This window comes from Argentina silus, assembly GCF_951799395.1.
Source record: "Argentina silus genome assembly, chromosome: 7".
Lineage (NCBI taxonomy): Eukaryota > Metazoa > Chordata > Actinopteri > Argentiniformes > Argentinidae > Argentina > Argentina silus.
In genome coordinates, this window is record NC_139661.1 from 128,836 (window position 1) to 273,014 (window position 144,179).

The 144,179-nt window shown below is 41.0% G+C and overlaps 5 protein-coding genes across 9 annotated transcripts in view; 1 reads left to right on the forward strand and 4 right to left on the reverse strand.

Annotated features, from left to right (window-relative positions):
• The window catches only part of LOC310807398 (E3 ubiquitin-protein ligase KCMF1-like), a 20,903-nt gene extending 6,018 nt beyond the window's left edge, over window positions 1-14,885 (reverse strand). The window contains exons 1-5 of one of the 2 annotated variants that reach the window (XM_083673876.1): window positions 14,731-14,877; window positions 10,924-11,115; window positions 6,189-6,356; window positions 4,410-4,549; window positions 354-455 (exon numbers count right to left, since the gene is read on the reverse strand). In XM_083673876.1, the coding sequence (XP_083530002.1) occupies window positions 354-455; window positions 4,410-4,549; window positions 6,189-6,356; window positions 10,924-11,059 (546 nt within the window). In that variant the 5' untranslated portion in view covers window positions 11,060-11,115; window positions 14,731-14,877. Of the gene's footprint in view, window positions 1-353; window positions 456-4,409; window positions 4,550-6,188; window positions 6,357-10,923; window positions 11,116-14,730 lie in introns of both variants that reach the window. The other variant, XM_083673877.1, reaches the window with a different exon arrangement.
• Window positions 14,886-29,332: 14,447 nt separating this feature from the next.
• golph3a (golgi phosphoprotein 3a) lies at window positions 29,333-42,275 on the reverse strand. Its single transcript, XM_083673039.1, has 4 exons — window positions 41,848-42,275; window positions 35,434-35,565; window positions 33,484-33,598; window positions 29,333-31,945 (listed from the first exon to the last, which is right to left on the reverse strand). Exons 1-4 carry the CDS (start codon window positions 42,058-42,060, stop codon window positions 31,521-31,523), a joined length of 885 nt encoding a protein of 294 aa, XP_083529165.1. The 5' UTR covers window positions 42,061-42,275; the 3' UTR covers window positions 29,333-31,520.
• Window positions 42,276-43,093: 818 nt separating this feature from the next.
• mtmr12 (myotubularin related protein 12) lies at window positions 43,094-58,820 on the reverse strand. The gene is made up of 16 exons (XM_083673046.1): window positions 58,728-58,820; window positions 56,358-56,415; window positions 55,926-56,065; window positions 55,056-55,128; window positions 53,566-53,699; window positions 53,385-53,475; window positions 51,375-51,498; window positions 50,717-50,792; window positions 50,348-50,445; window positions 50,061-50,185; window positions 49,449-49,527; window positions 49,254-49,324; window positions 48,599-48,768; window positions 47,448-47,624; window positions 46,324-46,482; window positions 43,094-45,887 (listed from the first exon to the last, which is right to left on the reverse strand). The coding sequence occupies exons 1-16, from the start codon at window positions 58,794-58,796 to the stop codon at window positions 45,294-45,296; spliced, it is 2,238 nt and encodes a 745-aa protein (XP_083529172.1). The 5' UTR covers window positions 58,797-58,820; the 3' UTR covers window positions 43,094-45,293.
• Window positions 58,821-60,487: 1,667 nt separating this feature from the next.
• On the reverse strand, window positions 60,488-94,592 carry zfr (zinc finger RNA binding protein). 3 transcript variants are annotated; one of them, XM_083674145.1, is made up of 20 exons: window positions 94,521-94,592; window positions 94,219-94,300; window positions 87,714-87,990; window positions 85,313-85,499; window positions 84,774-84,977; window positions 84,205-84,440; window positions 83,423-83,632; window positions 81,489-81,813; window positions 76,473-76,660; window positions 76,245-76,364; window positions 74,309-74,454; window positions 72,405-72,567; window positions 71,641-71,843; window positions 70,180-70,330; window positions 69,848-69,989; window positions 65,917-66,014; window positions 64,987-65,082; window positions 63,182-63,293; window positions 62,593-62,690; window positions 60,488-61,820 (listed from the first exon to the last, which is right to left on the reverse strand). In XM_083674145.1, exons 1-20 carry the CDS (start codon window positions 94,588-94,590, stop codon window positions 61,638-61,640), a joined length of 3,291 nt encoding a protein of 1,096 aa, XP_083530271.1. In that variant the 5' UTR covers window positions 94,591-94,592; the 3' UTR covers window positions 60,488-61,637. The 3 variants fall into 3 exon arrangements, 2 of the variants coding, with proteins under 2 accessions (XP_083530271.1, XP_083530270.1); XM_083674144.1 differs by having other exon boundaries at window positions 84,774-84,989; XR_014554327.1 differs by lacking the exons at window positions 60,488-61,820; window positions 62,593-62,690; window positions 65,917-66,014 and having other exon boundaries at window positions 63,251-63,293; window positions 84,774-84,989.
• Window positions 94,593-95,270: 678 nt separating this feature from the next.
• Window positions 95,271-104,722, forward strand: sub1b (SUB1 regulator of transcription b). Of its 2 annotated transcripts, none has more exons than XM_083672889.1 (5): window positions 95,271-95,372; window positions 99,123-99,192; window positions 102,489-102,605; window positions 103,197-103,305; window positions 104,440-104,722. In XM_083672889.1, the coding sequence occupies exons 2-5, from the start codon at window positions 99,124-99,126 to the stop codon at window positions 104,517-104,519; spliced, it is 375 nt and encodes a 124-aa protein (XP_083529015.1). In that variant the 5' UTR covers window positions 95,271-95,372; window position 99,123; the 3' UTR covers window positions 104,520-104,722. The 2 variants fall into 2 exon arrangements, with proteins under 2 accessions (XP_083529015.1, XP_083529016.1); XM_083672890.1 differs by having other exon boundaries at window positions 95,276-95,372; window positions 99,120-99,192.
• The last annotated feature ends 39,457 nt before the right edge of the window (window positions 104,723-144,179 follow it).

The window sequence follows — 144,179 nt, forward strand, 5'->3', positions numbered from 1 at the left end:
ACATCCTAAAATACCCAACCTTAGATTACCACCATTGGTGTTGTATCTTAGGCCCTAGTTACACCTAGTATTAACAAGTGTTCTGATTCGGACACAATATGGGCACCGGACACATAAGAGATGCATGTTAGCATTTATTTGACCATGCTGACTGCATAGTAATTGAATAGTGACCTGATCATTATCACCACGATCATCATTCAGATGAAAGTCACAGGTTATTAGGTGTAACCACAGCCTTTGAGGGTCTACATGGCTACATTTTTGCTGGTCAGCAGCACATTCCTGATCATGTAAAAGCAGTCATACATATGGTGTAGTACTGACAGAAAGGAGGGCTGTGCGAAGGATATTAAGTCTCTGGGTGCTCTGTGTTCAAGTGTGAGATGAGCAGCAAAGTCGTCTGTCACATGATTGGGGTCACCGCCGGGTAGTGCAGCACATATGGGACAGATCTGTAAAAGAAAGGGAGAGCAGACTGAGTATGCTCCGCTGCACTGAATTGAAAACCCGTCTGAGGGGTCCAGTTCTGAACATTGTCCATGATACATGCAGTGACCAATAAGTGTTTTAGGTGCTGTTAACAAAGTTAATTTAAATCAAGTTAATTTAAATAAATGTAGCTGTGCTCCACAGACCACTGTTCGTAATCACTTAATGTGGCTGTGAACGTGACGGACGGGTTGGAAAAAAGAGGAAAGTGCCCAATCTTCACTTTTTATGACACTTTCTCAAGCGTTAAATCTAGCGTTTTTTGTTTTACCTTGTACTGCCTTTACTACCTCTGCAGGCTTTTTAGGTACTTTTTAGCAAACTGTAATTTAATGAGCATCCTTTTTGAGGATAACTAGTGGTTTGCACCTTGCAGTGAAGACTCTGTAGTTCGGCTTTGTGACATATTCTGCGGATGGTAGTCGCCTACCTCCTGGAGAGTGTTCCTGATCTGTGGGACAATTGTTTTGAGTTTTTTCTTAATTATGGTGAGCATTCTTCAGCCATCCACTGTCGAAGTCTTCTTTGGCCTACCAGCCTGTTTGCGAGCTTCTTTTTAATGATGTTACAAACTGTTGATTTTGGTAAGTACGGTTTTGGCTATGTTTCTGATACTTCAGAATGGCTTCCTTGACTTGTCTTGACATGTCTCTTTGGTCCTCATGTTGACAGACACCAATTGACATATGCCTGCACAAATGATGTGACGGAACACACCCGACTAACCAGAAACACCTGTCAAGCTAATTTTCCAATACTTTTGGTGTCCTGATAAAAAAGGGTTGTCATTTCTAAATCTGAAAAAAGAAAACATTGAATTAAAGCGAGAATCTCTACTTTAACCTCTTAGTAATTGTTTGATTTAAAATCCAAGACAAAATGCTTCCTCTTTTCCAACACATATGGAGGGCACTATGTGTGTGTGTTATATATATATATATATATATATATATATATATATATATATATATATATACAGTCCAGTCAAAAGTTTGGACACACCTTGCCAAGAGTGTGCAAAGCTGTCATCAAAGCAAAAGGTGGCTACTTTGAAGAATCTAAAATATAAACATTTAACACTTTTTTGTTTACTACATAATTCCATATGTGTTCCTTCATAGTTTTGATGTCTTAAATATGTAATGAATATGAGCCGACAGATATTTCTGACCAATATCACCATTCCGAAATTACAACACTTTTTATGCATAGTCCCCCTATTTTAGGGTACCCAAAAGTAATGGGACAATTGGCTTGACAGGTGTTTCTGGTAAGTCAGGTGTGTTCCGTCACATCATTTGTGCATCATAAGAGAGCTATCAATGTCTAATTCTAGGCTTTGCATCTGCCTACCGCACCTTTGGGTCGACTGTCATGGTTTTAGGCTAAAAAGAACCAGGCTGCCTGTGAGCAGCAGTTAGGATACTTTATAATTTCCTCCGTTGCAGTTTTGTTTATTTTCGGTAGTCGGTAATGCAGGGCACATTACCCATAATTCTTTGTATAAAACATTCTCTTTTGTCATAATGAAATGAAGTGTTATGCAACATACCATGGTGTCTCCAATCTCCATAGAGTGTGTGTCGAGTCCATGGCATACAACTGTGCATCCACAATGTTCTGTTCACCTCAACTAACCCTGAAATACTCAATGGGATTCCTCTCAAGTAGGACTAATGTTAAAATAAAGGTTGATACTGAATTAAACAAGCTATGCGCTACTACAACTTGGGTTAAGAATATAGTAACCTGCCTCGCACAAACTGCACTCTCATCATGACACATCACCCAAATATGTGGGTTGATTTCAAATAATGCATTAAATAAAGCAAGGTTAATTCACTACATAGACATAAGAATCACTTATGTAAATCATCAAAGCTTTATAGCGTGCATAATGTAGGTTAAGTGGGTCAGGATGGGCACCAGACTCTGTGGGACAGAGGGCCAATAGCTCCTTCGGTTTACAAAAATAAACATTGATTGATGCTTGCCAGCAGAACAGAAACAAAACTTTTCTGTAGGCTCAATCGCACTGAGCACTAGGCGGGATTTGAACAGTACAGGCTACCTCACACAAACTACTATGGTCCTCTGTGGCTCAGTTGGTAGAGCATGGCGCTAACAACGCTTAGGTTGTGGGTTTGATTCCCGCAGGGACCATATATACTGAAATGTATGCATTCACTGCAATGTAAGTCGCCTTAGATAAAAGCGTCAGATAAATGGCATATGTTATTACTACGCTCCTCTCATTCTCCCATTTATCATGACTTCAAACCGGCTCCCAACTAACCCAAATCTGTGGGCTGCTTTTAAATAATGTAAAAATCAAATAAAGCTAAATAAATTCATGAATCAACACGAAAGAAGCACTACGCTACAATGTAGGCTTATAGTCTACAAACATGGGGGTAATTGACTTTCGATGCAAGACGGTGGGATGGAGGGGATAGACATGTTCATGTTCTAATTTTAATGCTCCTAATTTCACAGCTCACAGGCTACTTTGGATTACAAAAGTAGACACTGGTTGCTTTATAGGCTATGTACTGTAAAAGAAGCACTAGGCCTATGATGGATATTTTTTAAGCCCACATGCGAGAACCTATTGCTTCTTGGAGAGATTGGATGGACGAGACAGGAGGAAAAATGCAGGCTATTCTTAGAATGACATGACATCTTTGAAAGGTTGTTCATTATCATTGCCACCGTCTGCCTTCCCACTTTGGTTGTACTGTAAAAAATCTGAGGTAGACTGACAACATTGAGTTAAAGCAATCAAATCCAATGATTTTTTGTATGCTCCTTAGGACGGGTTGCCGCTAGTTATATCCATTTAATTTGTATGACTGGTCGCCATAGCCTAGTGCCTAGTACGTCCGATTGGCCCGCTCTCACTGTCCCGTTACTCCCAAACTAACCCTCAAATACTTGGAATGCTTTCAAATAATACTGCCAAATAAACCTTTTACTTAAGAATTAAAGGCTAAATTATCAAATATGCACTACTATTTTTGCACTACTAACTATGACAACGGTCGCAATTAGTAATTTCAATATATTTAATATAGTCCTACTCTAGCTCTTCGCTCCATAAATGAAATAACGGCAACTACAAAAGCTTCACCGTATTGGGTAACACATTAGACAACATTTTTAGGAAGGTACCCAGACATACATGTGGAGTTAATTTTGTTTTTCAGTCCACAGATGGCAATGTTTGGCAACACTGAAAGGGGTCTGTAACACGTGTTATACAACGGGTGGTTTGGAATTCTAATTGTTAGAGCCTATCATGCCCACGTCCATTTATACAATGCCATCGTTTATGTCGTTACCTAGCCGTTTTCACAATGGACAGCGTCCCTAGAAGCCAGTTCTGAAACTATCAACCAGCGCTTGGGTAGTTTTGATTTAACATGGCAGTCAATACGAGGAGAACTAATGACCAAAGAACGCCTTAAATTGTACTTGTACAACCAGTGTTAGTGAATGTAGCATCACTTTTAGTTGAAAAATTGATGGTTTGGGAATGAATATGGCTTTTTAATGCTGGTAACCCGTTGTACAAAAGCAACAATACACTCCATACGTTATGACATTTTTATCATGGCTGTGGTGATCTACGCCCACGTCACAGCCAAGATAAAAATGCCATAACACATGGCCTCTCATGTATTATTGCTTAAGTAAGCCTATCTATTAGAATTGATAAACGCCCCATGGTGGTGTTTTGCCAAGGTGAAATACCTAAAATAAAAATGTGGAAAAAGTCAAGTTGACTCGCTACTGCCGCGGTGGTACTGCCATGGTACCGTTGCTCAACCATGATCCTTTTAAACTCTGACCTATTGTATGCAGTATACAGTAGACATCTAGCTCTCCCTGCTGCTCCGTCACTGTGGTCCACTCACCACCTCTGTAGAGGTTTCTGTGTGCTCGGCGGACACATGCTCCTGCAGGGAGGTCTCTGTGTAGCCCATCCTGCCGCAGTAGGGACACGTGAAGGCTTGGGGCTGTTCCACCGAGAAGGCCTCCCCACCGTAGTATAGGTCTATAGGACACAGCGATCAGTTAGTGACTAGTTACTAGCATAGTGTTACCCTTACCATTGTTAAAGTATGTATGTTTTTTGTCAAAATGTAAGTACCCTCTTCACCATCCTTAACAAGTAATGATGGGCACCAATATCGATCTTTCTAAATATCGATTTCAGTCAAGCTGCAGCTTTCTAGCAAGCCTAAATTTGTGTCTCAACTCTGCGTGAGGTCCTGCTTGAAATCAGCTGTTTTCAGTATAGGACAACAGCGCTGCACTTGCTACTGAAGTGTGGCTCGTGCTATAGGCAACTAGTGATGGGAAGTTCAGCTCTTTTGAACTGAATCTGTTCTTTCAAACGTGTTCAGTTAAAATAATCAAATTTTAAATGTTCTATTAATTTGATTCAGAAACGCTAAAAAGCCCTCTTTCTGACTAACGGTGAACAGAAAATGACTCTGTCAGTCATAAGAGGGGGCTTTTCAACATGGACGTGACCCTCAATTTATCTAAAAGTTGCGTCTGCCAGCAACTGTCACAAGCAGCATTATTATTCATGATACACTTGAAAATATTGAAGCAAATTGAAATTAAATTTTTACACAAAAAGTAATAATTCAATAAGCAACAGGCTTGGTTTGGTGGAAAACCCATTACATTAGGCTGTACCAGAGGACATTTAAGATTTTTAAAAATGTTTGTCCACATGTATTAAGTTAGGATGATTGGCAGCTCAGTTCAGTCACTACTAAGCTGCAAATCATCATAACATCATGGATACACTAAAAGCAGGCCTTGATGCGGGCAGCAATCAAGCAATCGGTGACGACTCATTCATTTTGACCAAACTGCACTGGCTCGTGGGTGGCCTATACTTTCATGCGTGCATCGATTTTAAAAAGCAAACTCTAGTCTTCTATGGGCTCAGGAGCATGTCCAAATGGCACATTTATCATTGTTTTGAAAGTAAATCAAATAAAATACAGATTCTGAATGAATCAATTGTGAAGACGAATCGACTCACTTGAATCACAAAAAAAAGCTGAAAAAGAACTGCATCACTTTAAGCAACTACTAGACATGTTTTCTTTGATTCACGCTTCCTGTTTTATTCCGATACTTGCGGACATGGCACTGTTTATAGCTCGCCTTGATTAAAGCTTTTCCAACTAATGTATATCGATATTGTACTGAATAAATGGAACTGATATCCATATAAACTTTCCATCAGTTCCTGTCACTAAAAAGTACCATCTTTATATCATGTTATGGATAATGAGAAGTTTATACAATTGATTACTTTTTAAGGCCAGACACAGCAAGGTTTAAATAATTTTAAACAAATCTTAGGTGTGAAAGAAGGGCCCCTAAGACAATAACCAACCAGGGGTGCCGACACCCACATTTGTGAAGCAACAATGTGAACCACACAAGTGAAGCTAAATAATTTCAGGTAGGTTTCACAGTAGAGAATCACTAGTTATATGACGTTCTTATTCACATGCCTCGTCACTAGTATCATTTCATTAAATGAAAAGAAAACAAGTGATTCTGAATCCAGCCCTTACATGAAAACAAAGGATATATTACACATCAGTATTTAACAGGACCATGCCTCTATTCTAAACATAGCCTAATCTGGGAGGGCTACTTACCAAAGTCGACCCGCGTTAATATACACTGCATGGGATGCTCTGTGGTGTGTCTGGTTGTGGTGGCTCCACTCTCGTAGCACGACGCGCACAGGTCGTAGTCGTAGCAAATTAAACACTTGTATCTACGTCCTCTGAAGTTGCCTTTCAAACATGCATCGCAGCTTACACCTGGGGAAGGACACACATAAGAGAGGGCAAGACATTAGTTAAGGATAAGCACTTGATACGGATCGATCCCGACACACCACCTTGAACTAGGGCCAACAGCGTATTCAGCAGTAGGAGACTCAGGTTAGAGAAGCAGGCTAATATCCAGAGGGTATTAAGGTTGAACCCCAGTCCTGACAGGTAAGATCTAGCAGGAGGTGAGCCGCCCTGCCTAAAGAGGATGTGGCCCGCCAACAGAAAATCCGAAATTGCATATTAATTAATTAAATTGTGTTATAATGTTTCTAAGTTGATTCAGAGCATTTCAGTAGTATGCTGTCTGGACACAGCTCACTCACAACGCATAGAAGGCTGTTTCTTTTCTTTTTTGAGTTTGGGCACCGCAAGTTCACATTGAACGTATTGCACATGACTGAAATGAGAGCTTTTATGAATCTATCAAAAAATGTTTTTACAAGTCATGTGCAATGACAGGAATAAATCTGAGACGGGTGTCATGGGATAATAGAGAGCGAGCAGGTGGGGCTAGAGTGAGGGATGAGGACCAAAGAGACGTCAATGACAGTTATATGACAGAGACATCAATGACAGCCATTATAAGGCTGAAATATCACAACAAATAAATCAGAAACATAGCCAAAACCTTAAACCTATGAAAATCAACAGTTTGGAACATCATTAAAATGAAAGAAAGCACTTATGAGCTCAGAAAACACAAACGGCATAGTAGGCCAAGGAAGACTTTTATAGTGGATGCTCACCATGATTAAGAAAACCCCCAAAACAACTGCCCCACAGATCAGGAACACTCTCCAGCAGGTCGGCATGAATGTACCATGAGACTACCATCCGAACCAGAAGACTTCACCAACAGAACTACAGAGGCTACACTGCAAGGTGCAAACCACTAGTTACAAGATGGCCAGGTAACGGTTTACTAAAAAGTACCTCAAGGGTCCTGTACAGTTCTGGAAAAAGGTCTTGTGGACAGAAGAAACCAACATTAACTGTACCAGAGTGATGTCAAGAGTAAAGTGTGGAGAGAAAAAAAAGGAATTGCCCAATAGCCACAGCATACCACCTCATCTGTAAAACATGGTGGAGGGGAAGCTATGGCTTTGGCATGTATGGGTTCCACTGGAACTGTCTCAGCTGCTTAATTGATGATGTAACTGCTGATGGCAGAAGCAGGCTGAATTCTAAAGTGTACAGAAACATATTTTTCAGCCCAAGTACAAGCAAATGCCTCCAAACTCATTGGACGGCACTTCATCATACAGCAGTGCAATGACCCAAAACATATTGCCTTAGCAAATAGGGAATTTTTCAGGGCCAACATTTGGAAGGTTGTTGACTGTCCAAGTCAATCTCCAGATTTTAATCATATTGAACATGGATTTCATTGCTGAAGAGAAGAAGGCAAAACATCCTCAAAACAAACAACTGAAGATGGCTGCAGTACAGGCCTGGCAGAGCTTCACCAGAGCAGATACACTGCGACTGGTGGGGTCAATGGCTGGCAGACTTCATTCAGGCAGTTATTGCATCCAAAGGATTGTCGACCAAATACTAAACATGAATGCTTGATAAATCTGTCTCTATGCATAGGGGGACATGGCATAAAAAGCTGCACCTGAACACACCACTGGACAGTAGTCTAGATGAGAGTCTGTATAAGTTGCACAGTCGAGCGTAGTTAAACTCTTTAACACAGACCGACCTCCATATTCACAACAATTGTATCAATATAGTTTGACCATGAGAGTTGACTATCTAATGTTACTCCAAGGAGTTTTGTTTCATCAACCTGCTCAATGGTCACACATTTTATGGAGGCTTAGCAGAGGAACCTCTTCTTAAATACTTCTTAAACCAAGAGCCTTTCATTTGGTTCAACTCATTGTGTTAGTGCTAAGCCTCCATAAAGGGTGTGACCATTGACCAGGTTGACAAATCATGAAATGGTTTTTGTAGTTAGAAACAGATACAATAAGTATTAGTATCGTTGTAGAAGTATAGTTTCATTCTGAGAAAAAAGCTAATTGATTGTTACCCAAATTGGCCATTTTCATTTTGTGGGATTCATATAGGGTAAGTGTACCTATGCCTGCATACCCATTAAGCCCACTTCCCATCGTCTTATGACAGGTGGCATCATTACTATGTGACACTCGGCAGCCTCGATCGGCCTGTCTTGTAGAACGTGGAATCAAAGTTTTGAAAGCATCCGCGAAAAAATAGATCAAAATTTGTGAGATTCATGCGCCCTCCCATTGCTTTCTATGGGACTGCTACCTATGTTACAAAATCATGCAAACTTGATATAAATCGTTAGTTACTGTTGTTTGAAGTCAGTTTAGAATAATGTACAGTTGGCAGAAGTTTAGAGTTGGGCCGCCGGTGTGACGATGTCACAACGGCACTGCTGAGTTTTTTTTCAGATCGTCAAAACAAGCACAATTGTTGAGCTTGATGGATATGTTTACAGTGTTTTATAGTGTGTTTACAAATATTGCCACCTGATTAATTATGTGAAGAGTAGCTTATGAGTTATTATTTCAATTTGGATATAATGTTTCTCAGTTGATTACGCACATTTCAGCAGGAGGCTATATGGACACAGCACTCACAAAGCAAAGAGCACAGTTCATGTCATTCATTTTCTGCGCTGGCACTGAACGTATTTCACATAATTGGAATGAGAACTTTCATGAATCAATCACAAATGTTTACATGCCATGTGCAATGAGGAGAATAAAACTAATTATATTTTCACTGTTTTACTGCCCGTATCCAACAAAACTGGTGCCTTTTGACGGGAGAAAAACATAGTGGTTAGTGTTAGTGAAAAGCATGAAATGATCGGGTCTCAGGTAAATGATCACAAGATCAGATACAGTAGGCCAATCTGATACAGTATGATAATCTGATCTGATCAACCTCGCATTTTGGCTATTTGTCCCGATTCCGACAATGACAGAAGATGTTGAGATTTAGCCTACTACTGGTGATAGTTAAGGACACAATTTGTGTGATGTTTAATGTCTCTACCAATTCATCTGCTTGTTACATCCATGTCACTTTTTATTTTGAGCAAATCAGATTTGTCGTCATTAAGTTATGATGTTACATGATGTTCATGTGCTACAACTTCCTGGTGGTGATTTTAGATGTTGCAGTAAAAACTTGGGTCTGTAGAAGTCCCCCCAAAAGACACTTTTCTGTGCTTTTTTGGGTAAATACTCGTAACTCTTAAATACTCTTAACTAATTAATTTGTAATGAAAAGAGTACTTGAATGTTTAATATAATTAAACAAATGAATGAAAAGATGGGTTTTCTGAGCTCGACACCACATACAGAAGCTACAGAACTGTGTGTACTGCAACAACATAATCCATGTCAAGCAAACATAACCCTGCAAACATAACAAACTGTTGTCACTTTAATTATTCACTCTATGTATAAATCTGTATCATTTGAAAGTAAAGTTGTGAATTAACACTCAGAACAATAAAACAATTTCATACTTTATTCACCTAGCATTCATAGCATGGACAGCGCTATCTACTCTGGTTCTCTGGCACTGTATAATAGGACATTATACACACAACACGACTAATACTTTTGGACTGGGCAACCTGCATAGTATGAAGAAACAAAACTCCAAGCCACATATTACTTTTCAGCCATAGAGAACTGATATTCAATACTGCGGAGAAAATATTCTAAAGGAGAAGTTTGTTGGGTTGATGGGTGACTTTTGACAATTGTTTTGGATTCCTCATTAATCATTATCAAGTAGGACTTTGCTCTAAATCAGATTTGGGGTTTGAATTCTATTGAGTATAATATGAAGAGCACAAAATGAAAAAATGTGGGTAGAATCAATTAACTTATTTCTCAGAGATTTTTATTTATCCATGATTTAGTCAGGAAAGTCCTTTTGAGACCACAGTCTCTTTTTCAAGGGTGCCCTGATTACAAAATATATACACGTCACTGTTATTTACATCATGGTTTTAAAAGGACACAATTTACACAGACAATACAAGTTGTCAATACATTTCTTTTTACAGACAACAATCAATTATAACAACAGCACTTCTCCACTGAGGAATCCTTAATCAGGTTCCTAAAATGGCCAAATGATACTAAAGCTGCAAGTTTTAGAGTATCCTGCAAGATCATTCCATGCCTGAGGAAGATTAAACTATATTTCTACAAAATAATGATGCAGGATTTATAAAAAAATAAAAAATAAAAATAATAATAATAATAATAATAATCTGAACATTCTGAGATGGCAAATCCTCTTTTCTCAGTTGATTTGACATGGAATGACCCACAGGTTTAAGTGTTAACCCTAGGTTTTTTTTCAGCAGTGGGAGGTCAAGGTTTTGAATTGCGCAAGAGCACAGCTGGTGTAGCACCCCACTGGGTTCGGAGGACCTGCGCACACACTGACATAGCCCCCCAACTGGGTTGGGGTGAGTGTACATTTAGGTGACTCAAAACTTGAATTCAAATTACACTAATTTTAGAACCTATATTTATTATAGACTCACCATGATCAGTGTGGTAGAGCCATGGCTTAAGCCTGGGAAGATCTACCCATTTGGGGTCCCATCCTGACATTCTGTGCTTCCCAGACAAAGGCAATCTCTCTCCTCTCCTTCCTTCTTCTGCCCTCTCCTCTTTCATCTCTCTCTTGCTGCACTCCTTGTCCTGCTGCTCCACTCGCCTCTACCCCTACCTGTCTAGTAAGGTAAATACACTTGATAGAGTTCATACAGACATTGGAAAGTCAACTTCAAGGACTTTTAAGGACTTTTTCAAGCACTTAATTGTAATTTCAAGGACCCCAAATTTATATTTAACTGTTGTAATCAAGCAGAAACTTTAACTCTCTCCATTACGCATTACCATTTGTGTCCCAAACATATGCATTACTACTTTAATAATAATGCATTGGGTCAAAATGTTCTCTCTGGCATTTAAATATCTATATTTTTGCATTCCAAAATATATATAAATAAAGGTTAAATAAATGTTACAAGAATGTGAACATTGCCCGACCTTTTTTTTTTTACTGATCAAAACTCCTATGTTCTTGCTGGATTTAACACCAAAGCAGTGCCTACACATTAGATTGGATGCCGATTTATGCATCAGTATTATAATTCTTGTTGAAGCAATTATGTCCATGTAGCAGACAGTATAGGCCTACCATTACTTTCACACTTGTGATTTGAAATGTTGAAATATATATGTAAAATACAGCATTCCTTTTGTAATGGAACACTTTGAAAGCCATCAATATTAGAAGTCAACATATAGTGTCGTCTCCCACATATTGGATAATATCTAACCATAGCCTCTTTTACAAAGCCATACAAACTCCCGTCATTCTGTGCACTATTGCCCCTTATTGGTTTTGGGAGGGAGGTTTGGTCTGTAGGGTGGTCTTTTTTCAGCTAACAGACACATCAGGCGAATGTGGAAACAGACACGGTGCATAGAACAGACAACATTGACTGGCACTGTTTAATGTACGAGTCTCTATTTGTACAAGAGTTCATCAGTGACCTGGTACTAATATGCTTGACAGAAACATGACAGAAATTGTGATTTCTACCTACTCAATTAAACATCTCCTGATTCCACATTCTAATATCTGTGAAAGGCCCGTGCCCATGGCAGGGGTGGTGATCTTGCTGTTTTGAAAATGTTGCCTGTCCCCGCTGCCTTATCATTTGAGTGTATGACTTTTAAAATGAAGTCTCCCAGTCCTCTCACTGTGATACTCATCTATCGCCCCCCTAAAACAATCAGTCTCTTTTACGATCCCAATGTCACTGAGGAGCTGCGCAGCATGAAGACCCATGGCCACAGTTTAGAGCATCTGTGGAGAAGTACTGGCCTATAAAGACAACCAGGCTTGCTGTTTCAAAGCACTAACAGCAGCCCGCTCCACCTTCTTCTCTGCCATGATAGGCAATGACAAGGAAATCCACCATCAGTCACCTCCCCCCCCACAGCAACACATTTGCTGAGTTCTAAAAAAAAAAAGGCAACATTTTCAAAACAGCAATACTTTTTTCAATACTTTTTCCCTGTGTCATTTCACATTATTACACACAACTTAATTTCTGAACATATTTTTTTGGGGTTTCTTTGTATGTATGTATTACTTGGGTTGTTACCAACATCTGGTGAAAATGTCATGTTAATAGTACCTTTGGAAATATATTTACTGAGAAAGATGCTGACATGTTCAATACTTATGTCACCCGCTGTATATCCTAACCTTCTCAGTTTTTCCACACTGTCTCCATTTCTGGGATGGGGAATGCGAAATAATTAAGAATATTCAGTTATATTATATTATCCTGCTCTGTCACCACACATCAAACCATTGCAACAGCCATAAGTCTGCCTATTCTCATATATATTCTCATATTTCCTTGTGCGCTTCAGTGAGCATGTGTGCCTTTGAATGGCCCTTCGCGGCACTCACTGAAGGAGAGAGGTACAATCTTTGACCGACAGTCTGCTACTATGTCTGGGAGTTTTATGAACAATAACAATTTCCCATATTTTGCCAGTGTTCCACTTTATGGCTACTAGGCCTCATTTAAGTCTATGGCCCGGTTCAGCCTAGTCAAACAGACGCACCGGCATACACAGTAATTATCCAGGTGAACGAGGTAAATCCAGAATACAGTCAAATACATTTTGGGCATGCTATGTTATGATTATCTTGAGCACCGCCAGCACAAACATCAGACACAACCGTTGTAACTGCTGTGACAATATGCATAGGGCAATTCTGCATAGCTTAGACATCCATCAGTTTCCACTGTTCCGTAAAAGTCAAAGCCACATTTGGCCAATCTTTACTTTGTACTGTACATTCTTTGGTACCAAGGCTTCACACTCAGGTTGCTCAAAAGGACAAAGAGAGAAACGCACCACCACACTCTTATCGCTGAATAAAAACCAGCTTCAAGATATCCTACTTATTTGTTGTGTTGTTCGGAAAGTTGAAATTAAGTCAACATTTTTCCCTACATCGGTGGCGTACTTCCGGATCTTAACAAGCGCACCCTTTCCACTCATGAAAGTCTGAGTCTTCGGAGTCACATGTTAGAAGCCTGACAGTCTTGCGCAAGACTTTGAATTTGATATGCGACGTGTGCGCTTGCTATTACCCGGAATACACTACCGCCACCGGGAAAAGCGGATGAGTGAGTGAGTAACGGATGGTGAGTATTTTTTGACGTAATTTCAATTTTGGGTTGCAGCTGCAACCATCCATGAATTTACCCACACAATGGAATGAGTTTCAGGAATGCATGAAGTCATGGGGAGAAACTGTTCTCACATCAACAACCAATTTGATACCATTCCTCATTCTATGAATTACACTGAACCCGTCCTCCGATTTCATGATTCCTGATCTTAGCACAAGTAACTACGGCCCGGGATCCCCTGACCGCAGCCCTAACTAGTAACTAAGAAGCCCCGGAAACAAAATTACAACTTTGAGGGAGACAACTGATTGACTAGCTAGAACACTCACGCTCAACGCTATCTGGACATGGCAACGCGAAATTCCCTTCTTAGTTTGTCATAGTAAGTTATAGCAAACGTCAGATACAAAAGCCTGTAGAGGTTGACTTCGGCGAAGTAAGCTTGCTGGGGACGCTGACAGCCCGATCCCTGATAGTCTACCAGGGTTAGCTAGCCTGATGTGTTCAGTGGCTAAATTATACCAATGTACTGTCTAACTGGCTATTAAACAGCCTGGCATATAGGATAGTCTAGCCACTGTTGAAGGCCATTGCTACCGGGGCCTCCTCCCCTTATATAGCTTAGCTAAGTTGATGACAGTGCATTCACCGCCAAGTTAGATAGCTAAGTTAGCAAGGGCTAGGCTAGAAAAGATCCAAGACTCGGGGCTATGATTAGTTGGCAAATAAGGTGACCTAGCTAGCTACTCAAGAAAATGAAAACAAAATATGTAAATTAGCTGGTAGGTAGCTAGTATTTGGATCATTGCGCTAACGTTAGCTCAACTGCTAACATTACAGCTCAGTCACTGGCTACCTATCTAATCTAGATAACACTTTCTCGGCAGTCGGCACTGTCCTTCCGCCCATTTCTAGCCTTTCTCTGCCTTTGTCAGCAAAGCTAACTTTAGCGCACACGGGGTGGATAAAGTGGGAAAATGCATTGTGGCCGCCATCATGCACCCCAGTTCAAAACACGGAACCTTGCCTTGTCGTTGCGTAGCTAGCAAGCGCCAACTTTTAGCCTGGTCTCACATTCAGTAGCACTAGTGTAGCCTACGACATAGGTTTCCATCTTACCTTCATGACGGGACATCCTATGGACACCAACACAGCCCCCTACACGGGCTCTCTGGTTTAAACCACGCAATTAATATCGCTTGTAAAGAAGTAGCCGGGGCTGGCTGTCGCTGGCCTCTTCCCTCATGAAGGATCCGGTCTGGCACACTGCCTGCCTACCGAGTGCCCCCTGCCGTGTTACCGTCGAATACGAGCTGATCCACCGCTTGAGGGTGTAGTTGGGTCATTCCACGAATAGGGGTCATTTCAGACTTTTGAATTTGAGAAAACAATATATTTCTCCGAATTTGTTTATCTTGTCTTGAAGAGAACATGTTGAACCTCATGAAAAAGTTAAAATATGCAAATTATGCGCAATTTCATGACACAATAACCACATTGTATATCAAACCTGTTAAGTACATACATATAAACCACCAGAGATTGATCTCTTTGCACGTTTCAGATAATTCCTACATTTAGATACAATGAATGTTCCTAAATCATTAAAATGAAAATATAAATGTATTTTTAGAAATCCCCAATTCTCCTAAAAAATAAATTAAAATCCCAAATATTCCCAAAACATAAATTCAAAGAAATACACCAGAACCTTTATATTGGCAAATTGAGATCATCGTTCTTTACAAACATTCATTTGTAATAGCTAAAAACAAGAAATATTAAGCAACATTTTTGCAGAGAACAGGGATGACACTTGGGTAAGACATTGACCTCAGGTCTTTAAAAGTTAGTGTTGCATGAATTTTTCTATATTTTTTATTAAACAGACATATGAAAGCTAATGAGCTAAAGGTTTAAGAAAATTGTGGACCTAAAGTCTCATGATGTAAATATATTTTCAAGCCGATGAAACATCTGAGCGTTGGATTTTTGTTACAACGTATTGTAGCGAACGGCGGGGCAGAGCAGCTTGCCTTAAGCGGGTATCGAACTCGCAACCTTCCGCTTACAAACCGGCCGCGCTAGCCACAACACCAAGAGAGTTAACTCACTTGGCGGAGCTGCTAACGGGCCTTACACAGGGTCGTTACAGTATGTTATTTGATGCATTTTTCATCTCAATCCCATATACGTATTCAAATGATTTATGTTAACTGACTAATGTTCTTGTACTGAATAAAGCTTTGTTAAGTCAAACATTTGTCAACTCGTCATCATTTCAAATGACAAGCCACTTTGCTCGCAGACCTAGCAATGAGAACTGTTACAATTTTGAAAGACAAACAAGTATCTTTGTTAAAATGCCAGCTAGATTAAATCCCTTTTTGATCAACTATTTTTAGTGGATAAACATTGATATTTATGTTGGAATAGAGCAGGTAAAATCAGCCTCATCAGCTAAATCCATGCCTGGGATATTGCGCAATACACCGTGTTGCACGGTTAGGGTTAAGGGTCGTCCTAGCCCGACCGGCCATTGTTGATACTGACTTTTGTACATGCATTCTCACCTTGAGTTAGCGCGCCCCTTAAACATGCTCCATTCAGGCTGTAAAGTCGTATATTTATTTTATTTTGGTCAAACTGATTGGCTGAATGCTGTGTAACACTTATGAAGTGCAGAAGTAGTATGACTCATTTCGGGAATTGTGTTTTATGAAGACAGGGTGTCATATTGTCACACTTTTCTTTCAATTTAAGACTTTGGAACCTGACTACTTTAGAGCCTGATCGGAGTCTGTTTAAGACAAGCTGAACGCTGTGTATTAAGAGTGACTTCTAACGGCCGGTCGGGCTTGGGTCGTCCCAAGCCAAGGATTCCACTTGTTGCATAGCTGCCATTCTGTGTTTATACTTTTCGACGACCAAAATGTATGTCGGGCAACAATGGGCTGTTCATTATGTCTTTGAGACTTGTGTCAAACGACAGTCGCCCAAAGGAGTATACACCAAGCTTTATTCTGTCAACGCGAAATGATGTTTTGCAGAAGCCCTTTCCAGCCTACTAGAAAAACAAATTTTTACGCCAAGATGTTCTAGTTACATGGAGATAGTCAACTGAGATAAAGTCATGCATTTGTTGATCTTTTCTCGATGGAATTAACACATGGAATGTTAGTGCCAAAATTCTGTTAACAAATGAAAACAAATCTACAGACGTAATTTGATCCGCAAATGCAGATTCCCCAGTTCTAAATAATTTAAATTATTGGATACCTACACAATGCAATGCTTTTATGTATAACTTTGGAAAGATGTTTTGTTTTTATTCACACATCGTGACATTTGGTTGCAAATGTAAGAGCATTTACTCTCAAATCTTTAGCCATATACAAATCATTTTGCATTAATTGTTTTTTGTTTAAGGATCATGGTGAGTTGTACTCTATCTATTTAGAATAATATCTGTCTCCAAAAATGTCCCTGTTGTTCCAAACTATTACCGTAGTTCTTGAAATACTAATCGTCTTTATCAAGTATAGATGTAGAAAACGTAGAGGTATTTGATTGTAGAAATGTATTTGAGGAACCACAGTACGGTAATAGTTTAAAAGAACAGGAAAATTAGACTGTGGTCTTATTTGCTGTGAGTTTATTGAACATGAATATGAGTTCCAACACTCAACGAAATATAATTAATACCTTCTATGGAGCCAATATGAGGTCAAAAGTATTCGCCCAAAAGTAAAAAATAAATAAAATAAAATAAATAAAAAAAATGGTAAAGATTATTATTATTTTTTTTTAATTCAAACATATTGAAAATGATTTTGAAAGCATTCAAGTATTGTTTGCATCCAATCATAAAGTTTCTTCGATCCAACAACTTATTTTCATTCTCGGTTCTTCTCCTTGCGATTACAATGTTGTTACATTTTACATTACATTTACACTTTAAGGCATTTAGCAGACGCCTTTACAACAAATACATTTGTTTAAGTAAGTGAACCATCTATCCATCAGTCATCATAAGATAAAGTAATCAATGCTCAGACCAGGGGCCATAGACAGTCACAATGCTAGAAGAAGGAAAATTATTTATTTATTTATTTATTTATTAACAGGAGAGAAACTTGTACAGGGGGGTAGTGGGGGTGAAGAGGTCTTTAGGAGGGACCGTTAAGATGTAGCCTGAAGAGATGGGTCTTCAATCTACAGTGAAAGATTGGTAGTGACTCTGCACTCATGACAGCAGTGGGAATCTCGTTCTACCAGTGGGGCGCCAGGACAGTGAAAAGCCATGACCGAGTAGTGCGGCTGCTGCATCCACGTAGAGGCGGCGGTGCCAGGCGGCCAGCCGAGGTGGAAGAGTGGAGTGATTTGGGGGCTGACCATTGCTTGCAAGTAGGGAGGGGCTGTTCCCTTTGCCGCCCGGTAGGCGAGCACCAGGGTCTTGAATCTGATGCAAGCTGCTACCGGGAGCCAGTGAAGGGTGCGGAGGAGGGGAGTGACATGGGAGAATTTGGGGAGATTGAACACCAGACGGGCGGGCGGGATTCTGGATGAGCTGCAGAGGCCTGATGGTGGAGGCGGGGAGACCAGCCAAGAGTGCGTTGCAGTAGTCAAGGTGAGAGATCACAAGTGTTTGGACCAAAAGTTGTGCTGCTTCTCTGGTGAGGAATGGACATATCCTTCTGATGTTGTAGAGGAAGAATCTACAGGAGCATGCTGTCGCTGTGATATTCGCCACAGGATAAGTGGTTTGTTAAGGGTCACCCCAAAGTCAGAAGGGGGGAAAGAGTTGAGTGTCATCTGCGTAGCTGTGGTAGGAGAAACCATGTGAGGAAATTACTGAGCCAAGAGATTTAGTATAGAGGGACAACAGTAAGGGCCCAAGGACAGAGCCCTGGGGGACACCAGTGGTGAGGGCTCGTGGAGAGGACAGCGATCCTTTCCACTTCACCTGGTAAGAGTGATCGGCCAGGTAGGATGCAAACAAGGAGAGTGCAGAGCCAGAGATGCCCAATTCTGAGAGGGTGGAGAGAAGGATCGGGTGGTTTACTGTGTCGAATGCAGCAGACAGGTCCAGACGAATGAGAATAGAGGAGAGGGAGGAAGCTCGAGCAGAGTGGAGGGCCTCCGTGACAGCAAGGAGAGCAGTCTCAGTAGAGTGCCCAGCCTTAAAGCCGGATTGGTGAGGGTCAGGGAGGTTGTTCTGAAGGAGGTAGTGAGATAGTTGGTTTGAGAGCACGTTCAAGGGTTTTAGATAAGAAGGAGAGAAGGGATACCGGTCTGTAGTTATGGACAGCAGACGGGTCAAGAGTTGGTTTCTTGAGAAGAGGCTTGACTCTGGCTGTCTTGAAGGCCGCTGGGACAGATCCTGTGGATAGAGAGGAATTGATTAAGGTGGTAAGGAACGGGAGGAGGTCTTTGGAGATGGATTGGAGAAAGTGGGAGGAGAGGGGAGAATATTTTGATAAACCAGAGACCGGGTGTAGCGCAGTGGGTTTGGGAGAAGAAGTAGCAGTGTTGGTGAGAGGTAGAGGGAAAGAGCTGCTAATGTCATCAACCTTCTTTTCAAAGTAGGTGACAAAGTCATCCGCAGACAGGGATGAGGGAGGAGGGGGAGGAAGTGGATTGAGGAGTGAGGAAAATGTGGAGAACAGTTTCCTTGGGTCAGAGGCAGAGGTTTGAATTTTGGAATGGTAGTAATAAGCTTTACCAGCTGATGCAGATGAGGTGTTGTTGAGAAGGAGAGAGAGATAAGGTTTTAGGTCATCAGGGAGGCCAGTTTTTCTCCATTTCCTCTCAGCTGCCTGGAGACCTAATCTACAAGCTATAAGGGTTTCAGACAGCCAGGGAGTGCATGAAGAGGATCGTGCTGGCATTGAGGTCTGTGGACAGAGAGAGTCGAAGGATGAGGAAAGAGAGGACAGGAGGGTGGAGGAGGCTGAATCAGTGGATAGAAGGGAGAAGGATTCAACAGAGGGTAGGGCGGATAAGACAGAGGAAGAGAGAGCGGTGAGTGAGAGGATATGCAGGTTGCGACGAGAGGATGCAGTGTGGGGAGAGATTGACTGGGAGGGGGAGGATTTGAGAGGAAGGGAGAAGGATACAAAATGATGATCAGAAACCAGAAGAGGGGTAAGGTTGGAGGTATGCAAGAATCTGGTGAAGACAAGGTCGAGCTGATTGCCCGCCTTAGTCGGAGGAGAGTGGGACAGGGTAAGGCCGAAGGAGGAGAGAAGGTCAAGTGCTCCAGACGAGTGAGGCTTATCCGACTGGATGTTGAAGTCACCCAGTAGTGTGAGCGGTGTGCCGTCCTCAGGGAAGAAGCTGAGAAGGACATCCATCTCGTCTAAGAAGTGGCCAAGCTGACCTGGTGGATGATAGATTACAACAAGTTTGACAAGTACCTATGGCAGTATGTTTGGGGTCATTGTCTTGGGGTCACTGTATGATGAAGTGCCATCCAATGAATTTGGAAGCATTTGCTTGTACTCAAGCAGACAAGAATACATTCTGCTGCTGCTGTCAGCAATATCATCAATGAAGACAAGTTAGCCAGTTCTTGTGGCAGCTATACATGCCCAAACCATAGCACCGCCTCCACCATGTTTCACAGATGAGGTGGTATGCTGTAAATCTAAGATCCTTTTTTCTACACACTTTCCTCTTACAATCACTCTGGTACATGATAATATTCATCTTATCTTTCCACAAGACCATTTTCAAGACCTCTGCAGACTTTTTAGGTATTTTTAGCAAACTGTAACCTGAGGATAACTAGTGGTTTGCACCTTGCAGTGAAGCCTCTGTAGTTCAGCTGGTGACATATTCTGCGCATGGTACAGGAGTCTCTGACACATTCACGCCCACCTCCTAGTGAGTGTTCCTGATCTGTGGGACAATTGTTTTGGATTTGTTTTAATTATGGTGAGCATTCTTCGGTCATCCACTCTAGAAGTCTTCCTTGGCCTACCAGCCCGTTTGCAAATGCTAAGCTCACCAGTGCCCCCCCCCAACCCTAATAAATTCTTGATGTCATGCAAGTACAGGCTACTTCAAATAATTGAAATTGCAGATTAGTTGTTGAGGCTTCAAGAATATAGCCTCCTGTTATGAAATGTAACTGAAATTATTTTCAGATAACTTCCATTTATGAAATATGGCCTATTTTGTCATCAGATGAACGTTTGTGGCAGCACATCTTGTCTCGCTCTTGGTGCAGCACCCTGAAAACTGTGTGAATGGAGCTACTGTATGACTGTACACTCTTGTTTCGGCGTATGGTTTTGCCTATGTTTCAGATTTTTCAGCCTAATAATGGCTTTCTTGACTTTGACACCTCTTTGGTCCTCATGTTGACAGACACCAATAGTAGACTCCAAAGGCAAATTTAAGGCCTAGAATCAATTCTAGGGATTGACAGCTCTCTTATGCCTGCACAAATGAGGTGACGGAACACACCTGACAAAACAGGAACACTTGTCAAGCCAATTGTCCCATTACTTTTGGTACCCTGAAATAGGGGGGCTATGTATAAAAAGTGTTGCCATTTCTAAATAGTGAAACCAATATGTACACAAATACCCTCAAATAAAAGCTGAGAATCTCTACCTTCATAATAATTCTTTGATTTAACATCCAAACTTTTGGAGTACAGAACCAAAAGAAGATAAAATGCTTCACTGTGCCATTACTTATGCAGGGTACTGTATTATTCATATGAGCCTTCAATTACCATCCCCACAGACTTACCATTGTTCTTGGCTTGAGTACAACTCACAAATGTGTACCATGATCTGTGAACAAAAACAAAAAGCACAAATATAATTTACTATCCACACACAAACTCCTGTACACCATACATGCAAAAATGATTTGTAAATATGGCTAAAGATGTGTGAATAAATGCTGTTACATTTGTAAACAAATGCCACGATGTGTGAATAAAAAGAAAGCAGTGACAAACATCTTTCCAAAGTTAGAAATAAAAGCAAGCTTTGTGGTAGCTAAGTGGCTCTACCTTAGCCAGTCATGACAGTATCAAATCGAGCATATAGCTAGCTAGCTAACTTGTGTAGCTAGTTAGTAGCATCACCTTTGTGTCTGTATCTAATTATTTCAATACAACCCTTTTGTGGATCTGTGGATTTGTTTTCATTGGTGTTCATGGAGAAAAGAATAGAAAAATTAATCTCTGTTGGCTATCTTCATTCAACTATAGAATATTTGCACAACCCTGTCATTGTGTCCTTTGTCATGCCAGTTAGAGAAGGTGAAGTTAGTTCTAAACATCTCTGGTGGAATTCCCTGCTTTTATTTTGTCACATTCAAAATGTAAGTTTCGACATTTTCCTGAAAGCTGTGTTTTGCTAGCTAGCTTGTTATGCATCAGCTATAGCTAGGCCTACATTCATTGAACTGATAAATTGTGACCTTAATGTAAAGTGTAACACCAATTAACCATTTATTAATGAGTTACCAACTTTAATTAATGAGTTGTCAACATTTCTAACTGATGAAATGTGAACTTAATGTAAAGTGTAACACCCTTTACCATTTATTAATGAGTTACAAACATTTGTAACTAAGCATAATTACTGTGCACCTACAGTATAACATCTACAACATGCACTCCAAGTGACCTTTCATAAGCAATTATGAACAGTAATGCATGTTTATATGGGACATCAAGTAAAGTGATCCAACACTGCAATGATTCATAATAGGTTGTCATAAACAAATAATTCACATTGATTTGTTTATTCATGCTTATCTATACTATGGTAATGACAGAGATGGCATTCACTTTTAACAAAACATAACCCAAGTAAGAAACTGCAGCAAGGCTACTGGCCTGCTGCGAATGAAAATAGATAAGTTAATAAAAAGTTTGAAAGGTGCATTTCACATTGGCATCAACTTACAGGCTTGCTACAGGTGATACTGGCTAACTAGCTACTACCTAGCCTCATTTGGCATTGATTTTAGCTAGCTAGTGAGCAACACCAGTGGCCCAACACAGCATATAGCAAACTGTGTATTATGTTGAAACTACAAGTTGTTTCAAGCTTACGACAAAGCCACACTGGTGTGGAGCTAGCTAGGTAGTTCTATGTTAGACAGTATCAAAACGAGTATATAGCTAGCTATATTCTATTTTTCTAAAAATAATCAAAACCCATGACCTTGACCATCATTGCTTCAGACTATGATTCTTAGCACAGCGTTGCCTGTGCATTATATCTCTTTCATTCTACCATTGTACCATTTAGACAACCCTAACCCTCATTGGACTATAGAGACATTTTATAGAGACATTATTACAGTATTAGACAATTAGTATTGTTGTTAATTAATCAATTTTCAAAATGTTTTCAATGATCATGAAAGTGTACCCAGAGAGGTATGGAGAACTGGTCTGCTATTGCTGTTGTCCAATGAGGTCTGGCCATACCAAAAATTAAAAGTGGAGGATCTCAGTTTCAACCATATCTGATGAGGGTAGTCATGGTGGTAATTGTAGGATAGAGGCATAGATAGATAGAGTACTCCAGACTAATTACACCCAGTGGTATAGCAGAGTGAACCAGATCTTGCAACCTGTGGGGGAAAGCAAGCCTTTCCTCAACAGGCCTCCAAGAAACCGATGCATTAGGGTTGAACCAAGTTGACAGTGGACGTAACACAAATGACCAAAATAGTTTTTAAAATTTGGGACTGAGAGACCACCTTTAGATTTGTGATGTTGCAAGGTAGACATTTTAACCCACGGTCGCTTACCCCCCCCCCCACTACTGAGTGTATCTTATCCCAGTAATTGGTCGGAGGAGGTATGGGTAACATTGAGGAGAAGAAATTCACTCGCGGCAGAATGTCCATCTTAATGATAGAGACACGAGTCTGGGTCTGCTTCTATGCGACTATAAATGCCTTTAAAGTTGTTTGGAGTTGTGATGCCTAATGAGGTAAAAACATCCACCCCTAAGTACTTAAAATGTTTGACTATGGGTATATGAGAGGGCAACGCTGATGGTACCAGTGTTGAATTTAAAGGCAATAGTGCAGATTTGGTCCAATTAATTTTGTATCCAGACATGGTACTAAATTCACTAAAGGTCTCTAAAATGTGTGGAATAAAAGAGGCTGCTTCATCCAAAATGTCAGCGTACAACAAAATATGGTGCTTGGTGCCGTTGAATGCAATAGGAGAAATTACAGGATGTTGTCTAATTTTCTGTGCAAGGGGTTCCAATAAGAGGGCAAATAAAAGTGGTGAAAAGGGGCACCCTTGACAGGAACGTGAAATAGCAAATTGAGAACAATTACAGCAGAGGGGTTAAAGTAGAGTACCCGCATCATTTCTTTTTTTTTAATAAATTCAGAGCCAAAGCCAAACCACTCAAGAACTATCCATAAGTAGTCCCATTCTAACCAAGCAAAATAATTTTAGACATCGGGATAAAACAGCACAGGGTGAATCAATGTCTCTGGCAGCATGTATAACGTGTAGCAGGCGACGCATGTTGTCTGACGCCAAGTGTGTTTTGATGAATCCTGTCTGATCATGATGAACTAATTTTATCATCTGTGTTTCAACACGGGTTGCTAAGACTCTTGCATATACTTTAATTTCTGCGTTTTAAATTGACAATAGTTTATAATTACTACATAAAGTGGGGTCCTTGTTGGGTTTAGGTAACACCGCTATTATAGCTGAATTGGCATCCCTGACAAAAGAGCCCCTTGCAAATGAAGTATGAATCATTTCCAAAAAGAGCTGCCCAAGTTCATTCCAAAAGGTGAAATAGAACTCAGGAGGAACTCCATCCCAACCAGGGGATTTACCTTTTTTCATTCCTGCAATAGCCTTTCAGTCAGGGTGGTGATGGATACACTAAGATGGTCGGCATCCTCCCAAGTAAGAGAAGGAAGCTCCAGATCCTGCAAGAAGTTCTTACACCTATTTTTGTCCAATGCAATTTCAGAAGAATAAAGTGAAGCATAAAATGAGCGGAATTCTGCATTAATCTCTTTAGGATCAGATAGAAGGCTATGTGGTGTTTTGATAGCTGTAATGTTAGAGTATTTCTCACTTTTCTGCAGTCTCAAAGCTAGAAGGTGACTAGGCCTAGCCCCATTGAAATAGTAATTCCTTCTTGTTCTATGTATCTGGAACTCCGCCCTCGACCTCAAGAGGGAGTTAAGATTCACCCTGACTGAATCAAATTTCCTTCCTATCCTCTGAGATGCCCAAATTTGTGTTGTTCTTGTTCCAAAGAATGTAATGTTGACTCAAATTCAGGTATTTTGCCTATTTTAGTCTTGTTGAGATTGGGAGAAAAGGAAATGGAAGAGTTTCTAATACATCCCTTAATCGCATACCAAAGTATACGCGGGTCTTCTACGGAAACAACATTCTCAGCCAAGAAGTTACTTAGTTCAGTTTTAAAGTGTTCACAGAAGTCCTTGTTTTTGAGCAAAGTGATATTAAAGCGCCATCGTGTGGCCCTGACAGGTGTGCAAAAGGCAGCTAAACTGTCTGGATGAAGGATTAATAGTCCGGAATAAATCCATTAAGCTAAAATCTGACATGAGACCTTGGAATGCAGAAGAAGCTAAATTATGAGAATGTTGGTCCCGTTGACAAGAACGGTCAAGTGCAGGGTTCAAAGTAGCATTCATATATGCGCCTATAATAACAGCAAAGTCTTGCATATCTGACAACATTTCTGTGACATTGTTATACAATTCTGTTTCAAATTGGTTTGTGGCATAAATAGAAATAAAGGCATAGAATTTTAGTTTCTAAAATGGATAATGACAGGTTGCGCTTCAGTACAACATGCGAGCCGCGGGATTTGGAATCAATTGAGGCGGAGGCAGTAGTATAATAGTGCCTATTTGCAAAACGTTGAACGTCGGAATTTCTCAAGTGACTCCTGTATAAATGCCACATCAATTGTATGTCTCCGCGCTGCGTGCTTGATTTGACCATTCAGCCCATTCGCGTTCCAACTAGCCACTTGAATCGCTGTCGAATCAAAAAAAAAAATAGACTGGCTAAAATGTGTCAAGTACCATGAAACGAGTGTTTTCAACAATTCAGTAGGAGATCTATTCCACCCCAAACCCTGGTCACCACGACCCCCCATAAGAAATAAAGAAAACCCAGAAAAACATGAAACACCCAAGAAAATACCCATTACATTCACTCGCAAAAGGAATATCCCCACCCATATCACTCAGACTACCTGACACTGAGAAAGCGAGCTACATACAGTCACACACCGCTCATTCCCCCGCAGGCTATCACAAAAGCCCTTATTCAAACGAGGTTTATATAACATAAATGATAATTAGTTAGTAAAGTGCTACATAGAACTATCCCAAACACAAAATGAGAGTAATGCTGACCTTACAGTTATGTCATAGGGATGTGTGAACTTTCTAGGAGTCAGGTAGTTGGAAAAACTGATTGGTAAGTCCCGTTTACATTTTCCAAACGTTTCAGTCAAAAGGTCTTAATTGTTATCAAAATGATATAACGTCACACTCATTTTGACAGTATTGTGCACACAAAATATTGTCTTTGTGTGAATTTCCAGAAGTCATTAATGGTGAGCAACATGTATTTCTCTTGTAAGATTGGGTGTAATCTGGAATTCATGTATTACCCCAACTTTGAGAAATTGCTGATTCATTCATTAGGTTAGGGTAATATGCATGAATTTGAAAACAAAACACGCACTAGTGTTATCCAACCTTCTCTATCCTACCAATTCAGTCAAACGCAAACAAAGGTTCAACATGTCTTATTTTGAGACTACTAAATCAGGACGAGTGGTATATTTTACGAGTGGTGTATTTCACTTACAACAATTTATGTACAAATTATGAGAACTGGAATCATCAACCAGTGAGGGGAGTCTAATGGCAGTGGTAAAAGGTTTCTACAGTACCCCAGACAACTCCTTGATTTAATTTGGAAATGTGAAAAATAGGTTGTGTGTAAATATTGCAATGTGAGCTCCACCAAATTCAGCCCTTTGATTAATACAGTTACAGTAACTAGAGAGAAAATGCCCAAACTTCACAGGCACAAGTACAGTTTGATGTGATGTCACAATGACAGTGATGGCAGGTATTTGGAGAAAGACTGAGCAACTGGTAAGTACTCTGTACCAAATTTTCCAAATGTTTAATTGAAAAGGCAATGATTGTTATCAAAATGATATAATGATATAATGTCACAATGTAATTACTAATTTGTATAGTATTGTGCACAGAAAATATTCATGTTTTCTCTCTGTGTGAATTAACATTTTAAGAACCAATTAATTTGTAAGCAGCATGCATTTCTCTTGTGAGATTTGATGCAATCTGGAATTTGTATTTTTTTTTCTGAAAAACTTGCCAAATTGTACATTTCATTAAAACAAGTTACATTAACGACTTAAGTGTCCTGACTGAATTGAAATATCACATAGGTTCAATCAGGGACGGACAGTTGTTCTGCCTTTTGCTGATCATGTCACATGTTCATAAGAGCCAGTCATGTTAGTTCCACCACAGCAAGAGACATACCTATCAACATAAATCCGAGGCTGAAGCCACACTTATTTTGAATGGCCATACCTGAATAAAGTATTTGTCCAGTAAGACCAGTTATGGTTTATAATGTTGGTAGGAGTGTAGAGAACACACATATATGTCAAAAGTGTGCCAGGTATGTGTGTCCTTTAAATGGTCGGCAGAAATGTAGTGTGAAATGTAGTGAAATGTCCAGTTTTTGTAGTTACAGTAGTTCATCCCTACTCAGACAGCACACATGGATTGGATTGACGTCGTCACTACATCTAAACTACGAAAAATGTCTAATGCGCTTACTTTGCATAGATGTGGCATGGAGATCTTTTCCTCATCGAGCCTCCGTCGGTCACACATCAGAAAAAAGTATCTCCAGCTGCTCCTTTGCCGACCATCAGTTACAGTAGGTCAGAGTTGTGGTGTGACGACGTCACAGGCGAACGGCGGCACTAGTGAGTTTTATTCAGGTCATTCACCTCGGCAAACCACCAGGAGGCACCGTTGAGCAATTCTAATGGATATGCTTACAATGTGTGTGTGTGTTTACAAACATTGCAGCCTGATTCACAAATAATTTCAATCATCCTAAAACTAAGTAGGAAATTTGCAAAAAAATCACTCTGAACACACATTAAAAGGTTCAGTATCACATTTTAGGGTTGTATTAAAAAAAAAGATAAACAGTGTTGAAGCAATTCTTGATGTCATGCAGGTATAGGCTATTTCAAATAATTGAAATTGCAGATAAATTGTTGAGGTTTTGTTGTGGAAAATCCCAGAATGATGTGACAGAAAGTTCAGTGATAGCCTTTCTAAGAAATGTCTTTCTAATTATGGCTAATAGGATCCAGATGTTGTTAATGGGACAGGAGTGAGAAAAAACAAGTCATAATGATGATGTTTTTGCTAAAGTCACAAGGATGTCGAAACGATGATGTTCTGATCCAATTCTTATAAGCCAATGGGTTTTGGGCCAAAGGGTGGATATTGTACACATGCCAAAATAAATGTTTTCAGGTATATAAGGGGCAGACGTGATAATTATTCCTTGGGAATACCTCTGCAGAGACCCCAGTTTGTTTGTGAAAATATTATTATCTGCATTAATAAAACTGTATAACTCTTTGAATAACTCTCCTCATTTGTCCGCTTCCACTCTACCACAGTTTCAATATATATATATATATATATATATATATATATATATATATATATATATATATATATATATATATATATATATATTATCCCTTTATGGAATATAGCCTATATTGTCGGCAGATGAACATTTGTGGCAGTGCATCTCTTGGTGCAGCATCCCGAAAACTGTGTTATTGGAGCTATGACGGTACGCTCTTGTTTCGGCGTTGGTAGTTTCGGCATAATCGCGCCCACATTATTTTTCTCTTTGGAAGAAGGTGATCGCACCAAGAGAAAAGCCCTCGGGGGCCCTCGTGCGCAACGGGGACACATCACTGTAAAACAGAGACAACCACAGTGCCATAGTAAAACATTTATGAATAAACGTCTTGCTTCATTGACGGGTTTCTCCATCACTCTCCTTTTATAGAGGGGCACTACATCATTCGTAGGGGACCACATGTTTACTGTACACTTGTTTATATTTGGATAGCGCGTACTTAACGTATAAGTTCTCTTAGTCGGCTGTGGCAACGTAAAACGTAGCCCTCATCTCCTGATAGGCAAAAACATAAACGATCATAGCCACTCCGTACTGGGTATGTCCCCTGACAAGGTTGCCCATCGGTCGTCTCCAGGTAGGCTAAAAGCTGCACACTTACGTTGTGGCGACCCTTAAAAGTATTTCATTGATATGTAATAGCTACCTTCTGACAAGGTTGATACCAAAATAAGTAGGTTGACACTATGTTACAACAACGTGGCTGTGTTTGCTGGGTTGTTCACATAGACCTAGAGGTAATGTGTGCATACATTGTTTTGGGTATAATATGCAGAAGTCTAGCAGTAGTTATTACTGCGGTAGCCTATCGTGTGTTCGCTAACGTTACGTTTATGATGAATATTCAGTGCAGACATGAATGATGTGACCACGCCCAAGCCAGTAGGCTTGCTCCGTTTCCCCGATAAATGTAGGCATACGATAAAGCTGTTTCTTTTATGCATTGTGATGATTTTGACAATAAATAATATAACAGCAGTTTGTTGTACTGAAATCATAGCAATTGGTGTTGGCTGGACAGGTTTCTCATTGCAGTTTTTGGAACCCATGTATGCAATGATGGGTATCACTGTCATGTACACTCAAACAGGTCCTCCAAATGAAACTGCAGCTTTGCACATTGAATTAACATTATAGTCATGGGACAGTACATACATAAACAGCATATCAACAGAATAGTATCAATGTGGGAAACACAACATTAAACAAAAAAAAAAAATACATGCAACTGCACAAATTAAATAACAAATGAGAAATGGAATGTTTTTAGGCACTTCCAAGATCTTAGTTTATTTGTATGGTCAAAGTATACAGATTAGAGGTCCCTTTATTTTTGAAGTCTACAGGTACAGGCATGGCCTAGCATATTCTTCAACTCAGAATGCTGCAAAGACTACTTCTGCCACCTGTAAACCTCTAGATCATGACATTTCCCAGAATAACCATTGATTGATCAACCCCATGTCTTTGCTACATACATTATGTGAAGGTAGCTAGCTACAACAAAGCAATGCCATTACCAACATACGGATATATGGATTTGAAACAACAAAAGCGAAAGAAAAACTATTTAGTAACAAAAGTTATTGCATAAAAAATTAGTACAAATCAGCATCTGAGAAACAAAATTCAAAATCATGCAACATAAAATAAGAGCAAGATATGGTGATTGGTCCAAGGCTTTCTTGACACAGTCATTTGAATGCCACCTCACAACTTCCTGAAAAGACATTGGGTTAAATCATGGAGAAGATAGATCACCCGGCAATGACCATGACTAAATTTCCAGAATATCTTTGCCCAACAAGCTAACCAGACAGACTCTAAAGCAAATATTTTAATGCAGGTTGCATTCAGTCCAAGTTAATCAAGCTAACCAGACAGGGGGTGAATACATAAGTATCTATTTACAGGGAAAAAACTGGAATGTGACCCTATCCATTGATTGTTTTATTCAGACCCTGGTGTGCACATAACTAACACATTCGCTGGAATTATGTCTTCATTTTTTCAAAGTTACAAAAATAAACAGATTATTCACTTTGAGAGCATAACAGGTGAACATAGACAGTCCTTGCAGAGGAAAATCACATTTTAGATGATGATTGGAGGTGTATCTTTATTGTTACTGAATGAAGTTCAGGGGACATACAGAAGTGTAGAAATTGAGGAAGGGAAGAGAAGATTATTCTAATATAGATTTCTTTGCTTCAAAAGGTACATCCCATACAGACATGACCTCACCAGACAGAACTCCCGTGTTCACTCAGAATAATTTAATATATTAGTTAGGTTCTCATGCATACTGCTGGCAATGTGCAGAGACACCAACTTTATAGAGGGTCTACTTCATCTGGAAATTAACAGAGACAGTAACAGAGGTCAGACTCAAGGTCATCCAAAAACCATAGAAAGAGCAGCTTTCATAAACATGTTTTTTAAAACAAAAAAGAAAACCTCAGATTATGTCATGTTTGACAGAGTAAATCAAATTCAAGACTTGTCAGTTGAATTCTCAACATTCCATCCACATACTGTAGCTATGGATGTACATGAAATGTGCATGTACACCACTGAAGGACAGAGCTGTTGATTAATATATCATAAAGTGAGTTAGCTAGTTACCTGGAGTTTACAATACATACTTTGAGGAAAACATTGTTGAAAGAAATAGAAATATTTGTCCTGGGCTCCCCCAGGTTAAGAATTGAAACTTCAATGTCATTCAGTCCAGTATTCAAAACACCGCCCGCCACTCGTTTCAAAGATCAATGGGGGTTTCCTGTTTCTTTTTTTTTTTTTTAATTCTTTTTTTTAAAAGTGTGTGCGACTACATGACATCTGGCAGAAATAAGAGCATGGAGGGGGGAAAGAAGGAGAGTTATCTACAAGGAAAGGAGAAAAAAAGAAAAGAAACATGGGGGACAGGTCTGGAGAAGCCCATTCCGAAAGCCTAGGCAGGGGTAAACTCAAGTCAGTAAAGTCACTACCTTGGGGCCAGCACTCTCCCAGTCCCTCCCCAAACTGTGCTCACTCTCTCACCCACCCACCAACGCACCCAGTTGTCAACTCGCACCGATACAAACACCAATGTCGCCCTCTGGTGGCCTCATTTGGTAAAGGCGGCTACCACTGCCCACAGCAGCTCGTTGGCGTTGGTCTTCATGCTCTCGCCCTCCGGTTCCAGGTCCAGGAGCTGCCGTACTCTCTTCATGGCCAGGTCGTATTGGTCGTCCAGCAGCGGCGCAAAAGCATTCTCCAGCACGTCCGAAGAGTGGGCCAGGAAGATGAGGGCCAACAGACGCTTGTCCATGCGGTGTGGGTCGTTCACCCACTTCTCCAGGACCGACTCCTGCACCTTCTTTATGAGACGCTGCTTGATGTTGTTGTTGGTGAGCGGGTGCGTGGTCATATCGAAAAGCAGGAAGTTCTGTTTCTCTGTGGTCAGCACACCTTTCTCCACCAGGTTCTTGGCCAGGCGCTCACGCACGTTCCTCAGTTGGTAGTGAAGCTTTAGGGGGTTCCAAGTCTCGCCTGCAGGGGGAGAGAGGGAGAGCTGGGTGTGAGGATGGAGGAGATATGAAATGTACAGTGCCATGCGTAAGTATTGGGACAGTGAAAGAATTTTTTTTGCTGTGCACTCTACAATTGCTATGAGGTTAAAACAGAGATTCTCAGCTTTTAGTTGATAGTATTTGTGTACATATTGGTTTCACCATTTAGACACTTTTTAGACATAGTCCCCCTATTTTAGGCCACCAAAAGTGATAGGACAGATTTATCAAATGGCCAAATAAAGTACTCATGTTTAGTATTTGGTCCACAATCCTTTCGCATGTTTGTTTTGAGGTCCTTTTGCCTCAAGTCTCCTCTTCAGCAAATGACAAATCTGTCCCATTACTTTTGAGTACCCTGAAATAGGGCGACTATGCATGAAAAGATATGTAATTTCTGAATGGTGAAACCAATATGTACACAAATACCATCAAATAAAATGAGAATCTCTACTTTAACTTCATAGTACTTGTGTGATTTCAAATCCAAACTTTTGGAGTGTAGAGCCAAAAGAAGAAAACATTTCTCACAATCTCTGCTTGTAATGCCTTTGTGCACTCTAGCCTACTTCTGCGCTAATTTCCTGGACTCTTAAACAATCCAGATACCTGCCACCCTCCCAGATGCTTTGATTTCACCTTTCTGACCTAAGAGCTCCCAAATGGGGTGTCACTTCCTCCTGAGCTCACAGGAAACAAAGCCTGCCTATTGTACTTCTTGACATACAAAAAACATTTTATATTAGATATTTTGAGTTGCCAATAGCTGAAAAAAGACAGGAAATTCAGCACACAGTTTTGACTGCTGCTACAGTGGCTTTGGGCTACTGTTCTTCAAACAACATAGGAAGGTTACACTAAGAACTGGGTATGTTGTTAAGGATTCACACCTTCTATAATCATGGTGCTATGCTAACGGGGACAACCTGTGGTAAGAAAGAGAGATGTCTTGTGTAAAGGCTGATTTACACCTTTCGCATTGACATCCGCGTGGCTTTTCATAGCGGATGCGGATTTGAATCCATACATCTCCCGCGCAGACCAATGCGGACAGGGAAGTGTCTAAACACCAGTCTTTAGACTGTACCTTGATGGTGTGACACCAGAGACAAGTTGAACCAGCCTTTAGACCTTGATGGTGTGACACCAGAGTGACCCAAGGTGGTCTCCTTTTCATTCACACTGATCTGAGAAGAGGAGATGAAAGCATGGCCAAGAGTAGCCTTCTACTTATTGTGTATTGTTCTCCTGTTTTTATTGTTGGTGAAGATGGAGAAGAGACAAACAGGCAGCCATTCTTGACCCTTGAGATGCACCCCTCGTGCCAAGTGGAGTGAGCAGTCTAAGTTACACTAATACGAATAATTTTATTTGTAAAGTGCTTTTCATTTGAACAATCTCAAAGCACATACAACTGAGCGAATACAAAACAAATAAACAATGTACTAAAAAAAACAAATAAGACGAGAGGAAGGCCTGTACTAAAGGCGTAACCTGAGGCGTGGTTAACCTACTCACCACTGAGCAGCTCGATCCAGCTCTGGACTGTCTCTGGTGGCTGCGTCTCTTTAATGTGTTTCAGAGCCTCGTCCAGCAGCACGTCCCCCGTCGGAGCATCCGATTTACAGATTACCTGGAGACATAATCACAATAATTTACAGATTACCTTGAGGCATAATCACAATAATTTACAGATTACCCAGAGGCATAATCACAATAATTTACAGATTACCCAGAAACATAATCACAATAATTTACAGATTACCTGGAGGCATAATCACAATAATTTACAGATTACCCAGAGGCATAATCACAAGAATTTACAGATTGCCCAGAGGCATAATCACAATAATTTACAGATTACCTGGAGGCATAATCACAATAATTTTATTGATATGTGAATTTGAAATATCATTCCAGAGAGCAGTGTTGAGACCCAGGGCCCTGGGTTAGGGACCAGTTTAGAGGGAAACATAGTGTTGAATGCACAGCTATAGTCAATGAACAGCATTCTGACAGATGATCCGCTTTGCTGATGGATACTCAAGGTCATATTTGATAGACACCTTCCAGTCCACTGTGGGGATCTGCAGGTATTGGACGTATGAATTCAAATTGGACAGAGTCTCAGTTTACTTTTACCATTTACTTTTAGGCTTTATTGACTTGATATGAGAAACAGGTTGTAGATATGAGGCTAGTGTTTCTTACACCCCACAATCTGCTCTGCCTGGTTGTTCACCTCCACATCCACTCACCTCAGGTAACCTGCCTGTGCAAGGTGGCTTTGAAATCACCAGAACACCTTTATATTGCTCATAAGAAAATGATATCATGATATTATCATAACAAAGTTAAATATTGTTATCTAACATGATGCAGCAGGTTACAGTACCAGAGGGGGGTGAAATCGTAAATCCACTCACTTTGATCGTACTGTGAATTTAGTTTCCCTACTAGAAGCTCTAAAATGAATTCCTTGTAATATGTGTCTTCATTAATTATACAGTCAATGAACTCACATTTGGCCAATGATAAGAGGATATAGGTTACTCCACCCATTTGGAGAAATTGGCCCTGTCTACTTGGTGCTGATTTGCGATTTTACCCCAAAATGTGTGGCTGAACCAAAGTGTCTGCTAGAAACCCCTTCCCCATCATACAACCGGAGTGCAACAGTGTCCCCTTGTGGCAAGAAATGGTTCTAAACCACAATAACATGACTGGGATTTGAACACATGCTATAGACTGTACCCTTGAGCCATCACCCGAGTCATTTAAACCCATGTCATTAAATACAACTGACTATGAGACCCTCTCCAAACCCATACTGAACGGAATAAAAGTATACACTATGATTCTGGGTGAATAAATCAGTTCTGGCTTCCAATCTGTTCCTCAATAGACAACATTTTTCATGAATTAACTGCTTATGGAGCAAATTGAGATTGTGGCTGTACCTTGTTATTTTGCTTGTAAGACTTCTTTATAAGACATTGAGACATTTAGTCAAGTTCAAGGTTTAGCAGTGATGCACATCCAAGGGGAACAGTCATGCAACATGAATTGGGGTATTTGAGTACATAAGAGGTTTTAAGAATGATTAAGAAGATTGTGAAGGTTCCACAGAGAGATTGGCGACTTTGATGGGGGTAGAAGGTGTCTGGGGAAGGTGGGCCTTTCAACTGGAAGTCATCATGAATCTCTATGTAATGAGACTTTCCCTGGAAGCTTCATTATGACATATGTGGCTCTTCCAGCCTAACAGCACTTAACCCTAACCCAATTTGCTCATAGGAGAGTGTTGTAATGACTGTGCTCCTATGGGAGTGTTTTAATGCACGCACGTCAGTCAACATCAAATCTCAGTCAATGAACTGAAAAAGTTACCAATATGGCTTCAAACTGGTAAACACAGATCATGTCCCCTAGACAGACAGACACACACACACAGTCAGGTTACTTCACCTTCCTAGCAAGCAGGCTTTTCCTCCTCATGCCGCAGGCCTCTAGCTGCAGGCGTCCTCGGATGGCCAGTTCAATGAGCATGCAGCCACGCAGCCCTGAGGAGATGCAGTCATTCCAGAAGGACGTGTATCCCTGTCACAGAAAGGACAAACGCAGGGTCACCACACAGATCCCTCAACTGGACCAGGCTAACAACTGTGGGATTGGTACATAGTTGTTGTTTTTTTACTATTATTAATATATAGCCATTGATTCTTGAGAGGAGAAAAAAAAAAAAAAAAAAAAAAAAAGCCTTATGAGCTTTGTACAAATGTCTTACCCCATCAGAACCCAAAATATAAGCTTGTTTTAAACATGGTTAAAACTATCATTTTGATGTCATGGATGGTTATCTATAGTTCTTGCATCCATAGTTCTGCCTATGAAATTGAGGGGTTACATTTCTCCAGCCCCATCCCGCAACTGGTTATCAAACAAAGTGGCGGTGTGAACGTTTTGTTGTTGTTGAATGCCAGTGTGGCCCTTTAAAAGAAACTTGCACCTAAACTCAGAGTTACAGTAGGATCAGCTTACCTTTTCCCCAGGAGAGGCAGACTTTATACCATTTCCCATGCATTACAATGAGCCCATCCTCTGATTTCTACCTCAACCAGCTTCCACGGATCTTTCCTGATCCTGATTGTAACATTTCAGAAGTAACAAAGTACAACAGAGCAGAGGTCTGTGATTAGAGACACTGTCATACTAGACATGAACAGATGCCAGCCATCTTATCTCCCTGTCTGGACTGTGACTGGTTAAACATGCCCCATATCCACCTTCCTCTCTGCTCTTTACTTCAGTCACAAGACAACCACATGGTTCTAATTCAGACTTCGCAGGAAGCATCAAACCAGGAAACTATTGGCTTTGGGCGGAACTCGAAAAACGACACACAGCATCATCATCTATTCTCTGTCATTATGAAAACAACCCCACCAAGGTGAAGCAAAGCAGGACAGCTGGCTGCCATTACCTCCCTCTTCGTGGAGATGTTGAAGATGATGGAGTGTAGTGTAGTCAGGTTTAAGGGGGATCTAGAGAAATGAGTCCTGAAATCAGTCTTAGCCCCATCCATAGAGCAGAACAGACTGTGTGAAGTGATGATACTGCTTCTCAGGAGGCAGAAGGCTTGCAGAACCTTCTTCATACAGCAGGCTGCCGTGTCATCCAGCTGTATGTTTGATCATAGATCTGAATCAATAGAAAGGACATGGATGTTCTAATTCTATGTATTCCATGTCGACTGGGACTTGGACTACTGTTGCTCTTTATTTGTCACAATGACCTACGCTACTCTGCCTTCACTAGAATTTCCCACAGACAGAAAGGCACACCAATCTGAAATTAACATGAATTGATCTTAATGGGTGAACACCACAGCGTAAGAAACTCTACTACAGGCAGAGATACTTTGCCATTGTGCAAATTCTGCTTAGGAACATCTTAACAGGGAACATGACGAGGACAACCACAGTGTGACGCGGGGAGCAGCAATGTTTAAAAACAAAAACAAACAACAGGACTTGCAGGCATCACATATTGTGCAACACAAAGGAAAAGGATCAATTCACTGTAGCTATTGCAACAATAGCCCCAAAAAAAGTCCGATGCTGTCTCCACCAACCAACAAGGTTTCAAGTTAGTTCCAAAACTGTCCTCCTAGTTCATGTGGGTTTGATGCAGGGTCATGGTGCTGGTGCGTTGGGCTCAACACACCTTTCTATCCCCAACAAAACCTGGTGTGTGAGGAAGGGCAGGCTTCCTCCCAGAAGCCCCTACACCAAGGGCAGGCTTCCTCCCAGAAGCCCCTACAGCTCCTACTCCAAGGGCAGGCTTCCTCACAGATGCCCCTACTCCAAGGGCAGGCTTCGTCACAGAAGCCCGTATAGCTCTCCTGATCGATTGCCACCTTCCCTGCAGCTCTATCACTTATCACACACCTATTCCAGGGGAGTATTGAAAGATTAGGCTGGCACCGGAGAACCTGGTTAGTTGACAGTGTTTCCATGTCCCAACCTGGCAGTGGATCATAACGAGGCAAGCAGCCAGAAAGTACCCATCACCACCATGCCTGCTATGGTACAGGAGGAGCTCTCTCTTTCCTCTCTCACCCTCGCGGTGCAACGACTGGAGGCTGAATGGAAGCACTGTGACCAGATGTGTGCTGGAGGAGTGGAAGGCATTAATTTCCTTCTCTCTGTGGGGCAGGCTGGCAGTCAGAACACGCTGTCCTACCACACGAAACGGCACAACTTCAACACTACACAGAGGGGCAGGACGGTGCACGTCTGATGTTGACTATGCAGTTGCCTCATTTGTTCATCTTCAAAATGTGCAACCTGCACTGATCAGACTCCGCTTCCAGCAGAGCTACTACTGAAGAGAAGGATGTTAGTCCGGTAAACAAGCACAATGGGTTTGTCTAAAGCAAACAGTAGAGGAGTGGCAGGGAGAGACTGTCTAGTGGGAGAGCTCACTGCTAAACCCTCTGGTTCTTCAACACACTCCTACAGTAGGGTTCTTAACCCTGGGGTGATCCAGTGTGGCCTATAGTGGTCTAGTGGCCTAGCACTGCGGCCTACAGTGCACACATATGCTGGCATGGGTTTGAATTAGTATTATAGTATCATTGACATGTATGTCTCTGGTTGGCAGCTAACTGAGGCTCCCTAGTTTGTGACTGTTTAGTTTTATTTATTTATTTTGCTTAGTTGTGAGACATGGCAAAGGTCTCCTATCCATATCTCATATGCTTTCAGTTGTGATAACCAAGTGTAATAACAGACTGGGTGGCTTCTGTTGTCTAGCAGCCAAACAGTCACTACAGTACGTCCACTGGTGGGATGAGTGTGTTCTGAAGTGTAAGCTCCTCTCTCAGCTGGGCCCTAGAACAAGAGGCAAGAGCTGAACATGTGTGTGCCTGCTGCCTACACTGCAGAGCAGCTATGAGAGACTCACTACAGAGGAGCTATGAGAGAAAGTCACTAGAGAGGAGCTATGAGAGAGTCACTACAGAGCAGCTATAAGAGTGACTACAGAGCAGCTATGAGAGTCACTACAAAGCAGCTATGAGAGTCACTGCAGAGCAGCTATGAGAGTCACTACAGAGCAGCTATGAGAGTGACTACAGAGCAGCTATGAGAGAGTCACTACAAAGCAGCTATGAGAGTCACTGCAGAGCAGCTATGAGAGTCACTACAGAGCAGCTATGAGAGAGTCACTACAAAGCAACTATGAGAGAGTCACTACAGAGCAGCTATGAGTCACTACAGAGCAGCTATGAGAGAGTCATTACAGAGCAGCTATGAGAGTCACTACAGAGCAGCTATGAGAGAGTCACTACAAAGCAGCTATGAGAGAGTCATTACAGAGCAGCTATGAGAGTCACTGCAGAGGAACTATGAGAGTCACTGCAGAGCAGCTACGAGAGAGTCACTACAGAGGCATATTCATGTGTAGAACTTTCAAATATTCATGACACGTCTCTTCTCAGCCTCAGGATGTGTCATTAGTTCAATTGTTAAGCTATTTCCAGCCAGGTACTGACTTATCATCACATCCCTCATTTCAGGTCCTCGCACAACACAAGCCTCTCATTTAGATGCTGATGCTCAATAGGACCAATCTGCACAATCAAGATGATTTGTCCATTAAAAAGATGAGCCATTCAGAATTCACAGAGATTATTGGCATTCAAAAATGATGGTAAATAAATACATAATAATCACAAAAAACATGTGCATAGGGGTGTGATCACCAGGGCAGGAAGTAGCAATCTGTCATTGATCATCACAACAGAGAAGAGCTCAGTATAACTGAATCATGTCTGTTCAGTGGCTCTGTGAGACTGGAGTGGCCGCTGGCTCCATCACTTTAAACAGCTGTCGGGTAGAAACCTAAGGTTTTCTCAGGAACTGGCTGGTTTGGTGCTTGTTCATGTGAACCCCGCTCAGCTTGGCCAATGAAAGAGTGAATCTTCTATTTTCCAAACAGCTGCCCATTAATCCTGCATTTTAAAGCCAGAATCCGTAGTTCAAAAAAGAACAAACAGTTAGCCTTGCCACATAACGCACAGGAATAGGGTCGGAGAAATGTTACCACTCAAATCCATATTCTGGAACAGAACTCTGACATTGACAGTCTTGACAGTCTGTGACATCAACATGGGAGTTTTAAACATATTTTGAAGTTATACAGTGTTTACATACATGTTGATTGTAAATAAGTAATATTTTTCAAGAATCAATGGGTATACAGGGATCTCCCCAGGATGTTTGAACAATGTGGTGCTTGAATGCATTATCAAAACCTGACATTTATTCATGTCAAAATGCAGAAAAAATACATCTTAACGCTGAATTCACTGAGGAATGCTTACACTTTTGAATGCTTACACAATGTCGTTGGTGATCAAAGATAGTTACTCTATCATTACTAAATACATAGTTTAATTTGCCTTGATGTTTACACAGTGGCGCCGCCAAGTTCAAAGCATGGTGCAGCAACACACTTAAACATTCGTTTTTAATATATTTTTAGGGCATTTCTGCTTTATTGGGATAGAGATAGTAGAGATTAACAGGAAGGATGGGTGAGAGAGGAGGGATGACATGCAGGATATGTCGATGGCTGGAATCGAACCAGGGACCCTGCGATTACATGGTCTGCGCCTTAGTGTGCTACGCCACTGACGCCCCCACTTATACATTCTTTGCGGAGAAGCCTGACATATATCATAAATGTATAAATTACAGATTGTGACTTTAAAGACTACAGTGTCAACAAGGCCATTCAACTGTCGATGTGTTTAGCAGAGAAGTCAGCTTCCTGTCATTTCAAATGTATCCACCTTATGAAAGAGGTTGATTTTAATCTTTACTACGTTTGAGTACACATTTTATCACTTTGTGAACTGAATGTCAATAACTTGCACATCTAAATGTAAGTCATCAACATGTGTGTTGCTCTCTTTTCTCTTTGATAAACACATGGTTAAATTGGCAGTGCTGTCACTGCCCTAACCTACTCCAGTGCTGCACAGCAGTGAACACACACAAGAAGCTAGGCAGCCACCTGACTTCAGCCTGCAGACCAAATATTTGGTCCTCTGAGACAATATTCTGAGTGCCTTGCAAGGCAAGGATAGGTCAGCCCTTTGGCATGGACAAAACATCCCTTTTGTATACGATCTGGAACACGCTTTGAATGACTGAACTGACATCTTCAGGGTCACGTCACTGGACATTCAACATTCATTTATATGGACGACAGTTTGAGATGTTTTTTTTTCTCACAGAATGTCAACGGATTACGTTTGTCACAATTGCAAGGAATTATTGCGATTTAAGATCCTATTCAATCATGCAGCCTAAAACAACAACAGCAAAGTTCAGTCCAATATAGCCAACCTTTGGTGCACATCAATACTGCTGTTGCTTCCTCTTCAGAAACAATTGGCAGATTCTTTCAAGAGTACTACACCAAGTTTTACAACAGAGACTTCTCTCACCTACATCTTCAGTGGATTAGGCTGAATATATGGTTTCAGCCCTTGTTAGGATTTGGAAAAGACAGCTAAATAACAGTGGAGGGTAGAAATGTATACTGAGTTTAAAAGCCCATCGCCAGTTAAGAGAATGCAGGGAGGGCTCAGGTTGTCACCATTGTGACATGACATATGTCCTTATCATCTACAAGACAACATGACCACCTTCAAACAGAACATTCTTTCTGCTCACTATCACTTGAGCATAAATCATGAGTGGAAGACAAACAGAAGTATTTCCCTGACTAAAGAGATACTGTTACATGCTCAAGTGCATTCTTTAGAAAAGCTTTGCGATGGACAATTTCAGACAAGCTCATGTTCACGCAAGTAGGCCTAACTTAGTAACCAGCTAAACACAGTTCTAGGATCAACATGAATACTGGTAGATTGCTAGCTAACGTTATGGAATCCTTGCCCAGACATAAGCAAGCTAGCAGGTAGCTAGCTAGCTCCTAACCAGAGAATTAGCTAGAATGATCCGAACTAGGTAGTAAAAGAAGACATTTTGAGATGACAGCCACCGACTAAACCGTAAAACTTGCTTGATTGCCTAATGTTAGAAACAACAAGAAGCAATAACTACGGCTAACTAATTGACTAGCTAGCTAGCAACTACTTTATGGATAGCTAACGAGCGCCGAAATGGTCAGATGTGTTGACAAAATGTAGCCAACATAGCAAGCTAGCTGGCTCTCTGTTAGCGCTCCAGGTATTTGACATTTGAGTAAGCTAACGTCGTTAGCCAGTTACCTAGCTAAATTATAAACTGGACTGGAATTACAAATCCATATACATTAAATGATTAAATGAAAATGGTATTAAACCTCGCGGTCCTTCAATCCCAAGAGTAACACTTCTTCCATTAAAGTGAGTCGAGTTTCTTTGGAGTCTCCCTTGTCGTCGTCATCCTGCTCATCTCCACGTCGGGGCTCGAAGTCCTCATCCCCAGACCCGCTGTCCTTGTCGGTAGCGGCGCTACGGGAGGCCTCGGTCCGCCTCTGCACCAGGCCGGAGCTCCGCTGTGTCAGGGAAGTCATGTCTACAAGTCCTAACAACGACGAAAGAACAACCCCTCGGACTCTCTATGCCCGAGATTATAGACTTATTTTAATTGTTTCGATACATATATAACTACGGATTCTACTGATTAAGGCCTAGTATTGACAACTGCACTACAACCAATGTAGTTACATAGGCACCACAACGAAAGATTTCTTTCTTCAGCCTCCACTCCTCTCTCCGTCCACTGGTAGCTAGACTATCCAATATGGCGGCGAACGATGACGAGAGCAGTGGATGTGGCACTTGAGTACCCAGGTAATATTATGGGGAAGAACAAGTGGTGTGAAGAGTCAGGACAGGTAGGTAGGTTTTATCCCGCGACACAGTATCCTGGCAACACTATTTATGCAAAGTAATAACAGATCATTTAAAATAAAATGTTTTTTGGTGGAACCAGCTGTTGACCTGATGAGATATTGGACTAGTACAGTCTAATTTTAAAGAGTAAACAAGCATAGTATGTCCCTTCTTTATAAATTACCATTTTCATTGCATTTCATGAGCTCACTCACTTTCTTTTGGTAAGAGTTTATCTTTTGTGACAGATTGTGGGTCTTCTGGGATTGCAGTTCTGTTTATTTTGAAACTCCATGGGCTAGGTCTAATCCTGAACAGATTACCTCGTTTTACATTCCATTCTCAAGAAGATGTCTGATTTCCATGTTATGTCGTTTCAATCCAAGAAAACACTTTTCCTTCTTGCAGACATTTCCATTCACTTGTAAGACATCAGTTGTCAAAGTGAATTGAGAAAGTGCATAGATTTCAAAGAATAAACTGAGTTGCTATTATGCTATGGAAACACCAAGTAGGGTAGTGGACAGTACACATCAAGCAGGGAAGCTCATTGAAAATTACTGGAATCTTGAAGAGGAACTCACCTCCAAATGAGCACAATTTTCCAATCTTTCAAAATACAACATCTACAATTTACGACAGACTAATGCATGCTTTCAATTCATTCAGAAATAATTTATTACAAAATCATAAGTAATATAAGAAGCTGATATTTATCATCGTAGACACATTGGTCTGTTAAAAGATTTTTTATTTAACACAGTGATATAATGTGCAATCAAGTGTGCCAATTTCAGTATCTGACATCAGTAGTGCAAGAAAATATAAAAATACAGATAAGAAAATACAAAGTGATTTCTTTCATCTAAAACCGGTAGCAAATAACAATGCATTTTACTCTTCTGTATTTCAGTGCTCTCTGAAGCTTAAGGCAATCTCATTAAGGATGAGCTTAAAGTAGAACAAGCAGTACGATTGGTTTAAAAAAAAAAAAAAGAAAAAGAAAAAAAAAAAAAGAAAACTACAAGTGCATACAGTAAGTGTAACATCTTGTGTTTGAGCGCAGAGCATTGCCTTTGATTTCACTGTGTTTGAAATCAATGGCATTTGAGTGTTCAAATGCAACACATGCATGGTAAACATGACATGGATTAAATGTCAAAATGCATCATATAACCAATATTAATAGTAAATGGGGGATTGTTTTTGCAGATCCACACATTGAATCATTATTTGTGATTCAGAATCACAACTCAGAATGACATGGTTTATACAGGCATGCATGTCAGGGAAGGGTTAGCAAAACATACACATCCTCATTTGAGATGGGACTCAAATGACTTCTAATAAGGGGCAGTGGAAAATGAACACACTTTCAGTTATGTATGATTAGAGACCATTGAGTGCATCACATTTTGGTATTCAGAATCATCATTATAGCAATTAACATGATTTCTTTCAACTCTATTCATGTTTATTTTAGGTACTCTGCCCCAGCACCATCCAGAAGGTTACACAACCCAGAACCCAAGTTCTCAAATATCCTGACCAAATCAGAATGTCCAGTGTCACAACACGGCTACGTTAAGCAGTCACTGAGAGTGGAACTCAACAAGCTCATCGATGGGAAGTAATGCTTCCACCTTGCAGGTTAAATACACAATTATTCTTTACCAGCAGATGGCTCTGAAATAACTAAATCATAGCCTACAAGAGAAAATCATCTAATTTGGAGTAATATACACAATACAGTATCAAATTAAGAGCCTGCTCATTCTTCATATTTACAGAAAACATATCAAACGTGGAATGACAAAAAAAACATTTCATCATAAATTAAAACAAGGACAACGGGCAATTTTCAATCAATATCAATTCCTTTCGGATTCAATGCATTCCCCATAGTTTTTGACGTACATATGAAGCTGTAGTATGTAGGCATATCAAGATATAAAACTATATCTTCATGTCAAATAATATGGCTGGAGTAAGACTGAACACACATATTCAAACTACTGTACATTTGGTATAATGTGTAGCAACAGAAATAATGTGTTTGATGCAATATATGATAGTGAGTATCTGGTTACCTCAGTAATGGTTGGATATAATGCAGACATGAGTGAATGACCAACTAAATGTGTCTTTGGATGTCTTTAGAAATAGCCTTTGACAGGCCTTCTCAACCCTGATGGGACAAGCATTGTATCAACAACAATTAAGAAGGAGATTGACTTTGAATTCCACAAAGTAAAAAAAAAAAAAAAAAAAAAAAAAAAAAAAACTAACCCTAACCCAGTATAGAAAAATATGCATATTTTAAGTTCAACTTATGGCTCTTTTCTTAATACATATTTTTGGTTACTTTGGTTGCATTTTGGTTCTGGACCACTTGAGCAAGGCAGCACATAAAAGGGAATGGCTCTTAACCAGTTAAGCAACCTCTGGTATGAAACTGGTAACGAAAGAGGATCAGAAGGTTTTGCTTAATTAAAAAGCAGAAAAATCTTTGTATTATTCATAGTAGTATACATTTACAGCCTGTGCCCTAAGCTTGCATAATATTATGTCCTTTACACAAAATTATTCATCCATAAAAAGTGAGTCAGTCAAATCTATAAATCGACAAAGCACGGGATTACCTTGCAACCCTCTCTCTTAGGATGAATGTGCATCACTACATTATATCTCTTTTCCTTAAGAGACTCAATATCAAATCACAATTGTTTCTTGGAAGATCTACTTTGAATCATTTTCAACATAAGTGTTGCTACAGTAGGGCACAAACGGTATAGCTTTGGCCTTCTTTCTCAAAGGCTTTTCACTTTGGACCTCCACAAAACTTAACTTCTTAGGTCCAGACTAGTTCCCAGAGTATACACTACCAGGCCATGCAGAGTGCGTGTCCTTCTCAGACCATCGACTCCGGATCATCCTCCTCCTGATGCGCCAGGTTACCTGACGCCATAAGGCTCTGTAGGAGACTGGAGGGAATGGCTGGCTTGAAGGACCAATTCCTTGGCGTCACAAACGGGAAAGATGACGACAGCCGCACAGAGGACCTGGCAGCAAACTCGGCCACTGCGGTCTTGCCCCTCGCCCTCTGGTGGTTGGAGGCTAAACTACAGCCGTGTCTGTCCAGCTGCTTCTGCAGCTCCTGGACCTCCCCCAAGAGGTCGGCCACCTTACTCAACACTGTGACAGGTCCTCCTCCGAAGATCTGCACCTCCGGGATCCAGCGGAGGTACCTCTGCATCCACACACGGACCGAGGGCCCGTCCAGGCAGGGCAGCAGCAGGCCGTGGTAGTCCAGGGACTTGCGTTGCCAGGCCTCATAGAACTCTCGCGTGGTGGGGGAGGCCTGGGGGGAGTCTGGGGACAGCATCCAGCGGCTGATGCGCTTGACCCGCAGTATCTTCTTCAGGCTGTCCGCCTCGTCCTTGAAGAAGCCCTTCTTTGGTGGGGTCTTGAAGGCAGAGCTGGGCAAGGACAGCTGCCTTTGGTGCTGGAGATTGAGTATGAGAGTGATTGTTTTTTTTTGACCATCTAAATTATGTAATTTTGTAAAGCTTAAATCACAATAGCCTTTTCTCAATTGCTAGGAACACAACTTCTCTCGTCCTCCACTCGCGTCCTGCTGAAAACACATTGGAGAAGTTGTTCTAGGTTCCTCCCCTTAGATATTCTCCTCCAATGTGAGCGGAGGACAGAGGAAAGGACGCGAGGAGTGGTGTTCCTCACAATGGAGAAAAGGCTATTGTGTGTGGTTGCCTCTCGACAATTGCATACTGTGTTTCAGGCGTGGATGTGCACACTGAAAATGAGAGCAATTATGCTAAAACCAGGGCTTTAATTGTAATACTTGTGCTGTACAGTCTGACACTGTAATCTACATGTGATACAGATGTGAGTGAATGAGAGACATGTGTGCTACTATTTACCTTGGGTTTGTGCGTTTTCTGCACTGACTTGTCCTGCTTGGGCTTCTCAGCATACAAAGGGTTAGTGAAGAGATCCTGGGCCTTGCAGTCAAACTGCACCGACCAGTCCCACACGGTGGGGCAGCTCAATGGGCCTCTTTGTGTGTGTGGCGATTCTGCCTGCCAAGACAAGCACGCAGAGGGAGTGAGGGAGGCTGGTGGGAGTGTACTGTACATACATGTGTACCAAAGTAGGCCACAGAGAGCAGCTGAGACAGGACAGGAGCTGCTGTCTATGGTACAGGCTCCAGAGTAGTCCAGTGACTGGAGTGATTGTTACAATACTGTGTGTTAGGTAATGTCAACTTACAGGAAGCTACAGTACTCACTAGCCAGGGTAACTGGAACACTACTCATGTAGAAGATGGCCATATTTTTTATTTAATTTTTTATTCTGATATGTTATGGCAAACTACCAGTCTGGCATGTATATCTCACAAATATTAATCTTGAGAAGCAAGCATCATTCTGATACTCTAACTATAGACTGATATGCAATTATAGGCCTCTGGACTGCTCTGGCTGAGGTGAGAATTTGGCAACTCAGAGATACAAAAGTGTAGTTTAATGAATTTGTTCCCATTAGTTGATTAATCTGATGTAGAAATGTGATTCAGTTTTTGCCTTATTTTTCACCTTGCAATTTAGTTGCAGTAGTTTAGTTTAGATTTTCTAAACACTTCTTTATTTAGACAAGAATCCCAAAGTGGTGTCTAAACAATGAGTGGGGGATTAATAGGGTACATTTGAAGTTAACAATGAAATGATGGGCTCCAAATCAAAGGGAAATTGTGAATTGACTTCCCATAGATGAAGGCAAAACGGTGCAGACTGCTTGAACTGAGTTTACTGAATTCAACACACCTGTTTATTGGCTACATGTCACTCACTCCAGCTTTACTTCTTATCCTTGGTTTGATATCTAGAAATATTTTCTTTCAAAAATTGTGTTGTAATTATTGTACCTACAAAATTACTATGTAACTTAATTGAACAAACACCAATTTCTCACCAAATAAGCAGAGGACTGTACATTGAATCATATCAGGTAACAGACAGTGTGTGTGTGTGTGTGTGTGTGTTACCATAATGACGCTGGCCCTGTGGTGGTCAGAGTTGAAGAGGAAGGTGCTAAAGACAGGCACATGGAGGCTGTCTGACAGCACGGTCAGGTAGGTCTCAGAGAACTGGAAGGCCGGCCCGTGCTGCTGGAGCAGCTGCCACACACACTCCAGGAAGAGAAGGAACACAGGAGACTGGGTCTGGTAGAGGAGAGATCAATGGTCCCACATTCACCTTCAGACATTATATGGTGCATTTTTGTACATATATAGAGAAGGGTCCTGTCTCCAGATGAGTGCTCAGGACAGCCAATAGGCTTTCAACACCACCTACACTGCATTAGCGTGTCTGCCTCCGCGAAGTAATAACCCAGCCAGTTAACTGATTAATAGATAGCAAGTGAAATGTCACGTCATGTAAAGCTAAATTCACCTTATTAGTTGTCTAGCTAGACAGAACGAAGTGTTGAAATTTATGTTATTGAAAGGAAACACCAGAGATATGGGAAATTGTTATTGCTCCTAAAACTCCCTGACATCGTAGACCGCCTGTCCAACACTGCAACTCTCTCCTTCATTGAGGCATGAAGCACCGAATAAAAGGGCTGCATCACATAGTTACACTGACTGCAACATCCAAATGCAACACTAGATAGGGCTTTGTAAAATGTTGCATATCGAGGATCAAAATAAACGTTCCATCACAGTGATCAAGTATTTTTTGGGAAGCCCAATCGATTGTGAGATATGGCATATATATTTGATATGGTGAACATTTTCTCATGGTTTCACATTGGTAGTGTTTCTGAGCTCTCAGTAAAAGGAGGAAATCCTGAAGGCCCCTGGGGCACTGTTACCCCATTGCACAACCAGAGGTTTGTTCTGATTGGCCTATCCCTCTCTGCTCTGTGACATGCAGAGCCAGGAAGCTGCAGGTCTCTGTTCCCAAAGTCTCTGGCAGAGCTCCTGAGCAGTCAGTTTCAAAGGGCAATGATTTGATATGAAGTAGAATTCTTTGTATCAAATGTAAGAGTGGTGGCTTTCTATTGAGTGTCCATTTTCAACAGTGTACCTCCATATATTCTGCTAAGGCAGCTCCACACATTAGCATCGTACCTCTTTGGCCCGACAAAGACAGGCTGAAAGACCACATTGGGCTTGTTGCCTCATCCTACCTCCTTCTCCTTGAGGTGGAGGTGGTTACAGCGGTCCAGGAAGCTGTGGCTGCCTGCGACCCACTCCTTCTGAACCAGGCTCTGGAAGCCTGTCAGGGTCCTGTAGTAGGGGTCTAACATCAGCTGGACCAGGCTGGAGATCACACAGCACAGGTCTGAACCTCCATCCTCTGGAACAGATCAGACAATTTATCTTATCTTAATTTTATTATCTTTATTGACGGTCAATGTAGGTATCAATACCATTCAACTCAGGAAAAAAATAGTGGGCAATGTCCAATAAGGAAGTTCCTTCATTTCCTGAACTGACTCCAACCATATCTTCTAAATCACAGGTGTCAAACTCATTCCATGGAGGGCCGAGTGTCAGCAGGCTTTTGGTTTTTCCTTTCAATTAAGACCTTGTCAACCAGGTGAGGGGAGTTCCATACTAATTAGTGACCTTAATTCATCAATCAAGTAGATGGGAAGAGCAAAAACCTGTAGACACTCGGCCCTCCATGGAATGAGTTTGACACCTGTGTTCTAAATCATCACATGTCCACAGGCAATTGCCTATCCAGCTGATTGTTCCTCTATTAATAATACAACTAGTACAACTGCAAGGAAAAACAACTACGGCCATAGCAACGTTAAATTGGTTATTATAGCCTACCCATTATAAGAACATTGGTGTTTTCCTTTTCCAGGCACTCAACTACCTCAACAGCCTTTTGGAGACATTGCCTGCAAGACAATCCGGAAAAACACACACACGCAATAACAGAATAAAACCGTTAGCATACCCACTGGCATTAACACCCCCCAAACACAATAACAGAATCCATGAAGAGCAGTAGTTAAAGCTGACCTGATGATGTCCAACCATCCACAGTTGTCAAGCGAGGAGAACCATTTCATATCGGACATCCAAAATTCTGTTGTGTTGTCTATGAAGAAGGAAAAAAAAATACATGAGAATATAAATATGAAACTATTCATACTGTGTTACTCTGCAGGCAAATGTTGAAGCTTTTGGCAGCTTTGCGGGGAAAAAAAGAGTTGTCAAGATGTGCAGTGATATGATCATTTGGTCTGCCGGCAAAGGGACAGACACCAGCGCCTAGGTCACCAAACACTCGTCATGCCATCAAAAAGCACTTCTTTCTTTTTCGGAGTGGGGATTTCTTTTTAAAAGGAGTGGGGCTCCTTCCATTTTAGTTTTGATCAAGTTTATTAGATAGAGACAGTGTAGGAACGTGAGGAGAAGTTGTGTCGGATTGGAACGTGTGAGGATGAGGATTACTAACTAAATTAACATTGTGATTGTGCATTGTCCTTGTCACATGGTTGTTTTATTGTTTTCTTGTATGTTATGTCCTGTTTTATTTGAATAACATTTTTTTTAACATAAAATATTAACAAAAAACAACAAAAATCTTCCCTCAGCCATTCCAGTGGTGAAAGGGTGAACTAAACTCACCGATGAGGAAGAACTGTTTGAACTTGTTGTAAGACTGCTGGATGTCCAGGACCGTTGGCAGTGTGTCCGAGAGGTCTTCCGTTTTCACAGAGAAAAGGTAGTTATGAGCCACAGCCGTCAACATTCTGCAACAGAAACACTGTGTTGGGATAGGAAGACTGGCAGAGGACAGCATCAACTGTATGCCCACATTCTCTAGTTGACCTGGGTCAAATACTTTCAAATATATAGTGGCAAAACTTCAGATGGCGTTATTTTCCGATGACAAATGTAATTTGGTATCTTACTTCTCCATGTAGGCCTGGGGGACGTTGTCTTCCTGTAACAACGGCAAGGAGGCTGTTTTGAACAGTGCACATCCGCTGTGGTGAGACCAACACCAGATCTGAAAGGACAAAATAGGCCCACAAACGCACATAAAACATCATCAATATATCATCAAATGTAATGTTCAGTACAATACAATGGTGGTACTACAATATTAATACAACAAATTACCTTTTATTGACAATACAGAAAAGTAATGGTCTATGAGGCATGCATGTGATATCATAACTTTCTAATAGATTCTTTAGTACCCTTGGCCTATTATTATTCTTTTTATTACACACACAAAACAGAGCTGATTGGCTGATACAAGACTAAAAAGCACCTACTGGTAATCCTTTCCCCTGGAATGTAGTTAAATCCTCATCAGAGACATGTTTTGGGACAATGAAAAACTGTGGCAACCTGCAGGGAACAGGCATGCAAACACGGTGTTATATATTGAGGTAGATTGTGTGTGTGTCACACTGTAAATGTAGACTTTTTTTTATGACAGCCGACTGCTTTTTAGTTTTGTGTCCAGTCGCTTCCACACATCCCATCCGTCATGGGATTATGTAGAAATATTGAACAAAACATAACGCAAATAACACATTACACTTATCAGCACACTCTCTGAAAAGAGTATGCAAAAAAAAAAAAAAATAGCAATAACATGATTAGGGCAGTACATGATTAATGCAGTATAGCATGATTAATATATCAAGCCTCAATTGTGTTTAGTTATCATACATTACTCTTTTTCCTCTACTCCATGCTTTGTGACTACATTGAGATTGTAAATATGCCATTATCAAAGAGCCATTTGATTTTCTCAGTCACTAAGCCATATTCTGAGTAAGATAATCCCCCCAGGACCTTATAAATTATATAACTGGGAAACCCAGTGACAAACATTGGTTGGGCTTCTTCATCTGCAGTCAACATATTGCAGGTTTCATATTGCTGTCATATTTCATATCAACTGATGTACTAAAATTGACTTACTTTTGGGAGAGCTCAAAGTTGGCGTTCTCTACAACACATCTGCAGTTTCCTTTGGTTCGTTTCATGTCCTGCGCCCAGTCCTCCTTGGAGTCAAACATGACTGTCCTCTGTTTCCTCTGCATCTCTGCAAAACACAAGGCATTTACTTTAAGGGATTAGACTAAATAACAACTGCATTTCAAACAGGTTCTCTGCTAGTTTCAAGGTCATGTAACTAAGATATTCGCTGGATAAACGTCAATTGTTTGAGTTAGAAGTTGAGCAAGGGGAGAGAGGAGGAGACACTATTCTGAATTGTCATTGCAATTCCCATTGTCGTCAAAAGAGGGCATCTGTAATCCTGTATATAGTGCCTTTAATATGCCATCAAACCTCATGCTGTGTATCTCCAGTTGGCAGTCTAAAATAAAAATGCACTTTGACTGTTTATTTTACAAGTAACCCTAACAAACTTAAATCTTCTGTATTTTTCTATTGATCTTTTTTATATGCCGTCAATAAATATAAATGACCTAATATAGAAAAACCAAGCCAGTTCTTCCCACTTAAAACAACACCACCTCATACAATCTCTCATCAGCAAGTGCCATCTCTTTACCGTACATTTGCAAATACCAGAGTTAATGGAAGTCCCTTTCACAATCTCAAGTCATCGTAGCAAACAGGGAGAGAACCTTCTGGAATGTAGCACCAGACAGCCCTGACAGAGGGACACAGTTGGGGCCCTTCACGCCAACTCCCTGTGATGAATTGAGGCTGGCCCACCCTGAGTAAGCTAAAAACACATTTTGAAGGCGCTGCTTTGGGGCTTCTCTCCAGCCTGTAATTTATCTAGAAGACAATAATGTTATAGTGCAAGAACTTTAAGGCTGGTATTCGCTGGTTGTTTTTTTTCAATCCAAGACGACTTTCTCATCGGTTTCCCACACTTCCTAAATTATTGGGTGTGCATTAACATCTGACATCTAACATTTCTGGAAATGTGCAGCTATCAGATGGTGCATTATAAAAGCTTTTCAGCAAGGATTCCCTGTGCTAGAATGACGGTACCTGATGTAAGACATGCCTGAGAGTGTAGTTACAACGTATTGCTCTGTGCAGAGGGACACAGTAATGCGTACTTCAACAGAAAGTTCTACTACAAAGCAATGGATTGAATGTTCATTTGACTTTAAAGTGATGGTATTAAAAGTGGAATTAGCTTCGATGGACTGCCACCACTTTATTATTAGTTGTAAGTGTCATGTGGAGTTTATTTGGGTGCATTTTGGACAGACTGATCTTGTAGCCCAGTCGACTGGCAGTAGCATTAGGAAAATGCTATCAGGTGAAGGTGCTCCATAAGAATGACAGCACAGACAGGTTCCAAAATAGTACCCATCGATGCACTGCTGGTAAGTAGAATACATAGATATACATGGTTTGGGATTAATACATAGATATATAAATCCCAAACCAACCCTTGAAAAAGCACCCACAGTGGGGTTTTGTGTGTAGCTTGATGAGGAAAAAATAAATAATTGAATCCATTTTAGAATAAGGCTGTAACATAACAAAATGTGGAAAAAGTGAAGGGGTCTGAATACTTTCCGAATGCACTGTATTGCTAGCTAGCTAATAGGACAGCTATCAGTGTTATCACAGTGTTGGTATGTTGGATTTTTAAAAATGATTTAAGATATAGTGACATCGTTTTTTGGGGTAACATGACCCGAAGCAAGACTACTGACTGCCAAGTTCCTTGTTTTGACAGGCCATTGGGTTGGCTTATTGATATCTCCATGTCAACCGCCCTATTCTCACGTGTCGTGGTCAAAATTAATGACTTCGAAAGCGGAAATCTGTGATCTGATTTAGGAAATCAGATCACAGATTTGTCAGAACCTGTTTATAAAGTCTCATACATTACACAAGTATGCTGCCATGGTATATTTGACTCATCATAAAATAACATTCAATTAGGAATGTATCCTTCATCAGAGTTTACTTCAATCTCACTCATTTGCGCACCTGGACATGCTGTCTCTTCACTGTAGGAAAAGGCAAAGACACACTTCAGAGACTTGGGCTCTAAACAGTGGTGGACAATTCCTTGGACGATCTGTCAGGAGACCATGAAAGTACAAATAAATCAATTTGCTTTATAAAAAGGTACAAAAAGAGGAAATGCAAGAAGTGCAGCTACTTTTACCTTTTTAGCATCTTCCTCTTTCGAGAAAGTTAGAGAGAACTGAAAGACCCGTAGATCTTTGCAGTGAATGATGATTTTCGGGTACTTGTTCTTTACAAGGCCACCTGTTAATAGCTTCTTTTTTTCCTCATAACCTACAGAAGACATCACAAATGATCATGAATTAGTAACTTCCAAAGGCACCATCTGTTTATCACAACACTTAACAGGAAGTCAACATGCTATAGTTAAAAATGGATGAGGTTAGTCAAGAATGAAACAATGTTGCGCGCATATATATATATATATATATATATATATATATATATATATATATATATATATATATATATATATATATATATATATAAAATAAAAGTATTATATATATATATATATATTCATATGTATTCAATCTAGGCCTACATTGAACCTTAAGCTTACTAACCCAACAGTAAATGTAAGTTCTACACTTGAAGAAAGAGATGGTGAGAGATAAGACAGGGAAAACAGTAAAAAGATATGATTTATTATTTTGCCACTGCCACTGAGTTGAACCCTGGTCTGTCGGGCTGGAAAGCATCGTCATGACCATTAAGCCATGGAGAGTTCTTGCCATGGAGAGTTCTTGAACACACACCAACGATAATGGCTGATTTAGACCGCATTGTGTGTAGTTACATAGCTCGCTGTATTTCTAGTTAATCTATTTGTAAAAGACAGTGCTAGATAGCTAGACATAAATTAGCTAACTAGCTTGCAGTTTCTTTTCACTAGCAATACTGATAGTTAATATCTTCCATATGGCTGTTCAGTGAAAAACAGTGTAGGACTATAGGCAACATGAAGTATTCAATTTACAAATGTTATGTTGGCAACATTTGCACAATTCAGCTTATAAAACTAACTTCTTGTTCAACTACAACTGATTGCTAAGCGATTTAATGGCCACCATGAACTCCCTGTAAATTGCTCTATTCCAATCTCAGTTAAGTTTAATTTTTAACTCCATGTAAAACCAATGGGACTTTGAGTTATACAATCGTTTAACTTTTTGGAGATGAATAGAAAAGTATATTAGGTATCAGCAAGCTTTTTACAGGGTTTATATTTACTTATATATTTTGAGTTTTTGAGGTTTGGAGTGTAAAAGTAGTATGAACAGCAGCGTTCCAAATTGCATCTTATCACCATAAACCCTTTAAGCTAAAGTGGTAATATTTTTGAAAGTATAATGAGTATGAAAAAGGTGAATAGAAGCAACTCAAGTTAGACCTCTCTACACATTATGAAGTTCAAATGGTATGTTTTGCATAAAAGCTGTAGGAGTAGCAGCAGTGAGAAGAAAATCTAATAATAAAAAGAGGAAAATTAAGTATGAAGAATAACAGTAGTATGTTGCTTCGCAAGCACACTAATAATCTAAAACATACAAATGACAATGTCATCCACTTGTAAACTAATGAAACATGTATTGAAGAGAAGTCAAAGCTGGTTTCAGTCAGCTGTACCTCCATAGATGTTATCCACACATGAGAGAGGGATGTCATTTTCACCATAGAGCTTATTCTTGAAGAGCTGGGCCTACGTACAGTATGGGAGGAAATCACACTAGTGACTGATTCACCCACAGAGGACACCTTCAAACAAACATGGAACAGGAACAATATAGCCTGAACTTAACAAGCAACATAGCTGTACATTTTCACCATTTCAGAGCCTTATTCATACAGTAGTATGTAGGATTTTGTTGAAGAGTAAATCACCACACACTGGTAGTCTTTCTACATTGGAGCAAAAAAACTAAAAAAGTATGTTAGTATGTAGTTTACACAGGGAGTTCCTGTATGGCACTATAAGGTAATTATAGCCAGCCACATTAAGAGCAGACCTCAAAACAAACCAGCTCTACCCATGAGTCAGACACTTAGTTCCTCAAACGGCCTCTATAATGATGGTATGACCTACAGTGAGAGCTTTCTCTCAGTGCGGCTTCTTCCTCATACAAGGTCACGGAGCGTGGAGCTGGAGTAGCTGGTTAAATCCCAGTACATTTTGGCACGATGATATGTTCCAGACCAGGGATTCAACATTTCCCATCATGTATGTGACAGTTTGTGTCAATGTTTGAAAAGTACAGTGCCAAGATATAGGGTGCATCTTCTCAATACTCTAAAGAGGCTTCCTCTCCTTTTCCACCTTTCTCTCATCAGCCCTGACCTAACAGAACTGGCCATGTGACAGCAGAATCCCCTGACAGGCCTAACAGTCCAATACCATGAGGTGACTGGAGTGTCTCTCAAGCTACCACTAAATAAATGGAGGGCAGCTCAATGTATGGTGACCTAGTTATTTTCCATCATTGAATGTGGCATCCTCACCGTCTCCTCTGACGGAGCCTCGTCACTGACAAAGGACACGCGGAAGTTTGTGCAGAGGAGCGTGCCAAAGACGCCCCGCTGGGACAGGTCGTCCTGGGTGTACTTGAGCACGGTGCTGGCGCTGCAGAACACCACCTCCCCTGGGAAACACACACACACACACACATTAACCTTTTGTGCAACTTATTATGACAAGGGAAACATTAATAAGGAGTGCACACAAACTAAAAACAAATTAAAAACCTAACTTATGAAAGCATTCAACACCCAATACCCCTTGGTGCATCAGTTAAACAAAACTCGTTGACACAAAAGAACAGGCTAAATTCTCTCTAAGACATGTTGACATTACTTTTTCCCAAACAAATACATTTCTTCAAATATAATTCAAATAATAAAGCATAGAACTACTCATTAGTCATGTGCAAATACCTGGTAACAAGTCAGGATGTTTCTCTTGTCTTGAGGATTCCTTTTCTGACTTGATTTCCTGTTTATAAAACGAGGGCAAGATTAGCCTGCATCTGGAGGTTGGTACTCAAAGATGAGAATGAGAAAAAGTAAATGAAATTAGAGAGAATTTTTCACCAAGGAATGTGTCGATAATGTAAACAATTAAAGGGACACTTCACGTTTCCAGTTCACCTTACAATCGTGTGGGCATGTGAAAACAGTGTTCTGTAGATCAAAAGCTAGGTCTCGCTAGTTTGAGGATTTCACCCTGAGTGACATATTTGGGGGTAATCACATGCTTTTTCAAAACTACAAGGAGCTTTAGGCTGGATGAGTGAGGTTATTGTTTCTGAATTAGCTACTGCCTGGTTTGTTTACATCCATAAACACAGCGCTAACGTTAACATCTATAACTTGTGTTTACTAACTTAGTTTAGACGAGCCTCCATGGCTGGCTGGGAGGCGCAAAGCACTATGGGTGTTGTAGGAGTTCATCATTCGGACATACATATTACTTCCTGATCCGATAAAAGGCTTTTTCTTGCTTATTTGCTTGAAGTCTGTGGTGAGGGCATTGTCAGATCATGACATAGGCTAGGCCTAGCTGTTTAAAATGCCTCCTTTTGTTTAAACAGCTGCTACAGTATGTCATGGGCTGACAATGCCTTTACCACATACTTATTTCTTAGGACAACCATTTTCAAACTTAAAGCCACATAACTGTAGCCTTAAATGTCATGTGGCCATAACTGTCATGACCTGCTGTTCAACCATGATCGTTAAGAGTTGCCCTGAGTTTGTCATTGAATACTTCAACCTACCTAGAACAAGATCAGCCTAATCTGATTTTTGCCTTGTGAACAGGGTAATCCAGTTTTGAAATTCCAGTTCTGAGTGAAACGGAACAAAGATAAGGCTAGCCTAATTTTAAATAGCCTTAGCTATGCTGCTAGTCCCCCTGAGACTGACACTTCTGGCTTGACAGAGGAAGTGAATTATTTCAGTGTGAATGTGCAAACTTCTGTGAAGCACTACCATTTGTAACAAGTGTACAGTAATCATGTTGTCCATCATGAATTATGTAGCACCCCTCCTTGTGTGAATTGGTGACAAATCAGGTAACAAAAGTTACCTGAATGTGTACGGCTTATTTGATTAATTATCCAATTTGCTTCTTACAACCAATTGTGTTTATTTGAAGGCAGTCCACAGTCCTCTTTGCAGCTAAACATCATAATAGCATGCAACGACACAAGATGAATCGAGTAATTAATACCCTCATCATAGCCTATTAATAACAGATAGGACCAAGCTGAAGCTTCTGAACATGTTTAATAATCATGTTATGATTATTATTAGGCTTATTATACACTATTATAAACTAATATTGTTTTAAAAGACACTGAGTCTGGCCAACGGCCACTAATGAGCTGCTCTTGCTAGCCTACATCCACCTAGGATGAAACTCACCCAGAGGACATGAATGTAGTCAGAAGGTATACTATAGTATGAATAATCTGTCAAACAAAGGGGTTTATCAGTGTTTGGGTCAAGCATGTATATAAATCAGACCATTTAGGCTTCGATACCACATTCAGTTAAGTACGGCCAGTTAAGTACGGCTAAATACGACCACTTGATGGTAAGGTTATGATGACTGCAAGGCATGTTTATTCTCATGCAGTCTCATGAGAATAAACATGCCTTGCAGTCATCAGGATTCTCATGAGAATTCAACCATCAACCCTACTAGTAGAGACAAACTATATGTTCTGCTATGACCCTTCTCAGAGGCTGTTCCCACACAACACATTTGTCTCAATCCTCATAGGACATTGGGGATTCCCATACCGGATGGAAATACTATGATATCACATGGGGTACATTTCTAACACAAACACAAACTATTGTTTGATAATGCAATACATACATTTTGTTTGACTCTAACGGATATATTGCAGAGACAGCTCTTTCTCAAGCGCAACATTGTTGCAACGAGTGTTGCATCCTGTCTGAAAGACTCGTCATTAATTCAGAAACTACACAGTTGCATGAAATACACTGAAAAGTGTCCCATTCAGTTCGGCGATCGTAGGCCTATAGCCAAAGAAAGGTTCCAGTCAAAACATGACAACAATATCCGGAAAAAACAGATCCGTGAAATGCCTTTGCCATAGCCATGAACCCACGCCCTGTCAAACATGTTACAAACATGGTTAGCAAACAGTTAGCATTTATGCTAGTCAGTATCTGAGTGAAGTGCTGGGAATTTTTTATTTTTTTTTATCTTAGTCCACAAACACTCTGATATTTTTACAAAACATAGCCTATTCATTTCATGAAACGTACCTCTGGCGTGACATAGGAAACAAACGACGGTTTGGCAGTTTTCCCACCCCCGCTTCCCAAACTCAACATTTTGTCAACTTCCACTGCTTCGCTCCAGCCGAGTGGAAATCAGGAGGAGGAGACGAGATGAACCTGCATTGACACATGACCGCGTCCATGTGGCGTTCCCATTGGCTGCTTTTAAAGCAATTCTCATGTTCTCAATGAATCTCGCGCTTCCATTGGCTGCCGGTGATGTTACTCCCTCCCCATCCCGCTATCGGACAGCAGGGGACGACACTAACATTATAAAAGCACAATCAGCCACTTCTTGAGTTACCGCGGAGTGTGGAGGACAGGGCGGTGTTCATATCAAGTATCTCTTTTACAGACTTGGGGTGGAGACAGTGAGCTCACAGAAACACACCCCTCGCCAACAACGTTCGCAAGAAATGTATAATAATAATAATAATAATAATAAGAATGCATTTATTTTGTATAGCGCTTTTCTCAGTAGTCAAATACACTATATTCCATGGAGAGAACAAGAAATAAAAAGTTAAACAAAAGCACAGTAAATAAAACAATAATAAAAAATAGTTACAGATTAAAAGCAAGTTTAAAGGACGAGTTTTGAGGGGTCTTTAATGTGGTTTGGGAGAGTGTTCCATAGAATGGGGGTTGCAGTGGAGGAAGCCCAGTATAGATGTTTGGGGGAAATAGTTAAAAATGAAAAAGCAAAATGTTCTGAGAGATAAACTCTAAGCTCCGACAGGACAGACAGTGTCTCGTAGCTTGCGACTTAATTCAACATGAATGCCCTTACCTGTTTCGGCATCACTTATCCCAGTTTTGAAAATATCCATGTACTCTCCATCATCTGAGATTTTCTCCAGGCCAACGAAATATCCACCGCTCATTACCTGAAGCCACGGTGGAAAACTCCAAACATGGCACTCTGTATTTGGAGTTTTCCACCGTGGCTTCGGGTAATGAGGGGTATAACGTTTATTTGTATGGATATTAAGCAGCCTTTTGGATATTTTGCTGGGCCGGAGAAAATCTCTGATAAACATTACTCTGAAAGGTCTACGATTAAACAATGGAAAGTGCGTATTAGATCAGGCTCTTCCTCCAAAGTGAACAGCCAGAGAATAAGGAAACATCAGAGGTGTGCTGCCATGATGCCAATAGTGACTTTGAAAGAACAACAGACTTCAAATACTCAAAGTTTTAAATCAGAGGCAAATCTAACACAGTGCATCATTACCCAGTCAGTATCATTCCTAGCTTCAAGTATGATGACCGCAGCATCACGGTATGGGGATACTGAGTAGTTAAGTATCAAGAGGAAAATGGACAAATAAATTGACCCTTCAGTCTATACACCTCTGAACCCTACAATATTGTTGCTGGTACTGTTGGTCATTACTGTGCTATGAGTGTTGCTATTGTTTTTGTCCCCCCCCCCCAGTTGTGTAGGAAATGATTCAAATTATATGAAACCATAAATGATTGCTCTAATTTGATGTATTAGTGTTCAATATGGATATTTGCATATCCATACCCCCCCCCCCCCCCCCCCCCCCATCTTATGATGACTGATGGATAGATGATTCACTTACTCAAACAAATGTATTTGTTGTAAGTCGCTTTGGATAAAGGAGTCTGCTAAATGCCATGAATGTAAATGTAAATGTCCATTTCCTAAGTGTGAGACTGTGGTGGAACAATAGCAAGCAGAGTCCACAAAGGAAAAAAAGCTCACATCACAGCAGTCCTTCATTCAAGAAATGTCTTTATTCTGCCCATTGTAAAGCAGAGGTACTTTGACAGAGGCTGACAGGCATCAAAGAATGGATCTACATTAAACCGCAATTACAACATCAAAGTTATACTCCCTCCCTCCCCAGTTACCATTTTTTTTGTTAAATTTTTTTTTATTATAGATTATTCAAATGACCTATGCAGCATTAAACCAAGATAAAGGGCAAGCCATTAAAGCCATTAGCCATTATTAAAACCAAAATGTTAAAAGCCATAATACAATAACAAAAATCTGAACACGGCCATGCTTTCTTCAATAAATCAAACACTTTTTGATCTATTGCAAGATTATAGGTATATTTTCATATATATTAGAGCTACGTTTAGGAATAACTGCACTACGAACACAAACATCTCAGGAATCAGTGTATTCTTCAGAAATGCAGTACGACAATGCCACAGGGACCTGTGAACAATTGTAGCCTTTGGACAAGACCATAGCGTTACACCTATGAATATGGTTTCCTTTTAAGTGCATAACACATTTAAAAAGAAACCGTATTCAAATTTACAGCCAAGGAAAAATAAAACAATTGACGACCGAATCATGTGCTTCACAACGGGTACAAACTAACAGCCAAAACCTCTGAATGCAAATAGAAAATGCATGCATGCATGTAGGCATTGACATTTAACCCAGGTTTTTTTTCCTGATCCATTTATACAACTGTAACAAACAAATAGATCTCGCTCTTTTTTTTCTTTTTTTTTGATTTTAATAACAAGAGGAATGTCTTTCCCCAAAATAAAAAAAAATAAAACAAATCCTGAAAGTAGTAGCAGAAAGCCTTTGTCATGTATACTTCTACTTGAGAAGCATATAGGGTAAAAATGGTTTTAGCTAGGATAGGCTTAGGTCCGAACCACAGGTCAGATCAATCTATAGCTAAAACGTTACACCTTGGACTAATTTGGTTTCTGCAGTACCCAGTGCAGCTGCAGTCATACAGGTATACTCATTGCTTTACAACACTAGGCTGAATATGACACTGGATGTGAGCCACTACACCAGAGGCAGAACAATCCAGCTGTTAATAGCAGTGACAGAGGTACATATAGACTACTTTAAATTAAAAAGAGGGAGGAGGGGGGTATTGGTGGGTCCTAGTAGCTGTCATAATCCTTCTTGTCCTTCTTTCCCTCGCCTTCAAAGCCGTCTGTCCCATCACTGTTGTCCCGGCGACGCTTGCGGTTGTTGCGCACGTTGAAGCGGGGGTTCATCTGGGGCAGTGGGTCCATGCCCAAAACCTTGTGGATCTGCCGGAACGCTAGTAGCCTCAGAGCAAACTGGAGAAAGACAAGAGGTTTCAGACTGATACCAATGCTCATACTGAACGGCCTGTGTGATATGCACAAGGTTTCTAAAGTCATCTGTTGTCCGCGTCTCCTGTGACTATCGTCTGCTTCTCTTTATCTGACTCATCTGCTTCTCACTTCAAACTGTCGCTCGAGCCTCGTCCCACTGGCATCTGTCTCTTCTGACTGCATCTCATTTGACTGTGTATTTACTTAACCTTTTATTTAAGCAGGGAGTCACATTGAGACCAAGGTCCTCAATCAATTTTTGTAATTTTCCAAGCAGCACCAGAACAACCAACTGTAATGTATTTTGTAGATGGTTCCAGCAGTAAGGTGCATCAAAACTAAAAGTGTATTTACCCAATTCAGTGGAGACCTAAGAAACCTTGAGTCAACCAACCCTGAAAATTAGTTTGGTAACTTATGTTCTTATATTTACAATAACGAGTTTAGGTAAGCCAGGAGCTTATGCAGCAGGGCTTTGTACACAAAAAGAGAGTACTGCTGCGATATACAGAACTTCAACAAGGTCCAGCCGACCTTCTGATAAAGGATGCAATGATGTGTTAAAACTCTCTCCTGTGATAAAGTGACGGGTGCTATTGTAGATGGCTTCCAAAGTTTAAGAGTAGTGGCTGCTGCATTCTGGTAGATGACATCATCATAATCAAGCACTGTCATGTATGGTATGTATGCCAGTCTGCATCTCATCTGAATCACTCCTGCCAGCTCACCACCCTCTACCTCCTACTCCAAGTACCTGGGCACTTGAGGTTATGTCCTCTCTCTGCTGTTCTTCCATCGCTGTCAGGGTGTCTGTTGGATTCTTCTCACATGGATCCACCAACCCTGGTCCGCCTGAAGAAACAAACAAAACACCAATGAGCAAGTAATACACAAGGCTGAAAGACATATCATTAACCATACACATAAGAAACACATCCCTAGAAACACAACAAGAAAACAAGAAACACGCCTACCTCAAGAGAAATGTCAGGATAAAATCTAATTTCAAAATGTATTCAGAATGCAGTGCATTCAGTTTGAACTCATTAACCCCCCCCCAACATAAAATAATGTTTTTATTTGCCTCTTCTCAGACAATAACAATTCAGTCAGGTGTGAAATCTCTGTAGCTCTAACTGGTTAGCAAATAAAACACTTTATATACACTCTATATAGTGGGGATGGGATGCATGGATCTTCTGAGCCGAGAGCTACAACAAAATTAAAAAAGAGAATGATAAATTATAATTTGTCAATAATATTTGTAGATTTTTGCTCATCTTAAGTAACCAATAACTGTGCTTTCAATTAATTTCCCCCAAGATTTACTGATAGTGTCTTACCAGGAAGAAGAATCCCAGAGGAAATACATTCAAAGACTCGTCTCAGTGCGTCGCCTGGGCTCAGAGGTCCAGAGGCACTGCTGATGGCCTTCTCAACCAGCAGCTCCATGGCCTGGAGAGGAGTCAGTAAAGCAGAGTCACATCGCTGAACCCACTGGCCTTTATACCCCAGTGAAGGGGAAGGGATTCCAGTCACTTTACAGGCATTAGAGATGAAAGTGTGGAGAGTTTGTGTATGTCATATACACTCACCGGCCACTTTATTAGGTACACCTGTTCAACTGCTCGGTAACGCAAATATCTAATCAGCCAATCACATGACAGCAACTCAATGCATTTAGACATGTAGACATGGTCGAGACGACCTGCTGAAGTTCAAACCGAGCATCAGAATGGGGAAGAAAGGTGATTGAGGTGACTTTGAACGTGGCATGGTTGTTGGTGCCAGACGGGCTGGTCTGAGTATTTCAGAAACTGCTGATCTACTGGGAGAGAATGGTCAGAAAGAGAGAAAATATCCAGTGAGCGGCAGTTCCCTGGGCGAAAATGCCTTGTTGATGCCAGAGGTCAGAGGAGAATAGCCAGACTGGTTCGAGATGATAGAAAGGCAACAGTAACTCAAATAACCACTCGTTACAACCAAGGTATGCAGTAGACCATCTCTGAACTTATTGTCATGTTCAAGAAATGATGATGTGAGCTTTGTTGAACCTTGAAGCAGGTGGGCTACAAAAGGTCCAATCCAGTACTAGCAAGGTGTACCTAATAAAGTGGCCAGTGAGTGTATAAGGCATGGTGTGTAGATGGTTAGACAGTTTTATAGCACATTGGCTTGGTAATGAGAAATATTGCACTAGAGATTTCACTCGGATGCTCATTGAAGAGAATGAGGAGGCAGTGACAATGCAAACAGCTCAATTCACAAAAAACATCCTTTTAGAAACTCTAAAACTCCTAAAGTGTATTCATTTTATGTCTCCAGATGTTTCAAATATAAATTGAGGTCTTCTGTAGTGTTATTATAGTATCATAATTGTGAGCATTATTGACATTTTTTGAGTTCTGACTGGAAAATTTTAACTGGGACCAATGGTTGGCTCTCACCATACTCAGCTAGAAGCCACAGCAAGTTTCAAAGCAAGTAGGAAAATACGATTCATTTACGATTTAAAAAGGGTCCAGCATGTAGATTTTAGCTTTAAAATAGCGCTAAATGACCACAATAAATCGGTAGCCATCAAGGAATGAGATCACATGATGAAGAATATTCAGTGAAGTGATGTATAAGTCCAAATGTAGTGTTTTGTAAAATCAAGTGTCTTGTAGGACATTTGCCTTTACCTGCCTATATGGTTTGTTTACAATGATATGCACATGTTTGGCGCTTTTAGAAAACAACATGTTTTCAAAATGTCAATGTGGCCAGCAGGGGCAGCAACATGCAAAACTGCATGCTCTAAATGTTACTTTGCAAAAATTCTCCAGTAATATGTGCAGGCACAGCCTCAGATGACATAGTCGCTACACTAACTGCTTCTGCATGTCTTTTTTGGGGTCTCTGGAGCAGTTGTCCACGTTGTCACTGCTGCTCCATTCTCCGCAATTACAAGCTTCTGTCGGGTGTGTCCGGTGCAGTAAGTTTCTTGTCCCAAGCCAATGCACTAAACAAACCTGTCTGTAAACATGAGCATGCCTTAGAAGTCAAAATATTCCAAAAGTAATTTTTAATGTCCATGAAACATTGCATACTGAGTGGCTGCAGGTGCATGTCTCTCTGCCTGTACGACTGGTTGGCAGGTACTCACCCAGCTGGGAAAAGCAGACCAGGTGGGAACTCGCTGACAGAGGTCACGTAGGATACGAATAATAATCACACAGGATTGAAGTCCATTGGCTCTAGCCTTTGATGCAATAAAGTCAAGTTTAGTGACAAGAGCAAAAACAAGCAACAGCATACAACAAAATGGGTCTGTCAAAGAGGTCCAAACACTACTGTACATAATGGAAGCTTGTGATAGGTTTGAAAAGTGTCATGGCCATAATTGTTTGGAATCAGCTGCCATTCCCAGCAGTATTTTACCTCATCGTTAGTAAGGGAGTTCAAAGTTTGCAAGATGCACAAGAAAAGAGCATTTCCTTATCATCTTATAAACCCTGACCTCAGGTTGTTCAGGTATTTCACAAACAGGTACTTTAAGTACAAGAGTTCCGTTTGAAAGGATAGCTTAGGGACTGAAAGAGTCGAGGAAATCTGCTTTACTTTGCCTGTGCTTTTGCTTGACCAGCAGTGTCACAGTAAACTAATCAGATGTTCCTTTTCTCTCAATCCCTATTCTACAAAAAGTAAATCACAAAATACAAAACGCTCAACATGAAAGCTCTTATTGATGACACTCTTATGCAAAGATACTCTGCAGCCTTATGGAATCATGTTTTTTTAAACTAAAAATACATTCTTGTATTGTGCAAAATTAAAAAGGGGAATACAAGGATGCCAATTTAAGACCAGAAAATGTATATTTATTCTAAAATTAAAACTATCAAGAAAATATAGATTTAAAAAGTGTTTTTCTGGTCAAACATATCATTACAGGTGGCATCCTTGAATATTTTTCTCTTTCAAATAATAATTTATTATATCAGGTAATTCTTTAGAATTCAAATGAAATTCAAAACAAAAGAAAAAGACTGCATCTCATAAGGCTACAATAAGAAAGTAAAATGATGTTCCGAACCTGGAACCACTTAGCGTGGCGCAGAGCAGCCAGAGCGTCAAGGCATTTTTGCCTGTCCAAGACGTCCGCTGGGTCTTTCACCATACCCGAGGTTACATCTAAAAATGGATTCGAATTGTCAAAATGGTGGTGAGGAACGGGTGTTTGACCAGGTCAGCAAGACTGGCGAGAACAAACACATTGCCACACATACCAAGTGTTTCCCCAGGTTAACGGTTGTCTTGGTTCTCTGCCAAATGAATCAATGCAGGGCTGTGAAGCCTAACATCTGTCCAAAACCTCTAGTGGTTTGGATGTAGTGTCATGGATGTAGTATCGCATTGTATAAAATGTAAGGTTATTTTCACTTGTAAAAAGGCAAAATGTGAATGGGACCAGTGGTGTATTGCCGGCCAAACCTTAGAGAAGAGAAGCTGTATGAATGATAAAACCAGTCAAAAGGACTTTGAAAAAGTATACTAGGTGTCTTAACTTTTGCCAATATCATTGAATTTGATCATATAAAAAATATGAATGAGTACTGTGTATGCTGCTAGAAATGTTACAAAATTAAATAAAAGGTAAATCTCATGAAATCTCTAAAAATATTATACAAGTTTTTTTTGTTTTTGTTTATATCAATATTATGCCAATTTAGTAGTCATTTTCAGTATTTGTTTGGGAGCTAGTCTCATTTACTGAGAAAATCTTGGTGGGACAGAGTAAGGTTCCAATGGGTCATGGTTATTAGTATGAACATGGCACTGGTAACAGAAAAACAAAAGAAAAGAGAAATCATGAGAAATCCAGGGGTGTACTAATGACTGATTGGGTGTGACCTGCTCACAGTGGCATGGCAATGGTAGGTGTGGCAAAGTGTTTGGGGTGGTGGGAAACCTTGGTCAAAAATCCTTCCGGAGCTGGGTGGGCAGTACAAAACCTCTGACGGAGACAGGTTATTGGAAGATGTTTTTTTTTTCTTTTCCCCCCCCCTTTCCTTTTTTTTTTTTTTTTTTTTTTTTTTTTTTTTTAAAAGAGAGGGCTTTGGGTTGGACTTGTAAGAATAGCTACGGATACATGGAGGCAGCGATGCGTGCTGGAAAGGAAAAAACATGGAAGCTCCCAGCAAAAGAAGGGGGTTAGGACATCACTGCATGCATACCTGGCGTCAGTAGGTTTGAATAAAAACCCAACAGTCATTGCATACCGATGGCTGTACCCAGGTCCAACCAAAGATTCCTCTGTCAGCCTTCCTCCCTGAAGCTTACTAATACTCCCCTAAGGATACCGCGTGAGATTAAGGTGTAAATGCCACACACACACACACACACACACACACACACACACACACCTCCATAAGTATTGGAAAGAGGCATTGAGCATCAAATCTTCTTTTAGCTCTACACTCCCAACAGTTTGGATTTGAAAGTACAGTAGACAGTACACCATTTTTTCAACATACCTAATTCAGGGCTCCAAAGGTATTGGAAAAAAAACATAATGTCCAAATAAAGTATTCATGGTTAGTATTTGGTCGACACGCAATAACTGGCTGAAGTCTGTGACTCCTTGACCCCACCAGATGCTGGGGATATTCTCTGGTGATGCTCTGCCAGGCCTGTCCTGCAGCTTCTTCAGTTGTTGTTTGTTTTGAGTTTTTTTTGTGCCTAAAATCTTATCATGAAATGCATGTTCAATTAAGATTGAAATCTGAAGATTTACTTGTCCAGTCAAGAACTTTCCACTTTTTGGCCCTGAAAAACTCCCTTGTTGCTATGGCAATATGTTTGGGGTGATTTAAGCACCATCTAATGAATTTGGAGGTATTTGCTTGTACTCGAGCAGACAAAATGTTTCTGCACACAGAATACATTCTGCTGCTGCGGTCAGCAGTAACATCTTAAATTACGACAAGTTAGCCAGTTCTTGTGGCAGCCCAAACTATAGCACCCCCTCCACCATGTTTCACAGATGAGGTGGTATGGTGTAAATCTTGGGCAGATCTTTTTTTCACCAACTTTCCTCTCGCAATCTTTCTGGTACATGACAATATTCATCTTATCTGTCCACAGGACCATTTTGGGTAGGTTTCTGATCGATTTTTCAGCCTAATAATGGCTTCCTTCACTTTCATTGACACCTCTTCGGTCCTCATGTTGATAGATACCAATAGCAGACTCCAAAGGCAAATGTAAAGCTGTAAATGTAAAATGTAAACAAGAAACACCTGGCAAGCAATTGTCCAATACCTTTGGTGCTCTGAAATAGGGGGCTTATGTATAAAAAAAGGTTGTAATTTCTAAATGGTGAAACCAATCGAAAAAAAGAAAAGAAAAGAAAACATTGAATTAAAGCTGAGAATCTACACCTCATAGTAAATGCTTCATTTCAAATCTAAAATGTTGGAGTATAGAGCCAAAAGAAGACAGAATTCTTCCTCATTCCAATACTTGGAGGACACTGTATATACATAGCCCATTTCATGATGGCCATAACTCATTCCACTTCATGCCAGATTATTTTTAACATTCACTTTGACCTCTCGATTGTTGATGTATACAAAAGACAATGGTTGATGTATTATCAAAAGGGCCTTCATATCTGTTTTTTGTTTCTATTCACAGAATAATGATTTAAAAGGATTGAGCCCAATCTTTGTCATAGGCTTTAGATGTGGAGGAGGACACTGATTCACTCAGGGGAGCTTTCGGTGTGGAGGACACTGATTCACTCAGGGGAGCACTTCTGAACAGGGACCTCAGCATGGTGAACGTCTCACCACCAGACAAAAGTAAGATTTGTTTCCTGTGGGGACATGTGACCCAACTTATTGTTCCTGTCTGTGGCCGGGAACTATTTTTCTACTGTTCATCCCGAGCCGAACCTCAACTTGAGAAACAGGCGTGCAATTTGAACCTTCACGCAAATCTCCTATTGACTATACACATGATAATCTGATTTATGCCAAATTTCTTGTTATGCGCACATTTCTCAAATTATGATTCAGCTCCCCCATTCCCTCCCAAATGTGCCTCAAATAATTGATTCAATTGTCTTTGTGGGCGCCTGCAGAAAATTAGGTTGTCACTGATGCTATTCACAGCTAAGAGAGAAACGAATGACCCAGTGGGATGGGTTTATCGTTGTGGTGTGGAAACAGAATCCCCTGGAACACAGGAAACAAAAATGAATCTTACCTGGGACTAAACTACACTTGACACAATGCAAACACAGATCATGCTTTGTTTTTAGGGCCAGCCTTGAGAGCACTGGAGAAGAGTTACAGAGCGGAAGCCTAAGAGCAACGCTGCTGGCACCTGAGGACACCCTTCACCAGGAGTGCTGAGCTCACCATGCTTGGAAGGCCTGAATGAAATAAAAAATACCTTTCATGAATAAAAAAAAAAGTCTCATAATTAAAAACTCTCTTACTAGGCACCAGTCTTAAATCAATTGAAGGATGGTTGATCTGCCTTTACAAAAAATGTCCACAAAAATACTGCAGGAAAAAAAATTCTTATGAATCAACACACTGAAAAGAAAAAAAAACACAAAAGTACTCTAACCAACAGTAAAAAATAAATAAATAAAAATAAATAAATAAATGAATGTGGGAGCTAAAGTGGAATTCACATCCAAAGGCTTTTGAAGGCATAATAAGAAGAACACTGTTTCATGATGGGCAGCTTCTCATGACAAAGCTCCAGCACTTGCCTGGTTGATGGAAAATTTAAATAAGTGTCTAAATGGTGACACACTATGCATGGGAGAGCCAGACGCACATTAAAGCTACGACCATCTGTACTCTTTTCAAATCACTGTCTTCCTCTTGAAGTGCCAGCAGGGTGGGGCTCTTAAGGACACAAATCAACATAGGAAAATTGATCTCATAGGTAAGAAGGCAAAGAGAGAAAGAGGGTGGAAAGGGAAGGGGTTGCGGTGTCTTTCCAACCTCCGTCCCGTGTATTCTCCTCTCGGATGATGGGCGACGTCAGCGTGATGGTCACTTGCATCTGGGGCTCGGCGCCAGAGGTCAGAATGATGGCTGCCTCTTGGACAGAACCTTTGACTTCATATTTCTCTGGTGTTACCAACTAAAAAACAAAATGACAGAGTTAAGGTGCTTTAACAAGGATGTGACCTCTTACAGACTTGCTTAAGAAATCAAAATGGTAGATACTGGGTTGGGAAATGTTTAAGAAATGTCCTCAACCTCTTTCCCAATCATTACAGTAGTGTATAAAACATGTAAAAGACTGAAGAGTGGAGAGGGTGGGCTGGTACCGTTAACTGCTTGGGGAGGTGCTCCACTATGCGGGTCAGCAGGTTCTCGGTGGGCTTATCAGAGCAGAGGAGGACCAGGTTGACGTTCTTGTCTCCGCGGAGGAGCAGTCCTTTAGCCAGGACACCTACCCTCATCACACCTTTAAGTGCTCTGCAGAGGAAACAGAGTAAGGAAACCCCCTATCAGCTACCCTATGTTGTAGTTCAGACAAACACTGCATGCCCTCTGGAAACAGTGATGCTTTATTAGGGGTCTAAGCAGAAAAGCTGCGCAGAACCCTAGTCATTGTCAGCGTTGTCCATCATTGTTATCATTCCCCTGCATCCGCCGTTTTGGAAATAACTTTTACATGGTAATTGCAGAGGAGCTTGCAAAGTGGCATGATGGTAAAGGGCCCTAGGCCACATAAAGTCATGTCATCTGGCCATAAGGTGGTGCAACACCATGCAATTGGTCTGTCTCTTCACAAGGAATACATTTTCCTGAAGGACCCATAACTTCCACCATGATGGATTTTCAGCATAAACAACATGGCCGCTCTGAACCAATGAACTTTGAGGTTGTATCCTATTATTTACATGCTTAAAAATCAGACATGGTGAGGTGCATCAATACCAAACGTTTGCCTAACAATGTTCTTATTGGTCACATGGAGGCGTTATAACAGGCACATATGTATGTTTTGATCTGTTTGACTTAGAGTCATGACATTTGGCACTGATGGTCAGGGGTGTGTGCACCTAACCCCTAGGGTATGATTGTTTGACCACAGGATGTAGCTACGAGTTAAGAGTTTTTGGCTTTTAGCAGCCATGTTGTTTTAGCTAATCTAATGTCATTTTACATGGAAAGACCTTTGCCCATAGACCATGTATACCAAATTGCATGCAGTTCCCCAAAGCAGCTTTGGAGGAGAAGATGTTCGAAGTCTGCTACAACATAAAAGACAACCGAATACATCATGAGCATTTCTCAGACTTTTCAAAATGACAGGAAACGCTAACAAAACAGTGTTCTGTGGTTGCCCTGTGAAATATGCTGGGCGAACCTGTGGCTTAGACCCCGGCCAAAGTACTCTTTGCAGCTTTAAGTGTTATGATGTGTTATGTGTTATGTGTTATGATGTTGCCACGAGAAGTTGAATGACTTCACTCAAGCAAGACTCACTATTAATTCCATTAGCACACAAGCATGGCAGTGCAACATGATCAATAAGGCTGGTCTTCAAGTCGGCTAGTTATCTCTGCCAGAGGTCGTCCAGCTATTTCATGGCTGTGTCATGTAGCGGAGTCTACCTTTAAATTCCTGAAGAAGTGCATACCTTTCTGGTACTTACTTGCTACATACCAAATGTAACACAATGGTAAAACCAAAGAAACAGGTCATAACTTAAATTACAGTCTCACCATGGTAAGATAACATACCAGAGAAATGATCACTCAATGGCTCATGCCACTTACCGGTCTTTGGGGATCTCCTTCTTGTCCTTCTCCTCCTCCTGCACCTTCTCTTGATCGGTGATGATGTCAGACACCAGTTTGAGGGCGCGCTCTGTGATGGACACAATCTTCTGGATGGCCTGGAGCTCGTCCTCTGAGGGGTAGATGGCCGCGTGCTTGGTCATCACATAGCGGTCGTCTGAAGAGTCGGGTCGACGTGGAGGCTACAACAAACAGGGGTCCAACACAGTTAAACATGTTGATCATCTTTCCCTGTTAGAAGTATTTAGGTACTTTAAAAATATGGAAAAATACATCTTACAATTTCTATTACTTCTAATGGGAAAGATAGCATAACTGTGGCTTGGTAAGACCTTTGATAAGTGTCATTTTGACATACACTTCACTCCTTAAGCGTAGAGAAGAAAAACTGTTGTCATGTTTGTGTGGATGAAAATGTATGTCAAATACATTTCTGTTGCAATAAGTTGTTTTTTTGTTCGCAATTACAATTCAGATAAGAGTGCTTCTCTTTTAACCAGTCAACAGTGCCAACAGATTACTATAGTTGCAATTGCATTGAAATGCAAGTACAGCCAAGGATGCTGTCGCTATCTACAGTATGCACACGACCAACATTGAGACCAATACAAGTGCATTCTATCGTTTACAACGCAACAGTTTAAGCGCACATTGTGCAAATTATTGTGTGCACATCACTAGACAGAAGGATGGTACTAAAGCAAGAACAGCTCAGTGAGAGAATGGACATCTTGAGCGCTTACAACAGGTCCCTGCGGCTGAGGGATGGGCATGCCAGGCCGGACCCCCAGCAGCCCTGGGGGTCCTGGGGGGCCCTGGGGGTACCCTCCGTCTGGCATCCTACGCCTGTCATCCCAGTGGTGGTCCTCCTCCATGCGTCTCCAGTACATGTCCTCTTCGTAACGCCTGTAAACAAACACAGACAGATGGGATCTGGATGCATGTGAGAATTAAACACTAGAGGGCGCTCTCCCCTAAATCAACAGTGATTAAACGGGGAGCACCATGGAGTTTACTTTATTAATCTTCTGTGATTTGAGTTGGTGTAAATCAAATGACGGTGATTCACTGCCACCTGCTGTGCTGGAGTGTTGAATCAACTCAGCTCCAGTGTCTCAGGTCAGCTATGACCATAACAATTTCAGGCCAATTTCAAACCTTTCTTTTTAAAGTGAAATTCTTGAGAAATTAGTATTTAAACAGCTAAATGATTACCTAAATTTCAGCTGTATATTTGAGAAGTTTCAATCTGGCTTTCGTCCTCAACACAGCACTAAGACAGCGCTAGTTAAAGTTGTAAATGACCTGAGAATGAACATAGATGACAAGAAACTCTCAATATTAGTACTTCTGTTCAGCCTCTATATGCTGCCACTGGGAAATATCATCAGAGGATAGGATTAATTTTCATAGCTATGCTGATACACAACTGTATATATCTCTATCACCCAATGATATCAGCCCTATTGATAAACTGGTTCAATGCATTGCTCGTATAAACTTGTGGATGTCACATAATTTCTTGCAATTGAACAAACATAAGACAGAGGTTTTAATTATCGGAGCAAAGGTCCAGAAAGAGATAGTGTGCACCAACTTAAAATCCCTGGCACAAAACACCAAACCCCTAGCAAAAAATCTTGGTGTGCTTCTAGACCCTGATTTGTATCTCACATCAGTAATCTCACTAAAACCGCCTTTTATTACCTTAGAAATATTGCTAAAGTGCAACCGTTTCTCTCAGGCAGACACAGAGACTTATGCATGCTTTTATCACTAGCAGGCTTGATTACTGCAATGCTCTCCTTTCTGGTCTACCTAAGAACGCTATAAATAAGCTACAGATCATTCAGAATGCAGCAGCACATGTACTGACCAAGAAGGAAAGCACACATCTCATCTGTCCTAAAGTCCCTTCATTGTCTGTCAGTTTTAGAACAGATTTTAAGATAATTTTATTGGTGTTCAAATCACTCAATGGACTAGCGCCCGAATACTTGTCAGACATGCTTTTAATATATGCTCCCTCTTGATCGCTCAGGTCCACGGGCACAGGCCTTTTAGTTGTGGGTGAGGACAAAGAACTACGGGGAGGCGGCATTTAGTGTCTATGGTCCTCGCCTCTGGAACAGCCTGCCAGAGGAGCTGAGGGCGTCACAATCTGTAAACACCTTTAAAAGAAATCTTAAGACATACCTTTTTATTTTAGCATTCTCTTAATCCATCTTATTTTAATCTACCCTTTTCTACCGTGCTACACTGGTCTCTCTGTTCTACCATGTTTCTTATTTCCTATACTATAATTTCCTTATATTACCACTTATTTTCACTGTATTATTGTATTTCCTTATATTACTGTTTATTTTCACTGTATTATTGTATCATTATATTGTTAAAGCATCTTGTATTGCAATTTTGCACGAAAGGCGCTATATAAATATATTATATAGCGACTGATTTGATGTGTTGATCTACTTGGCTGATGCAATCCCAACTCATGGGAAGTCCCACCCTAGTTGACTACATGTTGCCTCTCATGCAGTCACTACGATGCATGTACACCTAGGTTAGGGATCACATCTCTGATCCTTTTAGAGGGAGAGGATACCGTAAAGACCTGGGGTAGGGGGGATTCAGAACTGGATACCTCATCTCCATTCTCCAGCGCTCCTCTTCCTCCCTCCTCCTCCAGTACTCCTCCTTCTGCATCTGCTTCCTCATCTTCTCCTCCTGAATCTTGCGAGCCCGGATACTGGGCTTCACCTCTACCTGTAGTTCTGGGTTCACCTTTTTCTGGAACAAGAACAATTCTTTATTAGACCAAAATGCCAAAGACAAAACTCAATCCACAGAGTGTGTTAAAAGCCAACATCAATTAATCATCTCATCAATAGTTATTGAGAGAACAATGGGTTCAAATAGACTACAAATGCTAAAAAAAGGTGTCAGCATTGACCGAAAAGATTCTAAATAAAAACACAAATACAAAATCTACTTGGTCTAAATACATATGCATTTTGATGCATCTTGCTTTTTTGTGCTTTTTTAACATGCTCAAAAATCAGCTCTTTCCCCCCTCTCCCCTGATGATCTCCTTGATTCCAAAACTGATCACATCCAAGCGGGCAACCACCTGCCCCCACGATCCCATCGCATCCCCCTTTCTCCAATCCATTTCCAAAGACCTCCTTCCATTCCTTACCCCCATAATCAATTCCTCTCCATCCACAGGGTCTGTCCCAGCTGCCTTTAAGACAGCCAGAGTCAAGCCTCTTCAACAAACCAACTTGACCCGTCTGCTGTCCATAACTACAGACTGGTATCCCTTCTCATCTAAAATCCTTGAACGTGCTGTCTCTAACCAAATGTCTCACTACCTCCTTGACTGAGACAGCTCTCCTTGCTGTCACGGAGGCCCTCCACTCTGCTCGAGCCTCCTCCCTCTCCTCTGTTCTCATTCTTCTGGGCATGTCTGCTGCATTCGACACAGTAAACCACCCGATCCTTCTCTCCACCCTCTCAGAACTGGGCATCTCCGGGTCTGCACTCTCCTGGTTTGCATCCTACCTGGCCGATCGCTCTTACCAGGTGAAGTGGAAAGAGTCGCTGTCCTCTTCACGCACCCTCACCACTGGGGTCCCCCTGGGCTCCGTCCTAGGGCCCTTACTGCTCTTCCTTTATACCAAATCTCATGGCTCTGTAATTTCCTCACATGGTTTCTCCTACCACTGCTACGCAGACACCCCCTCTGACTCACAGGTGGCAACACGTCTCTGCGTGTCTTGCAGACATTTCTGCTTGGATGTCAGCCCACCACCTCAAGCTCAACCTTAACAAGACTGAGCTGCTCTTCCTCCCTGGGAAAGCCTGCCCTCTCCAAGACTTCTCCATCATAGTACAAAACTCTACTGTGACCTCCCAGACAGCCAAGAATCTTGGGGTGATCCTTGACAACCACTTATCCTGTCACAGCGACAGCACGCTCCTGTAGATTGTTCCTCTACAACATCAGAAGGATATGTCCATTCCTCATGAGAGAAGCAGCATAACTCTTGGTCCACACACTTGTGATCTCCCGCCTTGATGACTGCAACGCACTCTTAGTCGGGTTCCCACGCCTCCGCCATCAGACCTCTACAGCTCATCCAGAATGCTGCTGCCCATCTGGTGTTCAATCTCCCCGAGTTCGCACCCTTCACTGGCTCCCGGTAGCTGCTCGCATCAGTCCCGCGACTCGGTCACAGCTTTTTACTGTCCTGGCGCCCCTCTGGTGGAATGAGCTTCCCGCTGCTGTCAGGACTGCAGAGTCTTCCGCCGTAGAATGAAGACCCATCTCTCCAGGCTTAACTGTCCCTCCTAAAGACCTCTTCATCCCCACTACCCCCCTGTACAGCTTCTCTACTGCCAATGGTCCCTTGTCCTAGCATAGATTTATATTTCTTATGAAGACTGATGGATAGACGATTCACTTAGACAAATATATTTGTTGTAAGTTGCTTTGGATAAAGGCGTCTGCTAAATGCCAAAAATGTAATGTAAATCACTGCTTTAGAGAAAACCCATTAAAAATGTAATTCCCCAACCTTATACTGCAGGCGGTGTCTTCTTCCCTTCAAATGCATCTCCTTGGCATTTGGATCGTTAAAGCTACATTCGCAGAGCTTGCAATGGAACCGGATGACCTTGCCTTCATCATTGCGTACCTAAAAAACAAAAAAATAATTTTACACAAATACTGAGTACACAAATACAAATACGGCCTCTGAAGCTAGTCTGAATTCTCATTCAACATGGAAATGTTCAAAAAGTACCTCTTCCACATAATCGTGCCCAACAGGTTGGACATCACTCTGCAGGGCAGCCAGGGTGGACGCAGACAGCGAATCAGAGGTCTCAACCTTTGTCTCCGGAGTCTGGGTAGCCAATGAGGGTGGTGGAGGTTTGGCTGCCTCCACCTTGGCTTCATCCAGTTTCCCAGTAGTCTGCAATTTGTTTCCTCCTGCAGTGGAGGAATTCAATAATGATGAGGAATTGTTGAGTTCCCTATGAACTGCAGCTTATGTTGAACAGATGTCTCATAGTTGGTGAAAAGATGAAAGCGAGGAAATCTTCATCCTATTTTCAGTGGAAACTAGATCATAAATTCTATGAAAAGAATGTGGTATCGCATTCTATTTGATACCACATTATATGCTACAACCAAAATCATGTTTATATGACCCCATGAAATTAGGTTGAAATGATGTTTGTGTCTCTCTCATTAATTAAAAACGGACAGAGGGCAACACTGGATCTGGATTAAATGTTTTTTAGTTTTTTTTAAAAACAACACAGGTTCTAAATGTAGATAGATAAATAGGTACGTTCTTGATCCAAGGGGAAATTAAAGCATTACAGCAAATTAAGGCATTACATTAGCATTACTGACTGGTTAAGGTACAAATCATAAATATCACAATAATATTCCACAATGGTGTACATACAGGAATGCTATGTAAGGCTATTGAATTTGGAGCCGCTTTCTCATACCAGGGTAGTGAGGACAGAGGGGCTTTCACACGTATGAGACGACAAAACAAGTAGACATTGTCATTTTGGGGTGTGAAATACGGGCTACGTTCCAATTCTCTACCCTTTTCCCCAGTGTGTTCACTCATTCACATCTCCAGCAGTCATGGATTTAAAAAGGAGTATGCTCCATGGCCAAAATCAGAAATCGCTTTTAATGAAATTACACAATTATATCAGAGGTGTATTGTACAAAAGATTGACTAATATATTCATAAAACGTTATTAGAGCCCGACCGAAACTGGATTTTTTCCCCTTTACAGAATTTCTTTAGCACAGTCTTCATTAAAAGAAAACAATGGCAAAAACATGCTCTCAATGATGATTAGGCAAAAATCTGTGTCTCAATAATGACCTGAAATTATCTCCATTGATAAAATAAGTAAATGTTGCTCTATTTATGTGCAAAGTTACTTGCACCAAATGAGAATTTCACATGTTCAGTGCACAGTGCGTTGTTCGCTGTTGTGACAGTTTGATTATTTTACTGATTTTTAAACATTTTTTATTTGTTACTCATAGTATATTTCATTTACAAAAACATACACAGTGAAAGCATTCTTAAAACATACTGTTAGAATACCCCCTGCACTTTCTGGTTGTCATTCACTGCCATTTCCAGGCATGGTTTATTTCAGCCACTCCCCCTCCCCAAGATGAACTTCATCAAAGTGGTCAATTCTGCTCTCTTCATAAGGGTAACCAAACCTGCGTCGTGCAGTCCAAGCTGATACGGTTGATTGGAACTACACACCCAATCTGCTTGTGACAAGTTTGCTTGAATGTCAGACTCTGAAATTCATGGATACAAGCTAGCCATGTTAACTGGTAAAATAAATGATTGGTAAATATGTTCTGTGTTCTCCTTATGCCAATTAACTCTTGTTCAGTCAACATCCTTTTAGTTAGTAAGTGTGCTAATTGACTGCAGTCCAAAGAGCTAACATCAGTTTGCTCAATTAAGCCACTTCAGTAGGTACTCCAGTAACAGCAAACACCAATAGTTTATTCATTAATAAAAATTCTTATGTATACATTTTGCTCTGGAAAAACCCAATTAAAAACAGACTGACTCACATCTTTGGTGTTGTATCAGTGCATTATGGGAGGAGTGTGCCGATACAGATATTTCTGTAAAAGGCTATCATCGGCCGATAATATCCCATGCTCCTACATACATCTGTCAGGCTCTAAATATTATCATATGCTAAAACATCGTAAATTATCACTGATACATGTACAGTAATGGCAAGAAGAGGATGGTGTTAAGTGATGGCCAACAGCATTTTACACTCATCACAGGTTCTTGAGGTCCTCTAGAAGTCCTTCTCAATAATGCCAATCCCACAGTGGCAGGTTGTAGTGCAGGAAGCACATTTTCTCCCTTTAGAAAGCTCCGCCTGTCCTCATTTGGCTCCACCACTCAAGAGGGTTGCCTTTCTTCCTGTCAATCACAGGCTCTTTTAGGTAATGCTCCAGCTCCAGCTCTTCCCCCCCCCCCCAGGTATCTCTGGATGAGCCTGTGAAGTCAGCAGGGTATCAGAGACTGTCTCCTGTTCCTCCACTTTAGGCCTTTCCGGTCCTCCCTCCTCAGTGTTGATTGCTGATGGTGTTGTGGTAGTTGCCTGCATAATCTTCTGTCTCTTCCCAAAGCCAGACTTTGGCTTGGTTTATACTCTCGTTTGACAGGAGGCTCTCTTTGCAGTGTAGGTCGAGTATGCATGCCAGCACCATCTCTTCTGTTGCCATCTTGGAAAACCTTTTCTCCAGGCTCTCCAGCATCGTTTTTAAGGTCTGGATTCCTGTACTGGTTGGTCCTTGACTCCAGCAGACGCTTCAGCACAGCCACAGGGTATACTGCATGAGGCAGAGGATTCCGCTTTGCTCATTTCTAGTGTATATTAAGGGTCAAGGTGTCCATCAGGTCTGATGCTACATCCCACTCTTCTGCACTTCAACATGTAAAGGGCCTGTGGCCACTTATATACACAGCTCTCTTCTGCTCCAGCCTCTGGAGCATGTGCAGGGATGAGTTCCACCTGGTTGGCACTGCTTGAATGATGGAATGTTGTGGGACACCAACCTCCTCCTGGATGGCAGAGTCGTTGCTGTGCAACAAACATTCAGTTGAGTTTTGCCAGTATGTCCCCCATTACTCTGAGAGCTGAGGCCATCATTAATGATAAGCTGCAGATCAAGTCTTCACCAGTCTCATCCCTTTGACCATGTTGGCACCACTGTCTGTCAGCACCAGCAACCCACGCTTAGTCTCAATATCCCACTCAAGCATCTTCAGGAACATCTGCCTGATGTACTCAGACATGGCCTTTGCATTAAGGAAAACTTGGACTCTCTTCCAATTCCTGTCAATGAAATGAGCAGTCAAGCTCACCAGTGCTTCAGTTGACCCTGACAAACAATCTGTAGTAAAAGCGATGCTGCTTCATGTCTCTGTTGAAAATAGAAGTTGCTTCACCTTTACAACAACTTTTTTTCACCCATCATGTCAGTGCGGAAAAAACATTTCAACCATCAAAGTGTGGCTGGGCTCTGGCTTCGACATTAACCTTTACCCACCAGTACCCTCTACCACGGCAAATGGTTGGATTATCAACTCCATAAATCACACTGTCCATCTCTTTTGATCTCGGATCAGTTGTGGAAAATGAGTCTCGCTCCCATCTGTGCCTCATCATATGTTTCCTTATGTTGCCCACAAATTGCTTAGATTTTTTGGCTGGATTTGCTGGACCCCTTGCTGACAAACCCATCGGAAAATACAGAAATGAGGGAGATTCATTTAGTATCCATTAAAGCTGTATAGAAGCAAACTATCATGACTTAGTTTGCATTATTATCATTTGTATGTGTTATATACACTCGCCAAACACATTATTAGGAACACTAAACTAATACTGGGTAGGGCCTCCCTTTGCTCTCAACAGCCTCAATTCTTCATGGCATTGATTCCACAAGATGTTGGAAACATTGCTTTGAGATTCTGGTGCGTGATCACATAATTGCATCATGCAATTCCTGCATTTTCTTCAGGTGCACATTCAAGCTGTGAATCTCCCGTTCTACCACATCCCAAAGGTGTTCTATTGGATTCAGATCTGGTGGCTGGGAAGGCCACTAAACTCATTGTCATGTTTATGAAACCAGTTTGAGATTACTTTTTCTTTGTGACATGGTGCATTATCATGCCCATTAGAAAATGGGTAAATTGTGGCCATGAAGGGATGCACATGGTCAGCAACAATACTCGATTGATTGGTATTAACGGGCCCAAAGTGTGCCAAAAAACATTCCCCACACCATTACACAACTTCCACCATGAGAAGGTGTACAGGTGTTCCTAATAAAGTACTCGATTGAGTGAGTGATATACATAATATATACATACACACACAGTGCATTGTCTTACAATCTGTAACTAAACTAGCATAACATGTAATCATAACACATCTAATTCAGCTCCTTTATTTAATGTCTGACATCATTCTCAATCAACATAATTTGTAACTGCCTAGGCATGGAATTTATTCAAAGCAATATCTAGCTAACAGTGAATGGGTAGGTTGCTTATACATGCAATTCATTAGCCACGCAACAGGCACACTTGACCTGAGATTTGAGTTGACCGGCTATTATTATTACTACTGTCCATCTAGCTGCCTCCCTGAAACATGCCATCTTTAGCTATATCTTGCTGCTAATACAGGCATAATGAGCAGAGATGCTTATTGATTAGCTACCACTCTTGCTAAAAGTAGCTAGATACCTAGCAATGATTTGCAGTATAACCCTCAGGTGTGATTAGCAAGATGTTTTTATTGTCACAGGCCTAAGCCCTTCTGCCTTTAATCTCAGTTTGGTTGTCAGCTTCATATTGGCATGCACCAAGCACAGAGCTCAGCAACACAACTCTAGCCCAGGTTAAGCCATTCCTTTTCACAAGAATTTCATCAGTGAGGATGTTTCACGTCAAAAGCCATTTCAATGGGGGATGGGCAGTTACCATAAGATTAAAGGTTCTACGCTTTTCAAATAGATTCTCAAAAACGTTTTGCTGCAAATCCACAACAACTTGCGTCTTTGGTGTTTTGGTCAACAGTATCAAATATTCTATCCCAAACATGCAAAACCAAACAGCACTGTTAAATCACTTTTAAGACAACTACATCTTGTATGGTTATATCCACTCAAGAGACTCCCACCTTCCCACCCAACCCCTTCAACATAACAGCTCCCTTACCAACAAAGTTGATCTTGGGGGTGTTGACTTTCTTGACAGCTGGGGTGGAGCCAGCAGAGGAGACACCGCTGGCGGTAGGGCTCTTGCCTAGAGCGGCCACGGTGCTGCTGCCCATGGTGACAGACTTCAGGTAGGCGGAGTTGGGGGGGGCTGAGGAGGAAGAAGAGAAGGGCAGAGAGGAGGAGGAGGCGGTGGTGTTGGAGCTGCTCAGGGTGGAGCCGGGGGTCTTGCTGGGGGCAGCTGTGGTGGAGGTGGGGGTCTGGGTGACCACGCTGGGCTCAGTAGAGGGGATGGGCTTGCCCAGTTTGGTGTGGAGCTTCACGACCTAGAGTCAGAATCAGAGCATTTAGACAGTGCTAGGAGACACAAGCCATGTTACTGTGCTCATTACATCGTGAACATGAGGGAACTGATCAGTGTGTGAAATTACTCTGGAAAAGAGGGTGCACATCACAGTGAGGCTCAGGCCAAAACCTCAACCAACACCTACCACCAAAGATATCACTAGATGTGACATTTGCAGATTGTAGTTAATACACTGGAGCTGACACAACACACCACTTTGATGTGTTCAGAATTCATAACTTTTATTCCTTTAAAGTTTCCATGTAACCATTCCAATTTTAATTTCCAGACATCTCTGGGTATCTAAAAAGTGCATTTTTGATTGACAGTTGGTCTCATGAGTCCACGTTCTTTCCTAAGTTCAATGTTTACCAATTTTTAGGCAGCCTACACATGTGGATATCTGAAGCATTTTTGTTTGCAATTGGATGCTACTACATTTTTGGTGATTGACTTTGGAGCTAGCTGTGTAAAATGATTAGCAAAACAGGTTTGTTTTTCTAGCTAGCAAAAGTTGCTAAGTACAACACTGTGCTCTCTCAAACAACAAGACAACTTCAACTACATCATTTTCCGAACAGTCTTGCTGCATTTTACTTCAACATTTTACACGGCCAGTTTCATTTAGTCTGGGCTGTTATCTGCCAAGAGCAGTCACTGTGTGCACTGCTAGTGCTGGTTAAAACCTAAACAAATGATATAATGGTTTATTTGATTGAGTTTAGTTGATTGAGTACTTTGTCGTCATTGGTTTATTACAATCATCGGGTGACGCAGTGTGAGGACCCAATACCACACCCAAGGAAAACAATCTACAATTCAAACTGGCATCATACTTCTCACAATTTCCGTGTTAATTCAACCTCAGTACGTAAACACCATATAAAACACTGGAAAATCTGGGTTGACTACATGGCCCCTTTCAACATTGAAACAGTTTATATTTTCTAGACTTAACATCCCTACTACTGAGCATTTGACATGCCATGGGAGGATTAACATTGGACATGGACACGGCACTACAGGACACTGGAGAATCAGATACTGGCCAGATGAGAGATGTGAGACTGAGGGCCATTGGTGATTGTGACCAGACACAATGGGCCTGATTCCAATCAGATGATTTTCTCCCTTCCTTTTCTCCCATATCCATAACATACATGAAACATGAAAGCATTCTGATAGGATTTCTATTATGGCAAAGCACGAGCCACTACCATATCAACACCCATGCAGTCTTCAAGGAGTAAAGAGTAATCAAGGAATCAAAAGGGGGTGGGATGTCAGCTTGGAATCCACTAAGTAGCCTACTCTGGCACAAAATGGCTGCTGTGCATCACAAACACGGGGAAAGCTACAGTTGTGGTGGACTAGTTTACTTTAATAGTGCTTGTTCCAGTGACTACCAAAGAAACCAAGGTAGTCATCAGGCAATGACCATGCAAATACACACCAGGCAAATCAGGACAGCAAACTTTGTAAGTCGCTTTGTATAAAGGCGTCTGCTAAATGCCATAAATGTAATGTAATGTAAATGTAAACTGAAGTGTAACCACTAAAACAGGACCAATATAAATCATCACTCCTACCTTCTGGTGCTTGGCCCCTCGTATGTGTGCAGCGTAGGCGTCGGCGCCGGTACAGGACACGTCACAGAGCTCACAGCGGAGCTGATTCTGGGTGCCGCGGGCCGAGCCAGCACCGCCGCCGCCACTGCTGCTGGTGCTGCTGCTCTGGGACACCTTCAGAGCAGCCTCCTTCTTCTTGTGTTTCTGGCCCTCCAGGTGCTCCTTGTACGTCTAGGGGAGGAGGGAAAGGTGGGAAACACGCTTTAGATCCTCACCAGCTCATTACCCGTGGTGGTGATGGATCATGCTGCTGGGAGGCTCTCACCAAAACGTGTTTCTCAGAAAACTAACCTCGTCTCCTGGCTATTGCTGCATGCCGCCTGGTAAAGCAATTACAACAAATCTGGCCGAAGGGAGTGAATCCCTCAATTATTTTTCGGAGCCAATCACACGATAATGAGGTATGGCTTTCCTCCCATTTCAGAAATTAATATACACTAACAAAGCAATTGTACATAATTGAAAATACTGACTACAAACCTGAAATGGAGCAGACTCAACTAAATCTTCAGAAATCTCCATGTTACATGTATCACAGGAGCTCAACTGTTCTAACGGCACAGATGCGGCTAATTCATGGGAGGTTCGAAGTGGAATATAAACTACATTTCGGTGGAAGATTCTCCCACCATAGGCCACCTTGAACATTGTTATACCAGAGCCTTTAAGACTGAAGAATAGATAGATGAATGAAAAGTAAAACAGGAACCCAACAATAACACCCCAAGCGTCTGTGTGGTCACCTGAGGGCCAGCACAGCTGATCTTACAGACGTCACAGTAGTGGATCTGGGGGGGCTTGGGCGGCTGCTTGGGCTTCAGCTGTTTGCTCTGGAAGGGGGGCTTCTTGGTGAAGGTGCTGCCGGTCCACGCCGCTGTAGCAGCCACGGCCGCCACTGCCTGCTTCTGCTGCTGCTGCTGCTGGTAGTACGTGGAGGCTGCAGAGTACACCGCCGCCTCGTAGCCCGAGTATGAGGTACCTGGGAGAGGTAGAGAGAAGTCAATTAATATTGGGCTGGTAGCAGCAAGTTTGAATCAACAATCAAAACCACACTCCACGTCCTCACACATGGATATGTCCTACTTATCAAATAAGGTTTAAAACACAGCTATGAAATTCCACTGGATACACTAGTGACCAAAACTGGATAAACAACCGACACTCATTTAATATGAACATCACCATTATCTTAACATTGGATTTTGAAATGTCAAAACAGGGAAACTTCACAGCTCCATGTAAAAGGGTCTTTGCTCAAGCATATTGGGGAAAATCACTAGAAGATGAGGGGTAGATGAGTCATGGTGCTTACCAGAGTAGGTGACAGCATTGGTGCTATAGGTGGGGCTCTGGGAGTAGGAGGGGACTACGGAGGCTGCAGCTACAGGCTGGACGGTGGAGGACACAGGGTAGATGGAGAAGGTGGAGGTGGCAGGGCTAGGCGTAGCTGGCTTTATGGCTGTGACCTGACGAGTCTGCTGGGTCTGGGTGTATGGTGTCACACCCTGGGTGTATCCTGTTTTGGGGGCTGCAGGAGTGGGCAGCTCAGATTAGTTAAGATTTTTTGGTAGATTATACAGTATATCTACTTCAATATTAATTAAACTCAACTAATATTTGAATGCAAAGATGCACAGCAAGTTACACAACGCACATTTAACAGCATACACAAAACAAGATTTATATAGTGGAAACATTAATGACTTGGTAATCCTCAGGCATGCAATTTAAATATGGATAACAAATTACAATTTTGGAACAATGATACTAAAAATGAACTACCAGGAGGTCAATACTATGAGCATTTAATTGCATACAAATAAAGGAGTAAATAAATAAAAAAGTATTGACCTTGAAGGCTCTTCTTCCAGGTGGAGTCCCAGGGCGTGCTGAGTGTGCCTGTCTGGTAGTAGGACTCGGCCACGGTGGGTTGTGGCTGTGCAGCAGCCACCGCCCCCGTAGCTGTAGGCTGCTGGTAGTACTGCTTACTGTCATACGCTACAGCTGGAGCTGTGGAGCGCACGTACGAGTAGGTGTCCTGGAGAGGCACAGGACACGGTCAACACTTGCCCACTTGCCAACAATGTCACTTTGGCAGCTTGACAATTTCACAAAAATGAATATTGTTCAAATGCACTTAAGTATCGCTGGTGGTATGTACAGGGCTACACAATTACACAGAACAAATAGACAACAGATTTGTTGTTAGGCTTGTGTAGCTGCAACGAATAATTGAAGTTAGTTATTGAATTGTCTTTTATCTTGTTTGGGGAGGAAATTATGGGTTTCAATACATTTAGTTTGTAAGCCCCTACCCATTTCTTTCTTATAAAAAAACAAACAAAACAAAAACCAAATGTATTATGCGATCTACACTGTCACACATTCACTCGTGTTTGTCAAGGGTGTCGGAAAAGCTTTATAAATGTGTTGCTTTGTGTTAAACACAGATGACAAGTCAATAAGATTAAATATGAACTTCAATTCTTTAAGACTATTTGTCAATTAACACTGGTTGGTATACTTTCATTCCATACCACCGAAATATCGAGTCATGTCGCTAAATATGACAGAAAGATTAGATTGGGCTCGGGTTTTACTTGAGTGGATGAGAGCGGGCTGCTCAAATCTAATGTCTGCACCGATTAACTCATTGTGTGCACTGAGATAGTAGCAATAACTTTCATCACAGGTAAACTACAACATCAAATGTCATACTTGACAGCGCACACACTCCTCAGTTTTAACTGCTTGGTTTGACAGACCATTTAAGTCTAAATGTTGTAACACTACCTCAATAAAAATTATTGGAGAAAATATATTGTATCCAGAGTGTCTTTAAGGTCATGGTTGCAATAGTGAACACCTTTGACTTCTTGACACTGCCTAAAATGGCAATTTGCTTAATCAAAACACTTTTACAATAATTGGAAATGGGTGGATTTTGTGTTGCTCCCATGAGAGCAGTTATCTGGGGTGAAGCTCATTAAAAGCTGCAGGAGAGAATTTCTCTACTTCATTGAACGGTTTTCATAAAGGACACATCTGGACAACAGAGGGAGACTAAAAAGACCAACTAAGGTCCAACACCTTTTTTCAATCTGCCTTATGTAAAAAAAACTTAAATCAACTATGACATTACAGCATAAAAACGAGTGGAGATTCTCCGAAACAACTCATGAGCTACACACATGGCCTCGTGGCAGTGTTTTTACTACTATTACTCCACCTTTTCAAGCAGGCCTAAGCCCAATGTGTCTTCAGTCGGTCTCAATACAGTATGAATGCAGATAATGTTTGTGGAAATCACCACTTTTGGATATGCTTATTGTTTGCTAATCAGGAAATAACAACTAAGCATTTTGCCTATGCTCTGCTTGTCTACAGCGTGTCATGTTGCCCTGTATGTCTCCAATGTGTGACCTGTCACCACCTTTCATTATAGAAACAAACTTGGTAGCTTCGTTTTGGCTTCATTTTTCAACAAGTTACGACATGCAACAGTGGAGAAGGCCACGTCAAAGTGGCCCCAACCTTGTGGTATTTAGCCAAGGGGTTCTCACAGCCACTCTCGGCGTTGGAGAGAATCAGCCTCAGCAATATTGATCTCACACAATGGGTTGTAATTTCTTGCAGCAGGTGATTTTTTTTTGTAGATCAGTTATTCTCCAACCCTAACAGGGCAGTAGTCTTGCTGGCCGCACCGTTGGTGCCCAGCGTGATGTTGATATAAGCCCAGTTCTAGTTCTTGTCACAGGCTGCAGAGACTTGACAGTCAAGTCCCTATAGTACAGTAATTCAATCAGAAAGATGGAGGATTTATTATTCCCTTTGAATTTGTGTTGCGACTCTCAGCTGAGAAGATCCATGCATCCCATCCCCGTTGTGTAGTAGCTTGTCATGTTACCATGGATATGGTGGAGTAGATATAAGTAAGGCATTTATTTAATTTAACCAGTTAGAGCTGGAGACTTCACACGTGGCTAAATTAGAACATTTAATTAGGGCTAAATTTGACCAAACAGAAATGCCGATTCATTTGTGATTAATTCAAGGCAAACCATGCAATGAACTCACATATTTTACGATTCATGTGGATGGTACATTTCATGGCAAAAACAGCAACAAGTTTGCACCCGTTAATTTCACCAACCCAGAGAACACTTTAAGGGCCTTTGCAACCTGCCAGAAAACCATCTTGGGAAAACCCTGCCTCCTGGACGTGTTAAAACCACTGTGGGTTGTAGTTTACCTGGTAGTTCTGGGAGGTGACGGGCGGGGGCGGCGGGGGGACCTCTGGCTGGCGCTGGGCGTAGCCGTAGTCCGTGGCGGCATGGGCTGGCTGGTACCCTCCGTAGGCTGTGGCGGCGGCTGCCACGGCGACGGGCAGCGGCCTGGCTGCAGCCACGGTGGCGGCAGTGGGGGCATACGCTGCTGCCACAGTGTGGGCCGCCACGGGGGCCTGGTGCACAGTGTAGCTGGCCACGGTGGTGGGGTGGGTGTAGGCCACGCCAGCCCCCGGCTGCTGACTAGGAAAGGGGGGGACAGAAGGGCAGAGGTCAGGGGAAGGTCACACACAAGGAAAGACTCATGTTTGCGACAGCTTGGAATAAAATGACATATACAGTATATAGCCTGACAGATATCAGAGCACCAGTATTATTGGCCAATATTGGCCTTCTACAGAAATCTGTATCAGCGTCAGCCTCACATTCCGAATTGATAGAAAATCAGTAGTTTTTTCCCCAGAGCAAAACATATATATATGGATTTTTATGAATTAATAAATATACTGGCGTTTGCTGTTACTCAAGTGCCTACTGAAGTGGCTTATGTGAGCAAACTAACGTTAGCTCTTCGGAATGCAGTCAATTAGAACAGATACTAACTAAAAGGACGTTGACTGAACACGAGTTATTCGGCATACTAAGAGGAGAGAGCATATCACTCCAGTCTTAACGGCTCTGCGCTGTAAGAATTTATTGATAAATTAAACATCACCGGGTCAGTTTTTGATTTTTGGAGGGACAACAGCTGTGTATAAATAGAAGACCCATGCAATTCTGCTATGACGGATGGCTGGCAAAGAGGCATCGTCCAGTTCGGGATAAGCAGAGACAGCTACAACCAACTTCTCCGTTCTCCCAAGCAGATCAATTATTGGAAATAACAGTGGTTGGCAACCATAAAGTGCAGGGGGTATTCTAACAGTATGTTTTAAGAATGCATTTCACTGTGCATTTATGTTTTTGTAAATTAAATAACTGAGTATAACTAAAATAATTGGAGTAGGTGATCAAACTGTGTCACAAGTTAGATTGAACAGCAAATCACTGATATCAATATGCAGTGCACTGAGTTACTAGTACAAGTAGCTGTGCACAAAATGTATAGAATGTTGCTTTATTTGACAATGGAGAACATTTAAGGTCATTATTGAGATGTGGATTTTCACCTTATCAGCATTAAGCATTATTCTGCCATTGTTTCGTAAAAGAGAACTCAATAATCGTCCGATATCATTTATCTGAATTTTGCCCCCCATAAAATCGCATTGGACCCAAAAATCCAGTATTGGTCGGACTTTAACATACAGTACGTACGCACCCTGAAATAGGGGGACTATGCATAAAAGGTGTTGGTATGTGTCCATATTGGTTTCACCGTTCAGGAATTACATCAAATAAAAGTAGAGAATCTCACAGTTCAATTTCAAAATACTAACTTTTGGAGTGTAGAGCCAAAAGTAGAACAAATGCTTCACTGTCACAGTACTTAAGTAAAAATAACCCAAACTTTTTTACACATCAATGGTTATTGTGGAGATCGCCCCAGTCAGCCCAAGCCGAGCCATGTCAAAGTCTTCAGTGGCCTGCGATGTCACAAAACTGGATTTCATTTTAGACAAGAGAAATGTCAAAACATCAACACAAGATGGCTGCAAGTTTATGCTTTCAGTGTTCCAACATTTAAAATATCCCTGCTTCATGCCACAAAGGTATCTGTCTGTTCAATGTTTGCATTTGAGATTCCATGTCGAACTGGGGGGTGGTGTAGGACAGAAGATTGAAAATCCATCATACTGGCAGATTAATGCGCTAACCATGAGAGAGAGGGAGGAGGGGACTTGGATTATATTCAAAAACATAACCACTAGAGGATTTTCTGCTTTACAATATTTCAAAAGGAAGATTCTCAAATGACATACACAGCAACCACCTGCCACGTTAATTTGACAAAGACAGAAACCATTTAAAGAGAAATTCCTTCAATATTTCTGATGGCACTGATTTAGGAATGTGTTATTTGCAGCGAGATACAAGAGTCTCATCAAAAGGAATCCAGGTGTTGGGTCTGAGACAGGGGGCAAGAGTGCTGCAGAGACGATTACAAAATTCAAGAAAATCTTTGGTGTTCTCTCTCATGAGCAGTAGAGCAAAAGACGTCTCCCTGTCGGGACGTGTGCACAGACCAGGACAGAACGCCCCTAAAAACACTAAGGGCTCTCCAACTAAGCACCCACAACGCAAACATCTGAATGGCTTCTTAGACATGGGGTGGTGGGGTTTATTCAAAACAAAATAGACTGCAAATAACAGAGCAAAACACTAAATGGTGGCATCTACAGAAGAAAATAACAGAAAACAAAACCCAATACTGCAATCCCTGCTGAATTCATCCATTAAACAATATGAAAGTTGTACTTATAATAGTTCAAAAATGTGTCGAGAAGAATATTGCTCTAGTTTTTAACCGTTGGGCAATACTATTTCATACTATTGCCAAGGCTGGAGCATCAAAGAGCTCTGCATTCTGAGGGAGAGAGCATGTGTTGGAGGGAGGAGATGGAGACAGTTCGATAGATAGATGGTAGCAAAACAATTGAAATTGTTCAAGTCAAGACAAAGTTTATTGGTCATATGCACAGGATACAGTTTTAAATTGGACAATGAAATGCTTACTTTGCCAGCTTCCTCTCAGTGCAAAATTTAGCACATAAGAATAATAACACCTTTAGGTTAGACACTGTCATATGGTGGTGACCTCAACCCTTTCAGTTACTTAATGCACCTAAGGAGGGACATTATTTGTCACAGTGACTGAACAAGTGCCATCAGTATTCCTCCTATAAAGCCAAGCGCACCCAGAGGTCTGATTGCTGCTATTGGCTTTACCATAGTTTCAAATAGGCTCAAAGCCCTTCACATCTTTTTTGGTTCAACTTCTTGTTCAATGAAGCACAGTCCTACATTTACTTAATACATTTAACAAGAAATCTATTATTATATATAATATTATAAAAACTGTAAATTCTAAACATGTTAGCTATTATTTTTGCAATGTAGATAAGCTAGATTGGTTGTGTCAAAGCTCAGTCAGTGTTGAAATTAAAACCTGTGTCCCCTCCATTTCTGGGTATTAATGGCCAATATGTTTGCCTCACGCATGCATGTCTAGGCTGCAGCTTTGGAGGGGGTGCCCAGACCTTTACAGCAGGAAATATTTTGACCCTGATGCATTCGTTCACCTAAAGGCTGTAATATCTAACCGGACCCCAAAACGAAGTCCCTCATCCTCTCTACAACAAAGGCAAGTAGTCCCGTTCCCAGACACTTTCGCCTAAATGTGCCAAAGGTCTGGTGTACCAACGCGTCAAACTTGGCCTTTATTAAGCCAACAAAAACAGCACCGTAAACGACAATGCATAGCCATTGGCTTTACTTCGTATCAATCATCTCCCAGAGCACTAGCACCCCTAACGTTTCTGATTTGGAGATACGGCTCGCAGTTGTGTGATTCACTGAGATCAAATAATAACAAAATACTTCAAATCAGTAAATTCACTCCCTCTAAGGCCAGGTTTGAGTCATTGTTATTCCAGGCTTAAATGTGCTGTGCGCAATAGCCTGGGGATGAAGTTAAATGGCAAGTAATAATGTTGTCACCCAATGCAATAGGCTACCAGCTTATATTCATTGATTCCAATACATAACAAGTGTACAGTAAACATGTTATCCCCATGAATGATGTAGCGCCCCTCTATAAAAGGAGAATGATGGAGAAGCCTGTGAATGAAGCAAGACTAAAATTCATAAACTTTTTACAGTGCTTTTTACAGTGCTGTTTCCCAAATACAAATGGCTATAAACCTAGGTTACACAACTCTAGTTTCCATATTGGTATAGGCCATGTTTTGGTAATAAATTATGTTGCATAACTTCTCACAAAAATATTACTCAAATTCATTAGGCCATAAGCCTACTGCATTAGGCTACACTTCTACAGCTGCATTTGTAGCCAGACTGAAAAGTTACCGTAATGTGTAGTGCTTATTTGATTCATTATTTATATAATATATAACTTGCCTCTTACAGTTTAGCATTGACTTCTCAAAATATTGTTCCCAAATTCATAATGCTATATGCCTACGGCATTATGCTACACTCCTAGCTCTCCACTTCGCACCCTATGACGACGCGTTTAATTATCTCAAAACTCCTAAATAATCTCTATGGCGAGATGCATTTTTCCTGTAGTTGTCAAAATTGGACCAGTGTAATTTACTAAAATATCATATCTGTATGGCAAGACCCATCATTCATCCAAGTTTCATAAAAATTGTCCCAGTGGTGTCGGAGGAAAACCTTGTGACATACGAACGGACAGAGACCGTTTCATAGTCCCTCCTTAGATGTCATTGGTGGGGGACAATATTAAGTGATCTGATGGCAGAGCCAAAACCTCTCATCTGCTCTCGGCCCCTGTGCGCACACAGATCACATCTCTGCTGCTCCTGCCTCCCGACAGTCAGCCGTTACTCTGAAGTTGGCTGTAAAAAAGCAGCTTCTGACTAGTCTTACTAACTAGTGTCTGTTCTGATTCGGTTTAGCAGCTTCTATTAGGCTACAAATAAAGCTAATTACTTCTCTGGATAGATTCCCGTATTGGGCCTATCCGCTCAATACACTGTACTTACACCCGATAAGCGCAAGTGTTTTGTTTGACCTGGGGGGACGACACAACACTTTTTTTTTTTTTTTATCACACAAGGGTTAAATACTTTGTTTCAAAGATCAGCACCAACACAGACAACTGCAAAAAAAGCCATGCAGTGACGAGAATTTCGTTATTTGAACTGCAACCACAATTTGAAAGCTCAGGGCCATCTCCTTCTGTTCACAAATATACTGCCATCAACTTGAAAAGTCTAGCTCAAATCCAAATCACATCCCTGCTATCGTCAACATCCCCAAAGCTAATTCTCCTCTCTCCCAAAGTGGAATAATTTTAAAATTCCTCATTTCTGTCACACTGTGGACCCCACTGATAACTGATGGAGGCTTCAGAGGGAGGTGAAAGTGGCGTTTTTGTCCATGGGCAAGGCAGCTGACAGAGCAGAAAGTGGCATGCCCTGACTGTTAATGCCACGAAGAATAGCCTTGGCTTCCCATGAATGAGCTTTAAGCTGCAGGAAATGTGCTTGCCATGCATTTCAAAAACACTTCCAAGTACTTGCATCAAAAGAAAATTATCCCCTTCACATGCATCTAACAGCTGCTTTAGCAATAACTGAACATAATGTCCTTGATAAAAGACTGCTAAGTACAACACACCACTACCTATAGTACCCTGGTGGTGGTTACACCAGTTCTAACTAGGAAAGAAACAATAATGGTTGTTTTGAGTAAATAGTATGGTGTGTTTACAGTTAAATACAACAAAAGGTGTCACCAATGTCAACTGAAATACTATTGTTCAATTAATATTTATATCACAATACAGTAATAAGATAATGATGCATTGGCATCACAAATAACCCTATTAATCAAAGTATGTTCTGAAAGTACTGAGTGATGTGCATCATGCTGCATTATAAATGAGAATGTGTGTGTGCGCTTCTGCATCATGAAAACAATTACTTTCTACACAACACAATGTACCTGTGCATTTTAAATCAATACGTCACCATAACAACATTTTACAAATGCCTTCCTTCTTGGAGAACACCAAGGAGTCCTTGACAAATGGCTGCTGATCAGTTCTCCAAGTCGACTAGGGAGATCATTTATTGATTATCAACAATCGTGCATCATCTGTCCATTCCATATTGACTAAATTACATTTTCGTAGACTGGTCTTTACTGGAGTTAGCATTATGCCGTGAAACACTAGAATATGTAACAGGTAGAACGTATTCTACTGAAATACTGTCCAATTTGCAGCCGGAATGGGCAAAACGTATCGAATTTTACTGCATTTTCAGTTCAGGAACGGACAACGTACACTTCGAGGCCAATTCGGAATGGTATTGAAAATCTGAGCTTTTCCTTGCAACATAAGCACAACATGAGTGACACTTTGTTCCACTATTACTTCGCGACTAGCTAAAGTAAGAGCAATTTCATTTTGAAGGCAAATGTTCAGTTGCGGCCAGGACACACTGAACACCAATTTGTTTGCAAAGTAGATTGGAAAAAATAGCTCTTGCCTAGCGATATAGTTATCCAGCCATATGTCCTGATTTGACAGCCAGCTACATATTCCAACACTTCACGTATCTACAGTTGGCCACATTGGTAGAACTGCTGCATAGTTACCAGCCCCTGCCGCCCCCTCCCCCAACATGGAACACAATAGCAACCTACGAGTATCACACCGTCGTCAGGATTATCATTAACAAGGGTCGTGAGGTGATGGACCACACACTGCTGTCAATGCAAAACCTCCCTCATCTTTTGCGTTGGATCTTGTCTTACCTGTACTGCGCAGCAGCACCGTGGGTAAATCCAAAGTAGTTGCCGGTAGCCATTTTGGCATCTTCACCAAGCCGGCTGGGCACTGCAGAGGGACAGACAAGAGACATCGAGGGTAAACGCTAGGCTAGCGCTGGCTGGCTAGCTACTGTTAGCTAGCTACAGGGAAGACCCCCGCATTGCTGAAACAAGCTGAGAGGTGACCTCAAGGACACATACGACTTCAATGTATTATTACAAATCATAATCTGAAAGTCTTGGTCACGATTGGAATGAAATATTCCTGTTTTTGAACATTTACTTACCATAGGTGAAGGAGACCACTGGGCATATGGGAATCATTTGGTTCCTATTCTCTGACGAACTCTGACTCATAACCCTTCCTATTTATATGGGAAGTTCGAAGCAGGAAGTGCCGCTGTAGCGCATGCGTGGTAACGTAGTAATACATGGGTATTGTCGTTCTTGTGATATTTCTGTCAAGGTCAATATAATTTTGATTGATATAAAATATATCAATATCTGTAATAAATGGCCAGCAATATTATTTGATAAATTACACACATTTTCGGTTAGTGTTCTTTCACTAGTGTTCTGTCCCTCAAAAATACAATGGACGAGAATTTACACTTATAGATATAGCCAAATACATTACATGAACATTTCTGTCAACATTATCAAGTGCGACATTTGGAACTACAGTGATAATGAGATACTTGTGAAGTGTGTGTTTTGTGTTTGCAACTGGGATTTGACAGTAAAGGAATAAAGGCTGAGCAGCCATTGATTCTCAAGGAGTTTGCAGGATGGTGGACCCTGGTCACATTGAAATGTAGTATGCTGCTCTCACGTAAAGTAAAGTATGACATTACGTGAGAGCAGCATTACAAAAACACGAGTTTAAGCTACGTAATTTGTTTGTAAAGTCTCCTATGACAACAAAAACATAAACAACAATGTTCTCCACCAGAGGGCTTGAGGAGCGCGCCTATAGAGTTTTGCGCTCGCCTGCGCAAACGGGGAAACTTCACTTCCCACAATGCACTTAGCGACCAACCAGAGTGCTGGGGCTCATCATCATCGTCATCTTCAACACCAGCATCTCCACGCTACCCGCCGCACACATCAACCGACCCTGCTGCAGCATTAGACCCCATGTAAGACTGTTTTCTATCCTTGGATATAAATGCCATTCGTTAGGCAGATCTAATCTAGTCTGTAGCTAAATAATGGTGCTAGCCTACGGAGCCTAGCCTTTGTTCTATCTGTTCTGGAGACTTTGCTAAAGCTATCAAGCCAGGGGGCAGACAAGTGCAAGGAAAACATGTTTGTGTTTGTTACCTACTAGCGAGCTAGTACCTGTCTACCCCATGCATGTTAAACCAAACCAGCAAATTCTGCTGCTTGATTGCAGCTCATACATATTTGTCGGGATGCATATTATCACATTACAATTGTAGTACGGATGTATAGGCCACACCATATAAAGTTGGTGTTGATGATGGACAAAGTATGACAAGGCTACTTAGCTAGCAGCTATCTACTCAGCACGTTCACTTAAACGATTGAGAGGTGCAATTTCATTAGTACCATTAGAATGAGACCACATAGTTCCTGCAGTCAGTGTTGTGTAGGCATATTGTGGGACCAACTGAACCCTATTGCAAACAGTGCTCTTACAACAGGTCGACTACTGAGTTCTGCTCCCACTAAGGGGACTTGGCAGCCAGAGTGGGGCTTGAACCATAACCCTGCTGTAACAGAGCAAGGTCCTCTCTCTCACCAGGGATGGACTATGCTGCCTTGTGCCCAGTGAGCAGTGGCTCATTGACTACAACATTGTTTAGTTACTTTGTAGTCAGGACAACTACTACCATCATCATGATCAGGCTAGCTAGCTCTAGTGAATTGCTTAGAAATGGTAGAACTCAATTTGATTCTGTATGTGTAACAATTTCAAGAACAATATGTACCTCTATATTAACATGCTTTAGGCCTGTTCCCTAGACGCTGAGGTTGACATTCAGTCTGGTAAATCATGTAGGCCAGCATTTTTCAGGAGCAGGGATGTTGTCAGAAACCATTGTTGACAGTGACACTGCAGGTGGCTCTGGACAATGGCCATGGGTGGTGCTCGGACACAACACTTCATATAACTTCATGAGATGAGTATCATCGTAATGGCTTGCCAGACCGTTCGACTTAAATCAGCTATGAGTGCCCTTATCTGGTTCTACATCAAGTATCCATGTATTCACCATCTGAGATATTCATTCATCCATGAAATAAGCAATTGATGATAGATAGATAGATAGAAACTTTATTTATCCCAGGGGGAAATTCAGGTTCCAAGTAGCATACAGACATAGGGGTATCACACATAACATACACATACAACATACAACAATTGGCAGCTTAATATCCATACAAACAAACGTTATACCTGAAGCCGCGGTGGAAAACTCCAAACATGGCACTCTGCAGCTCAGGTGCATTTCCTGTGTGCAGCTAAACTAGAGGGTGATTGGCTAAACGCCATAATTGAAACCAAAGAAGCAGAAATGCAATTGAGATGCAGTGCCATGTTTGGAGTTTTCCACCGTGGCTTTGAGTATACATTTCATTTGTTTGAATTAAAGGGACACCTCACAGATTTTTAACCTCAAAATCGTTATTCAGATCACCTTACAAAAGTGTGGGCATGTAAAAACAGCTTCCAAATGCATTCTATAGATCAAAAGTTAGGTATCGCTAGTTTGAGGATTTTACCCTGAGTTGTTATTTGTGGGTAATCACGACACATAACATCACACCCCGTAGCAGGCTGGTAGGATATATTTTTAATTATACAGGCGAAATCTTACTGAGACCTGAGTCTCTTTTACAGAAGAGCCCTGTAAGAACAAGTATAGAAGGCTAGAAACAGACAGACAGAATCACAAATTGAAATATGAAATAAAAGCAGAGGGGAAAAATGGAAATCTACAAAAGAATGAATGGAGAAAAAACTGAGAAAAGAATAACAACAATGAAAAACCCTTAAATAAGCACATTAAAAAAAAAAGAAGACTCCCAACAGTTTAGATTTGAAATCAAATTACTTTGAGGTTAAAGTCGAGATTCTCAGCTTTAATTCTTAAGTTTTATTTTTTCAGACTGGTTTCACCATTTAGAAATTCCACCCCCTTTTATACATAGTCCCCCTATTTCAAGGCACCAAAAGTATTAGAAAAATGTCTTGATAGGTGTTTCTGGTTAGTCAGGTGTGTTCTGTCACGTAATTTGTGTAGGCATAAGAGGGCTGTCAATGTCTAGTATTGATTCTAGCCTTTACGTTTTACTTTGGAGTCAGCTATTGGTGTCTGTCAACATGAGGACCAAAGAGACGTCAATGAAAGTCTAGGAAGCCATTATGAGGCTGAAATATCAGAAAAATCTGAAACATACTTACCAAAATCAACAGTTTGGAACATTATTAAAAAAGAATGAAAGCACTGGTGGCTCAGCAATCGCAAACGGGCTGGTAGGCCAAGGAAGACTTCTACAGTGGATGACTGAAGAATGCTCGCTATAATTAAGAAAAAAAACTCTCCCAGAGATCAGGAACACTCTCTAGTAGATAGGTGTGAATGTGTCAGAGACTACCATCCGCAGAATATGTCACCAGCTGAACTACAAAGGCTTCACTGCAAAGTGCAAACCACTAGTTATCCAACAGGTTAGTTAGCTAAAAGCGTACCTAAAAAGCCTGCAGAGGTCTGGAAAAAGGTGTTGTGGACAGATAAGATGAATATTATCATGTACCAGAGTGATTGCAAGAGGAAAGTTTGGAGAAAAAAGGATCTGCTCAAGACTTACAGCATACCACCTCATCCTGTGAAACATGGTGCACGGGGTGTTATGTTTGGGCATGTATAGCTGTCACAAGAACTGACTAACTTGTCTTAATTGATTGTTATTGCTGACAGCAGCTGCAGAATGTGTGCTGAAGTGTACAGAAACATCAAGCAAATGCCTCCAAATTAATCTTCATCATACAGTAAGACAATGACCCCAAACATACTGCCATAGCAAAAGATTTTCAGGGCCAATAAGCGGAAAGTTCTTGACTGGCCATGTCAATCTTCAGATTTAAATTCAATTAAACATGCATTTCATTTCCCGATGATAAGATTTTAGGAAAAAATGTCCAAAAACAAAAAACAACTGAAGATGGCTGCAGTACAGGCCTGGCAGAGCCAGCATCTGGGGGGGTCAATGACTTCAGGCAGTTATTGCATGCAAAGGATTGTCGACCAAATACTAAGCATGAGTACCTTTGGAAATTATTAATAGGCAGTGTATGTGGATAACAGAAAAAAAGCAATAGATAGGAATCACATAACAAAGGACCCGCTAAAACAGTCATTTTACTTCCTGGTCTGATTTATTTAAGGTTATTTTCTAGCTTATTTGCTGAAATATTTGTTGTATTTCCTGGCTATTTAGACAACACCAACCACAAACCACTAATAACTTGCTGTTAAGTCGTGGTGACAATCAGTGTAATGTTCCTTTTATGTCGAACACTCCGGCAAGCCATTACGACAATACTTGTCGGAGCCCCAAATGTGTCCATGCACCAACATTGCTGTCTAGCAGAGTTGGTGGCTGCTGCCCATCAAAAACAATTTTGCTATAGAATACTTACTGAAAAGGCCTGTTTTAACTGGACTAAATTCAGTTTGGTATCAGAATTTAGGAATTTGCAGGTGACCCACGATATACACATTGATTTGAGCTAACCCTGATTGATGTCAAAGGTGTTGTATACAGTAAAGAGCATACATATAGGCCTATTGCTCGTTGGCCATGTGGTGGCAGTGTTGCATTTTGTACGATCTAATATATTCTTCCCTTCTCAGCAGAATGCCTAAATCAAAGGAAGTGTTGTCGACCACTTCTGGAAGTGACTCTGACAGTGAGGTGGAGACCAAGGTATGCTCCTCCGTTACCCAGGTTTCATCATGACATTTCCAAAGCTGAATAGCTTCCTGTCATAACTGATAGTTTGACGCTCACTTTAGCTCCCCTAACACATTGGTTGAAAATGGCTATGATCCTGGCATATATCTGAAGTACACTATACAAAGCCATTGGTTACATCCTAACGTTCATACAGCAACCTATTTAGACATTTTCATTATGCAAGATTAGAAAGGTGAGCTCAGCAACTGGCCTGGTAGGCCAAGGAAGACCTCTGCAGTGGATGACTGAAGAATGCTCATCATAATTATAATGAAGTAAAAAAATGTTTTTTTAAAAATGTCAGACAGGTCAGGAACACTCTCCAGAAGGTAGGCGTGGGTGTGTCAGAGACTACCATTTGCAGAAGACTTCACCAGCAGAACTACAGAGGTTACTGTAAGGTTGCAAACCATGAGTTGGCCTAAAAATACCTAAAAGAGCCTGCAGAGTTCTGGAAAAAGGTCTTGATGAGATGAAGATTAACATGTACCAGAGTGAGGGCAAGTGTGGGGGGAAAAAAGGAACTGCCCAAGATCCACAGTTTACCACCTCAGTAGAATGTTTGCTGAAGAGTACAGAAACATATTGTCTGCTCAAGTACAAGCAATTGCCTTCAAACTCATCCCATCTGAAGATGTCTTGAGTACAGGCCTGGCAGAGTATCACCAGAGAAGATAACCAGCATCTTGTAGGGTCAGTGGGTTGGACTTACAGACTTCAGGTAGTTATTGGGTGCAAATAAATGGGCGGGACTATGTACAACAAGTGTTGTTTCTAAATGATGAAACCAATATTTATACAAATACCTTCAAATAAAAGCTGACAATCTGTACTTTAAAGGTTGTAATTGGTACATACATTCTTTTACATTTAAATTAATGATATATAGACATTCATTGTTGAAGAATATTACTTAGAAATGCATTATGAGCTTAGTTTTACGGTTTTACCCCATCGCAACCTAAAATATAAGCTTGTTTTACTCAATTGTAAGCAATTATAAGCAAATAAACAATTCAATTGTAAACAAGTGTACAGTAAACATGTTGTCCCCCACAAATGGTGTAGCGTCCCTCTATAAAAGGAGAGTGATGGAATGAAGACTGGTTGTCACTGTATTACAGTGCTGTGTCCCGGTTGCACACAGAGGGGGCTTTTCTCTTGATGCGATCACCTTCTGTGATCAAAGAGAAAAAATATTTGAGCGCCATGAGGCTACCATCATACTAACTCTTATTGATATGAAATGCCAGGGCTCCAGAGTGCGACCATTTGACTTGGCTGTGCAAGTAAAAAAGAATGTTGGTCGCACCAGGTGGGAACTGCGAAAACTATCTCAGTGCTCATTGGTCTACATGATGTTTTATAACGCAAAATGTTTAATATTTATTCAGCCCTCTTAATATTCATTCACCCCTGTCATTTCCTTCTAATAGCAACCTAAGAAGCTGTGAGTGATGCTAAGCATAACATTATACATTCAACCTCAGTCAAAACATTGTTGCTCATTTTCACGTGTAGAATCGCTGCTGTTCCAAAACGATTCTCCAGTACTTTTCACCTGCTGAAGTGAAGGCCATAAGCCTACATGAAAACAAGTATTATCTGCCGATAAATGATTTGCTACCTTGATGTTGAGAAAGAAAAAGACCGACCAATCGCGCGCTGCAAGTTGTTAAGTAGTTAATAGGTTCACACCGCCATTGCAGCAGTGGTCTACCTCAATGCTGTTGCTGCAGCAGACACAAGGTGAGAAGTGCTGCCGAAAGCCACCAAAAGGTGACTTTACATGAGCTGTGAAGGATGTTTGAAAAGAGAATAAAAACATGATTTTGCCAGTCTATTACAGCAGCTCATGAATTGCAGAGATGAAGAGTGGGGATGGTTTAAATATCAGGTTATTTTAACGAGGACCAAGCAATGGGACCAACAGCAGCCTTCTCTCGTCCACTCAATGTAATAATAATAATGCATTTATTTTGTATAGCACTCTTCTCAGTACTCAAAGACACTACATTTCATGGAGAGAACAAGAATAGATAGATACATAAAAAGTAAAACAAAAGCACAGTCAGTAGAAATAACAATAAAAATAGTTAAAGACTAAAAGCAAGTTTAAAAATGTGTTTTGAGGGATTGTTGGAAGGAAGAGAGCATGCTGGATTCTTTGATGTGGTTTGGGAGTGTCCCAAAGTGAGTGGAGGCTGCCATGAAGAAAGCCCGTCCCCCCACTAAAACACTGCTCAAGTATCTTTCTATCAACAAAAACAATAAACAAATCTACTATTGACAGAAGTTGAAGTTAATTTTTTATACGTTTTTTACACGTTTGTCAAACAGCAGAGAGATGCACCACCGCTAGCTGCCTAAACCAGCTAACAGTAAGGGTTTGCAATAGGCTTATCTGTAACTATCTATCTATTGTAGCCTATCTACCAACATGACATGGAAAGCAACATACCGCCCTGTAGTATGTACAAACATCCCACCCTGTAGTATGATCTCCACTTTGTTTACTTTCTGAAGTGACAACCACTTATCCTGTGTGGCGAACATCACAGCGTCAGCACGCTCCTGTAGATTCTTCCTCGACAACATTAGAAGATACGTCCATTCTTCACCAGAGAAGCAGCAAAACTTTTGGTCCAAACACTTATCTCTCGCCTTGACTACTGCAATGCACTCTTGACCGGTCTCCCCGCTTCCACCATCAGGCCTCTGCAGCTCATCCAGAACGCTGCCGCCCGTCTGGTGTTCAATCTCCCCAAATTCTCCCATGTCACTCCCCTCCTCCGCACCCTTCACTGGCTAGCAGCTCGCAACTCGCCTATCGTGCGGCAGAGGGAACAGCCCCTCCCTACTTGCAAGCAATGGTCAGCCCCAAACCCCTGCCCAATCACTCCATTCTTCCACCTCGGCTGGCCGCCTGGCACCGCCGCCTCTACGCGGATGCAGCATATCCAATGCAGCATTGGATAAAGGCGTCTGCTAAATGCCATAAATGTAAATGTTTGTGTCATGGCGAACTGTAAAGGAGATAACTGTCAAATAGCCTTCTGTTATCCAACAGGTTACGGTCACTTTTTAAGCACTTTCTAAAAAGCACTATTCAATTTGGTTGTGTAGCTCCAGCTAGCTATAACTTCAATCAAGCTAGCCAGCGAGGATGGCAGAGGGAGGCTACAAGCACAGTTGAATCCTGGGAGTGAGTGTTGAGAAACACTAGAACTTGGCATCCTTACATGAACACTGCCCCTCTATTTCAGGCAAAGAGAAAAAGGCCAAGCGTGCCGGAGAAGCCAGCCAAGAAACAGAAGAGTGGTGAAAGCTCCCGGCCAGCTGGCTCTTCAAAGGGCGACGGCAACCATGACAACATGTTCCAGGTTGGTCCTCTCAGAGACATGGGACAGCTAATGATGTTATACCCGCTAAGCCAGCTAGTTAGCAACAGAGATGTCCAACAGTTTCCTTAAGTCAATAACCCTGGAGGTATATACTTCATCAGGTACCATAGGATTTACAGCTTCTTCGATTTAAGTGTTTAATTTCAAAATGGGATTTGCTCGCTTGTGATGTATGTGATTGGTACTTCGGGTCGTCAGTAATTTAATTTTGAACATCAACAGCCCACCCACTTGTGACTGCTCAATAGCCAATGACCAAGTTGTGTTTGACAGAGTCGGGGGTGAAGTGTGTGTGCATGCGGTGCGCATGAGTCTTGTCGAGAGACTAGGGCTGTTTTTCAAAATGCGTTCTTGCACTCTATCTAGAGCGTATAACAAGTACAGTATAGTAGGAACACAGCCTAGGTTAGGCGTAATGTTTTTTGGGGGGGGGTTTTTCATGCAAGAACAACCACAAAGAAAGAGAGACACCATTTAAAAGTAATCAGTCAATATCTCAAATGTGAATGTCTGATATCTTTGATCAAAACGGTGATATAATGACAGAAAATGTATTTCCTTTTTTTTCAGATTGGTAAAATGAAATATATCAGTGTTAGGGAATTTAAAGGCAAGGTGTTGATTGACATCCGAGAATACTATATGAATGCTGACGGCGAGATGAAACCAGGCAAGAAAGGTAATCACACAGAAAGAACACTCACTCTGCATAGTTATTAGGACAGTGATATTAGGACATGTTTTCTTCTTTTGGCTCTACACTCCAAAAGTTTGGATTTGAAGTCAGACAATTACAATAAGGTTATGTAGTTAATAGTTAAGTTAGTACACTTTTTATACACAGTGCAACTATTTCAGGGCACCAAAAGTATTTGTCGGTATTTGTTTCTCCCCTTGCCATCACTCTGGTACAGATGGAGTCAAATATATTGTGTGTGACGATGCAGCAATTGTGCACGCTTCATTTGTGCATCACAGTGAATTAAGGCAGGCTAAACCTGACCTTGTGAACACACTGACCTCGGTTGCTAGAGGGCACTAGTAAGTCTCACTTAGGCCAGTTTTCTAACTAATGCAATGCAGCTACCACTATTCTTCACACGAGGGATGGTATGGAAACTGCATTGCATGTGCTGGATTTGCACTAAACTTAATGCGTTGTAGTAAAACCAAATAAACACATTTCCACGCACTTTTTTTGCTGTGCCACTTGAATTCATTGTTGCAAACCCAATTATGGATGTGAGAGATTATTTTCCATTAAGGGGCCACTTGGTTATAGATCATCAACTGTGTTTTTCCTCTCCGCCATTCAACTTTTGTAGATTGTTGTTAGTCTCCCCAGGCCTCAGGGTAGCATTCCTGAGCAGTTTTGTTCTTCTCCATTTGCTCAGTTTGTAATAACAACCTGATCCACACAGTGTGTAATTGATTCCTATGCAAATCAGACCCTATAAAAACAAATATATTAATTCCAAAATCACATGAACTATTATTCTTACATTGAGATCAACTTATTGAGTAAATTGTTGGTGACCTTTTTGCATTTGAGAAAATTGTTGTCATAGCAAAGGGTCTGAATACTTCTGTAAATGAGGTATTTCTGTATTTCAATTGTGATACATTTGCAGACATTTCTTAAAAACGTGTTTTTGCTTTGTCATTATGGGGTATTGTATGTGGATTGATGGCAAAAACATCTATTTAATCAATTTTAAATTGAGTGAAAAGTTACATTTCATCTTGACCATTCTTACTGTATTCACTGCGTCACACCATTTATTAAAGTGTGTCTTTTTCAAATTACTTTAAGGTATTTCCTTAAACCCAGAACAATGGAGCCAGTTGAAGGATCAGATCTCAGAGGTCGACAATGCAGTAAAGAGAATATGAGCACCCTCACATGAAAAAAACAAAATCAGTTTTTTAAAAGGACTGAGTTATTTACTACTTGTCTTTTTTGCATGTGCTGTGTAATTTGTGCAGTGTGATACTGGTGTTAATGGTGTCTTTGAAATGTGTGAGTGAGATTATATTTTGTGGGTATGGTTGAATCATTCTTTGTATTAAAATGCGTAATAAAGACCAATAAGGCTCTTAAATTGTTTGTTCCATAAGTGTGTCCTCTTTTTTATTTCTCTGGATATTATGTTTCAAAAGGTACAATAAGACTGTGTACAGGCATAAGACCAATACGCCAAGTACCTGTTTCATAGTGTCCATTAGGTAAAACAATGACCCTAAACATGCTGCCATAGCAACTAGGGAATTTGTCAGGGCCAAAAAGTGTGAAGTTATTGACTGGCCAAGTCAGTCTTCTGATTTAAATCCAATTGAACATGAATTTCATTTCCTGATTATCAGATTTTAGGCAAAACGATCTCAAAACAAACAACAACTGAAGATGGTTACAGTGTCTGGTGGGGTCAATTTGTCTGAGACTTCAGACAGTTATTGCATGCAAAGGATTGTGACCCAAATACTATACATGAGTATTTTATTTGGGCATTATATGATTATCCAATACTTTTCAAGCCCTGAAATAGGGGGAGTATGTTTAAACAATGTTATACTTTCTAAATAGTGAACTCAATCTGAAAAAAAAACCCGATTGAATTAATGCTGAGAATCTCTACACTGTATTTGAGAGACAGACTGCCCAATCACTAGATGGCGCCAGTTGTCTATATATTGTTTTTGTTTTTGGAGAGTCTTTGTTACCTGGGTGACAGATCAATGGTACTTCAGCCAGCTAGTCCCTGTGGATGTGAAGAAGATGGCTGCTTTAGTGGTTGTGGAGCACACTGAATGGTTAACACTTAGCAATAGCCATAATCCGTAATTCATTAAAGCTGTTTTTGGATATATAGATTTATTTGATATGTACCCATTGATTCTTGAAGAATATTACTTAGAGATGCCCTATCATAACCCAAAATATAAGGCTGTTTTACTCCATTGTTTATAAACAACAGGAATGTAAACAAACTTTTACTTTTTTTTTTTTTTAAATACTTTTTTTTATAGCTTCAAAATATGCTTAAAACTACCATGCTGATATCACAGACTGTTAGTCTTGCATCCAGTTCTGTCAATGAGTCTGTGAATTTGAGAGTGGAAGCACTTTTCCAACCCCGTCCCTCAGTTTTATGTGGCCAAATCGACTGTTTGTTGTTTTTTCAAATTACAGATTAACGACTAAATTGGTGAGCAGTGTAACGACTAAATTGGCGAGCAATGTAAAAAAAAAAAAAAAAAAAATGATAGATTCAGACATGATAGATTCAATTTTAAAATATTTTATTCCAACCAGCTTGAAGCTAGGTATAGAGTCCCTTCATTACATATTGTGCAGACTACTTCAAAGGACCCAGAATAGTTATCCATGTATCTCGCTAGCAATAGCTAAATGGTATGGCTTATTAGTCAGGCTAGCGTCTTTGTCTCAAGAGGGTAAATTAAATCAGGACCAATTACTACTTGGTGACTACTATCACGCCATATCAGATGTCTGGAGATGCTCTGTCAAAACAATGTTTAAAGAGACAAATCAGAGAATACTTGGTACCTTAGTCTAATGAACTCATGGAAGATGTTAGGCTTATCTTTTCCATTTAAGGAATTTCAATGTGCTCATTCACTCTAGAGGTAATTGTCACTGTTCAGAGCAACAGTTGCTCAGACACTGCTTCCCATGTGGCCTAAGAGAAGGCTAATATACATTCAGTCTTATGAAAAGAACTTTGATGATTTTGTGGATTGAGAATGAAAGACCTCAAGTCATGGTAAGTTTGTTGCTTGTAAGCTACAGAATGGTTATATGTGATGCACAATGCTGCAAATTCAATCACATCCTACACAATGCATTTATTAGGCTGCCATTTCAGAAATGATCATGATTTTCACACTCTTACAAGAAGAGAATCATTTGTTTCCACTCGTAACATCTGTTGAATCATTTCAGCCGTCAAAATAATTTTTGTTGCACACGCAAGGCGTGTCCCCTTAAATCCATCTTCTAAAAAAGGGATACTCCCTTAATGCTGGAAGTGGTTTGGAGTGCCCGTCCGCATGCAGCCTGCACCTGGGAACAAGGCAGGGCCCAGCCAGGAAAGGTGGGTTTTCAGGAAACACGGCATTTCTCATTCAAAAGAAACCTTTAGGCCTATACTTTGATGGTTTTATGGATCGAGGCATGCAAAGTGTATCCTGGAACCAAAAATAAAGAGAGAGAGCGAGGCGAGACGGGTCACTGATGCCTCCGAAGCTGAAAAAGCCCCGACATCTGCTTCCATTTGAAGGCCCTGAAATAAGGCCGACCGTCGCGCCCCCGAACATCAACGGCTGTGGTTGTTGGAACCGAAGCAGCTCTTTGTCACTTGAGCCCCAGGATTCCATCGCTGGTGTTTGCTACCTCAAACTCAGGTTCAGGTTTGTTTTCCCGACATGTGAAACTGCTTGGAGAAGAGGAAGCTCATCTCTTATTGTTTGTGTCCAACTGACATTCACGGATGTAGAGAAAGAAAGGAATGAATAAAGGAGGTGTGAAAAAAAACCTCTGTTTCTGATTTGATGGATGTCTCTGTTGTTTTACGCCACAGTGGCTAATATAAAGGATCCCGTTTCCTGGAAGGAATGTGTTCCTCCATTGAGATGTGAAGCGCATATTGATTATGGGGCGTCTTGAGTTTCCTGTCCGTGACGGAGATGGTATTGGCAGGGCCGACTCGTGTTATTAACTTGCCGCCGGAGCCGGCCAATTTGTCTGAACTTTTATTATCTTAGCGATGGACAAATGATATCCGAAAGTTTACAGCCTAGAAATCACCACTGCTTTGCAGAAAGGAGATGGAATCGTTTATCTTTGGCTTGTCAGTGGTAAGAAAAAGGAACCTTTTTTTGACGGCTACAGCATGATCCATTTATAGGTGTTGGATACGTCTCGGTGAATGAGATTCCTTAAAGTTAACAGTGATTATTCAAGCTTGTTGGCAGAATAATGTAGGCCGACAATCATTCTTCCCATACAATGTAACCAATCTAGAATAAAAAAGGATTCTACAGAGGTCAGATAAGTGTAAAAGCCATAAAAAGTGGAGATAGATCAAAACCAACTTTCATTTACAATTGATGAGAATTGATAATTTAAAAAGCTGTCAAGGATTCAACAGAAAAAGGGTCTGATGAGATGCTGTTTGAGTTTGTCTAATGATCACCACCAGGACTTGAGGCGGACAAGTTCAGAAGGCAGCCTATGGAAGATTCTGTTTGATCAGACTTAGCCTCAGGGAGTCTGGTTAAAAGAATGTCTATATTAGAAAAAAACAAGGCCAAATCGTTGCTGTGAAAGAGGATGATGCTATACATTAATTGACCCCACATTGGTTTGCATTGGATGAATTAGATATCATGTGACTGTTTAATGTGGACAAGTGTGGAATTTACTGTGACAGGAAGCACTGAACAAGCCTCTGTGTCACACTGGTGTGTCAGATTCCTGCCTCCCCCAGGTCTGAGGTGTTAGTGTGATGGATAGCCTGACCACATCAATCCACTAATGCCGTGTCAGACAAGCTAGTTTTTCTAACTTCTCACCATCTGGTGTTGAAGACCTACAGTAAGCCATACTGACATTCTACAGTAAATCACAACACACACATGACTTCATCAATGGGGGAAGTAGCAGTGAATTAATATAAAGTCTATTAATTCACTAATTCTGGCACTACTATTACAACAGCTTCTACTATCACTACATCTACACTCACCGAACACTTTATTAGGAACACTATACTAATACTGGGTAGGGCCTCCCTTTGCTCTCAAACCAGCCTCAATTCTTTGTGGCATTGATCCCACAAGATGTTGGAAACATTCCTTTGAGATTCTGGTCCATGATGACATGATTGCATCCTGTAAATTTTTCAGGTGCACTTTCAAGCTGTGAATCTCCCATTCTTCCGCATCCCAAAGGTGTTCTGTTGAACTCAGATCCGGTGACTGGGAAGGCCACTGAAGAACACTGAACTCATTGTAATGTTCATGAAACCAGTTTGAGATTACTTTTTCTTTGTGACATGGTGCATTATCATGGTGCATTATCATGCCCATTAGAAAATGGGTAAATTGTGGCCATGAAGGGATGCACATGGTCAGCAACAATACTCAAATAGGCTGTGGCATTCAAGCGATGATTGATTGATATTAACGGGCCCAAAGTGTGCCAGAAAACATTCCCTACACCATTACACCACCTCCACCATGAAAAGGTGTACAGGTGTTCCTAATAAAGTGTTCAGTGAGTGTACATTCCAACACTACTAACAGTAGGTCATCATAATCTAACAGCACTACAACTGCTAACATTCTTATTACCTAACATTCTAAATTGAATTATCATGAAATCTCAACTACACACACACACACACACACACCAGTATCCATAGAGAATTACTTTTGGCTTACGTACAGCGCAGTGCATAAGCCCAGCACATTCCCCCAAGCGTGACCACACATCAGCACACAGCGGTTGCTGGGGGTGTGAGGGGTCTTGTATGTTGTTCTTAGCCCTTCGGCCCAGCGGTACATGTGGTGATTGGTGGGAGCCCCGCGTCCCAGCATGGTTCCTCACGTTGGGGGTTTCTAGACGCAGTGTCAGCGTGGCGCTGAGCCCTGCTAGCCCACAGAGAGAGAGTGAGTACGGGCCCAAAGCTACTGATCCAGAGCCCCTCTCTCTCTCTCTCTCTCTCTCCCTCTCTGTCTCTCCTTTTGTCTCTCTCCCTCTCTCTCTCCTTCTGTCTCTCTTTTTCTCTCTCTCTCTCTCTCTGTGTCTCTCCGCGGCTGCCCGCTGCTGTTGACATTGGCCCGGGGGCATGGCTGTGTGGATTGGAATGTGGTGGGCTTGTTTATCGCTGTTAGCCCCCCGACCTCCCCTTCCCCCTCACCTCTCAGCCGGGCCATGGTCGGCATGGTTGGGCCGATCCGCGAGACCCCATCCTGCCTCCCTAAGGCTCAACTGGAGGTATCAACCCCTCCGATACACACCCTGACAGACACACAAGCACCCCCATCTGTCCACAGAGACCCTGCCAAATCTGCCAAACACCTTCCAGAGCATGAACAGCTATCACAGCCATAGCCCAATGGACACCCCCCTCCACCCCTCCACACACACACACACACATCCAGGAGAAATATAGTTCTGCTTGGGGGCCTGGGGTTTATCAGCTAATAAGGCAGATTTCCCCTATTGGCTCAGCTTGCTGCACAGTAGGACAGGGAGGCTCCTGCCCTGCCTTCAGTCTCAGGGAGGCTCCCGCCCTGCCAGCTTCAGTCTCAGGGAGGCTCCCGCCCTGCCAGCTTCAGTCTCAGGGAGGCTCCTGCCCTGCCAGCTTCAATCTCAGGGATGCTGGAAGACATCTCATTTCACACTGACTGGTTAATGGTGAATCTTGTATGTGTGGAACCATTATGCAATAAGCCACACATGCCTTTCAAACAAACCAAGGCTGCCATGACACCACGCATCCACTGCCTGAGGACATAATGAAAACAGTCAGGGCTGTAAATATACTGTAATTTCAACCCCACTGTGGCCCAAAAGCAGAAAGGCCGTATAGGTGACTGAGGGACAAAGTCATGATCTTACTCTCACTGGCTAAGACGGTACATACCGAGGAGAGTATCGTTTATAGATGCCACCATGTCCCATAAATTCCATCTATAACATAGTTTGGGTGCGCAACCTTGTCCTCATCATACCGTAGAGACGCATTACAAGTGGGGAGGTCACATGTATATATATAAAATATAAAACGTTGCTGAATACACCTAAGCATGCAGCACGCTTGAGTTGCGTTCAACACATAATATGAGCTATCTGTCACCTAATTGTCGGTGAGAATTGGCTCAGGATTTGGAAAGTAAATTTCTGTTGTGCTCCAATCCTCCGCAAGACTCCATGCAGTTTCTGGGGGAAATATTCCCTGGTTAATGGAAAAAGATAAAGTCGGAATAGGGCAGTCATTATAAATTCATGGTTGTGTTATCCTGTGTTATTCAACTATTCTATTGTAAAGAGGTTTTCCCAATGACGTCTTTGCAGGTGAGACAATGTAAAAGCATTTTACAAGCATGTAACATCACCCTTTTATATTGGAGAATATGATTTGCCTCAGGTCAAAGTAAATCTATGGATTGTAAACTAAGCTTTGAACGCTGACAAAGAAACATACATTTTGCAAGTCAATCTTCAGTTAATAATTGAGCCTTGAGACACAATTTTAGAAACTGACAATCAAAGGTGTCACTCAAGTCCTGGAAAACTGCACTGAGAAATAATTTCCCCCAAGGCTAGTGATAAGTTTGAAGGTGGAGTTCTAACTGAGGTAGTCTGACAGATTACAAAGAGGATCTTCATATAGAGTTCACAGGCACAATGCTGATAGCACCAAACGCCACATACCTTTGGCATCTAATCCTTTTGTTCTGATACAGACCAAACACACCAGTCTATTTTGTAAGAAAATAATCCCCATACCACAACCCAAAAGCTATCTCTGTGCCACCGCTCTTTGGCAGGGAATGTACATGAAACCCATACAATGGGAGGCAGTGATATAATACTCAAATAAACTGTGATTTGCGGCCTAAAAAAAGAACCAGGAAATCTCTGACGTACACGGGCCCGCTCCACACACGCTAAGTCAACATGCGGTGTTTCTCCTCAGTCCGAGAACAGAGGGACATGTGGTGGATGTTTGAACAGGGATCTTGCACATCTCCCTCTCTCCATATCTGCTGTAGTGTTGAGATGTGACCCCAGGCATTCCTCAGCCAGCAGAGGCATAACGGCCTGAGACGTCATTCCAACATGTCTGAGTCTCTGTCTACGTCTGTTAGTGGGGGATTTTTTAATGGTCCAGGTGAGTTGAGTCAGGGTTTGTTTGAACGTAAAGACCATCAAAACATTTGCAGGATTGAAGTGGGTTTACAGACGTAAAGAGGTGTCGTACGCAAACATATGCAACCTATTGTAACTTGCGGTAAGCTGAAAGAGACACATTTCCACAAAGGAACTGTACAGTTCTGTGTGAAGCACAAATATGTCAAATATACACACATTCACAGTTTCACAAGAAAGAGGTCTGGAGAAGCACACCAAGGCTGCTGGCAGAGTCACTATCATACCATTTTAACCATTGATGCTTGTCCACCAGTGGCGTTTCATCATTCAGGGCCATGAGGTCCGGCCCCACCAGCAGATGGTGCTGTTGCACGAATTAAGCATTATCCTGTCATATAATTGTATCTTCATATCCTACCGTTAGAAAATCGAATACTTTTTTTTATTTATCAAAATTGGTTAATGAAACATTCACAGCTGTATTTATTTTTAGTTTAGTTTATTTTTAGTTTAGTTTATTTTCCTTGAGTATGGAAGCTCTGGAATACGTGAAATGTGCTGTTTTCGCAGCTGACTGGCTGGCTCAGTGCTACTGATTTCTATGGTAGCGGGGCCAGTCCTGTTCAACCCTTCTCTTCAATGAAATGCTATGAGTGGGGAAAATGATTGTGCGCCTGCTCAAAGTATGCCTCTCTCTCTGTTGAGTCAAAGGTTTCACCGGCCCCATAGTCCCTAGTAGTTCAAAAAGGTGCTGCAGCCAGAGAAAGATAAAATGCCTAGAGTTTACGGTTCAGCTAGCTAGCTCTATCACGTTGGAAACACTGCACTGTCTTTATTGAAATGTATTAATGAGAACAGAGGTTTTGGCCAAGACAGTCTCTCTTCTCAAAATCACCACTCCAATGACAACCTCAGAGTCTGAGAGAAATGTTGAAAAGAATTAAGACATTTACACAGAACATTATGGCCCCTGACAGGTTGAATGCACTGCGACCAACTGCGATCATGACGGGTGATATGTTTTGTTTGACTGTGGTTCCACTGGTATGCATCTGAGCATTTTTGATAGTGGCCCCACCAAAATGTTGGGGTTAAAAATGCCACTGTTATCTGAATATGTTGCTGTGGTGCAGCAAAAGGTTGACACAAAGTGAAATCGACACAGTCAATGGAAATCGTGATCCCTTGATTGGTGTACTTGATAAGTGGGAAGCTGGTTTGTTCGTATAGCAATATTGTAAGAGTTAGACTGTTAGGAAACAGGCTAATCAGGCCAACCATTTGGAACTGGTTTTCACAACACCCTGTGATGGTGAGTGATAGTTCTTGTTAAACTTAACTATCAAACCAATTAACATACAGGTTGCTATGACATGAAGATGTTAATGCTTTGTATATGAAACAGACGTCAAGTTGCTGTAAACAGTAGCCACGTAATTCAAGTTGCTCCGACAGAGTCTCGAACTTGCGAACACTGACTTGCCAACACACTTAACTGTCTCCTACAATACCCAATGTAAACCAGCTATGCTATTGAAAATCTAGCAATTCGACAGCACCGGTGGGGGTATTTGAACTTGAGGAGTGAGTTTACTATCTCAACTTGGTTACATATACTGCTTCAGACTGGGTCATAGATCAAAACACTACAAGAGCTAATGGAAAACCCAGCTCTTGGCTCAGACCACACGGCTGGACCCAGAGCATTGACTTGCTCTGCTGCCTGATACACCAAGTAAAAGATTCCTTAAACACAAAAGTTGTTAATGTCCTTTATTTTCTTACTTTTCTTCCTTCTTAATGTTTATCATAGCAGTGTCGCATCCTTGTGCATTTATATATTAATTCATTTGTGATTTTTAGCTTAGTAACATTGACTGTTGATAATTTCAGCCCTCTTGAGTAGGAGGTATATCATAGGTGAATATTAAAGTTAAAAGAATAGAAACATTTTTGAACATCTTCACTATATAGAGCATAAATCAGCCCTGGTGATTATTTCTAGCAGATGTTATTATTTCCTAAGGTTATGAAGTGTAAAACCCTGGTCAACTGTTTCCCTCCTCAATCCATCAATGTAGTTATTGAGATTGTAAGTGATTTCAAATATTTTGGGGATTTGGGAAACGTGTTGGTTTGTAAGTGAGACAAGGTAATCGAGTGCCCACATAATGGCATTTATTAACAAGAAAGGGCCCAAAGTAGCAGGCTAGACTTGCAACTCTGAACATAAGCCAAAGCAGAAATCAAAACAGGGCAATCAGTTTAGAAAGTATTCTGCTTGAAACTACAGCATTCAGCAAATATTTAACTTAAAGGTTTATTCAGTTCAAGCTATATGGAGAAATAAACTAATGAAGCCAGTTCCGTACTGTAACTGTGTACAGGTGTTGGGCTCACTACTCCTTAGCCTATGCTTTGACCAGAGTAGTTCAGGTAGTTGATGAGAAGGCAGGCAACAGTGTCTTACAGCTTGTGCTCCTTTATCCTTCCATTGGCCGCTACACATGGACCCTCAGCCGAGCAATGGTCTGCGTCTCCATGTCTTTGACTTCTGCTGCTGGCGTCTCTGCTCTCTTTGAGAGGAAAGCATGTCTGGAGACCTTGCAGGGCACAGTCGTCCACAAGGAAACTTTTCTCTACCATTATGGCCATCTCTGGGTTTCAGCAGAGACAAGATGCTTCTGCTTCTGGATCTCCTTGTCCTTGAAACATTTCTCTTTCTTCCCTAACCATTGGCCTTTGTGATAATGGTTCAATATGGTGTGATAATTTTAAATAACAAGCGGATGAGCGAAAAGGTAGTAATATAGTATTAAAAATTATATTGTATGTTATACTCCTACATAGTACTGCCCTCACGGTACCGTTAATTGCCTCCAGAGGGCAGAATGTAGGAGTATAACATCCAAGATCCTGTTATAGCCACATCCAAGGTTGGTGGAATTAATTTACAAGACAACATTATGTCCATATTGTGCTTTAAACAAAACACGTACCATGAAGAGCATAGTAGGGCGATGTAGAAATTAAGTACTATAAAACAGCTTTTCTTCAGAATGTTTTGGGTTAGCTTTGGCTTTTGCTTTCTCTGTCAAATTGTCTGCTTACCACTGATCAAAGTACACCAATCAAGGAATCGCAATTTCCATTGGCTGTGTTCCCAGAAAGGCAGGCTCGTCATTGCAAGTAGCAAAAGTTTTTCTAGCAACGTATGCCTTATTTTATATTGAGAGTAAAGCCTTTTTGTTTATGGCCTTACAGAGTGTAGCCGTTTCGTTTACAACCGTAAGGTGTAGAGCCATTTTGTCTTTAAGGTGAATAAGGCTTTATGGAGCATGGCCTTTTCCTCTATGGTCTTATGGAGTATGGCCTTTTCCTCTATGACCTCTTCATCCCCACTAACCCCTGTACAAGTTTCTCTCTTGTTTAAAAAAATAAATAAAGTAATGTAAAGTAAATCTTCCTTTTTCTAGCATTGTGACGGTCAATGGCCCCTGGTCCGAGCATTGATTACTTTTTCTTATGATGACTGATGGATAGATGATTCACTTACTTAAACAAATAATAAAGGCGTCTGCTAAATTCCATAAATGTAAATGTAATGTAAATACCTTATGGAGTATAGCCTTTTCCTCTATGGCCTTATGGAGTATAGCCTTTTCCTCTATGGCCTTATGGAGTATGGCCTTTTCCTCTATGACCTTATGGAGTATAGCCTTTTCATCTATGGCTTCATCTATGGCCGTAAGGTGTAGAGCTGTTTTGCCTACAGCTGTAAGGAGGCTTTACTGGAGGATGACAGTCTCACACCTAAGGGAGTATAGTTGTTTGATCTCAGAATACTTCCTTTTGACAACTGACTCTATCTGCTGAGAACTGAGGATATCATAAAATGGACACTCTACAGACAGAACTGTCATCAGACACCAATCACAGTAGGAACTTCACTTCAGAACAGAAGCAACCCTTGTCCAAGCCTGCACAGCAATCCTATCAGCTCTGGCTGACAAATTGGGAGAAAGCAGTGTAGTCAGTCCCACTCTACCACTGAGGTGATAGAGCCACTCCTCTGAGAACTAGCCCCAGGCAAGCATCACATCACAAATGATGTTGCAAGCCCCATTTACAGTGTTGTTTTACAGTTCACATTTCCATTTATTTTAAAATGGTTAATAAATTGAATATTTTGGACTGAAATTAACTCCTAATGACGTGGAGGGTTTTTTAATGTTCCCCCGGGAGCAGAGTCTGTGTCTGCTATGTGAAGGTGAAAGGAAGTTTAGTGGAATGTCTGCAGCATAATTTGGAGTAACAATGTTGTGTAACCGTGTTATTATTTTGTTCCAAAAAGTATTACTTTTATGATGTTGAATTCTCCCTTTTTATTTGGTCTACAGTGAACTTATAGAATGGCACTGACAAATACAGCTTTTTTCATTCAGTCAGTATTGTCTTTTCACACCTACTGTATTTAAACCAATTGATGGCATTGTATAGGATGACTTTCATGACACAGATATTCCAGTCTGAGGAGAACTTTTATGTTCAGGGATATTGATATTGTCCAAAATTAACTAGAAGTTTTAACTAGAAGTTTACATTAGTCATTATGTGTTACTGTAGGGTTACAAGAGTTAAGTAAGGCAAATCAATTCAAGAGAGGCTTAGATGGTTATAAATGTCTTAGGGGTTGAAAAGATTGACCGGAAATGTCAAAGAATTGAGCACTATCTATTCAAATGGTACATCTTTGTTAGCTTGGCCTTTTTTATGTATGTGTGCGTTACCTTGACTCCAGGAGCTGGGGGCATGCTTACAACCCCCCTCCACCCCCACAACCTTTCTCTGGGTCCTATTAACCTGTCCCTGAGAGTCTGTTTTTACATGCCTGTGTCTGTGCTGCCATGGCCTCTTTTTAAAAGGCTGGTGGAATGCTTGCCAAATGAGTTGCACCACACTGGAGATTGCTCGCTGAGGAAGAGGAAAGACACCACGGGGGGTGTCTGCTGTCCAACAAGGCAAAACACCCAGCTCCATTAGGGGGCAGGCTCCAAATATGTGCTTGTTTGGTGTTAAATATAAAAATACCAAAAAACACAAACCCTTTTAAACATTGCTCACTCTGTTTCCCTGGTACCCCTCTTTTGGATGCTTGCATTCCACTCACAGCAGGGGGATGACTAAAATGTGCTGTGATATATAGGAGGCTGGTGATGGTGACATGGGGGTTTTGGCGCTGGTTAGGTCTAGGCCACCATGTTTACGAGCCAGTATAAACCTGTGGACGCCCAGCTCTCAGCCTTCACCAACTGCTTCTTGGGGTGTGAGCTTCTGACATGAAAACTAGGTTTTGCCAATAGAAACAAGGTCATGAGTGTCATAGCCATGGATGACAACATTTTATGAGGAGTATAATTTCATCCTTGAAATAAATATCTGAAGGCAGTAATTGTGTTTTATGAGTAGTTGACTACCTCACACACATGGATGTGTCCCTGCCCTCAACTATATTTCAAGTAGAGTGGGAGCAGGATTTGAATCCTGTATTCAAGGATTTGAATTAAATGTATGTTACTATATCTCCATAAGCATTTACAGTATATAGAATATGTGTTCTCTTATTCAATCATATTGCCTCATCAGACTGAACTCATTCGATGGGAGGACTCAAGTAGTGCTTGGAGAGAGGCCAGTATATGACATAAACAATATTTGGATCCATGCTTGTTTCATGATTGTTCCCCAAAATGTCTGGTAAGTCTTTATTTTACAGTCCCCTTATTACCTGGTATTTATCTAAAAGTGACATGGTAACAGTGTAATTACAAGATTATAACCAAATTATTATTATTCTGAGTTAGGATTAGTGCTTAATTTGGACATTATATTAATCTGTCCCATTACTTTTGGTGCCCTGAAATAGGGGGACTAGGTATAAAAATTGGTGTAATTTCTGAATGGTGAAACCAACATAAGTTTGTATCCTATTTATACCAACTCATCAAAGCCCACTTTGCAGTAGCGGTGCCTTTGTTGGGAACTAACGCCGAAACTACACCAACACCAAAACAAGAGCGTACCGTCATAGGTCCGTTAACACAGTTTACAGGATGCTGCACCAAGAGCGAGACGAGATGCTCTGTTGCAAATATTGATCTGATGACAAAATAGGTTATATTTCATAAAGGGAAGCTATCTGAAAATAATTTCATCTATACTTCATAACGAGAGGCTATATTCTTGAAACCTCAACAACTGCAATTTCAATTATTTGAAGTAGCCTATAGTAGTTGCATGACTTCAAGAATTGTGTCAACACTCTAAACTGCGATAGTGAACCTTTCAGTGTGTGCAGGGTGATTTTTGCAATTTTTCTTCTTAGTTTTAGGATCATTGAGATGATTTGTGAATTTATATTTGATATGATGTGCTTATTTCTCTGTATCTATGCTTCTACAACACTTTTGCTGCCGATAAAATAGACTTGAAGCGTTAAAAACAAATGCTGCTTCAACTGTTGAATGACTTGCCACACCATTAAAGAAAGGAAATAAACTCAATTCCTAACGTGTGAAAGAACATGTGGCAGAGAAACAACAGGAAAAAAGGCTTATCTCATCGCCTCTTAATTAAGAAGCAAGAAGCTGGATTCGAGAGCACCATCATTGCCCTCGGAAGGAAATCCTTCCAGATGGGATGTTTTGACATCTTTCACAAATTGGTTTGAGACTGGCAACATGTAACATTCTGCTGAGATTTGCCAGCTATTCTCAAATTGAAGTGCATATGAAATCCAGGGCCCAGTCGAACAATGACAGATAAAATTACTTTAATTCGTTAAATGGTTTAGAAGAGTGACTCATCCTATCTGGTGGATGTTTGGACATCCTTGACCTGGTTTGCCTTGGTAACAGAAAAGCAAAAACTAAATAATTACCTTTCACTTTAAATTCATCTAATGTCATGTCAGGACCTAGAAAATCTCAAACCAATAAGATTCTTTGTTGTTTTCAAATAAAAGGAGTAAAAAGAAGAAAGAAAAGGCAACTGGAATAAAGTATATTTAAATGAAAAATACACAAAATGCCCCAGTGACTCTCTCTCCCTTTCGGGCTGAGGGACTGTCCTCTCCCACTGACTGGTAGAACATGTTCAGCACTCGGACCTGAGCCTCCTCAGGAAATAAAGCCGGCTCTGGCCCCTCTTGTACAGGACATCTGTGTTACCAGTCCAGTCCAGTTTATTGTCCAGGTGCACCCCCAGGTACTTGTAGCTCTGGATCACCTCCACGTCCTCTCCCTGGATGGAAACAGGAGACAGAGGGACCCTAGTCCTCCTAAAATCCACCACCATCTACTTTGTCTTGCTGATGTTGAGTAACAGGTGGTTCTGCTCACACCACTCAACAAAACTGTCCACCAGTCCTCTGTACTTGGTCTCCTGGCCTCCACTGACACATCCCACAATAGCAAAATCGTCCGAGAACTTCTGCAGATGGCAAGTATCTGTGTTGTGCCTGAAGTATAGAGGGTGAAGAGGAAGGGAGCCAGAACTGTCCCCTGGGGGGCGCCAGTGCTGCTCACCACCCAGTCTGATACACATCCCTGCAGCCGTACAAACTGTGGCCTGTTGGTCAGGTAGTTCGCAATCCAGGAGACATTGGGGGAGTCCACCTGCATCCTCAGCAGCTTATCTGCAAGTAGTAAGGGCTGTATGGTGTTAAATGCACTGGAGAAGTCAAAGAACATGACCCTCACAGTGGTGCCAGCCTTATCTAAATGGGAGTGAGCTCTGTGTAGCAGGTAGATGATGGCATCATCCACACCAATGTCTGCCTGGTAGGCAAACTGCAGGGGGTCCAAGGATATCTTCACACTTTGTGCTAGCACCAGTCTTTCCATGGTCTTCATGATGTGGGATGTCAAAGCTACCAGTCTATAGTCATTCAGAACACTGGGGTTCCTTTTCTTTGGTATCGGTACCAGGCAAGATATTTTCCAGACTGAGGGTCAGGTTAAAGAGGTACTGGAATACTCCACACAGTTGGTCCATGCAGACTTTGAGCACCCTCTGGCTCACACCGTCAGGGCCCGCAGATGTGGTGCGGAGTTTCCCCAGCTTTCTCTTCACTTGAGCCATGCTGATGGGGACACTGGAGTGGGTGATGGTCCGGGGGTCGTTGGCTGTGGCAGTGATGTCGGGGGGCAGAATGAGCGCTGAAGAGTTGCGCTGAAGAGTTGTGAAGTGAGGAAATGGTGGGGCTGGAGGAGGAGGGGAATGGAGGGGAGGTGTGAATGGAGTCAGAGGGGCTGGAGAGGGGAGGGAAGGGAGAGGGTACTGGATGGGACAAAGGGGTAGGTGAGAGGTGTGAATGGGTCCAGACAGGGCAGGGGGAGGGGGGGAGGCTGGTCTGGTAGCTGAGCAGGGCTGGTGGAGCTGGGGGGAGGAGAAGGAGAAGGACGGAGTGGAGAGTCGTTGGTGGAGCTGGGGGGAGGGAGACAATGAGCCCCTGAGTCAAACCTGTTGAAGAACTGGTTCAACTCGTTGGCCCTGACCAGATCTCCAACCACTTGCGGGTCGTTAGCCTGCTTGTAGCCGGTGATCTTCCTCACGCTGCTCCACACCTCTCTTTTGCTGTTGTCCTGTATGCTGTCCTCTATCTTCCGCCTGTAGGTGTTCCTGCTCTCCTTCAGCTTCTCCTTGAGCTTCCTCTGCACCCGCTTCAGTTCTTCCTTGTCACCAGACCTGAAGGCTCTCTTCTTGTCATTGAGGAGGGCCTTTAGGTCTCTTGTAATCTAAGGCTTGTTGTTGGGAAAACAATGCACACTCCTAGTAGATACGGTGTTCTCCACACAGAAGTAAATGTAGTCTGAGATGCAGTGTGAAAGACCATCAATGTCCTCCCCATGTGACTCACAGAGAACTTCCCAGTCCGTTGTCTCAAAACAGTCCTGCAGAGCCTCATCAGCCTCCTGTATCTCCTCACAGTCCTAGTGGTCACAGAGTGCTGCTGGACTAGAGGCTCATACATGGGCTTGAGGTGGACTAGGTTGTGGTCCGATCTGCCCAGGGGGGGGAGTGCTGTAGAGATGTAGGTGTCCTTTACATTAGCATATAACAGGTCCAGTGTTTTGTTCTCCCTAGTGGGGCACTTCACAAACTGGGAGAACGTTGCCAGTATTTTTGTACGCAAATCCACCAGGAATAAAAACAGTCCCCATGAGTAGTAAGACGCTGAAAAAGTAAATAAAAAGTTTAGTGTCAATGGTTATTTTGGTTAAATTCCGATGTCGGTTTTAACAAACAGTATAAAAACGACTAGAAACTACTATAAATAACTAAAAAAGACGGAGCTGCTGAAACAGGCAGTCAGCTCTACCGGCGCCGGAAGTCGATTAACTTGATTTGTGAATGACAGTATCATGTTTCCACCAATGCTGATAAGCACTGGGAAGCAACACATTTCAAGGATGTTTGTGTGTTAGTACAATGTTTAATGACTGTTGATTTTAAGGTATAATCTTAAAATCAGCAAATTCCGACTTATTTTGCAAGAACATTTCCAACATCACATTAATCACACTTGATAGGCTCTATTTTCAGCTGAGGCAAAACAGAGTCCAAACTCATGCATATCTGGCCTTGAAAATAAACAACAACAATAAACAATCAGAGCAACTCAAAGGCCAAATGTTTTTATTTTGAATGGCAAATTTATATTTATTAGAAGTATACTCATGACTAAAAATGTAATCTAAAGTAATGGGAGGATAGCCTATAAATTAAGCAGAGGTGGGAAAATAGGACTGTGCGCACCATTCTCTCCAGCAAACAGGCTGCCTGGACATTTAGTAAATTAAGCTGATCTCAATGCTTCATGTGGAACAATTTTTCTTTTTAACTGAGACCTGAAGTGTATTGGCCCTCGTCCAACCAATGCCTTGGTTTTGGTAGGGTAATGATTAGTATGCTAGCTTCTAGACTATGTTTGGTTTTTTGGTCTAATGTATCTCTAATGTATCAAATGCAGCCTCAGGCAGACATGTAACATTGGTACCGTGACTTCGATCATACAGTCAAATGAAAAAATACATAACAAAGGGAGATATTAAAAACACAATGGATCATGCATGTTACACTTGGAAGACAACACAATAAATCATGGTAGTATACAGTGTATCAACAAGGCAAAACCTGTGCAAAACAAACCTCTCCTGCCAACTCAGCAATTTGGAGTAATTTGCATAGTGTGTGAATGTTTAGCAGTTCATTATCATGTTTAATAATTTATGGTCTTTCTGTTATGATGATGGTTTATTTGCCAAGGTAGAGCAAGTTGATATCCAAAGTCAAGTACAACAACACAAACATAAATAATAAGTACTGTAGGCTGAGAATTGTTGCTTAGAAACTGTGTAAACTTCCCTTGCAAATCTAAATTGAACTCATAGTTTTGTGAGGTTAAAAGTGATGGGGTGTTAATGGTTGATAGCTTTTCAGGGGCTTTATTTGACCCTTGTGTGAACGTATCTTTACTTTTTACTGTTTCTTATTCCATGTGTTTATTCACTCTGGAGGAACATACAGGTACAAACAGGTACACAACTTAATCTTACGCTGATGCACATGCCTAGTAGATGTGGCCTGAAGAGACCAACAAGATAACTACAAGAGATCTATAAACTCCTTCAGCCAGTTGTTGTTTTCACAGAGTAGTATATCAAACACAGAATAGTATATCAAATACAGTTAGGTCCATATATATTTGGACTCTGACACAATATTTGTTATTTTAGCTGTTTACCAAAACATATTCAAGTTACAGTTATATATGAATATGGGCTTAAAGTGAAGACTCTCAGCTTTAATTTGAGGGTATTCACATCCAAATTAGAGGAAGGGTTTAGGAATTACAGCTCTTTAATATGTAGCCCCCTCTTTTTCATGGGACCAAAAGTAATTGGACAATTGACTCAAAAGCAGTTTCATGGACAGGTGCGGGCTATTCCTTCCTGTTATTTCTTTATCAATTAAGCAGGTAAAAGGTCTGAGTTGATTCCAATTCCCATTTGCATTTGGAAGATGTTGCTGTGAACGCACAACATGCGGTCAAAAGAGGTCTCAATGCAAGTGAAACAGGCCATCCTTAGGCTGCAAAAAAAAAAAATCCATCAGAGAGATAGCGGCAACATTAGGAGTGACCAAATCAACAGTTTGGCACATTCTGAGGGAAAAAGAATGCACTGGTGAGCGCGGCAACACAAAAAGGCCTGAATGTCCACCAAAGACAACAGTGGTGGATGATCGCAGGATCCTAACATCTAGCCAAGTGAAGAACACTCTCCAGGAGGTAGGCATATCATTATCCAAGGCTACCATAAAGAGAGGACTTCACGAGAGCAAATACAGAGGGTTCACCACAAGGTGCAAACCATTTATAAGCCTCAAGAATAGAAAGGCCAAATTAGACTTTGCAAAAAAACATCTAAAAAAGCCAGCCCAGTTCTGGAACAGCATTCTTTGGACAGATGAAACTAAGATCAACCTGTACCAGCATGATGGGAAGAAAAAAGTATGGAGAAGGCTTGGAACTGCTCATGGTCCGAAGCATACCACATCATCTGTAAACCATGGTGGAGGCAGTGTTATGGCATGGGCATGCATGGCTTCCAATGGCACTGGGTCACTAGTGTGAATTCTGAAGTGTTTAGGGATATACTGTCTGCTCAGATTCAGCCAAATTCAGCAAAGTTAATTGGACGGCGCTTCACAGTACAGATGGGCAATGACCCAAAATACTGCGAAAGCAACCTAGGAGTTTTTTAAGGCAAAAAAGTGGAATATTCTGCAATGGCCGAGTCAATCACCTGATCTCAACCTGATCGAGCATGCATTTCACTTGCTGAAGACAAAACTAAAGGCAAAAAGACCCATAAACAAACAACAACTGAGGACAGCTGCCTGGCAAAGCATCACAAAGGAGAAAACCCAGCATTTGGTGATGTTCCTGGGTTCCAAACTTCCGGCAATCATTGCCTGCAAAGGATTCTCAACAAAGTATTAAAAATGAAAATTTTATTTAGGATTATGTTAATTTGTCCAATTACATTTGAGCCCTTGAAAATAGGTGACTGTGTATAAAAATGGTTGCAATTCCTAAACGTTTCATACAATATTTTTGTTCAACCCCCTGAATTAAAGCTGAAAGCACTTCAATTGCATCTCGATTGTTTCATTTCAAATCCATTGTGGTGGTGTACAGAGCCAAAATTATGAAAATTGTGTCACTGTCCAAATATTTCCGGACCTAACTGTATATATCAGACTAATCTATAATAATTAGAAGGAAATGATCCATTACAATGTGTTTATTTTCATGGGAACAGTTGAAGTTAGATTTTCATGCATCAAACGAGATCCCTGGAACTGTACACCCTGATTCCAGAAGAAAAGGTCTGTTCAAGTACATTATGTTGCCGATTATCATGAACTATACTGACTGCTTGTTTGTATGAATGTCTAAAATAAATACTACATGTGGATTTATCCCCTAGAAATGGAAATCTCAGTTTGACTGTTTAATCTTTTTAGTAATTCCCATTATTGAGTCTGACAACACTAAAATATTCAACAAGTCACACAGCCTAGCCTGTAGGTTGTTTGGGGTTGTTTGTGGTAATTAGTGGGCTTGCCTCAGAAATCTCTATAACTAAATATATTTTCATTTTGCATTTTCTTGATTCCTATGCAAATCAGAGACCCTATAAAAACAAAGATATTAATTCTTTACATTACATTCTTTACTTTACATTACATGAACTATTATCCTTGCATTAAGATGGACTCAATTCAACTTACTGAGTGATTTGTTGATGACATTTTTGCATTTTAGCTAATTTTAAGAGTAAAGGGTCTGAATACTTATGTACATGAGGTATTTCTGTATTTCAATTTTAATAAATTTCCAGAAATTTCAAAAAATGTGTTTTCGCTTTGTCATTCTGGGGTATTATGTGTGGATTGATGGCAAATTCTTTTAACTTAATACATTTAAATTGAGTCTATAACACAACAAAATGTGGAAAAACTGAGGAGTCTGAATACTTTCCGAAGGCACTGAATCTAACCTTCTATTTTTACAACCTTATACTGTATCTATCTAACCTTTCAACTCCTTTTTCAATTCCTTTTTTCACTCCTGCCACTACTGCTTCACTAGTATAACCCATACTGATTAATCTCTTAATTGTATTGATCTATCTATACCTACCCTCTCTCATCTGTCCACCTCTCTTTCATCTGTCCATTCATCCATCCAACCAACCAACCAATCATCCATCCATCCACTGGACTACCAAACCTTACAACATTCTATCTAACTAACCTTCTAACTCATACTGATTAACCTACAAATGTGTATCTATCTATACTTCCCATCTCTCAACTATCCTGTCTCTGTCTGTCTCTATCTATCATATAACCTTCTCTCTTTTTCATACCATTTATACTTTTTGAGCATAAAAATCAAAAAGATTTTTTTAGTATACCATCACGTGCACAGCCTAAGCCGCGTAACCTATTAAGCTTCAATTCAAATTTTAAATGCCCAGACTTGTGTGCTTGAAAAATAACTTTTTCATACCATTCATATTAGCTGTACTAACATTTTCCTGAAATCCTATTAATTACTATGGCCATTTGCTCTGAATTGGGACAATTAAAAATGTATATCCTTTTTTATCTTTTAAGCTTGATACCTCAATTTAACTTTAAAATGTGTAGACTGACTACACTTAAAGAAGATTAATTCAGATGTTATCCACTTATCACTGTTATCACTCTCTTTCAACTACCCAGCAAATCTATCCATTTATTGTCCAAACAATCTTCAAACATTTTTTCTACGACTAAAATAAGACTTTGCAAGCCCACAAAGTTTCTTCTGGAACTTATTTGTCTAGTTAGAAGTAATGATTGGCTGGACAGAAGAAAAACTAGAAACCAAAATTCTACAGATTATAATATTATATCCTTGATATACTTATTAAAATGTTTTAAAGGACTATAAAATGAAGAAGTTCATACTGGCAGAGAATCAAAGTAGTAATATAATATGGAGATGTTAAAGATGCTATATGGAGAATTGACATGCTATGGATGAAGATATGTACTGAACAGAATTGGGAAACAATACCATTCATTTTGGATTTGGCATGTAATGTTGGATCTATTCAGCAAATGTGGGATGTGGATTCATTTCTTCATTAGACAATGTATGAGGTTTAAAAATGTCAATTAGAATGTTTAAATGGACTTTACCTTTAAACATGTCAAAGCCAGTATTGGCCAAATTCCATTCTGAATGTAACACTGACTGTGGTCATAGCAGCAAAGCCATGGGGCCGATAGTCTGAGAGCTTACCCATCAGGGCCAATCGGCTGCAAAGCTTAAATATGAAGATATTATGGCAACGGTAACATACTGTTTGTTTAGCCCTCATGTGAAAGCAATCCTACCAGCTTCTGGAGAAACATCTTTATGGCAGTTAACCAACAGAAAACAAATGCCTGTTTCACATGCAATGTCATTTGATATCATGTTGTGACACTACTGTATCGATTCAGTCCGAGGGTGTAGTGTGACTTCAACATGGTTACAACTCCAAAACTCATTGAACATTTGTCTGAAAACTTACAGGATGCAGTATGTTCCTTGTTATTTTCATCATGTTTCATGTATACTTCATTTCATTCATAGAACGTATTTTTTTAAAGAGTTAAAATGATCTGTGCACTGCTTCTATTTCCCCCCAAAATATATCCATATGAAATGCCAATATGAGTGATACTCATGTTTTCATCATTTAGTATTTTAAATAGCAGCTTTTGTGTGCACTTATTTTTCCTCTGGCCACTAATTCCAGGAGTCCTGGGGCGTTGCCTTGTTTGATAGCTGACGTTGTTGAAGTTAGCTAGCAAGCTAATTAAAAGTACAGAGCAAGTAACCCTACATCTAAATGTATCAAGCTAGCTACAAGATTGCTGTAGCAAGCAACCTTACCTAGTAAATAAGGCCATGTCTTTAAAAAAAGTAACATTTTATTCATGAACGATGAGGTGATGTCAGCTCAAATTAGGAAACCGCAATGCATTTTTGAACCATTTGTATCAGATGCAAGATGTTATATTTTTATGTGCGCTATTTCTCACATTCATGTTATAGCTACAAGAGAGAGGCCTGAGAAGTATGATTTGTCAGAAATTGAGCTTAAAAACTAGTTTTCAGGGTATTTTAAGAGTGAATGTATATAGATCAGTGGGCAGCATTGTGTCACTGTGTAAAGTTCACGCCATCCGGCTGGACCTGTGATGGTAACTGTTTGAATGAGCTGCCCTAGTGTTTGTTGACATTTCCCAGATGGTTGCTGCTCCGTCCCTGTCTATGTACACTGTATCCTAGATGGTGCCAACAATGGATGACATCAAACAAAGTCTTCCAAAGCAGACATGGAGAAATGTAATCTTCAAAGGTTAAGTTGTGACCACTGTTTTCTTCCCATATTTGACCCATGGTTACATATGGGTACAGCCCTCTCCACATGGTAGAACACTTGGTCTGGTGAAATAAAGCGTTTTAGAAGGGTTGAACAAGGGGCCAAGGCAAATACAAAAGCATTCAAGAATTGTGAGGAACACACTGAGTAGCTATATGTACCAAAGCTGTTATTTGAGAAAAGCTGAAAGCTACTTCTCAGCCGATGATATAATTCACAGGTAATTCACATTGGAAATCCTTGTAGCTGTCCCTCACTTGAAATCAGCTTGACATGCCAAGTGCTATTTGTCACTATGAAGGCTCCTTTCATCCACGCTCTATGAGTTTCTTGCTGTTGCGTGTCTTTTCATTCCATGCTGCATGTTATTTAAGTGACACGTAAGTCTTGGAAATATGTTTTTTTTGTTGTGGTCAGGGTTTTGCTGACTTTTGCGTCTTTACAAAAGTGGGTGTACTTTATTTCAATGCCACTCCTCAATGCCTCTTCAGGTCTACATGATCCCCTACAATGTATATACTTTATAAGAACTGGAAATGTAATCTCTATTTGATTAAGTAATTTGAGAAAACTGAATGTAATTGTAATGTCTCGTCCGGTTTCTTAGTTTATGTTTGTCTTTGTTTTGTTATACAGAGGCATTCGGGTGGAACCAATGACAGCGCAGAGAGCGGAGAATTACGGTTTTGCCCGAAGGCGTTTTTAATAATAATTAATAGGGATAAGAGAAGAGGAAGAGTAGGGTAATCCAGGGAGAGTAGTCGAGGGCCGGTCCAGGGTCGGCAGAGGGGGAGGTCCAGTTACAGGAGAGGGCTAGGTCCGTGGGGCAGGGGTAGAGAGTCGAGGATACGAAGGGCTAGGTCCGTGGAAGGGTCAAGGCAGAATCCAAGGGATCGGGACTGCAGGAGGAACACAGGAGACAAGGGGTAAGGCAACGACGAGGAGAAGAAAACACTGGAGGGCTGAAGCGTAGTAGCGAGAATACTCTAGGGTTACCGTATGGTCACAGTATGTTCTGGCACTGGAGTGGAGTTCAGGCAGGTGATTCATGTGATTCATTTTTGTTTCCTGTTTGTTTTGTGTTCCTCACCTTGTCTCTCGTTTCAGACACTTGTGTGCCCTGCCCTTGTGTGTTTCCCGCCTGTGTGATTGTGGACCCCGCCCTGATTAGCTTCACCTGTTCCTCATCATCCTTCCCTGTGTATTTAGTCTGTGTGTTCCCCTATTTTTGTGCCAGTTTGTCTTTGTACCTTATGTCAAGTGTTCCAGCGATTTTTCTTAGTGATAAGTATTCCTGCTTTTTTGATCCCCGAGTGTATTTTTGACTTTGCCTTTCTGCCTACCCCTTTTCAGATTATCTGCCTCCCTTTTTGAACTGCCTGCCTGTGTACCAAACCCTGCTTTTCCTGGACTATTCTGCCTACCCACTGATTGCCTATCAAACTGCCTTAGCCTTATTAAAAGTTGGGTAAACATGTGAGTTCCTGTTAAACATTAGCAAACAACCTTGTTGGACACTGGTAAAACAGGTTGGAAAAAATAAGTTACTTGGTCAGGCATTACAACATCAACATGTAACCACAGAATAATCATTATTTGTTGGGTTTGCTTGTCTATTCACACCAGCTTCCTAAACCAGTGATTATTTTCGAAGAAAGAGAAAAACACTGGAATGGGAGTGAGGATTGCTTAAGAGTTTCTCCAGACACCACTATCTGTGTTCCTCTCTGCAGATGCAAGCTCACTCACTCCCGATGAATCACTGATCATTAAAAAAACAGATTCCTCTCAATGCATTACAATGGTCCTCTAGTTATCAATAAGCTGGCTCGAGACATTGTGTTTTTATAAGGAGATGGAAATTGAATTGGGAGAGGGATGACTCTAGTCCAGTCAGCAGAGAAATTATGACCCAGATTTGGCCCATTCTGGCTGCCATTCATAAGCCTAATCTTTGCCATAAAAAAGGCCAGACCTTGGTCGGCATGTGGATGTGGCACAGATACAACTTTGTTGCTGGGGCAAAAGTGAACTGACTCTGGCCGTCATATCTGAGCCTGATCTTTGCCATGAAAAGGCCAGACCTTGGCCGGTATGTGGATGTAGCCCAGTTATCATTTGATAAATGGTCCAGATATGGGCCAGGAACAAACTCGGTTGAATGCCCCTAGCACATTTCTTTAAAATGAGTGGATGTTAGCAGTAGTTTGTCTAAACAAATCCAAACCATGGATAATACTGCATTCATGACAAGTTTGAAACTCAGAACCTCAGAGTTAAAATTAACTTATTTTCGTACGATGTAGGCTACACATTAAGGTTACTGCAATTCATCTATACTGTATATGCTTTAGCCTTGGTTAAAGAAAAGCATCTTCTATACTAGCAGGTATTGTTTTATCAGTTGAATGATGTGCTGTGTCTGTGTTGCTAGCATTGCTTGCTGGCGGAGGGCTGAGGGGTGTTCCCGTGTGCTTCTTGTATTGGTAACCCAGTGTGCATGCTCGATCGACCTCCTGCAATAGAACTCCCACCAAATTACAGTTTAGAGTTTACATACTGCCTTAATGAGTGGAGGGCATCAGGTGTGTTGTGTCTTAATTGGCCACACCTAATTGGGTGTCTCGTATAAATGGAGGATGTGTGTTTGGCAAGCTTTTTGGAAGTCTGAGGAAGCTGATATGCTACATGTTTGTTTGTATCCAGTTTGTTCAGAAATAAATATGTATAGATTTTGTTGTATCAGTCCAAGAATTTGTTAATGTCTTAGTGGGACACAGATGGTCTGTCTGATGAAATCTAGACTTATCTCAAGTTGATTGGCTCATCAAAACCAAATGAGGTTCAAGGCCTTCTTGAAATACAATAGTAGAATAGAGGGATGTATTGCGAGGGGAAATATGAAAATGGTTATATACTGGGAAAGGTGGGTTGACCTGTAAATATTGGAAGATTTGAATTATATATGGAATGGATTGATTGGCCGATTCACTTGTGAACCCAATACAGTCCTCCATTTTAGGGGAGGGTTGGGGCTTGGAAAAAGAAAAAAAGGGACTAGAAATTATGCAAGCAATGTTATCTGATATATCTTTATTTATACAATTTTAAAAGCTGACCTACCCCTAAAACAAAATTATTAAAAAAATTAGACAAGCCATTCTTCAGATGGTCTGTATGCTTCTCATCTCATCTGGCTTTGATGAGTCTGTCAGTGTTCCACAGTCAAATTCTTCTAAACCAGATGAGATGAGTAGATTTCCCCAAATGGTCTGTGTATTTTTTTTACTGGAGGCTCAGTTAAGTTGGGATATGACTTGAGATTGTGTATGAGACAATTTCACAGATGCTTTGAAAACCCAAACCAGTTTATCCAATTTAAGATATATCACATAATTTATGTACCATCTCATTGACTAGGACTAAATATTAGGACTATATATATTGTTCCTAGCAATGGATCAACATTCCTCGTTTAAGGGTTAGGGCTAGTCAAGTAAGGGGAGAGGAGGGTGGAACAGAGGGCACAAGGGGAGACCTGGAATAGCTTTCACAGAATTCATATTTTTATGGCATTTCGTCTTAAGTTACTACAGTAACTTATTTGGGCTACAAACCTCAAGCCAGAGTTTGCCAATTAGCAAACTGCTAATTCTCACCCAGTACTGGCCCCCCACATTCAGACCTACACTGGCCTAGTAACAATCTGAACTTATTATAGCCATACATTGCATACAGTACCAGAGCTGAACCATAGCCAAATTTCCAACTGTCACCCAGTACTGGTCCCCCACATTTAAACCAAAGATGGCCCAGCAACTACAGGAACCTATCAGGGCCACTTTCCTCATAACAGAGCTGGCCCATGAGCGAAGTTCTAATTCTCACCCAGTACTGGTCTCCCACACATTTCTGGCCATATGTGCCACCATAAGACCAGATCTGGACCACAATTGTCTGCTGACTGGGTGCTTTCTTACCCTAATTTAAGATTAAAAAAACATAAATATTTTTTGTATCAGAGAACATATTTTGGTATCAGAGCCAAAGTTTCAAGATAATGTTTCCTTTCACCGCAAATTAGGTAGCTCCCTTTCAACACTTGATTTGGGGGAGTTGCTAGGTTTTAGAGGAAAGAAATGTGTTACGTTCAACAAAAACCCAGCTTGGCTGGTGTGTTCCATTTAGTTAGAGCTTGTCCAAGCCCTGATATTAGAGGCTTCACTGTGAGAAGCCATTTAAAGTCAAAATACTACTCTCCGACATGGACACAAAGGATGACATTACATGAAGTACAGATCAATTGAGAATGAAATGAAAGTATCTTCTGTTTGACAGGCAAAGAAGACCTCTTTGCTTGAGGTGATTCATCACAGCTAAATGTCTCCTTGACAGTTTTAAAAGTGGTTCCTCACACTGGGACAGGCTGTGGGGCACTATCTCTAACTCAATAATTATTTTCTGCATTGCAGTACTTGCACATGAACTCCAGGAAATGTGTTGGGTTTTTTAATATCCCCAACGATTTACGAAGTTCTCATCAAATCATTTGAATTTGGCATTCAGAAAAGTATGCTTATTTGAATGTGGCCTCTTGTGCTTCTATGGTGCTGCAGCCAAAGCTAGGTAGCCACATGCTGCATACAGTTTATGTTTTCCCAACCATTGCCCCTTACCTGCTGGCCAGATTTCACACAGGTTTACACAACCACTTTTAAGTAAGAAATTAAAAATTGGCATAATACAAATGCAAAATGTCTCTGCCAAGTTGACCTTGGTCTATGAATTATGTTATTTTGTGGTGTAAGGTACACCTGTGTACTGTGTTTGTACTCACAGCTTTGCTTAGATTGGGACCAGTTATGTTTTCTATTTGTGGCAAGATCCTACAAGTTCTGTTGAAATCACTCTCAACATATTTCAAGATTTAGAGTTTAGCTCTGGGTCCAGTATCACAGTTGCTTTATGTATTAATGAGTTAGCTAGAGAGCTAGTTTGCATCAGTAACCCCTATGCCCAATTGTTACATTGCACTTAGAAATAGAATAGGAATAGAAACTAGAAAAGGAAGTTCCTGAAGAAACGTTGTGGGCTTGCAAAGTCTTATTTTGGTAGTTGATAAAGTTAAAAGATGGTTTGGTTCTATCTGATAGATCGATAGAGAGAGAAAGAGTGTAAATGTGATTAATGTTTAAAAAGTCTAAATGGTATAAAAAATCTGTATAGAAGTTATTTAAGGTCAGTACACATTTTAAAGTTGGATTGAGTTGTCAAGCTTAAAAGATGAAAGAGGAGATGCATTTTAAATGTATCATAGGAACCCAATGGTCTTCATAAAAACCCATGTTAATTCCTGCAACTTAAAAAAGCTTAAAGTTTAAAAAGTCTAAATTGTTAAATTGTGTCTTAAAAACTCTGAATGGAAGTTATTTAAGTAGAGTCTGATTACATATTTCAAAGTTGAATTGAGGTGTCAATATGAAAAACTGGATACATTTTGAAGTACTTCCATTCAGAGGCAATGGCCATAGGAATTAATAGCAAATTTAAGTACAGCTCAAAAAGTATAAATGATATGAAAAATACTTTTTCAAGCAACTCAAGTTACACAAGTCTGGGCATTTAAAAGTTGATTTGAAATTAATAGCTTAAGTGGTTTATGCTGTGCACATGGGGGTATAGGCAGGAATATGATTGCATGCAAATTCAAGTAAAGCTGAAAAAGTGTAAATAGTATCAAACATTGGAATATAATTTATATGGAATGGAGTCAGTCTACACAGATAGATAGGATGAGCCAGTGGAGTGGGTAGAGAGTTGGTCGGTTGAGTGGTTACAAGTGGTAGAGTTGTTTAGTTAAGTAGTTGAGAGTGACTTCAGTAGGGTAGAACTGGTTGCAAAGAGAGTGCAATCATTGTTGTGTAATCATTCTAATAATGTGTTCTGTACTGTAGGTCTCCTGTATTCAAGAGTTCTGACAGTTCCATGGTAGTTGGAGTAATTTGCTACTTTTTGACAGTGGTGCCAGTGTGTGCCTAGTGCTCAAAGGCTGGTGCATAGAGCCGAGTAATCAAGCCTGTTTGAATTTCCACAGCTGGGTTATCTAGTCCCACCCCGTATGATCTCCAGTTTGTTTATATTCTACAGTTTGTAAGGTGGGGAACTATCGAGACACTAGCAACACATCAAGTTCTCTGGTTTCCCAACAGGTTCTGGTAACTTAAAGACTGTTGTTATGACAATTGTGTTTGTGAAAAGCCAAAAGCCAAATCCATTCGATTGTGTAGTTACAGCGAGCTAACTTGGATTATGCTGTCACCCACCAAGTTTCGCGAGCCAACTAAAGCACTTGACGCCTTCGCTCTAAACCACGCCCCTAGCCCTGTTTGGCCTCATAAAGACCAGTGGGTAGAGGAGGCTAAAAGCCAGAGTTTTAAGCTCTGAATAGTCCTGTAGTAAGCCCTGCTGAAGCCTGGGATTGACTGAGGGAAAGCAATTGGCCTTGGCACACACGGCATAAACACTGCCTAACTCAACATTCTGTTTTGAAGTTCAGTCACAAAAAGTATAAAGAGTTTCAAAAAGTTGAAAACAAGCAACTCAAGTTAGACCTCTTTGCACATTGTAAAGTTGGATTGGTGTGAACAGCTTAAATGTTGTAGGAAGAGTAGCATGCTGAAGAAGCAAGCCCACTAATAAGTATGAGCAAGAACAATAGTTGGATTTGCTGAAGCAAGCCCACTAATAATAATAATAATAATAATAACTGAAAGTCAAATAAGTAATTGGAATATCAAGAGTTGGACTCTAATTACAGGACACACTAATTACAGTACACAGTTGCACAGTATATTTGTTTAGCAAAGGTATTACTTTCAATATCTGGGTCAGCCAGCAGCCATTAAATAGTGTTCTAGCTCTAATGCTGCAAGATAAAGTTCCAGATGGCCAAAATATTTATATTTATTTATATAGGGGTTCAACAACATACTTTGGAGAGAGATAATACTAAACATATTGGTAGTCGCGTACAGGATGAAGACCTGTTCTTCAAATGCTAGCTTATGTTGGCTGGCTTGTAATTAAATAGCTGACGCTCAAAAAAGCAAACAAATGAAACTAAAGTGTGGCCTAAAAGTGATTAGTGCAAGTTGTTAAATAACCAGGATATGGACTTAAACTGTGTTTTGGTCTATCGACTATAGTGAGAGGATGTGATGATCAAAGACAGATGATTTAAGAACTTTCCCTTTAACCATGTGGCCTGCTCAGGAAAAACTCCCTTTATCATAACACAACACCAATATCTGTAGGTATTATTTACAATGTTCATGACTCAGAATGGATACATTCCCACCTTCCCTATGACACCACGATCTTTCAATCTGAGCAGTTAGGAGAATCCACACAAGTCTGTAGTATTCTCTGATTTGAATCAAAAGCAGCAAACAAGCTTCAACTAATCGATCGAGTCTATCTAAAACAGAGTGAGTGAGGGAGGAAGGGGATGATAGAGTGGACCTGATGACTGTGTTCCTCTCTCACTACAGTTCTGTGGAGTACCAGCATCGCCCTGAACTCAGGAGTTGGGACATGTTGAGTGATGAGGAGCAACACCCACATGATAGTCAGGGATGTGCAGCCCAGCTTATCAGACACAAGCCTGATGTCAACGAGCTGAAAACATGAAATGTCATGAACAGGTCACAAGCTCTCTTTTTTCATGAGGGCTCATTAGGATTCAGCACAAGGTCACACTTTTCACACAGTTACCCTTCTACCTGAGTAGTAACACTAACTCAATTATACAGTATGTGCAATATTCAAGTGTTATGACACCAGACAGGACCACCTTAAAGGGTTTTTCTACAAAAAAATGTCCATTCTTTTGATAGACATAAGGCACCCGACCCCGAAAAGTGCTATACATTGCCCTACATAAGTAATGGGACAGTGAAGCATTTTTTGTTCTTTTGGCTCTATACTCCAAACGTTTGGATTTGAAATCAAACAATTACTATAAGGTTAAAGTAGAGATGTAGATATGACAACACTTTGTATACATAGTCCCCCTATTTCAGAGCACCAAAGTAATGGGACATTTGGCTTGAGAGGGGTTTCTGGTTAGTCAGGTGTGTTCCATCACATCATTTGTGCAGCCATAAGAGAGCTGTCAATGTCTGGTATTGATTCTAGGCTTTAGAATTGCCTGAACATAGCCAAAACCTTAGGCTTGCCAAAATCAACAGTTTGCAAACACACTGGTAGGCCAAGGAAGACTTCTACAGTGGATGACCGAAGAATGCATTTAGAAAACCCCCAAAACATGAATACTCTCCAGGAGGTAGGCGTGAATGTGTCAGAGACTACCATCCGCAGAATACGTCACCAGACAAAATACAGAGGCTTCACTGCAAGGTGCTAGTTATCCTCAAAAAGGATGGTTAGGTTACAATTTGCTAAAAACTACCTAAAAAGCATACAGAGGTCTGGAAAAAGGTCCTGTGGCAAATATGATCATGTACAGTGATTGCAAGTCTGGAGATACCACCTCATCTGTGAAACATGGTGCAGGGGGTGTTAGGTTTGGGCATGTATGGCTGGCACTAGAACTGTTGATGTTGTGGTACACTTTATTGAGCTAGCAACCTGCTGGATGTAGCTAAATAACCACCTGGATCGATCAACAACATTGAGAGATGTATCTAAAACGGATCTAAGTGTCAGAATAGTTCAATAGGATCTTATAAGTGTCACTCAAATATTATCAAAGAGTATGAATTATTTGAGTAATTAAAGTTACAAAATAGAACCTGCAACCTCTGGGAGAGCTCTTGAGCAAGGTAGGTCCCTAACCCTACCCTAACCCTAAATAGACAGACAGACAAGGGCACACCTCTCCACACCCATGAGCAAAACCTTATTTTGCAAAAGTGTGTTAGCCTTAAACTAAGGACTGTGTGGTCTAATGAGATAAGAAATCTATTAACATCATATCATGAAACATACAGTCAACATTCAAGCCAAAATCTGACAAAAGCTCCATAATCTTTAATATTGTTTTCGAATGCATCAGTTGATGTGTGCATTGTCGCAAACATTGATGGTGTTATTCATTTTGCCAATAGCTGCCACTTACATTAATACTGTAGGCTTGATGTCCAAATGTTATTACATTTTACACTCCCTTAAAGTTCACTATTTCAAGGGAGATGCTTCATCATTCTCAAGTGCTTATCGGATTCATCATTTCCAGTTTGACACGGTCAACTTGATGAAGAACTTTAATAGCTTTCACTCCCAGCAGGCTGTCATATAAAAGGATGTTGCATCTCTTAAAAGTTTCTCTAATAATCACAAGTGCACAGTTTGCCACAGTGGGTGTGCCAAGACTTGGGAACACCAGCTTCACTGCATTTATCAAATGTCCCCCATCAAGTTTAACAAAGCTGTAAGCAATGCTGGTGTAGACTCTCCAACTTGTAATGTTCCTTTTCAAGGCTCCATCAATGTTGTTAAAGAAATTGAAAAATCCCTTTCCTTTTATGATGCAATTAGTCCATTCAAAGAAGCAGCGGGAAAGCTTCTGGGAAAAGAGAGCTTTGTTTACAATCTTATCAGTGGGGTCTAAGCCTATAGGGGTTCTTTCAGAAAAGGACCCCTGAACCCCGTAAATAAGGCTGATCAACAATACAATACCAATGGCTTATCGTAACCGGTTACAAGACCACAATAAGCACAAGGTCATTTGAGGACACAGCATGTGTCTCAAACATAGCTTCATGTTTTATTATCTCTTTTTCCAAGCTACACTTTGGGAAAGGCTTTTTGGAGGCAAATGGCAAATATCATATTCTATTGCCAAGTAGAATGCTGTGTAGCGACTGCATCCCCAAAGCTGTCCAGATTGTATCATTTACCCTTTGGTGCAAGTGACATACCATGAGTAGTGAAACATCTTGCCCTGATTATGATTATTGTTATTATTTCCTCTCAAAGAGCCTCTAATAAAAGTCAGATGAGCCTCCAAACAGGTACCCATCAGTTAGGTCCTTTTTTCTAGTTTGTTTACTTTATTTGCCTGTTGATCCCAACACACTCCTGGCTCACCCTAGATGCGTGTTACTCTTACCGACCATACAGCACCTGTGTTGTTGCTTTATCCCATTCCAGCACCATGCAATACCAAACAATTACCCACAATAACCCACTGCCCCAACTTCCTAATCTCCCTCCCCTTCCCTGCTCTTGAGATGAGACATATGCTGGATGTTTTACCAAAGGAAATGCTTGTTGTTTGTAAATGTTTTTACATGATATCTAACAAGGCAACCACTTCTCATCTCATTTCATGATTCTACCCAGTCGCTGCTTACCAATTCTATACCCACTCTGTCTGTCTGTGGAGGCTGGCTTTGCACTCTGTAAAGACCAGCCACAGCACTACCAGATGTGTGAGGTGACTGTGAAATATGATGGGGTTAACAAAGAGCACGTACGTGTTTAAAAAAACGTTTTAAGACCGGTGATATATGGTGAACAGAGGAGATTTCTATTACATCCTAATGGCGGCGTTCAAAAGGAAATGAAAAAAGCCACAGTTCTCACACATCTGGTCTTGACCTAAATGATGAGGTAAAGCAGGGCAGAGATGCCAAGTGGGCAGGGGTCCATTGCATCCACGGAGCTAATGTGAAACGTTAAGACTAACAACTGCAACGCTATACCCATTATGACACAAACCAACAAAACTGGTGATGTGGAAAACATCCCTGTGTTTCATACTGATGCAGCCGACGATGAGAACATGCCATGTATCGTAACCAAGGACAACCATCGTCTGAGATCAGATTGGTTTTCACGCGCTTCGCAGAACAAACCCAGCTGCCACAGCAAACCTTGCAAACAGGGCGGGATTGTAAAGGCAAACATTATCCCCATTTACTATCCATGTTGATGTAAACATGGATTGTTTCTAGCTAATCATTGCGGATACAAATTTCTCCCACGTGGAGGTAATCAGGATAATAAAGCGCTGTAGTCTGGAGGCCATTTTAAATGCAAACCTCATGCATCTGGAAGGGATCTGGATTAGGGCTGAGTCAATCATCTTGCGTCTGATACGTCCTATGTCCACCTGTAGTCTAATGTGCTGCAGTGGAGTGGAGCTGAAACAGAACAGGGCATCTGAGGAAGGAATGTTTGAGCATTAATGACGGGAGAGGAGCCTTGTCACTTACTGAGGGGAGAGTTGTATCTGTTTTTTGCAAGAGTACTAGGACAACTGGGCACTTATCTCTGTGGAACTCAATAGTTCCATAACCACCCACTTACAAGCATACCCCCTGTGGTTTTACTGGGAACAAAGTTTAGCAAATGAGGGCTGTGGCTCAACAAACAATGTTTTGGCTCGGGATGGTGCATTGCACATGGGCAAATCAGAAATTAGTGATATGCTTTGGACAGTGGGTAAGGATTTGTGTTGCTGGTGACTGTCCACTAGCCATAGTCCCAGTGTTTGTGTACTAGTTTCAAAATGCTCAATGTGTGCCTGACCCCTATGCTATGTTCAAATCTAATGAGTCTGCCAGTAAACAGAGCAACCAGTTGCAGTATACAGTGCCCTGCATAAGTAATGGGACAATGAAGCTTTCATTTTCTTTAACAATTACTATGTTCAAATTTTATTTTATGGTATTTGTGTACATATTGGTTTCACCATTCAGAAATTACAACACTTTTTATGCAGTCCCCCTATTTTAGGGTACCCAAAAGTAATGGCTTGACAGGTGTTTCTGGTAAGTCAGGATGTTCCGTCACATCATTTGTGCAGGCATAAGAGAGCTGTCAATGTGTAGAATTGATTCTAGGCTTTGTGCTTGCCTTTGAAGTCTGCTATTGGTGTCATTATTAGGCTGAAAATCAGAAACATAGCTAAAACCTTAGGCATGCCAAAATCAACAGTTTGGAACATCATTAAGAAACAAAAGCACTGGTGAGCTTTTGGGCTGGTTGGCCAAGGAAGACTTCCACAGTGGATGACTGAAGATTGCTCAACATAATTAAGAAAACCCCCAGAACAACTGTCCCATAGATCAGGAACACTCTCCAGGAGAGTCCACAAAATACTTCACCAGCCAAACTACAGACCCTTGACTGCAGGGTGCAAACTACTAGTTATCCTCAAAAAGGATGGTCAAGTTACAGTTTGCTAAAAGGACCTAAAAAGCCTGCAGTGGTCTGGAAAAAGGTATTGTGGACAGATAAGACGAATATTATCATGGACCAGAGTGATTGCAAGAGGAAGGTTTGGAGAAAAAACAATCTGCCCAAGATTTACAGCATACCATCTCATCTGTAAAACATGGAGCAGGGGGTGTTAGGTTTGGGCCCAAAACATACTGCCATAACAACTAGGACATTTTTCAGGGCCAAAAAGCGGAAAGGTCTTCACTGGCCAAGTCAATCTTCAGATTTAAATCCAATTGAACATGCATTTCATTTCCTGATGATAACATTTTAGGCAAAAATACCTCAAAACAAACAACTGAAGATGGTTGCAGTACAGGCCTGGCAGAGCATCACCAGAGAAGATACCCAGCGTCTGGTGGGCTCAATGGGTTGCAGACTTCAGGCAGTTATTACATGCAAATGATTGTCCACCAAATACTATACATGAGTGCTTCATTTGGACATTTGATAAATCTGTCCCATTTTTGGTACCCTGAAATATGGGGACTATGCATACAAATTGGTGTGATTTTTGAATGGTGAAACCAATATGTACACAAATACCATCAAATAAAAGCTGAGAATCTCTACTTTAAGCTCATAGTTGGATTTCAAATCCAAACATTTGGAGTTTAGAGCTGAAAAAATAAAAAATGCTTCACTGTCCCATTATTAGAGCACTACTATTTACTATCTACTGTAGCTCAGACACTGAACTACTTTCAGAAGTGAAATACACTTCAGCAAGAGATAAACTCACGTAACACTTTATTAGGAACACCTGTACACCTTCTCATGGTGGAGGTGGTGTAATGGTGTGGGGAATGTTTTCTTGGCACACTTTGGGCCCGTTAATACCAATCAATCATCGCTTGAATGCCACAGCCTATTTGAGTATTGTTGCTGACCATGTGCATCCCTTCATGGCCACAATTTACCCATCTTCTAATGGCTACTTCCAGCACGATAATGCACCATGTCACAAAGCAAAACTCAAACTGGTTTCATGAACATGACAATGAGTTCAGTGTTCTTCAGTGGCCTTCCCAGTCATCGGGATCTGAATCCAATAGAACACCTTTGGGATGTAGTTGAACAGGAGATTCACAGCTTGAAAGTGCACCTGAAAAATCTGAAGGAATTTCGTGATGCAATCATGTCACCATGGAGCTCATGAATCTCCAAGGAATGTTTTGAGAGCAAAGGGAGGCCCTACTCAGTATTAGTATGGTGTTCCTAATAAAGTGTTCTGTGAGTGTCGATGAACAATGTGAGCAAGAAGCCATCTTGATTTATGACAACCGTTAACACTCACGGTATCCTGCAACATCCACTATTACTGGAACACACCATTTCCCACCTTCTTATGTCACCTCACAGCATATTGTTTTTCTTGCTGTCTTAGTAATTAGTCAACAAGCGGCTTTTCAGATTTCTAACATACTGTATCCTTGGAAACAGTAAAGAGGGACAAATAAATGTCTACTACTGCCACGCGTAGTTTCTCTCTTCAAATGTTTTTTTTTTTTTTTTTTTTTACCCTGACTGCAAGCTGTTCCATGAACCTGGGATATTGGCTGCAGTGTCAGAAATGTTTGGAATTTTAGCCTGTGTTTACATGACTGCTGGGAAAATAACACCTCTGACTTTCCTAAAACCCTTAAAAAATTCAACCCATCGTGTACAATATCATGAGCACTGGCCAAATCCAGGCCCCCACCTTGGAAATATAACAAATATCATACTTTATGGGCTTTGTTGAGAGTCCATGTGTGGACCATTATCAGCTGGATTTTTCTAAAAGGAAAATATTCAATAGAAACTGAATCAAGTATTCTAAATGTAATCTAAATATGTTGTCAGATAAAGAAAGAAAGAAAGAAAGAAAGACAGATAACTATGTGTTGACCGTCTTACATTTCTTGTTTAAAGTCCATGAGGCACCTCATTTCAAAACTTAGTGCGACCACTTCTTTCTTCCACTTCATATTATTCACCAAAAACATGCCAATACTCTTTTAAATCAGAAACACAATTTGTAGGAACCCATTTTTGCCATTTATATGAGTCAATAGTTTTTTATTGCATCTCATTGAGATATTTTAGCCCCCCAAATAAACAGAATATTTGTCCCTACACTGGTAATTTAGTGAATCAGAGATGCTTATTATTTCCCCATGCTTGAAGAAAACCTTGTAGTCATTATTACTGCAACTGGGCCTTTATTGAATGGGTAACAGTTCCCCATATCCGATGCGGTGTAATAAGATGTTTTATGTGTCGTTTGTTGCAGATTTTCAAGAAAATGGAAGGGATACTCGCTTTGTGAACCATAATGAACTCTGGGCTTTGCTTTGCCTGCCTATAACTAAATAAACAACGTTTAGAATCTCTATGAATACGGTGTGTTTAACACATAGGAATTAGTATTGGTATAATATGAGGGGGCAAAAGACATGTTACTTTCTATATAGCATGGACATAATTTCTTCAATAAAAAGATGACAATTCCCTCAAGTATAGTACTTATAAAAATCAAACCCAAGGTGACAGTGACAAGTCGCTATTTGGTTGACAACTCTGAAAGAGACATTATATGGGAAAAGGAAGGCAAAATGATCACATGACCATTGGACACCTACAGCACTTGAGAGCATCTGAGCACAACAACTGTGTAGTGAAGTATGAAAATATGAGTAACATAGATGATTATCATATTTCCTACTGCTTCTGACTGCTATGGGTTATACAGTATATCGAACATGCTAGTGTACCCACTGTTCATATCTTGCTCCTTTGATAATTCATTAAAACTATGTTGGGCAATTAATTTGAATAGATACAAAATGTGTGTGAGGAACACCTTATCAAGGTATTCCTTCCTAGAAAAGTCATTATAGACTTTTCAACTAGCCAGTAAGTCTTTCAACTTTTATATCTATAAAAACATTAACAATTGCTGGGATTTAGGAGGCTCAGAGGCTTTGTAAATAACATGGGGAGATTTAAGAGGATTCAGTTTCACCACTTCTCTCTAAAGCACTCTACCTTTTTCCTGGAACTGCAATCAGCTCTCTGAAAGAGAGAGAGAGGGAGAGAGAGGGGGAGGGGAAGAGGAAGGGGAGAGAGAGAGAGAGAGAGAGAGAGAGAGAGAGAGAGAGAGAGCTGTATGACTTCTCTGAAGCAACAGCAGCATTAATTCTCAATCTGGGTTGGCTGTTCCAAATCAGAGTGCCCGTGTGAAATGCAGGCGGTGGCCGTAAATTAAACATGAGCGGCGCTGCTGTGTGGACACACTCCAGGCAGCTGCAGAATTGCTCCTGTATGTTGTTAGCTTGTTATTCGGTGAGAGACCTCTCAAATAAATTTTGCCTCACACCTCACCTCACCTCGGCCAGCCGGATCTGTGGATGAGCTATGGAGTCTTAGTTTGACTGCCAGGACTGGTGATGCCATTTTTGTTATCTCACACTTGAGGTTTCTGTGAACTGTTTTTAACAAGAGATGTGGTCACATACGTACATAGCTGACCTTATGTATGGATGTAGCCCTAACCCTCATTAACAATAAATATAGGTATGAAACATAATGGTTCAAGTGGTTAAATCTTTGTTTTACAACTTGCTAGACCTCTCTTGTAAGCTACAGATAGCACTTGGACAGTTGGCTAACATTGCAGTGCTTGTGGTTTACAAACCATTTTAGACCTTAGCTAGCTTTGACAAAGCTATTTTTTTCCTTGCCTTCCTCTGAAATATTAGCACCTTTTTCAAAGGAAGGTTGGCTAATTTGTTGTTCACAGTTCTCAGACTATTTGAGCCCTTATTCATTTTACATAATTCCTAGCTGGTTACCGTGTGTAACGGTCGCTATGAGCTCCGGTTAACCACTTGGATGGTTGGCTAGCTCGTGTGTTCGTTGTTTTACGAGTTGAGCAGGCGGCTAATCTGACAGTTGCTGCCTCTATTCGCCTTGTACAAACAGAGCTAGCACCCTCTTGTTAGCTACTCTTAACTTTAAGGCTAGATAGCAATACTACCTATTGCGCTCAGGCAATTGGCACACTAGTTGTCTTCCACCATCTTAGTGAAGCGTAACTGCTGCACCAGTTTGGTGTGTGGGCGAGTATTTTCTCTCATCGTTGCACCATACTACTCTGTAGCTTGTGTCAACTTCTCTGTTTACCACTGCTTTCCCTGTGTTCTCCCACAGAAAACATGGCTCCAGTTGCGACCTGAGCTGGGAAACGCCGCTCCAAGAAGGCAACTCCTTCTCCACTATGCACTAATAGATGGTTACTTTGTGGAAGACAGACCTTCATGAAGTCTGCCCACCATGCCTTGGTTTACTCCACGCAGGTATGTCGTTCTGGGCTCCTAATCTGAGCATTACTGGATAAGCCTGCTCTGGAATGAAGGGTCAAATATGTGGAGGGTGTCATTTCTGCGGAAGGCCTCTATGAGGGTGAAGCTATGCAGGACTCCTTTGGAGTTGCCTCCTTTGACTCATCCTCCATTGCTGAGCCCCCCTCGAGCACCGGCTCATCCAAGGCTTCCAAGGAGACACCGACGCGTCTCCAACATGGAGTTCTCTGATGGGATGGAGACCATGGTGCTGACTCCCTCCCTTCTGCCCAGCCCGACACAGGGACATGGGACAAGCAGGGTGAGGTGCCTTCCAGGGCAGACATGTCCTTCCTGGAGGCCATCCATAGAGTGCCTCCAAGATCAACAAATGCCTCGAGGCTATTAAATTCTCGTGGCAGCAGCACTTCTCAGCCAAGCTCGTGGCAAATAAATAAAAAAATCTCAAGAATTATACCAATTAAAATTACAAATATCTTAGCATGTACACCAGAAA

What these genes read in the sequence shown, in the direction of transcription:
- golph3a (XM_083673039.1), bottom strand. Translation starts at nt 42,060, where the DNA reads ATGACTTCCCTGACACAGCGGAGCTCCGGCCTGGTGCAGAGGCGGACC. An exon ending in TGGGATTGAAGGACCGCGAG is followed by an intron (nt 35,566 to 41,847) that starts GTTTAATACCAT and finishes TTTCTGTGACAG; the next exon opens with GGATACACGTCCTTCTGGAA. An exon ending in CTGGATCGAGCTGCTCAGTG is followed by an intron (nt 31,946 to 33,483) that starts GTGAGTAGGTTA and finishes CTCCCCCTGCAG; the next exon opens with GCGAGACTTGGAACCCCCTA.
- zfr (XM_083674144.1), bottom strand. Translation starts at nt 94,590, where the DNA reads ATGAGTCAGAGTTCGTCAGAGAATAGGAACCAAATGATTCCCATATGC. An exon ending in CCCCAAGATCAACTTTGTTG is followed by an intron (nt 76,661 to 81,488) that starts GTAAGGGAGCTG and finishes CCTCCACTGCAG; the next exon opens with GAGGAAACAAATTGCAGACT. An exon ending in GCCACGCTAAGTGGTTCCAG is followed by an intron (nt 65,083 to 65,916) that starts GTTCGGAACATC and finishes ATTGCATCAAAG; the next exon opens with GCTAGAGCCAATGGACTTCA.
- sub1b (XM_083672889.1), top strand. Translation starts at nt 99,124, where the DNA reads ATGCCTAAATCAAAGGAAGTGTTGTCGACCACTTCTGGAAGTGACTCT. An exon ending in ACCATGACAACATGTTCCAG is followed by an intron (nt 102,606 to 103,196) that starts GTTGGTCCTCTC and finishes CTTTTTTTTCAG; the next exon opens with ATTGGTAAAATGAAATATAT. An exon ending in GATGAAACCAGGCAAGAAAG is followed by an intron (nt 103,306 to 104,439) that starts GTAATCACACAG and finishes AATTACTTTAAG; the next exon opens with GTATTTCCTTAAACCCAGAA.
- mtmr12 (XM_083673046.1), bottom strand. Translation starts at nt 58,796, where the DNA reads ATGTTGAGTTTGGGAAGCGGGGGTGGGAAAACTGCCAAACCGTCGTTT. An exon ending in ACATCCTGACTTGTTACCAG is followed by an intron (nt 56,066 to 56,357) that starts GTATTTGCACAT and finishes TGTGTTTCCCAG; the next exon opens with GGGAGGTGGTGTTCTGCAGC. An exon ending in TGTGGATAACATCTATGGAG is followed by an intron (nt 53,700 to 55,055) that starts GTACAGCTGACT and finishes TGTCTTCTGTAG; the next exon opens with GTTATGAGGAAAAAAAGAAG.